Source organism: Rhea americana, unplaced genomic scaffold (genome assembly GCF_003343005.1).
Source record: "Rhea americana isolate MKP2758 unplaced genomic scaffold, rheAme1 scaffold_33, whole genome shotgun sequence".
NCBI lineage: Eukaryota > Metazoa > Chordata > Aves > Rheiformes > Rheidae > Rhea > Rhea americana.
Genome location: NW_028186457.1, coordinates 2,054,767 through 2,170,815, shown reverse-complemented (window position 1 = coordinate 2,170,815; position 116,049 = coordinate 2,054,767). Strand labels below are relative to the sequence as shown.

General features: G+C 43.5%; 1 protein-coding gene across 1 annotated transcript; it reads right to left on the bottom strand.

Annotated features, from left to right (window-relative positions):
- Positions 1-13,200: 13,200 nt before the first annotated feature.
- Positions 13,201-80,622, bottom strand: BIN1 (bridging integrator 1). The gene is made up of 19 exons (XM_085311051.1): positions 80,566-80,622; positions 71,981-72,061; positions 66,265-66,319; positions 65,734-65,828; positions 64,159-64,254; positions 58,845-58,952; positions 56,137-56,229; positions 50,916-51,001; positions 49,687-49,762; positions 47,668-47,750; positions 44,950-44,994; positions 39,649-39,799; positions 35,432-35,560; positions 32,419-32,526; positions 25,739-25,837; positions 24,807-24,917; positions 23,216-23,317; positions 21,964-22,014; positions 13,201-19,823 (listed from the first exon to the last, which is right to left on the bottom strand). Exons 1-19 carry the CDS (start codon positions 80,620-80,622, stop codon positions 19,716-19,718), a joined length of 1,734 nt encoding a protein of 577 aa, XP_085167177.1. The 3' UTR covers positions 13,201-19,715.
- Positions 80,623-116,049: the final 35,427 nt, after the last annotated feature.

Here is a 116,049-nt window from a genome sequence, read left to right as displayed (position 1 = left end):
GGGAAGGTGTGTCACTTCCCTGTGTTCTTTTTGCCTTGATTTTTTCCCCCAAACCTGGGCTGAAACACATTGAAGAGATGAGAGCTGCACAGGAGATCTGTGTTGAAGGACAGCAACCATGACATGGCAGCAGCAGGACCATAGCAAAAGCCTTGCATGCAGTAGTGGTAAGTCCTACATGATCTATAAAGGAGTTGCTTCTAAGCAAGGGCTTACCTTTGTCCAAGTCCAGCTCCAAAATCAGCTGCATCACAGGCTATACCAAGTGGTGAGCAAGATCTGAAGGTTGTAAGAAAGCATCAAGTTTGACAGTGCCCAAAGAAGACACCCTTGGCTCTGTGTGTCCAGCAGTTAAAGATGGCCTACTGCCCTATCCTTCCTGGTACCTGAAGGGGTAAAGTCTTATAATACTGCCTCTGGTATTGGTGAAAGACATTTTACCCTCTCTGGAATGGCATTTATGGGAGAGATATTTTTTCCAGCCTGTCCTCAGGGGAAGACAAACCAATAGGAGACACACATCAGCCTAGCATGATAGTGAGCCTTTGGCAACAGATTTCCTGCTGAAACAATGTGGAYTCTCATGAAGATGAGGAGGAGCTTAGCTAATCCCACAGAAAGCCCTAGTTACCACCCAATGCCTGTTGGCAAGGAAAGAGTAACCRTGACCCCAGCCCACAACAGGTACTTGTGGCACAAGGGTGCCAGAACAGATAACACCCCCATCCACTTTGATGCAAACCTGTGCAGGTGAGAAATGCCACAAGGGTTGACTTCCCATAAGGGGCCATTGTGCAGGTATAAGGCCTTGGAGGTAAAGTTTTGTATGTGCAAAATGCCTCCAAAGAATACTGCCTGCCCRTTCAAGCTGAGCCCAGGCAGGGGTTGGGCTTCCTACAAACTAGGGGAGCAGGAGGAATGTAACATCTGTACGTAGAAAAATGTGTTTTATCCAAACATCTAAAGARGAGCAATGTGTTACTAGCTCTTGATGAAAATTACATATAGTGGCAATCAAAACCTATTTAGGGATTAAATAGGACTTGGGGCAAGAGACCCCTAAACCAGCTGCAACTTTTACCTTCTCAAGGTCCTGGGCTTCCATGACCTCCTGAGATCTCACAGCAAGTCTGGGTGAGAGTAAAGACTGAAGTCAGCTCTCCTGAAGCCCCATCTAGCTGAACTGTCTTTCCTGATCCAGTCCTTCCTCACAGATGATCTCTAAGATTTCAAATCATTTTTCAATAGTAAAGTAGCAGACTCATCAGATTATAGATTTATYATGTTTGCTGTACCTTAGGGATAGCAAACTGGGATTTTTGTAGTTGCCAGCTCGCCATGACACAAGGTGAATTACCAGCATCTTGCAAATGGGAGCTCCAAAAGCATCGAGGCAGCTCAGGCACCAAAACGCCACTGAYTGCAATAAGCATTAGACACTGTCAATCCCCCCCAGGCACTTATCTGAATTTTCCAGCACCTAAACACCTTTGAAAATCCAGCTCAAACATTATGCTGTAGCCTCCTACCAGGTTGTCTGAATCATTTCTTAATCGGCACAAAAACCTAGCAGCCTCTGTGCAATTATCCAGCTGACAGCTGCTTCCTATATAGCAGAGCTAACATTTGTATGRGTAAGTATCAAAGCGGGACAGCTTTTGTACATCAGCACAGGAATATTTGGCCAGAAAACAACTAAGCAGTCTATCAAAGCTGATGCATGTAACTACACAGGCAGCAAAAGATGGTTTCCAGATATGACACAATGTATCTGTTCACCCTTTTTTTCCTTCTTCTTTTTTTTCCTTCTCCCTTCCTCTCCTCCCCAAGCAGCTAATTAGAGCTTATCTTACACCTGAAGGCTGGCTCTTCTACCTGAAGCAGAAGCACTCTAGAACTGTCATTGCTATGAAACACAGCATGGCCCCAAGCAGCAGTGTCACATTGCAAAGGCTTCCCTCAGCTGCTGTCCTGCAGATCAGGGTAGTACCTAGGGCTGGTGAACAGCTGGTAGCTTTGCTGCTGCCCCTGTGCCAGTGTAATCGTTCACCTTTAGTCACAGAGAGAGTAATTTTGTCTTGTTCAGCTCAAGATCTTTTTGTTGAGCAAGTGTGATGGTGGACACCAGCTCTGGCCAGAAAACAACCCCTCAGCTTTAAAACCTAAGCTAARTCCACATCCTTCCTCTAAGGCCATAGGCTAGCAATGTTCCTCTATCTTGTTTAAATATCCATCCCTAGTCATATGGACCAAGGCATCAAAGTTGCTTAGATATAAAATTAACAGTTCTATACACAGAGCTGGGAGAGACACAGGCAGGAATTTCTTTAGTRTCGGATGCGTGTGGTCTGTTGAACACACACACATGCAGGATACTTTTGAATTGCTACAGCCTCCATAGCGAATGATGCTCCCATGACAGCTGACACCTCAGAGGGCTGTGTCCTCCTCAAGCTACAGTCAATCCCTTTACTGATAGTGTCATTTATACATGCACTAGTAGATGAGGGATAAGGAGAAAAATTRTTCCTCTTCTTTTTCATGTGCTTTGATGGAACCTAAATTAGGCCTTGCAGGACCTGAAGAGTGCCAAAACAGTAGAAAGTTCAAGCAGGAAAGAAAAAAGACATTACAAATTTAAGCAACTGTAACCTCCTCCCCCCACCACCTCCCCCAAGCTTAGAATTAAAAGCTTTTAAAAAGCCTTGGCTAGACACATTGAGTCATCAAAATTTAAAGGCAGAATTATTTCAAAGGAGATGCTAACCAGACCTATAACTCAATAATGGAGGAAGAAGGGAAGAAGTAGGACAGGAGATGATTTTTTTAAAAAAAAAAAAGCCACTGATAGATTTGGGCTTGTTGAGTTACTGTAGTTATTGACAGTAATACTTCTGAGTCACTGCAAATCCTGCACTTAATCTGCAGTGTAGATTACTAGAAAAATACGCAACTGGAAATTGCATGGGATATTTTTGAATAAGCTGGGTCACTCACACACTGTCCTCTTCTGAGCAGCTTGCTTCTTGGGCTTGCAGCCACAGTGCCAGAGGCTCCGGTCCCGTAAAGTCTGTCAAGGCTTGGATATGCGTTTAAGTGGGAAATGACATTACACACTTTCCTGAGACTGTACATGCTCTATTAAAGGTTTGCAAGGAGCTGAGTGAATAAGTTTAACCAGTCTTCTACAGATGAAGGCTGAGGCATCTGCAAAAAGTAACCAGTAAAACCAAGCCTATTACTAGCAGGCTGCAGTTTGACCTGCAGGGCTCTGTCCTGGCACTGGAACATTTTTAGGGTGCAATAAATTGAAACTAGAAAAGGTTAAAAGCCACTGAGTGACCCCATAAAGGAGGGAGCTGGCTGCAAGGATCTCTCCTTGTAGGAGGCAGATCCCGATGATCTGGCCTCTTTCCACTCCAGTCACTGTCTCCCTTCCTACATTCTTCCTTCACTTCTGGGAAAATGCAGTTTTCCACAATTCTTCCCACACTAAATTGTTTTACAGCATTGCACAATGGCTGGTGTGCTCCATTTCGGAGGGGCTAAGAGCAACGCATGATACGGTGCCCTGATTCCCAAAGGGTGATGGCCTACCTAGGGATGGGTGCCTTGGCAGGGGTGTACACAGAAGCCACAGGAGCATCTCCAGCTACATTTTGATAGGTGAAATTGTCACATCTGTAAAGACCTGTTAATTAAAGAAGAACATACGTTTTCTTCCCACTAAACGTGTCTTCCTTTCTTCTCCAGCATCCCTTACAAAGTTCTTTCAATGCTTACCTACTCAGTCCCCATGTGTCTTWTTAGTGTTTGTCTGTAAATTCACCTTTGGTTCTAGCCCTATCTTTCATTTAAAAAATGGGCTTTTTCAGAGAGAAAGCATGTCTCTGAGCAAAACCCTGCTAACTGGAAGTTTCCATGTTCCCACTATGTATCTGCAGATCGGRATTGTTAAAAACAGTACACTTTTTGTGACTGGCTCTTAACAAGAGAATCATGTTCAGATTACTCCAGCATTTAAACCCACAAACAGGCTTAAYCCCAAACCAGCTAGAATCAAATAAATCTTATTTGATTTGGATCTCTTCTTTAATCCAAGGCACAAAGGCATCAGTGGACATTCAAGGGTGAAAAGGTCTAACTGGGATTCATGCCTCCTATGTTTTATCCACCACTGGATCCAGGATCCTAGGGATCAACAGGACCAGTGCTCTTTGTGACTCTGAAAATTGGCTGTCATCAGTTTTTCCCCTGCCCTTTCATCTATTTAGCCTAGTAAAYAAAAAGTATTTGAGGTTTGGGTACATTATTCTTGAGATTCAAGCCCCAATTTTAACACCTGAAAAACTTCTGTAGGAAATTGATCTTTGTCTTTCAGGCATCCTAACTGATGTCAAGAAATTCTGTGTTTGGTTATTTTTTTTCCTTTTTCTTTTTTTTTCCTGACTATTTTAATATGACCGCATCTAATTGAGCAGACAGTTGCACTCTCTCCCTGCCTTGGGTTTCTTAAGTCTCTCTAAGTCCTACCGAATTCCCTCATGCTGATGGAAGCAAAAATAGTGCAAGGCTGGGGCCTTTCTCCCAGGGAATGCTCCCTTTCTAAGCCAAGCAAAGCTGGTCAGCATTTTCTCCAGCTGGGTAAACTTATGTCAAAAAATGTTGATTTAACAGAATCATTAAGTTTTGTGGAACATCACTAACTTCACTCAGAATTTTTATAGTAAAAATGTTATGGCTAGTTTTGGAGGTTTTGACAATACAGTTTTTACTTGCACAATAACATCATGTAGTTAATTTCAGAAAACAGGTGTTTATAATAAAATGGAAATGTTAAAACAGGAAAATAAAGAAAACAGRAGTTTGGCAGAATGATATTCTGCCAAAGAATATCCAAAGTGAATATCCATTCTGCCAAAGTGAAACTGAACTTTGGTTTTTCATCCCAATTTGCTTTTAAGCCAAATTGGGAAGTCTCAAACTAGCTGTCAAGTAGAAAATGAAGCTTTTCTGTCAGCTCCAGTCCACATTCATCCTTGCATCGGCTTCTTCATTCACAAGGCATTTTTGGTCAGAACAATAATGGCAGTTTCAGACTTGCAGCCTTAACAGGCAATTCCTATGAATTGAGAAAGGTGTAATTCTTGCAAAGGGTCTGGGAAAATGCACTCAAAGCTGTGCTCCTAGGGCTTCTTCACGTAGCTCAGGCTCCTTCGCTTGCAGCTGACCTCCCTTGCAGATGCCATGAAATACCTACGTAGGGTAACACTTACAAAGAGCTTGAGCATCAACGTGAATCACAATCAAGTGATCAGACCATTTTCATAACTGTATGTGTAGGGAGGAATCCAACAACTCAGTCTAGCTGTGGGCAAGGAAGACCTTCCCAGCTGCCCCCCCCCCAACACATCAGGAAGCTATTTATTTATACATTAGTATTATTTATGATAAATGAAGTGTGCTGTAAACCTAAGGCCGGAAGAGGCTGTGCAGATGGAATAAGATGCTCCTCAGATGGCTGCTCTAGGGAGAATGAAATGTTTGCACAGAGCTAATTGCCTCATAAATTGGTTTTATTCTCCTGGCTGAGGCTAATGTCTTCTTCTAAAGTTAATAAAAAGAACTCAATTTGCTGTTTGTTCTGGATTCTGTACTAGCTAAAAGAGCTGCTCAGGGGCTCTGAAGGGGCCCAGATGATTCCTCAAAGTCATTGCAACTTGGATGCTAAGTGGTGACAACCAAGGTGTTCCCTGCCTATTTAATCTCCTTTCCAAAGATATTGGGTATCTTAGGTATCCCCAGTAAACGTTTGAGGAAAAGCAATGAAAATTGGCAGCCTCCCACAGTAAACCCCATGGTTTGGGGTTTGAGAGAACAGGGCACAYATTTATGCCACAAGAGCATAGCAGGCTTCAGTACCACAGCAGTGCTCAGGCTAATCTCATTCTGTTTTGTAAATAGCATCAGAGATATTAAGAGCTGAAGAATCTTTCACACGGTCTCTTCTGTACCCAGCCATTTCACAGGTCAGTCTCATCAGCTAACTAGCCAACAACCTGAGTTAAAAGCGTGTCCATCAGAAGATCCAAGTCTGAGCAACTCTACAAAGTTTCATCAAGTTGAGCCTGCAGAGTTGCACACAAAACTGATGTTCGTTGACAAAACCCAGCTAGCAGGCTGGAGTTACTACATCTGCAGATAGATAGCTCAAGGTCTCAGCCACAGCTAGAAGCAAATGAAAGARCACCCATATCCACTCTTTTGCCATGTTTAGGTAAGAAACAACCAACTATTCACAGCTTCTATCCGTAATCCAAGATGAAGAGCAAAGAGTGAGCCCCTTACAACCCWAACTCCTTGCCTTTTTAGCCAGGAGGAAAATAAACCCCTTACCTCAGATGTGCCCAAATGAAATTCCTGGAGAGATGAGATGATCTGGATCTAAAAACCCATGGACCTCCTTTTAACTTATTTTGAATATCTCTCCTTTTTCAGTGAATAAACTTTTCTTCTTGAAGAAAAAAAAATCATTATCAAAACCTCCTCCCACAGTGTTGCTCTAAGCAAAAACATGAGCCTGTTCAGGGTGGGCTCTTCTTCCAAGGCGATCCTGGGGATAGCCTGTGCTGTCTTGGCTTCTTTCTCTCTTGCTTTAAATACAAAGATTTCACCCAAACATCAACATGAATAGTAAGAAATGGCAAGAAGTGGGTTCAGCTGGGTCGGTATCAAGATAGGAAAGCTCTTACCAGGCATTTGTGAGATTCCCAGCACCGTCAACTCCAGGCGTCTTTCCCAGGGATGCTGTGCAGAGGCATGTGTATGACACCAGGTTTGTTGGTGACATTTGCAGCATGTCTCTGGGGCCAGAAAGGCTTTAGGGGGAAGRTCTAGAGCAGCAATCCCAACCCCTCTTGATAATAATCATGGTGGCAGCCACCACACTATGAACATGATGCCGCTGCCTCGTGGAGACCCCACAGCAAGCCAGCCCCCTCTCTCATTGCTCGTAACAGCTAATTTGGGCAACTGAGCAACTAAGACCAGGGCAGTACTCAAACCAGATTTAACATGAACTCAAATTAGATCTTTTATTTTTCTTGGGACATGAGGATATGTTGCTAAATAATAATATGCTTGTATGTGTATACACACACACACACACACACATAAAGACACACCTTATTTATTTTTGTATATATGGGCTGTTCCAGGTGCTCTGGGCCCACCACAGCCTTACGCTGCTGGAGCTGTGGTTAGATGCTCTACACAGCCACATCAGTGTCGTTACACCAGCTGCAGCCACCACACATAGAGGAGCACTTGGATAATCTGAGATAATCAGGAGGGTATTAAAGCTACAGATTCTTAATCAGACACAAATTTATCTGGAGTTCAAAAAAGAGAGAGAGAGAGAGAGAGAGAGAGAGAGAGAGAGAGAGAGAGAGAGAGAGAGAGACACACACACACACACACACACACACACACACACACACACTCAGTGGAGGAAATCTTAGCAGATGTCCAAGACAGTTGCTTGAAACTTGACCCCCTCCTGTGTATTGAAAGGGTCAAGTCCTCTCCAGGAAATTCTGCTGTGATTAATTAAATAGGAATATGAAGTAAGAAAGAAAGGCTAATTAGATAGAAATGTGAAGTTACAGGATATGARTGCTGATCATCCTAATAATAGACAATAATGCTCTTAACGGGAGTTAAATTGTTTGTTTAATGGATGGAATGATCTATAGTTGTATAATATATATGTACTTAATAGTAAACATTTAATTACCAACTTTAGTTGCATTTTTCTTGTGTGTGTGGAGGAAAGCATTTCATAAAGAGTGGCTAGATAGGAATAATTTACACTCCTGCAAAAAAACAATGTGTGCCTCATATGTGCAAGAGCAACCGTGTCGAGTCTCAGCTGAATGCAGAAAGCCTAAGAGAACCCAGCAAARCCCAAGAGGTGCAGTCAGCAATGCTGGGAGCTGCCAAACAGGGGAAACACACAGAATGAAATACATGTCCCCCTGATATGGTACATTCATTTCCTCTCCTGGGCAGAGCATACAGCCTCTCCTGATGTGCCTGCCTATGGCAAAGAGGGCTGGGAAGCAGAGGATGGGTACCCGACTCCCCAAGACAGCTCCAGGAGTGACTTGGTAAGGCACCAGGAAGACAGCTACATGTTGCAGAGAGGCAAAGCCAATCTCCAGTGTGGATTATGAGGAAAAGCTGTCAGGGCTGAAGGCATGCCTGGAGAATTTGAATCCTCATGTGATCAGTGAGAGCAAAGCCACTGCCTGGCCCCTAAAACACCCTGGCTGCTCCCCTCACAGACATGGTACTTGGCCTTTCCTCAGATTTCGCAAGAGGAGTCTGAAACCTTGCAGTTTGTATGATAGGAATTATATGTCCACGAARAAAAAGATCTCTTCCTTCTAGCATTTGTTTGCTGCTCTGATCTACCTGTTCTCCCAAGGAAAGATGTTAGTTGTTGAGATTTACATAAGGCRTTCATCAAATTCGGGTTGTGTTGTACTGATGTAAGGCACTCACCGCTTTCAGGAGTGCCTCCGTGTGGCTGGATTGACGCATATCTAACCACACCACTGCCCTCAACAGCAAATACAATGTCTTCTGCAGAATCAATAGTCAGGTCTTTCCTGAGAGCCTCTAACACAAATGTACAGTGGTAATCCTGGATACGAGAGGGCAGGTCACTCCAGGCAGCCTGCAAGTAAACAGCCCTATTTGATCTCAGAGGGGCACACAGCTCTGGTTAGAGACAGTGGAAACACGGCACAGGGATTTCTGAACACCTGAACGTAAAAGCAGGCTCCACTCCACTGTAACAGCTGGCATCGTGGCAGTCACAGAAGGTGCCCTAAAGGGAAACACGATTTGCCGGCCCAGGACACAGGATCAAAGTCTTCCAAGTCCAACAGGGTTGCACTGCTCCTTTTATTGGCGTGGAAGTAGCGTGGCTCACATCGCATTCATTTCACACACCTTGGACGGGGTCATGCTAATCAAAGGACACGAGTGGGTACAGTTTAATTTTAATACCTTGCGTTCCTGCTGGAGCTCTTCTCCTGTCTTACTGCAAAGTAGCTGGGACAGAGGCAATAACCTGCACTTGCTCCCAGCAACGGGATGAAACGGGAGAAAAAYGGCAACAGCCAAATTCTACTGGCAGGATACAAGCAAGAAACAACTTCCCTTCCGATCTGAGAAGCTCTGAGAGACAGCCCAGATCCCCTGCCCGGCAGGGTCATCTGTAGAGTAGATTGATTTATCCTGCTCAGATTTCAGAAACTAGTTTCACTTGAATGTCCTTGTTATCACAAAGCTCTGCCACTCCCATGTGTCTGATGTAGCCTAGCTGGTACCTGAATATCTGTAAATTAATTCATGAGAAAATACCCAGGCAAGCAGAGTACATACGAGGAAGTTGTTCAATCTCAGCAACAGCCTGTGTTTCCAAATGCAGGTAGACATGGGATGTAGCCACTTCCAGGAAGAGAAAATCAGAGAGCCAAAGAGAGTTAGATCCTATAGCTAGTAAGTCCCCTTACAGATCTAGCCCCCTGGCATTTGAGAAGAATCTCACCAAATACCTATCGACAACGTATCAAAAKAGCTTTTAAATTCTGTCCACCACTTCTGGCAGACAGCTGTGCCTTGCACACAGCTCATTGCCTCCTAACCCGGTGATAAGTGATGCTACTCCACTACTTGCACTGCCAGGCCAAGGAGAGAAGGCTGGCCATTAACTGCCAGTGATGAGCTAATTAATCACAGGCACTTGCTGAATTCCTGCTCCTGCACCATTATTAATAGCTCAGCGGATTGCGCCGTGCAGCGGGCAGCAGACAGCAGCTGCCTCACCTGTGGAAGTGCCAGTGCTGCTCTGCAAAGGGCACCTGTGTCACCCAGCCAGAAAAAAAAAAAAAAAAAAAAAAAAAAAAAAAAAAAAAAAGAAAGGAGAAACAACTTTACTCCAGCAATAAGGGCCTCCCTAGAGAGTCCAGCATCTCACCGCCTGGGTCCCAGTGGCTTTTGGTGCTGAGCTGCAGGGCCTTATCTGCACTTGGGTGGCCTAGGCATGTGCCAAGGGACTGAAGGGAAACTCCAAGTCAAAGAGCAGGTATTAGGGATCTGGCTGTAGTGCCTAAATCCTGCTCCAGATGTACAAATCTCATCCAATGTCTGTGTGACCCCATCCCCAAAGACAAGCACAGCCTCATCTCACAGTGGGGTGACAAGGCTAAAGGCACCCACTACCGGCCCGCAAGTCTGCACTCATCCAGAAACACATGAGCAGACAGGAAAAGCAAGGGTTAATACATTCCCCTCCATCCTGAGCAAAACCCTAGCTTGGCACGAACCTCTGACATGCATTCAAGCAGCCTGGGCCAGGATTTGTTGCTTATTAACAAGACAGTTAAGGGACAGCTCTCTCCCAGCTCCAGCAGGCCATGTATTTATCACTCCAGCTGACCTTGCCTCCACTCTCTCACTCCTCAGGAGATGCTATTAAAATTCCAGCAGGGTGAAATCGCATCTGTGGTCTTGCCTACGTACCACTGGGTCGCCAACCTCCAGGCTTCAAAACTCAAGGGACAGCAGACAAAAAAAACAAACAAGCAAATAGATTTTAGCAAAAGTAATTTGGACATTTTAGATCTTATATTCTTTTTCTGTTTTGACTTTTAGGGTTGATATTGTAGACTACTACAGCCACTTGGGCARCAAACCCTTTAAAACCTCAAATTCCATTCAGCTAGAATAAATTCAATTCTCATTGTACCAGTAGCATCAAACTGAAGTGTAACATTTTGACTGCATCCTGTGGTATCTTCTCTCCTCAGAGCCAGGTAGGTTGTTCAGATAAACTAACATCCAATGAAAAGGGGAAAAAACCCTTTTGAAGGCCACCACTTTGGGCCCTGACAAATAGAGCTACGCATGCTGCAGGAGACTCGGCATCTCTCACCAGGCATTCAAGGCGAACCTATTCATCCATTTWCCCTCTGCCACATCCTGGCATATATTGTCTTTCTATCTCTATACGCATCTCTTACACACAAACAAACCCCAACTGCACAAAGCAGCAAAAATTGCCCTAGCTSCTTTGATGTTAAAGTGCAGCCTCCAGGTGCTTCTGTAACTCATCATGGACCTTTACAGGAGACTGATTTCCTCACTTCAGCTAAATCCCCTGAGCACTCACAGGCAGTAACGCCAGGCCCAGACAAACAGCACYGAGGCTTATATTTGCATCCTGCTGCTCGTACCTGCTGGGCTCACAGCTATGGTGGCACAGCTGGCCTGTGGGCTATCTCTGGCCAGGACATTGCAGCCCCCAACATCCAAGTTTTCCTCGGGCAGCACAGGGTATCATCATGCTGAAGGGTCACCCTGGTGGGATGTTCTCCTTTCATGCAGGGATGCCAGAGCAGCTGGGTAGAGCGAGTTTGGAAGAGCAGTGCCAGAACGTGGCACAATCATGCCAATGTACAGGTATTTACCCACTTGTGCCCAGGTGGTCCCTGGTGTATAGGCACTAGCCATTACCAAGCAAACAACCCCGGCATTTAACRTCATAGGCATACAACACTGTGGCCGCAGCCTTGCCAGCCTCCAGGCACCCAGCCTAGCCCTGGGCTTCTTCCATCAGTAGAGACTTCCTCCAGTGTATTCCCACGGTGAGGCCCTGATCTATCACCATGATCAGGGCTCCTCAATGCTGGTTGTGGGAGACCCACGAGCCTCTTCCTGCTCTGAACATGCACTGCAAGGGCTCACCTTGTCACAGCATGCACCTTGCCAGCGAGCTCAAGTGCCGCTTGTTTGGAGCGAGTGGGCATTGCTGGGAATGAATCATACAGCTGAGCAGAGGTGGCTGACAGTGAATTATGCACAGAGCTTCCCCTCAGCCACCTTCTCCCCTCCCGTTTTCTTTACGCTTGTGGGTGATGGAAGCAAATCTTCATGAGGCAGGGCAAACTCAAGGCRTGCATGGAGCCCCCCTGCCTCAGGGCTTATTTCCTGCCCTACAAGCTTAGCTCCCAGTCCTTGCAGAGCAGGCCTGGCTCAGCCTGGTATGAGCCATCAGGCCAAGCTAAGACAGAGCTTAAGTCACCAACTGCAGCAACTGTTTTGGAGCACAGCCTGCCTCTTCCACTCCAGCCGCTGCAGGACTTGATTCAGATCCATTTGAGTACCACAGAGGTGAAAGGCTAAAAGGCACTAAACCCTCTACGCCACCTGGAAATGAAGGAACTATGCAAATACGGTGTGGCCAGCTCTCCGCTTTGGTGCTGGGGCTTGCACACATACACACATTAAAACAGTCTGGCAGGCCATTCATCAAAGTGCTAATTGGCACCAGTTTGCATCAGATCGTATTCCAGCCCTTGGATGGTGTTTTCTGTTTATGCAATATGGTCTGCGTGCTCCTGCACAAGCCTGTTTGGAATCAGGCTTCTGAGGGAATGCCCCAAGGATGGTCTGCTATGAATTGTGGATCCCTCTAATCCCTTCCATCTCAGGATCCCAAACACTCTGGTTGAAGGGCAGAAACACCCTTTCTACAAGTGGAGAAAATGCCCAATCAAAAGGCAGACCTCAAAGCCAACCCAAAAACTAGAGCCATCACCTACAAAGACAGCATAGCAGCAAAACCTGGAGCTTTCCACCTAAGACTTCCAGACAAGAGCTCACTTCAGTATGGCAAGGCAGAAGGGAGCTGGGAGATGTCCTGGCCATTGGAGTTAGGCAACCAATTTGGTGTCATACTCCCATCAACAAACTTACCTTAAATAATGAAGATCCCATCACCCTAGAGTCAGCAGCTATTCAAAAAGCAAAGGTCTTGATTCCATCAACACCTTGCACTCTCTTGTTGACAGGTCCTTACGATAAGCAGGCCCAGAGACAGCTGTAAAAAAGTTTATTTTGCCATTGTACTCATTAAGGGAAAGACCGAGAGCGCCAACACTGCCCTTTCCATTCTCTCTGTTGTATTTACTCCCAATTTTAATGGCACCTGGGCAAACCAAACCTCTCTACTCAACTCTTTGAGGAGATAAAAGTCCTGAACTGTTTCAGCTTCCTAAAATAAAGGAAGAAAATGCAGGGAACGGGGGAGRGAGGGAAGAGAGATAGAAAGAAAAACTGACACAGGACTTAGGATGACACAAATTATATTTCTGAACATTGCCAAGAAACAAAATGGGACAAATCCATCTAGTACTTGTCACTGGAACTGGGCATCACAGCTCTGAATACATTGGGAATTGTTCAGCTTTGTTTAAACAAAACAAAAAATAAAATAATTAAGAAACACCCAAAAAGCAAATATTTCTCAGGTCATTGTCATTAAACTCAGAGACTGAACTAACAGAAGGAAAAGAGATTGCCAATACATTGCCAAAATCATCTCAATTTGAYTCAGTTAAAGAGAAGCAATAAGCCCAGGACTGCATCTGGCAAGTTTCACATAATGACCGTCTATGTGCAATGCAGACTAGGAACACGGTTAGCAGAACACACTGTAAAAACAGGTGAAGGAATTACAGCCGTAAGATGCATCAAAATATCAGCTCATACAGACCAGTCTTAACAGATGTAGTTTCGCCATTTAGTTTCATAAATAAAATTTCTGAAATGACCCTTAAATATGGAGAAAACCTCCATTTTTCAGCCTCCRTGTGCCAGCCTTCATGCCAGCCAGAGACCCCAACTTTCACAAGGGCTGATGGGCACAACCCACCCCTGGGCACCATTGGAGGACAGCCCTCTTTAGCAGGAGTTTGCTGCTCAGAAAGGCCTAAACCAAATGACGCAAGCAGTGAGGTGTCTTTGCAGTAGCCCCAGGTGCAAATGCACTGAGGTATGTGTAGCAAGAAACAACCTCCCTTTGGTAACCCAAAGAGGAAAAGCTTTTGCTTATTTTCCTGACATCAGCATTATCAAGCTACAATGCACACTATTCATTGTTCAACACAGGTTTGTGTATCTTGTAGTTTAACACTTCAGGCTGGTGAGAAGTGCACTGCAACRCTATCATCCTCCGAGAGCGTGGAGCAGCTGGGAAGCAGGAAGAGCTGGAGAGCGGGGCCAGATTCAGAAAGACCTGGAGGCTAGTGAAGTCAAGAGGCCTTTACGCACTCTAATATCTATACTGATTTTGCTCTCATCGATTTTATAGCATCCATTTTATGGCAAATTTAGGGCATCCTCTGCCAACTGCACCTCCTCAAGGTCAGACTCTGAGTGGGGTCAACAGCCACAAAGGGAGCAGAAGATGCTCCTGTGAGCCTAACTGGAAGATCTTAGCTTCTCTCAGCTTAGGATAGAGAGCACAGAGCAAGAGATGCAGGAGCCTGCTCCTGCATCGCCAAAGCAGGCCAAAAATACCACAGCAGCCAAACAGTAGAACAGCAAAGGAAGTTAAAGGAATGCAGCACTGGGGCCACTACTGACCCACACCATCCGGGGAATGAATGAAAATCTAGGCACTACACCAAAATATAATCTCTAGTCCCTTGTGGGCACAAGGCTTCAGTGTCATACTGTTCTTTCTTGCCTCAACTAAGCAGTATTTATTTACTTTCCTGCACAGATGGGGCTTAAGGGACGTAACAGCCTGACCATTCACTCCTTTGCGCTAGCAGGGATCCTCCCAGTTTTGGAGCTTTTGACTCAGCTCAGTTCCTGCCCTATGATCTAAAGGCCTTGAAGCAACTTTCTATCTTTTATCCACTCCTGTTTTCCAGTGTCTAATCACTTCTGAAGATGGGCCACTTGCAGCACACAAAAGGAGTGACCTTCCAGAGTTAAAATTCCTCTAGATTCAACAAAAGTAGTGATAAAGGAGGGGCCAATGCTTGATATGGCCAACAGGCACCATTCAAGGAAGTACACATGCAAAAGCCTCATTGACTTGTATGGCACTTAGAACACCTGCTTCTTTATATTGCACAACTGCAGTTAAAATGACAGGAACCAACGTGATGCTGAAGACTTGCCTTTGCTCCGAGGACAGCTATGGACACACATGCTGGATCCAGTCCTCACTAAACCGTACAGGATAGTGCAGAATGGGCCAACCATCTACTCAGAGGAGATCAGGGAAGCTGCAACCTGACAGGAGAGGGCTGTGACAAACTAGGTCCTAGAGAAAGGGCACTGTGATAGAAGCACACAGGCCTTTCCTCTGGGGGAGTGTTAGCTTTTCCTTGAAAGGGCTGAGATTCCTCTGCTTCCACTAGCAGACGTTTATCATTTGGGGGAATGGACTCCACAGTGCCCAAAACATCCATGATAGAGGCTAAGAGCACTCAACTCCCTTGGCACAGAGCAGAAAAGACGTTTTGCACAGGACACATGTCTACATTATTGATCTCCTTTGAACCAAGAGATTGGGCAATCAAGGCAATCACCCTAAAATGAAAAGGTAATTTACCATCCTTCTATAGGATCTACTTAAACTTGTGTCTTTCCCTTTCAAAAGACTACTGAGAAACGAAACAACGATATCCTGATTTTGGGTGAAGGAAGGAGCCCTTACAACCTGCTCCAGGTCATAAAAGAGAGGCCTCCCCTGACTTAGAGATCTTTGCCTTGGCTATTCTCCTTGGGGAGGAGGACATGGTAAGGGTACTACATTTGTGACCTAGAAAACTGCAGCCAGTGGCTTCAAGGAGCTAGTCTAACTTTATGATCCATTTGCCACAACCCAAGTACCTGGAATGAAGCCTGCACACTCCTTTTTGTTACGTGGCCTTCACAGCCAAGAGCAAAGGTTGTAAAAGCAGATGGTTGAGAAATGCCCACACAAAGCAACACAGACAAGGCAGAAGTCCCACCTGGAACAATGCATTCATCTAATCTGGGACCTCTTTCCCTAATTCTACATAATAAAGATGTATTACTGACATTAAAATAGAGAGAAATAGGGAGAAAGAACAACTGGGTAAGTGATAATTCCCACTGAATGACAGGATTAGGCTCAAGCTGGAGAAGTGTCATAAATTTATGGTCATAAATCTATGACTAAATAGACTGATAGAGCAAGAAAGTCTTTCTAAGCCAGGTTACAAAACCAGTCAAGGGCAAAGGCTGACAAATGCTTTTATAGTTCACCTGGTAAAACACTCAAAGAGGAGGTTAGATTGAAAAATGACAGCTTTGCTGGGGCCAGATACCCTGCAATCCTAAAGACATGCAGTGTAACAGTCAGTGGAGCACAACTGGGCAACAGGCTTCTTTAGATTCTCTTGAGTATATAATGTATTCACAAAAAAAATAGTTTTGGGTTTTTGGGTTAAACAAAACTATCTGTCAGATTAAGGGAAGGGGAACAAAGCGCAAAAAGACCAGTATTAAAACATTTTAAGCATTCTCAAGACAAAAGGTTTCACATTTTTGCTTCAAAACAACTCTTCATAGCCCAAGTATGTTTAAAGTCATAATGTTTTTAAAAAAATGAAAAAGTAACTCTAAAAACAAAATGCTGAAATGTTTCATTTTTGATTTTTATTTTGATTTTCCCCTGTTTCGCCTCCCTTAAAAAAAAGGAAAAAAAATTGTTTCAGGTCACCCTTAGAATTTCAGGTCATCCTTACAACTTTTTTCCTCCAGATTTTTCAGTTTAGCCTGCARACTGAAAAACCACTGTGGGCACAGCCTACCTGATAGTTTACTGTCCCTCTGTCTATATCAATAAATCCTAAGCCAAAGTAAATGGGAAGTTTGTTTCACCAAGTAATATCAACCACAGTCAAGGTATTTAGCTGATGTAAAAATACTGAAAATCAGAGGAGTTGTACCTGTTTACAATGGGCTGAACATGACCTAGGAGATGATAGATTTCCTGGCTCTAAACAAACATCATCACCTACAAGCTTCCGGCTAAGCCATCTTACTCACATATAAGGCAATTTATAAACTCTGAGTCCAATCCTGCACTTTCAGACTCTGAGATGCACTTGCAATCATTTATATGCAAGCAATGCAAGATCTAGGCAACCCCTCCTACCTGCTCCAAGCAAGGGTTTTGGGGGGTTGGGCATGAGGAAGTGAGCGAAGATGCAATATCCCTCATACTAGTAATATTTGAGCATCATTCACATGACCTGAAAAAACCATCCCTTTTGTGCAGAGTGTTACCACATCTGCAGGGACAATACAGTACTGGATAGTTGCTCTGCAAGCTCAATAATACAAAAAGGCCTTATAAGGATTTCTTTTGGGATAGTCACCTGGTTCAAGCACAGCAGAAGACAACAACAGCAGCAAAAAACCCACAATAAATTAGAAATCAGCACAGCTTTCTAAATGCTCTAGAACAATTACTTGCAAGACACAAATCATAGCTCTGGTACTTAGAATCTTGTCTTTTTTTAAAAAACGATAATCCACAAGTTTTGCATAAAAATAAACATTTTAAGCTGAGCATATTATGTTAATTGGATCAACCCGCTTTTTAATATATATATATTTCTATGTATATTTAAATGTATATTTTTTTTAAGATTAGTCTTTAAACAAGTAATGGGAGTCACAAATGCATAAAAATAGATATTTTGGAAAGAAAGAGCAGTAATAAAGACAATCTTGGCCAAAAAACCCCATCACACAACTAAACAGGGCAGAATTTGAAAGCAATGGCTCACTATAGTATAACTTGAGGAGTCTAGTCCTTCTGTAYTGTGAGCAATTACTCCTAAATACCACCTGTTTTTGGAACAGCGGTGTAAAATACAAATTCCTTCAAATCTATTTAAAAAAAATAAGGAGGGGAGGTGGATGGAATTTGGGCACACCAGACAGATTTTGATATCTATTATATTGCTGTAAATACCTAGTACAGATCATTTCCCAAGTTGAAAGCAAGTGGAACTCCAGCAATCCTTGCATTTACAAGAATATAGCTTCAGATCAAAATCTGACACTTCCCTTTAGACCAAAATTGTTTTTTAAAAAATCCACTACTGCCCTACAATGTTTTTTTTTCTATTGTCCAACAAGTAATGAAAACAGATCAAAAAAGGTGGGATTTTCAGTAGTGTGTGTCAGCATTCTCTGCATCTTTGACAAAAGCCAGCTTCTAACAGTTAGAAAGATTATTTCATAGAGTGATCCTGTTCCTTTGCAGCAGGAGGTAACCTCACTGTTAAAAATCCCTTCAAGGCAAAAAGATCATGGGGATAAAAAAAAAAAAAAAAAAAAAAAAAAAAAACATAAAAAATGATAATAGCCTGACCTGCTTGCCAGCTGCATCAGTATTCAAGTAAAGTTTAAAGTACCTTTGTGGGATGTCAGAGTCTTGGAGGGTCAGAACTGGCTTATTTTAACAAGTGTAATACATAGTTTGCTTTTTTAAACTAAAAAATAAAAATAAAGAAAACCCTTCAAAAACAAACAGGAAAGGTCTAGGAAAATTCTCAGCATCAGTTTTAGACCACAGAGCATCATCTTGATGCTGACAATTTGATATTCTTGCCTTCCTCTTCTAATGCATTAAAATACCATGAAGTCATGCAGCCATTTCAAATGAGTATTTTAAGAACACGGTTTTCTTGGAGGTTAACTTGCTCACCAGCACAACACTGGATAAATCTGATCTAATGATACTTCATTTAAAGAATGCTTCAAAGGAAAATAAGAAATACAATTCCACAAATAGCAATTCAAATTAAAAACACAGAAAGCAAATTGGTTTTTTCCTCAGTGTTTTTTCTTATATAGCCTTTCAAGGGAAAAAAAATTTTCTTACATTATCCCTTTTCCTTAAGAGTACAATATTTAACCAGCCAGATTTGATAGCTATCCTCCATCTAAGCTTTTCTGAATCTGTTTATAGGGGTTAAGGGGCAGGGGATTCCCTCTCCTAAATTTCAGAACCATCTGAAGTTTCAGCATCTGCTTGTTTTGTCTTGTTTCTCCTCTTCAATTTGTCACTCCTCTTAGCATTTCACAGGTCAATACTACTTTGAAAATTTCAGTTTCTGCATTTAGAAAAACTCTAGACTTAGCACAGCTTCATGCATTTCATCTCCTCCATGCCCTTCCCACATAGCTTCTTTTTTCTTTAAACGTATAAAATCACAGTCTGCGTAACACTGTTTTAAAGAAAGAAAATAAAACACACGCGCACCCACACACACATACATTGTATTGGTGAAAACTATACACTAAATATTTCTTTTGAACAGCGTAACAGATATTTTGGCCTACTGTAAATTGAACACATGGGGAAGGCTGAATTTTTACGGTTGCCATGCAAGCCACCTTCAAGACAAAACAGATGAACCCACCCAAGAGCAAATGGAGCTTCTACTCTCAAGTCATTAGACAAATATTGCCTTTCTAGGGATCAGACTGACATCTCACCAATTTAGGCAATGCAGTGTTTACAGAACCACACTGAGTTGCTTCTGTATCAATTCTCTGAATTCAAACGCTGTTAAATCAAAGTGGAAGAGAGTATTTGACTTATTATTAATATGTATATATTTTAATAATACTTTGAATTTCAATTTACTTCTAAAACCTTGCCCTTTGAGAAGAACACACCCTTTGAGTTGACATTTTTTTAGGCTTCTGTTCCTTTAAAATTCTCGTCCTTTCATTTTGCTGTTCTTTTTCAAAAATCTACTGGAACACTTGCTCTCGCAGCTGGTGGGCTCAGGCTTTCACTGCACCCGCTCTGTGAAATTTTCTGGGAAAACCCCTCGGCATTGGTCAAGTTCCTTATGCTGGATCCAGTCAGACTCCTTCACGCCCATCAGCCATCCTTCATCCTGGGAGGAGAAGACAAGAAATCAGATACTGAGGGACAGGTGAGAGCAGGGAATTTTCTTAGGGAATGCAGGCCAAGGAGACATCAAGGCATATCAAAGCCATGCTCATAGTTGGCTTGGAGATGATCCAGGAAGGATTGAGGTGGGGAGGCCCTCTGGGAAAGATTTCCTTTTGCTTTTAAACAGAGAGAAGACCAAATCCCACAGGAGTCAGTACCAGAATTTCTATCTAATGCAGAGTGCCTAGTGACAGTAAAATATCGCAAATAATTAGTAAGATGCATGTCATAATTTATACGCACTGAAGCAGGACAGATTCTGCTAAAGAAAGTTCCTGGAGTTATGGAATGGGAATCACCTTCCCTACTACCACTAATTAATCTGTTGGGGTCTAGCATTCTCCACAGTCAGAAAACAGATGGGCACCTCCGCAGTGCAATTCATCCCTTCTGTCTTGGGCATACGTCTCTGAAAAGGGTGAATCATCTCCTGGAAGAGCGCATGCTCCAATCAGGGCATCTGGGTGACTAGCATTTTAGACAGCTGAAAGAGGCAAAGTAAGTTTTGCTTCCAATGCTAAAAGCCTGGGGAGATGAGGAGCTCAACTGATCTCCCCAAAACCCTGTACACTGTTCAGCTTGATGTAGAATGTAGTTGGCAAACTGCCCATCTGTGTTACACACGTCAGTCTTGAGATCTTTCACAAGATCCTCCCTAGCCACCAAATGTATGGATCTACAAATCAGGATGAATTTTCACTGAAGTGAATAAAGTCCTGCCTGGTAGAACCTGTCTAAGAGGAAAACCAACTTCCCACCCTCTCCCTGATCTCTGCCATTTGCTGAGTACTGACATTTCTGCTCCATCTGAAGCATATAAGGGACAAAAGGTACTCAGGGTGGGAAGGCTGCATTGTTTGTAGCTCAGGTGTGCATCTACTCTGTTCTCTGTATACCTTGGAGCTGCCAGCAAGGAAGCATCCSATTAGCATGCAAAAGTGCCCATTCATGTGAGTCATTTGCAGTGGGAAACATATCGGTTAACATTGCAGCACAAGGTGGCAGAGCTACATGGAGGATCACTGCCTCCAAACATTGCAGCTTGCTCTGCATCCACCCCTCTAGACAAAGCATGCATTAGGCTCATTTAGAGGTACATCATCACATTCAGCTACATAACTTGCCAGGACAGAAATGATCAGACAACCAGATGCTCTAAGCTGTAGGAAATGGAACATGCATGCTGGCAGAAGTTACCTGTGAGTTTACCCAAGGCCAAGCAATACCTCGTTTCAAACAGTCTTTAAAAACATGCCTGCACTGCATCAGGAGCAGCCTTCCTTAGGGGATAATCCACAAGGCATGTATGGCTTCTCATTGCCATTTTACAGCTTCTGCCCTCTTGTCCTGTTTTCTGAACATTTGATGTAGCAGCAGCACAGACCAGTCACTGCAGTCTGAGTTCCCTGTACCTTGCAGGTGGTGCCTGGTGCCTGCAGGCTGAGTTAGCCCTTACTGCTGCCTGAGATTTGAGCATTCAGGAGATATCATGGGAATGGTGCAAGACAGAAGCCCATCTGCAGCAGGCAGCTGCAGGGGCTATGGTAGGACTGACACACCATCAATCAGGAAGACAAACAACTGGGTGGAGGACACTGGGCCCAGATGTTTGGAAGACAGCTTCCTGCTCACAGCACAGCAAGTACAAAAGATCATCTATCTGCATGTAACATCTGCGCAATACAGCATGAATCCATCCCACCACATCCAGCTACAGAAGTCCTCCTCAGCTCTAGGGATTAAAGGTAAGAACTCAAGAGTTACTCTTGCCGATCTTGAAACAGCTTCACTTAAAGCATCAAGTTAGAAGCACTGCTGCCCTMAACTCCTCCCAACAAGAGAGATGAACCTAGGCCTGGCTAACGCACCTACAAGCTGGCACCTAATCTGCGAGATGGAGACATGGTCACCCTAAGCTTCCTCCACTCACGTGCACAGTTCATGCACCTGTTAACAGCCAGCATTTTCTGGCTGAATATGGTCAGGGTTAGGGAAATGAGCTGGAGCACAGGATACACTGTAGGAGGGTTAGAGGGCTTCAGTGCAGCTACAGCATCGTGTTAGCAACACTCAGAGCTCACCCTCTGCAGCTTGGAGAGTCTTGAGTTCATGGCTGTTGCACCCACATCCAGCTAGAGCGCAAACATAGGGCATTGAAAAAAAAAACTCTGCTCAATAAATGCCATCTCCTACCACTGAAACTAGGAGAGCTCCCACTCATTTCCCATTCAGGAAGACTTCTGTGAAGGAAGTGCTCACAAATCCTTGGCCAGGGCCAGTCCCACTCAATGAAGAGTCCTGTATCTAAAAGGAATCACTGCTCCTACCCCATACAACCCTTCCCCCTAGAGCATCTAGCTCCATGGGAAAAGCCAGAACATTACAGTTTCCATTTAACAAGCAGCAGCAACATAATTCACAAAGTCAATAGCTAAGCCACAAAGATGACCCACATCTTCTGTGGCSAGTGAACTACATCTTCCCTTTAAACCAGATCTCTTCTGGGCCCAGCCAAGCACATATATCTAGCATCTTCTGAATCAATTTGGAGAATTTCTTTCCTTTTCCAAACAAAAGCCTGGAGACTTGAGCCTGAGTTTTTACAAAACTATCACCTCCCTCAGCCAAAACAATGAAATTGCTGCAATATCTATCAGCTGGAAGCCCTTAAGCACAGCAACCATAGCAAGCAGGGAGAATTTACTAAAGGCTTTTACAAATAGCTCAGATTAAAGAAAACCATTGCCAGCTAAATTCAGGTTAGAGCTGGAAAGGGATATGTTTTTTTGGAGTTGAACATCCTCCTCCAGCCTTTGGTTCTGCTGCCATCTCCTGGTCAAACACTCTTTTAGAAATAGGCACTGCTATACAGAGTATAAGACAACACCAACAGCGAGCTCCTTTCTTAGAGCTCCAGCATTTCTCAAAGGGGGAGAAAACATCACCATATGCAGTGGGTCACTCCTACTAATGCCACAGTCAACAGCTGCAGTGGTCGCAGAGAATGTCCATCAAGTTTAGGAGCACCAGAGAGGCAGAGTAGGGACTCTGTTGTGCTCCCTGATCAATGAAGCTGTCTTAAACACCCTGATAAGGACAGGAAACCCTGGCTACTTCAGTGCTTTACACAAGATAATGACTCCACTTTCCAATCACAAGCAGAGTGCTCTGCCGTTGCAGGAAGCCACCTCCAAGCTTAAGTACAACCTGCCTCTCCAGCCAGCTCCCAGCCACAAACTGATGGCTCTGCACCCAGCCAGCAGACTGTTAGTGGAGGAAGAAGCAGTTCTGGAAATCCCTTGGCTCACCCCAGCCCAGGCATCCCCCACTCACCTGGTCCTCAGGGTTCTCAAATGGAATCACAAGCACAACATCCCCAGCCTTCAGCTGCAGCTCATCACTGTCAGTGGCTGTGTAATCATGCATGGCCTGGACCTAGGAGAAAAGGAGAGGAACACTCTGGTGAGGCCAGCCCTCTCCTGTCCGAGTCTGCAACACAGCTCTGCACTTGCTTGATTCACAGGATGACGCAGGTTGGAGGGCACCTTGGAGGTCCTCTGATCCAATCTGCTGCTCAAGGGAGCACAAGTTTAGATCACAAATATCATGTTATAGCGTAATAATCACTTTCCTCGAATTAGTAGCTACATGGTTATTAATACAGCTCAGTATGTGGTTGCCCTTTGTGTGCCCTTTTGCTACAAGGGCATCCTAGTGACTCTCTCATTCAACTTCTTACCCATCTTCCAGGTCCTTCCTTAGAAGGGTTGAGTTCTCATGCTATGGGCCTAAAATCTCACGGGGTAGAGAGCCTGCATTTACCAAAAGCTGCCCTGTGTTGTTTTGCAGCTGGACTGCAGGAATATTAGGAATTATAGCCTCCCAGCTTAGTCACAGAAAACAAGGAGAAAAAACATAGGAGTATCAGTTTGGAAAGGACTACTTTCTGCAGTCTTGATTCAAAGGTCTCACATTAAAGGAATCTCCTAGGGGAAGATTCCTCATGTGATCATATCCTGSCATGTTTTCTCTTTGGTATTCAGCCTAATGTGTATCAACATCTGTGTTACAGCTTTCCTACTTCAAACCACAGCTCTCCAATTTAAGATCTACAGTCAAATGCTGCCTGTAACCAAACTGAGTGTGCTGAGCCTCCCATGTTCCCCCCAGTTTTTCTACTCTTTTACTTTTGGTAGCATCTCCCTGAAGAGGCAATGTATGGACATGACTGAACAGAATAAAAGCATTTTAAACAAACAGAAAATGAGACTGTCATCTCCCACTTCCAGGACACAATGACTCTTTATTGCCTTGCTGCCATATTTTGTAACTCGTGTTAAATTTACGGCTTACCCTCACTCAGAATCACTTCTTCCTCCACACCTTCAAAATAAGTTGCAAGTACACTACTGCATATTCAGAATCCCCACCACATTTCCCTGTCTAATCTTATGTTTTTCCCTTTTCATCCTGACTTTTTGATCCCCCCAACATGAAACCCTGTCCTTACTGGTGTTTCCAACTCCTCACGTATTCCTGTTGGCAAAGTTCCATCTGATACTTGCATCAAAGAGCTAAATCTTTCCAAATCTGGTTTGGAATCCCACTTCCCATCTACCACCCAGAGTCTGTGACTGATACCACCACTCCAGAGATCAGAAATAGCTGCAGAAGAGAGAAGGAGTGGCTGTGTTTTATAACATAGCAGGCATTTATATTACAATACTTTTATACTGTCCTTTGAAAAGGAAACCGAATAGAGTCAAGMACATGTTGCTGGAGAGGATGGGACATCTCCTCTTCAACTTCTATTCATCCTTTCAACATGACCCCCTATTACCATGCTGACCAAAACCAGTTAATTCGTTACCGAGATGGTTCACCGCCACGGCCACCGCCCCCACCCCTCCCAGCACACACTCACCTTGAAAAGAAACCCTGGGGGCATGTCAGCTCTTTCAGAGGAAGCTGCTCCTTCCACRGTGCCATTGACTGTAGCAGGGAAAGTTTCCACAACAACAGCAGGCAGAGAGCTCTGGTATTGGGCAGCAGCCACAGAAGGAAAAAGCACAGCTGAGAAAAGGGACTCCAAAATGGCAGTTCCTACTCCCACATTGAAATACTCACACTAAAGACTATTCTGGACCTCAAACATATTTGAGGTGTCAGTGGGTTTTCCCAGCACACTAGTCAGTGACAAAAACACCCCAAATGACAGCAGAGGTGGCAGCGAGAAAAGGCAGGACTGGTGACTGGTGTCTTCCTTTGCTTTGGGCTGCAGTGGAGCAGAGAGGTTTTGAGGGTTTTTACTGGGACCATACTGCCTAGTATTTCCTATTTACAGCCATCACCACACAGTTCTATAGAGCCTCTGTAGAACAGAGAAGTTGTATGTGACGGCCTGGAGAAACCAAGCAGCAACAAGATGGGACTTATTCCAGCCCCTGTAAAAGGGTGGAAGTGTCAGAAAGAAGAAACCTGGAGATTCAGAGGCTACCAGCAGAACCCAGAGGACTGGGAAGATAAAGTAAACAGCAGGCAAAGGGGCACAGATGGCATAAGCCTAACACAGCACCCATGGGCAGGCTTTAGGATACGGGTGAAGGAATAGTTTCTCTATCAGATCTTCCTGCAAAGCATCTCCCTAAACATCAAACAGATCCTGGCTTCAATGAGCACAATAAAACACAAGGGCTGAGTCTGGCCTCTGAATAAGAGGACTGTAACTGCTGGAACAGCAGGGATGTGCTTTTCCAAGCAGTCGCACGTCTCTTTCCAGCCCAGTCTCCTGCACGTCTGCTCTACCACGAAGGGATCTGACAGAGAGAAGGGACTGCATTCTTTCACAGTGCTTACCGAGGCAGATCCTGAATCGGCTTCAGTTTTAGATGCTTCAGCTCCAGCTGCTGCTTCTGATCCAGCTGCTTCAGCACCTGCATGAGCTGCTTCTGCAGGCTGCAATACAAAAGCCACCCAGGTAGAGTTATGCTCATTACAKCTGTGTGTGCAGAAACTGCAGCTTATTCTGAGCATTGTACGCTGTTGACTGCTGCCACTTGCTGACAAATAGGTGAGGAACTTCAGACTCTTGCCAGGCCCCTCCACCCCATTTCTCTGTAACCTAGTGAAACGGTAAAGCCTGTATTCCTTAATTCTAGTCACACAGCAGACAATACTCAAGAGAAAAATCACTGCCACCTCAAAAATCCTGCATGCCTCTTTCTTTGTAGAAACTTACAGACCTACCTTATAGATGCACAGTGTTACCACATCTAGATCTCCCACTTGTATGTGAAATATGTGAATACACAGGCCTACTTACATGCCAAGGAACAAACGTCTGTAATAGGCTAGTTCTAAGGATCAATAATCAAGGATTATTTAAGCCTTCACATACTCTTGGAAACAGAAGAGCCTGGTAATGACATGCCCAAGTATGAAAAATTCTCTGGATTCAGCAGCCTCGTGACATTAGCACTGAATAGACTAAATTGAAAAGTGTGTTAATTTTCCCCCAACTTGATTTGGGATGAGCCTACACAGTCATGAACGTGGATTTTGCTCTTAATATTCTGTTCTTAAAAAATTGCTAGGAATATTCTGCAGAGTGTGCACACACGCATGTATTTGTGTAGGTGAGGAGATTCCAGCACGCATAACCACAGAGAAAAATATTCAGCATCACCTACAAAGCACTGCCTGGCAGAGGTTATTCTAGGAACCCTGAAAATTATAGTTTCTATACACAACAAAGGACAAACCAGATAAACACCTGTGATAAACTTCTGGCTGTTCAAGTTTTTATTCTCTCAACTGAGGCTGTGTTAACTCTGTTCCAACACAAAATTAAACAGATTCACTTGCCCATCCCTTACGCTCCCAGAAGACACTAAACAACAGAAGTGTCACAAAGTAAACCTGTTCACAGATGTTGCATCCAACTGGGCTCAGCCAAGGAGCAGTAATTTCTTAAATAGTGTTAAACCAACTTATGTTGAATCATATGATGGAATCACCTCCCACTACATGTCCACTTCTACACTATTTCTCTTTGGTGAATAGCTGAAATAAGGATCCTATTGGTTGTCCCCTACAACAGTAAAGGCGGCAGTCATTGGTAAGAGATGATTCAATAGGCATAGCAAAGGTTCCTCCTCTGAACAGTTTTAATTTCTTCAGTTCTCTTTAATCTCTTCCCATCTACTAACAGAAATTGTAGATGCAGGAACTTAGTTATCTCTGGTAGCACTAATGCTGCTTATCGGCCCCTTTGGAGATTCACCAGGCAGCATCTAAGAAGACTCCCAACAAAAACCTTGGGGGTCCAGTTCACAGAATCACGAAAAGGTGAGGTGGGAAGGGACCTCTGGAGATCACCTAGTCCAACTCCCCTGCTCAAGGAGGACCACCTAGAGCACATTGCCCAGGACCCTGTCCAGATGACTTCTGAGTATCTCCAAGAACGGAGACTCTACACCTCTCTGGGAAACCTGTTCCAGTGCTCAGTCGCTCTTACAATAAAAGTTTTTCCTTACGCTCAGACAGAACTTCTTGTGTTTCAGTTTGTGCTTACTGCCTCCCATCCTAGTACTGGGTACCACTGAGGTGTCCAGCCCCATCCTCTTTACACCTTCTTTTCAGATATGCATTGGTAAGATACCCTCCTCAGTCTACTCTTCTCCAGGCTTAACAGGCCCAGGTCTCCCACCTTTCCTCATGAGAGATGCTCTAGTCTTTTAACCATCTTACCAGTCTTTCTCTGGACTTGCTCCAGGAGCTCCATCTTTCTCTTACCCTGGGGACCATCTTCTAACTTGTGATCCAAGCATCTTCATTGCGAGTCCATAGTCATTTGTTCTCTATACTACATAGTGTGCAAGCCCCTTTGTAGAATCTAATCAGAAATCTACTTTATATCTGCAAAATACCTGCTGCTGTATCTGGATTTCCCATTTTTAATACATGTGAATACACAGGTCTTGGCACACCTATCCAACTTATATATCTGGTCCACAAACGCCCCTGAATACAGTCACATCCAAAGTAAGGCACTGTCCAGAATTCTTAATGATGTAATTTTTATAGCCCTAAATCCTACAAAGCACTTTTGCCCAGGTTCAACTAAACAGCGAAGCCCTTGCCTTCCACCAATTTTACTGTAAACCTAGATGCTTTTTTGAACCTGGGTTCTGCAGATACTCCTAGCCCGCTCCATGGTGACGGAAGCCCAGGCATACAGTCTCTGGACTGATCTCAAACCTCCCCCCAGCCACTAACCTTCACTTGTATGAGAATGCTCTCTGGCACGATGACACACGGATCAACCATGGTTTAAATCAGATTCTGTATTAGCATTTCCTTCCTTCACAACCCTCTTCTTTCCATCTCATTTTTTTCATCATATCTGGGCTGACCCCAAGCCAAGATACGAGTTTGTACCTAGTGCTTGAGCAGACTCAAGGCACCAGTCAGGCTACTGAACTTAAATACAACATTAATTGTGAGCCTGGCCATAGGAGACCYGGCACTGTGTAAGGCAACAACCATGACATCCCATAAATCAATACTCATCTGACTGCTATCAGCATGTTGGTACAATGTTCTAAGTAGGTTTCTAATAAAAGTAGCAATAAGCAAAAAATGAACACTTTGGTTTAACAAAAACCCTTTATTTAACCTTCAGTTGCCCTAGTGGTGCCATTTAACACTTTTTTTTTTTTTTTCCTCTCTTACCTCCTTCCTCATGTCTCCCCMTCACCATATCCACAGGCCTGTACTGCTGGGGGATATTATAAACAGTATAGCTGTGACTGCCCATCCTGCAGATGATACCTATAGAAGCTTTGGTAGTGGTAGCATAAATGCATGCACATGAAATGCTACAAAGACTTCTCCTGTTTAATTAGATTCACTTCCAGGTTGCTTTGTACAAGTGACAGCCAAGTATCTCAATYCTGTTAATGTCAGGAAGTTAGGCATCCCTGAATACATCTTCTAGGTGTACTTATATTTAGTTATGTATACCACCTAGGACCATCACACTCAGACCTCCACTTGAAGTTCTCTGGTGGTTTCATGCACACAACACTCCATCAGGAATTCCTGTTCACAGTTTGGTGAGAAACGATGCTTTTAAGTATTTCAAGCCTTCTTGTTTCCAATATTAAGCAGTAGAGCAAAGGTAGCAATTACTAGATTTTTTTTTCTTAACTAAAATACCCTCTGCCTCCCAAGTGACAGACGCAAGGCTGTGGGTTTGAGTAGATCCTTATTTTGTTCAAGCAGCTTCTCTCCAGTCACGTTCTGTTTAATAACCAGAACTGAGTTGGACTATTTGATTTTCTCCTAATCTTCACTTGCCTTTGAGGAGAGAAAGAGATAAGTTGTCATTTTGTGATCCCTAAGGACACATCAGTGCTTCCTCCTGTCACCACAGGGATACTTAGAGCTAGTAAAGAGAGTAAGACTACAACTTGCTTTCTAGCTTGTGATCTGAGTGCTTAACTAATGCTGGAGAAACCCTCTAAAGGTCCATAATCCAACACTTCTTAGGGGCCATTCTGCTGCACTGCTCTGCTAGCAGGGTATTGCTGTATCTCAGCCCTGTCCATCCACTTGTAAGGCATTAATGATATACATACATAAAAAAAAGTATTTCCTTGTGAAAAAAGACTTTCCTTTCTTTTTAAGGCAGACTGATGGTAGACAAAAATAGAAGTGACAGATGTTAAACACTGATGGCTGATAAAATGCACACGAGAAACATCTTTCTCAGCAACCCCCAGGCCCATGTGAAGCAGMGCTGGCCATAGTGAGTCTTTGGGCTAGACTCTCAGCAAGGGTAAAGTTGTGGCCTCCCAAATATTGACTCTAGATGATGACCTGGTTCTTGATAATGGAAACATTGGCAGGGATTCAGTTCCCCAGCACAAGCCCAGGTCATGTGCTTACACCTACACCATGGGATACAGGTAGCGTAAAATCAGGCTTGGAAACCCAGATCAAGCACTTTCCAGCCACACTGCTGGCTTTATCCAGGTGGGCTCAAAGTAGCTGTGCTTGAAATACCTCCCAATGGGGTAGTCTGCAGCACTCTAAGACCTTCCCAGGCCTGATCCATTCAGAGYATGTAAATGAGTTTCTGGCTTGGGTACGCATACACATGCAGAGTATCCGCAGAATCTCTCTTCTCAGCAAGCTCCAAAGCAGGGGTTGAGGCAGATGCCTGGTAAGCCTTGAGCCTGCACTTAGCTTACAATGCGAATACAGGCTGAACTATTTCACACAGTCTTTCTGGTAATGACGGTCAATAAGCAGCAAGCCCTGTAGATAACCTCAAATGCATATGGTACAGGCAGTAAGGACCAGAGGCAGGTGAATATAGTGGCAATTGAGAGACATATGCCAAACGCAATCAAGACCAACAGGATGTACAGCATTTAGGAGCCAGTRGGGTAGGAGCAAGAGAACATGATGCCACAACGGGATTAGGTGTGAGGAGAAGCTCACAGCGTCATGCCAAGGGAAAGACAAGCAAGCCAGGAGGGAAAGGCAATGAGGTTACTTTCTGATGGAGGGAGTGTGCCAGACCTGACTTACAAACAAGTCAGCCCCRGGGCTCCACAAAAGATGCAAAAGTGAGTTCAGCAGCACATGGAGCAACTCTGGGTTGGGCTGCAGACAGGAAGAGCAGAAAAGGAAAGGAAAATAGATGGTGCACAAACAGATGGTACTGGCACAATCACAGTATATGGTGAAAGAAAGCCATATGAAGTTCTTACCTCCCATAAATCCCAAGGTAAAGACTAAGTGTGTCAAAGAGCAACAAAAATAAAAACATTTACACATGATTATTTCAGTGAGTACAAACATCACACATGCTGATTAGACTGAGGTATGTACTTCTGCATTTTTTTTTTTTTTWAATACTTGAATTTATACATCCCTTCCCATGGCATAGACAAGTTTAAGCACCCAGATATTTGAGTAAGGATAATTCATATCTTGGGTATGGAAAGGAAACACCCAGGACACATTCAGTTATGAGCGGTAGACCATGCAGATAGGAAGGAAAAAAAACAAACACACACAAACACACAAGTTTGTGGTCTATCAAGGTTAAATATGCTCCCATGCCTTCATAGCCCACAGATCTGGCATAATTTCAGAACAAGACTTCAACTTGTAACGCTGGCTTAGTAGTGAGATGTCTTAACCTCTCTTCCACAGTGCTCCATACAATGCAAATTTGACTTGCTTTGAAAACTGGGTTGTTTGTGATAGGTGTGTAGCTGTGCTTGTTATTAGATAGCATTCATTTCACACTTCTCAGTGATTTAAGTCAATGGTGAATACATCAATACCAAAAATCTGTTACTGCTGAGCTGTTTGAAAACCCTTCWCAATATTTGTTGCTTGCTGGAAAGGTAACAAATTGTTTCATTTTAAGGCAAATTTATACTCATTCAATGCCAGTATAACCATTATCCAAGTTATATCGGCTGATCTAGATGAAAGAAGATCCCAGTACAGGGTAGAGTGGGGGAGAAGCATCTTCTGGCAAGTAGCTCGTTCTATCAGGCAAACAGACAAAAAACACCAATCTGCTCATCTAAAGTTCCAAAAAGAGGTACTTTGCCAAACTGGTTTGTTCCTAATTTGGTTGTACCTAATAAAGATAGCTTTCCACTGCTACAAAATTCTGTCTGCTACTGATGTCTGCAAGCCTACTTGACATGACACTGAAGAAATACCATTAACACCCCAGTTATGCTTATTACAAACTCTAATGGTAACCACAGGTTCAAATTAGCGAAAAAAAATACTCCTTTCTTTGAGTGTGAAATGGAAAGTCTGAGTGAAGGACAACAGCTAAAATCAGAATGCATTTCAAATCTTCCACCCATTTAGACATGAAAATGAAGCACAGACTTTGTAGGTCCATCTGCCTTTGATAGTGGGCAGGACGAGGCACAGGCCAGATGTGATAGATCATGCAGCAACACACTCAGGGAAGAAGCCACGTAACCACAAACTGAGGCTACATTATACCCAGAAGAAGGGYTTCATATAACCTGAATATCTCTCTATAGATTTATCCAGCTTAAGTAACTGCAGATTATCCAAGACTTTGTTTCTTAAAAATCCCTTTCAGGGTAACTTATGGCAGGAGCACAAAGCAGAGGCTGAATCCCCACCCACAGAAAAAGGGTTTGAATACATATACAAAGGATGCTAGTCCAGTAACGGCACATATTAAGTTAAATTATCAATCGACAGACCATCAGGTGAAAGCACAAGTATCCTACACATACTCACTGCTAGACTGTGACCTGGCTCACAGCCACCTGATCCTCATTGGACTTGCACATCCAACAGAGATGGCCAAAAGGTGCCAATCTGCAGAGCACAGGCCTGAGCGTCCAGCCCAGCCACCCAGAAGCTCAGATGCACATTAACATTCACATGGGTGCAGGTCCTGCAACACTTGGCAATAAGTTAGTTATGAATGAGAAGGAACAGCAATATGAACCAACCTGGGAGGCAGGCGTGGGGGTCTTCCCCACAGTGGCATCTGGTTTAATGGGATCAAAATCCAGATCCAACAGGCTGGCTCCCTCCTGGAAGGGCCCAGGGGCATCAAACTTGGCAGCAGTGAGGAAGAAAAGCAGTACGAGCATTAGACACACACGTGCACACACACACACACGAGAGGATGTGTGACATTCAGGAGCTAAGGCTGCAAGCGCAGATGATGTGGCAGGAACCCAAAACCTGATGCAACTGACTGCCTAGGACTTGTAGTCATAGGCAGCACAGCACGGGAACCACTGCAAACCAAACTTGTCTCTTCCTCAGGACTCAAACCTCATTCAATTTCTCACCTGCCGAAATGAGCTCACACAGTGTAAGCACCTGACCTGCCATGGTCAAAAGAATCACTGCCTCTACCAGATCAGAAAGGTGTCTCTTCATTTATAGCTACGCTCTACAGCTCATACAGCTTCCTAAGTATTTGCAGCTCAGAATGGACTCCCCCCAGTCACTTCCTGAAGAATCATCACCCATGCCACTTATCTCAGGAACACAGATCCAGGCAAAAAAAAAAAAAAAAGGTTTCTGGAATGCAAATCTGAGGAACCTCAGAGCTAACCCTGAAAGCTCCTACCTCCTTCTAACACACAGAGACACAGAATATGACAACTCACTGCTACTCTAGTTGAGGAATTCAAATCACTCACCAACACAAAAACGCTTTTTACAATGCCTTTCCATTTCAGGACATTCAAGAATGGCTCACACACTAGTCTAACACAGCATAAATTTGAGAGGCTTTGCTACTCTCTTCAAATTCAGCAAAATAAGCTCCTTTGACTCTGAATAACACACTTAACAGACACCGATGGCACATTTGCTGACTACCATTAGTAGAACAGTCACAACAGGTGAATGAATCATCAGTATTCAAAAYTGAACTATCACTTCTCATTTTTAGATTTAACCTAATCACTGTGAGACACTCCTTTCTACTCATCTTCAGAGGAAGCTGTTCAGTCCAGGAAGTTCAAGCAGATTTGCCCCCTTTCCACCAACCTTCCAAGCTTGCTGGCCCGACTGCTTCAACTATCTTTCCAACAACACATCAAATCTGTCAGGTCAGTTCCTGCAGTTATTTCAGTCCCATCATGGAAAAATTCCTAGAAGGTACCAAAAGATTCAATCTAAGATAAAGTCCTCTGCATACAACCCACACTGCTATCATCTTCACCACCTCTAACTTCCTCATATTCTGATTCTCTTGATAGACTTTTCTCTCCTTTACGGTTATCTTCAGCTCTTTCTGCTATCCATAGGCATGAAGACAAGGAACAACCTTCTCAGAGCAATAAACTCTGACTAGCCATCTAAAACCCAGTGGTATTCTAGTACACTCCTCCATCCAGGCATCCAGAGAAGTTCAATCCCAATTCTTACTTTTCTTGGTGGTACAATATCAAAACTTCTAGTCAGGGAAGACTCTTATCTGCCATTTAATACACATGCAAGGGCTAGCATCCCTTATTTTTACCCAGCTCTCCCACAAGACAGCTCACTGGAGCAAAGACTTCTAACAGAAGTGGCCCTGACCAAAGCACTGAATGCTAATTATTCTTGGGTGCTCCAGTGAAGGTTGTTCTGGCAAGCATGGTTCTCCCTCAGAGAAACCTCATCTGTTTGAATGTCATCTGTTCATCTCATCTGTTTGAATGTCACAGTAGGTCCCATCAGGGGTCAGGGCACTGATCAGATGCAGAAGAGGATATCTGGCTAAGGGCAGGCGTTCACATGGAAATACATGATACAAACCATGGGGCAGACAGGGCCATCCATTATGACACAGGAGAAAGAAGTATAGAAGAAAAGTAGAGTTGCTCTGCTGCCTGTGGTTTCCCCCTCTTCCAACACTGCTGTCAAATCATCCATCCATTCTGTCAGCTTCATTTATTGCCATGCAAACTTTGACAAAGATTTCCTTTCCTCCCCACTCTGTCTCTGCTCCTCAACAGCTGGGTGGAAGGTGGCAAACCAGAGGCAAAGGAACAGCATGACACTTGGAAAGCTATGGAATGTGTCACAGATGAGCATTGCTAGAGGCATTACTTGTGCTTTAAGCATTTCAGAAATATATATTATGTATGTATATATGTATGAATGAAAAAAATAGAGAGATGTAGATATCTCATGATGCAGCCAGAAAACTGGTCAGGCTCCTGTATACATAAGCACTGTCATTCTCATAGATCACAGAATTCCCCACCTGGATACCTTCTCCTGCAGTGATACAAATCAAAAGGAAAAAAAAAAGGAAAACCTATCACTTGAAATGTTACTCCATTTTCAGGGCTTCAAAATGCGCCACATCACTGGAAAGAAACATTCTGTTGGCTGACAAAGTGCTACAGGTTGAAATGTCAGGAGTTTTGAATTTATAACAGGTGCAGTCCTGCCTACCTAAACTGGGGCCACTTATTCTCTGCAAAGAGAAATTCATGCAATTTCTGTTGGCCTTTCCTGCACAGGTTTGGGCTTTACAAGTTGCCACAAAGCCCACATGTAAATGTGCTAAGAATGCAGAACTGCCTTCTCCTGGAACTGGGAGAGATGCTGTATCAGCATTTGTGGATGTACAAAACCAGAAAATGTATCCTTCATCTACACCCAGGATCCACACCTGGAGATAAGGGATACAAGGGGAGCCATAACCTTTGTACTCTTTAACCTCCTTGCTGAACAAAGGCACTGATAATTCGGTGGCTTCTTCACCAGTTGCATTCCTCCTGTTTCTTCTACACATGGAAGCTCTCAAGGGCCAGCAAGCTGGTTAAAGCTGCTTCCTAGGCACCCTCCCCTCTAAGATGGCTTCCTATCCCTCTGTCATCTGAGGCCCAATATTGACTTTCCCTTCTCCCTCTACCTGACCAGGTTTCATGGCATGACACCTCCAAAGAGAAAAAAGGTCAAAGGAAGAAGTTCAGAGGCAGATAAATAAGTCAGGGCATAGCAGCTAACCTGCGAAGGGGTTGTCACACTTATCTCAGGGACAAAATTGTCATCAAACAGACTGATGATGTTCTCCTGCTTGATCTCCTTGGAGGGGGTGACTTTTGGAGGCGGAGGCACCGGAGGCCCTTTCCTCAGCTGCATGCAAGTGAGCACACGGCCACAGCACAGATGGTGACACCCAAAAAAACCAAAGACAGGAAGGAACCAGGTTAGCCACAAAAACTGAAGGTGGGGGTAGGGGGTAGGGAAATCACACACACAGATATAGAGAAGGGTCCACTCAAATCCATCTGGAGAAAGGAAAGAGGGAGGAGAACAAAACAATACAAGACCACCACCACACTTCCAGAGAAGGTTTGGCATCATTAGTTACACTTCAGCTGTGGATAAGTCTCTCTCTGCAGAGGAGAAGCGTAACAAAATTAATATGCATTGACAGGACATGCATACATAATTAGAACATGTGCAACCTTCCAGAGAAGCACCAGGAAGAGAGCACATCAATTACTGGGAATGCAATTCAATAGACCAGACCAGTACTGCCTTCCTTTGCCATACTTACCAGATCCAAAGGAACGAAAGACAAGGCTTAATTTGTCCTATTATGGACACATGCACACATGGCCAGATTCTGATCTGCCCAGCACTGGTTTCCAGGTATCAACGTACTGTAAGAAAGGTCAGGAGGAGCTCCTCATGGAGCATTATCTCATCTTAGCTTTGGGTAAGAACAATCCAAACTCCTGAGAAACCATGGCAGCTGTGGGTTCAACACTGCTCTCAGTTTCACCAGCAAGGGACAGCACTGACACTAACAAAGTCACAAATGGAGAACCCAGAGAAGGAATACCAAAGTCTGACCCTGTGACTCTAACCCATCCTAATACCTCCTATCATGCTGAAAGGACTCAGCCTGACACTGCATCCACTCACCATGGGAAGTTGTAGCAGACTCCCCTTAAGGCCAGGCCAACACATTCACATCATCTTCACATTTTTCTGTGTGCAAGGCTCATCACTCATTTCTAGATCAAGCCAACCTTTACAAAGCTGCTATTGTGTTGGAACAAAACAGCTATACAAGTTCCAGTACCACAGCAGCATTCAGCAATGACAAAGCTTTCAATTTACAATTTTCTTTTTTCTTTTTTTTTTTTTATTTTTACAATTACTCGATCTTCCCATTGTACCTGGGATCCCAAATCAGAAAGACAGAGTGACCTGACAACAGATATCTAGTACATCAGCACGAGGCCAAATTCCAACACAGCAGTCCCTGAGTCCTAGTCCTACAGTTACATTCCTCCAGTATGTAACTGACCTCTACAAGGCATTTGTTTTAGATTTTTTTTTTTTAAGCAAAGTAATGGATTAACCTACTTCAGAGTATTAAAGAGAATGYAAACAATGCAAACATACATTTTCTACTGAATAGTTGGCTAGGGAAAATAATGACAGTAGTGTTTTCACTTCCAGCTTTTTATTGTTTCCAAAGGTAGTGTGTCCATATTCCCTAAGAATAATCCCTTCCCAAAATATCCCCTCCCTGGCAGTTGCAGGAGGGACCAGAAATTTCAGGGAAAAGCTGTTCTCAGAACAGAGCCACCATCTGCAGAAATGGGAGGCCCCATTTACAAGCTCTACACCAAAAAAGATCCTGACTCTTCTGATGTTCTCTAAAATTCTCATTCTGTGCCCTTCTGTGCATTAGAGGCCTTAGAGGCCAGTACTTCCATAGTGCCCAGCACATCTCTAACAGCAGTCTAATATCACCTCTCAAAGACAACAGGACTGCATACTAGCCACTGGGTTACATCCAGAAACTGACTGAGCATCAAGAATAAATTTGGTACCTAGAATAAAATGAATTCTCTAAATTATTTCTGCTGTTCTTGGATCCTACAGAGCTTCATCAGTCAAAACTCAGTTAAACTGATTTCAGAAGTGCCACCACTGTTTCAGTGGTGTAATTGAGAGCAAAAGTCTGACCTTTGAAATTTCATAGACCCAGGAAGTCCTGTACTATCATCAGATTACTCAGTGTGTGAAGAGCTGCTAGCAGTTGTTTCTTCCAAAAGACAGAAATAAGCCATTTTCAAGAATTAAAGGACAGAAGGCATGTAAGAGCTACAGTGGCACATGGGAACTGTTAAAAATCCAGTTAACACTTATTTGGCCTCTCTTGTTTTGCAGCCTTTCTCTCCATGGCCTCTRCTTAGTATTTGCATTGCTATATGAGACAAGGAAAACAGCCAGAGAAATGCACTCACTCATTGCTTTCTGCTCCATCCCACCCTAGGAGTTGTGGGTTACTTCCTCATAGCTCAAAACTAATGCTATCCACAATGTTTTCAGTTTTCAAGTTGATCACTGTTGACAGAGTAGACCCTTGAGCTTTCCAGCTGGCTGGCAAGCTGACACACACTGAGTTTCAAGACTTGGTCCATACAGGTACCAGGTTTAGCCTTCAAGTACAGAAACCCTCTTACCAACTCTCCCTCTGGAGCCAGCTCTATCTCTCAGCACTCAGTGAGATATGCAGTGGATCTCTTGTTCTTCACTGTAGCAAGGCCTAGGAAAGCTCAATAATATAGGTTGGGAAAGAGCTGCCAGACGGTGGCAGCATTAACTGCAAATACCATTTAAGTCTTGCCTTTGGCCCATCTAATGTTAAAGATGAGGCTTTCCTTGAATATTCTGCTTGCTTAACAAGGGGGTGCCTCCAGTTCCCATTCCTGTTGCCAGCAAGGCAGCAAGTCAACCTGCAGCCTCACAAAAAGCAAGGTTAACGTGTACTATTTAAAGGAAAAAGCAGCAGCCACTCTGCAAGACAAGTCCACAGTCAAGGTGAAGTCTTCAGTGAAAGGCTCAATAAATCTACAACTTCTTGCTCGAAATTTCTATTATGATGTGGAGATGTCTGAAAAAAATAGGACGGTAGTCCTAGGAAGATACAAATGTGCACACTATCCTCTCCCATACTCTACTTTAAAGGTCCCAGCCAGGGCTGTGGGGAAGCAACTCCACACTGTGCAATGCTGAGCACTGCAGAGACCCTAAAAAAGTCCTGGAAAGACACTGCCAGACATCAACACATCTCACAGGGCTGTGAAAGATGCATTTGTTAATGAGTAAGCATCCCTTTTTGTCCTCAGATCCTGCTAAAAAGTCAAGAATACAGCTGAAAGAAAATATCTTGAGAAGCTACCCAGAAAAAGGGAAGTACCTACACCACAGGCCACACTGCTACTTGTGACAACAAGAAGGAAGTTGAGTTGCATCTATGACTTCATGGAAGTGCTAGGTGTTTCCTTAGCAGTTTGGCCAGAACCCCTCACAGCTTTAATTCTTCCTAGAGACTCTTCCCTGACATCCCACTTATTGAAATGACAGTCCCTGGATTAGCACCAGACAGGAATTTGACCTAGTTGCTATTCATCACTGCTTATGTTTTCCTCTACTTAGGGACACGTAGGGATAGGAAAATGAAGCAAAAGTTTTATTTTCCTTAAATCCCAACGTAAAACATACAATGTGACGTGCTGAGTAGCAGTAGCTGTATTTTCTACATGAAACATGCCACTAGGCATCTCCAGTGTAAGGAAAGGATTAACAAAGTCACACAGAAGGTATCAGAACCCAGTAATGGACAACCTAGTTCCAGGTATTCACTTAATTTCTTCATAGCATAAAAAATGAATGACCATCTTTTACATGATATTTTATCTTGGAATTAAAGTACAATAAAATACAGTTATTCTCCTTATCCATATCAATATTAAACCTTCTTTTCTTCATATCCTCCTGAATCAGGGAAGTTCTCAAAAGAACCTGGACCATTGAACTACACAAGTTAATTCAAATGTAAGGAAAAAAYTTCCTAACCTAGTATAACTTCATCCTCCCTAACTCCTGCTAGTCATCCTAATAGATGGCAAAATACATTACTGTTGGGTCTCTCACATGATATTCCAGCTCCTACAGAGGGATTCAGAAACAGCTTAGTTCTTCCCTACATGATATAGGGAAAACCAAGGAGCAGCTTGTATTCTCAGAAACATCATGCCTGCCCCCACTGATAGGGAACAACTGTCATCTCATATTATCTGTGCTCAGCAGCAAGAGAGGTCAAAACAAGCAAAAGAGGGAAGTGTTTGACTCATGGAGCCTGTGCATCAGTGGTCACACTACAGAGTGTGTGGTCAGTGTCAAGGGGACACTACCTGAGATGGTGACTTTGGGATGCTTGCCCCAGGTGCTTCCAAAGAGGACGGCTCCAGCTCATGGTTGACAGTCTTGGTCTCAGGGCTGGTGATGGGAGATCCATCTGGCGGAGGCGAGGGGCTTTTATTTGCTTTCCCTGGGGTGCTATCACTGAAGAGAAGAGAGAAAAAAAGTTTGAGCCAGGCCTCGACTGTAGAGTTGTCCTAACCAGTATAAACCAGTAGCCTCTATTGTCTCTTTGCTTCGCTAGCCAGATACATGATCAAGAAATCTGAAGTCTCTACAAACTTCCGAGAAGCATCTTTGCTGAGTCACTTCCAGCCCAACACTCTGCAGCAGGACTACTGTGCAGCAGGCTATGCAACCAAATTCTAGCTGCATGGATACACTTTTCCTCTTACACAGAAAATAATCCAGGCCATTTTTAATTCTACTAGATCCTAACTTCAGTGCCTGATATTACATGATGGACTTTTAATATTGAGAGCGCAGAGGAAGAAAGGAATTTTCAAAACTCATTTGTTTTTTAAAAATGTACAGCCAAAGATGTCTTCGTGAGGTGTTGCGCTGACACCTGCGTGGGTTGTAATCAACAGATCCACCACGTAGAGCTAAGGCAGTAATAGCAGATCATCATATTCCTCTAGATGGTAAAAACTGTCAAAGCTGGAAGAGGGGCAAAGTAATCAGAAGTTTCATAGATAATCTAGACAGCAAAAAAAAAAAAAGTGAGATTTTTGGCTACTAACAGAGAGTTGTTTAGTATGGAAAAGCTCTTCAATCTGTTTTTCCCAGTGATGAACCCCTTTTGCTCTTGCCTTCCCAGCTGGTCATTTTCCCAGGACTGTTTCTGACACATAGTCAGGAGAGATTTTTCAGGGAATTAAGATGCAAGAAGCCCATGCCAATAGCATTTGTTGGTTCATAACTCGGCCAGATTAGGACAGATTTTTCACATAAACGGCAAGAGGTACATGCCTTACCCTAAGAGCATGCCCCAGCCAAATTTCAAACCTGYGTTTCAAAGTATGGCAACATTAGAGATTTAGTAAAAAGCTGGTTACGAGAGAATTTCAAAAGGGATAAAAGTAAAGCCATTTTCTGTTCTTATTCTCAGGAATAGCTGATTCATTTGGGGTGAAATTCAGCTCCACAAAACAGCAACTAACAAACTTATCTCAAGTGCACAGACACTGACAAGGGATACTTTAGCACAAGTGGCTATAGTTTGGCAAAACTATACACACCTGAATATGGAATAATTATTGCATATTGCAAAAGGGCTGAGTAACCTCAACCGCTGGGAGTGATGTTTGCCTCCACTCATTAAAGGTGGAGCTGCAGCTCTTGCAAGGATAAAGCCCTTGGGATAAGGCTGGAAGGAACAGAACCTTTCTGCAACTTAAGACAATAAATTCTGGCACGGAGCCAGACTGGAGCAGTGTAGACCTGACTGCGAAGAGACACCGAGATTACTTCTTCATTCTGTTCCAAGAGAGCTTACAGCTCTTGAAATATACATCCACTCACACTAGGATGCCTGAGGTCTGGTAGTCATTGGCTAACATGCATGAAGGCCACATTCCTAAACACTCATGAGTAGGGGCAGCAAGGCAATTCAACAAACCTCTCCTTTCAAGCAAGTGTCCTCCTCTGCTTGACGCTGCAGCCTTCAAGCTCCCCCATGCCCTCTTCATTCACTTCTTCCTTATCCTTTTCCCCCCACCATATATATACACACACACCACACATTCCCTCACAAAGCACTTGCTCTCATGTCCACATGCAGGTCAGATGCTTCTGATGATGCTGATGTCAGCAGCACACTAACACRATGCAGCAAACTCAACGACATTCTATGCCAGCAGCTCTCATCCAGGGGACATCTGGGCAGAGGAGAGAAGGGGCAACGAAGCGGGGGAAAAGGGAAGAGGAGTGACAAACTTGTATGCCAACTCCCACAGCTCTTCAGTGTGACTGGATATGCCTTCCTCGATGATCCCAGAAATCACTTCAACCGGGAGGGTTCTGGGACAATGCCAGGGTTGTGCTACTGATTAAAAGAAGCTACGGTCAGAGGGTGAAGATAGGGAAATCCTGCTCTAAATGAGAGTCATCACGAAACAGGAGGCGTCATATAACTCATTTGCAGCACACAAGCCCAGAAATGATTTCAGGAGAAGCATGTCTTGCTACCATTCCCATGGCAACATCATTACAGCATTGTCTGAGGCTGATGTAATGAACCTGCTGAGCCCAGGCTCATAGAAGACACATGTCTGAATCCTACTGCACCACCTTTGGGATTCTCAGAACAGGCCCCATAACAGTACCCTGCCCTGCTGAGGGTTGCTGCAAAAGAATACGAAGGATGGAGATGTATCATCTGGGACTACCTGTGATAGAAAAACAATCAGGTCAGGGAAGTTTCTCAAGATAGCGATAAGCGTAAGTGCAAAGATTCAAGCGTGGGAAAAGCCAAGACATTAACCTAGGAAAAATCCAGGGTGAGATGAGGAAAATGTTTGTCAATCAACTATTTTGCTTGTACAGATGTGAAAAGACGACCCTTGCTGCTGGAACTGGGCGGGGGGGGGGCAGAGTTGTCACTATCTCTAGAATAGGAAGCACTTTGGGGGAGACGGGGAACACAGTGATCCATAGCTGGCTTGTAAGGACTTCTCAAATGCCCAAACAACACTGGGAGGATTAGCTATCAGCTGATCAGGTTAACCAATACAAAGGCAGAGTTCTCCACCTATGATTTCTTCAGGTGAGAGAGGAGTTCATGCTTGTTTGCATAAGAACAGCTTCTAGGTGGGTGACCTCTGGTGCTCAGCAGCAACTTTACTTGGAGGTATAATGCTGAAAGGCTCCTACACAAGAGGCAGCCCAGTTTCTTTCACTCATCCTACAAGGGCTGAGAGGGCCCCACACTAAAACCCTCATTAAGTCACTGCTATTTACAGCTTGTTTGATGTGTTGGCTGATCCCCCTAGGAAAATGCCAGTGCTAATTTTGACTGAGCCTTTTACAGCCCCCAGAGTGGCACCTTCATTCCTGGACTTGTTGCTTTGCACGTATTTAGCTGGTCAGACCAGCACCGACAGCCTGTCGCTAGGATCCTGTGGGCTTCGCAATTCCCCAGGGAGCACATACTGCCCCATGCAGTGCAAACTGTCTCCAAACTGATTGTCTCCTTCAGGACACACAGGAAAAGCAAGAAGGTGGGATGGTTCCCTCACAGACTCAACACGAGTAAAAGAAAAGCCAAAACAAGATGACTGCTCTGTTTTTTCCATCTTCCCATAAGTGACAGGCATTGCCAAATCCAGAAATACCAGGCAGAGAAGGGAGGAAGGTGTCACCCTTCTTCTACAAATCACGAGCTAGGAACAGGGTTTAATGCAGTTAGTTACTACAGTTGAAGAAAAAGCCAAAATCCCTCAGTTTCTCTTAGTGTTGAGTTTCCAGGCCCCTCTCTGGCCTGCTTCATCTGTTCTGGTAGATCAGACTAACATCTGCATGAAGGTTTCCCATGTAGCTTGTAACGATACTATTTTAGAGGATGGAACCTGCTTTCCAACATGGTAAAAACAGACTTGTCACCTCCTGCCAAGTTAAAAACAAAAAGGAAAAAAAAAAGGGGGGGGGGGAGAAGTTGACATCTCAGCTACAGGCTCAAACACAGCCTTTTAGCCAGAAGTAACTTATTTTTTAGCATCAAAGCAGACTAAGCACTTAATAATTATAAATAAATAATGAAATAGCACCTACATACCCAGATGTACAGTGGTACATACATACATACATTCAYGCTGCAGATCAAACAGTGACCAAGTCCCAGAGCATTCTCCTCCCCTGTGCCAGGAGGTGCACATTTCCCTGTCACCCTAGCAGCTGCTCTGCCAGCAGGGATCTCAGCACAGCCCAGGTACCAGGTCAGGCACCTTAACTGCTAGGCCAGTCAGACCTCCTCTGGGCAAAGCAGGAGGAAGTTGTGGTTAGAGTTTATCCAGATGGGATCTACTAGCTCTGTCTGCTATAGCCTCTGCCTGGGCAAGCAACAATGACTGGAAATGTTACACCTCCATGCCTGGTCTGGTCCGACCAAATGTAGAGACAGACATCCAGAGAGGTATTTGTGTTAATAGTCCTTTTCCTATAGTAGGAAACTTCATAATGTTAACAACGCATGCTATTCATTCACCACTTTCTATTTTAGAAAATAATCAAGTTTTGCCTGTCAGCTTCCTTGTAAAATTATCATTCTCCTGCCTCCAACCCCTCATTCTACAAAAGATGCTCAAGAGAAAAAAAGAAGGGTTGTGTGACTTGCCCCAGTCAACAGGAAGCTGGGATCAGAAAGCAAGGATTCCAGTTCACCAGCGCTTGTTTTCATTGCTAGGTAGGACATCAGTTTGAAAGTTATAATGATTCTTTTTCTTCTCGTGAAGACCCCAGAGAAGGAATAGCAACATCAATATGAAGTAAACCAAGAGATAAGGGAAGTTTCTATACCATTATGCAGCAATTCCCACTTTGCTCCAGAGCATGTACTTGTCAGAGTCCTTGGCCTTGACTACTGTAACTCTAGGCATTGGAGCTCTCCAGTATTTCAATGCCATCACTGTCTTGAAAGGCAAGTTACTGATATTACACTTTACACAAGACAAAAGGCTTTCCCCTTTTCTTTAGCTCTGCATAATTTTTAAATGGATGCAGCAAGACTGTGAGGATCCCCAGGAACGGAGAAAGCAAGAAGCAAAGCTGCAAGTGTCCCTCTCCCAGCTCATAATTACTCCAGTGCAACAGGTAGTTAGGATAGGACCTTTTCAGTACGAAAGACTTGCCCCACTGGTCCTCCCTGGCCCAGCAGGGAATGAGAAGGCAGCATTTTAGACTTGTTCAAATGGGCAGGCCCAACCAGGTAAAACAAGATCATGTTAATAACCAAAGCTGCCCCTAATCCTCATGTTAAAAAAAAAAAAAAAAAAACACTACCACACTTTTAGTTACACAGAAACAGCTCAACAGACACAATGCCCGTGCTTTCAGACTGTTTTCTTGGACAGGTAAGGGAGCAAGGATTCAAACCAGGCACACAAGCAGTTAATGGATTATCCAGATACAGAAAAATCTCAGCAGGTCCCAGCAGGCCACAAACACATTGTATCATGCAGCAGACCCCTCTCCCATCACAGAGTTAACACGTGCCAGACCGTTAGAATAGAGCAACAATCCCTCCAGTTTTAGGAGCTGAATCAAACATATCAAAACGCTGCTCTCCGTACCGGTACCTGCTCATCTTTTTCCTCAGCCTGGCGAACAGTTTAGTTTTCTTTCTGTTGAAGATGGCACGCAAATCATTTCATTTCCGTTACAGGATGGTACAGTCAAACCAGAGAGGAAAAGTTAAGCTTCCAAGCATCCATTCACTTGGTGCCACAAAACTCCCCATTATCAAGATGACAAACTCTCTCACATACACGAGTACACACATATGCACACACACACGCGCGTGCACACACACACCCCTCCTTACAGTTCACAGACACTTTTGTCCTGGTGGGAACAGGCTTGGAGAGAGGGTGGGAAAAAGTTCTTTGTTCCTGTCAAAGATTTGCATACATATGAGCAAATTAAAGAGCTTTCCCTGCTCTTTGGAATATGGGGCCACGATGCACATGGACAAGCAGAGAGAGATGGCTGTGTAGGACATTTACAGTTCCCTGCTGGTCTTTTTCACAGATAATCAGTTCCCCACCCTCCCCTGTATATTACTAATACACAGGGAACAAGCCCCCTTCATTTATGCTGTCTGGACACAGTCCTAAACATGGAACCAGATCAAGAGTTCTCCTAATATGTCTTTCCAATTTTGTCAATCACATTATGATAATGTTACAGATCTCCTAGGTTTTCCAGACATCTGACAGCCCTAAACATTCAAGGACTTTCAAAAATATCTCAAATATATATCCAAGTTCCCTAGAAACCCATCAGCTAGTTTGTGCTACTGTGCTATGTAACCAGGCTGATTTTATCAACCAGGTTTCTGTAGGTGCTCCCAAGGATGCTGTGGTCATGAAAAAGATAAATGCCTCTCTTCTAGCACCTCCCAATTCATTTCCTGTTATTGTATCCATCATCCATCCCCAATCCCCTTCCCAACAGAAGTGTTAGGGAAGCATCTGCTCTTAATGCATGCCACAATGGGCAACCAGAACAGTAACAGGTATTTCCTCCCGCACAGTGCTGCTCCAGCCCTACAAACATCACCACAATGGTTGGCCAGATGTGATGGATGACACAAGTGCCTCACTGCGTTTCCTGGTCAGTCTAAAACACCTACTGTCCTAGCAAATATTTGATATATCCTCCCACAACCCTCTGCTCCACTGTCTTCAGGGGAACARAGCCACTTTAGGCAAGTCTGGCATCTCAGCTGAATTCCTACCTGCACAGGCTCCTCTGTGTGCTCATTTCTGTTTTTACGGCCACGTGGCCTCCCATGCAGCCAAAGAGAGCAGAGTTGCAGCTGAGACAACCATCATATCCCCCAGTGGAGCTAGCAGTTTGCATCGGCAGGAATCATGACAACAGGTAATTTATTTTCTTGGAAGCTCTTTCAGGTCAGGAATTTCATGCCACAGCAACAATAAACATGTCTTGGCCAAGCTGTCACTGCAGCTTGCAATAACTTCCTTGAGAAAGGAAGGAGGAGGAAGTAGCTGGACAAAGCAATGGCCACAACTTTTACCATTACATCATTCTTTTCTGGTGGGTGCTGCTATCAGAGACAAGGCACATGGCAGTAAACAGCTTTGCACCATGGTCCTAATAGGCACCTTGTGCTAATTTTGGAAGCGGGTATTATTTTCACAAAATTTTCTTCTACCATCTTGGAAACCTGATGTTAGTAATCCAAAATTCAGGGGCCAAAATTGAGTGTCCTCTTGAGTGTCCTCTTTTAAAGTTAAAGAGCATCACATTGGAACAATACATGCAAGTAATCTACGCACGACTGTAACAGAACATTAAAAAGGGAGGTGAGACAAAGGAGCACAGAGGTCTCAACAGCTGATCTAGTCTTTCCAAATCAATGTGCTGAAACTGCAGCTTGCCCTTACTTCATGCTGACTTCACCTCCCCCCTCAATCAATATACCAGTTGAGGACGCGAGCTGTGTTCCTGCTCAGCCGGCATGTGGGATTAGCTGCAGCTGGAAGCCAGAGCCCTGTGTTGTTTCATCACTCACGCACTTGGACAGAAGCCAGACGCTGCCTCATCCAGTGCCTGACCTCTCCCTCCCCTCTCAGGGCAAGGGAATGTGCAGATTTACAGTTAACCRAAAAGGACAGGACCTAACCAAGGAAAGGAAACTAAAGGCCTGAAGGCCACACTTATTTCTCGTACGCAGGCAGATCGGAGGCATTCTGACAATAGGTGGCCTCATATTAGTGAGGCTGCACAACCCATGTGGAGGCAACACATCCTATTTCAATACATAGCAGGGCATAAGACTTTGGCAAACAGGAAGCTCCAAGTTGGGAGAGCCAAAGAGGAGGCTGGGGAAACAGACAGGATCTTGACTCTTTAGAGATCACAAGTTGCAGGTACATGAGGGAAGCTTCAGAGAAAAGATCGGGGTGAGGGCAGGGCAACCAAACCAAGAAAGAAGAGCTGCTCAGTATCACAGTGTCAGTGCACAGAATTCAACTTTAAAAACAGCAGAGGCAAGAGTCAGTTGCCTAAACATCCATATGTAGTGAAAGTGTAAGCCTCCAGCTGCTATTACAGAAAGTGTTGTGATGTCTCTGCCAGCCCCAGGTACAACCCCAGACATGCCTTAGGAAGTTTCAGAAGGGTACCGGCTGACTACGCATACAATCAAATTGCTTCCCAAATGACAACGTGGTAGTTTCAATGTACCTAGAAGAGACTTCTCCATACCACAGCCTCAGCCTGCCCCTCCTCCCTTGTCAAGGAAAGTTACTGTTCCCACAGTTACTGACCTGGGTTGCGCTTTAACAGGGAAGGCATTGCCTGAGTACTGCTTGTCTAGACCCAGCAGGACATCATGGAGGTTTTGGTTCAACTGCAAAATGTAAAAATAAGAGAAAGATTTTGAAAAAAGAGMTCCAAGTGTCAAAAGAAAGCCTGCGCTGGCCAAACACAGACTTGCACCCAAACACATGCACACATTCAGCTATCCCAAGAGAGGACAGCCCCCACCTCTTTCATAGAATCAGTAAGGTTGGAAGGGACCTCTGGAGATCAGTTTCCACTCTTCCTTTGGGACGGTGGAGGGAGGAGAAAGGCAGGCACAAGCTACTGCACTCATATAGTTGAAAAGTTGCTGGTATCTCCTAGGAACACTCTGTCTTGCTTACAAACCATTCTCTAACTYTGTACCACTTGCCCCCCCACAAGGCACCACTGCAAAGCAGGCAGAGCATTTTCCCAATAGAATGCTGGAATTGAAGCTTGACTCTAGATTTGTAGCCAAAGCTGCTCCTCAGACTTGCTCATAAAGCCGGGATATGGCCATTTGGACTGTGCAACTAAAGGCAACTAATTTCAGTCATCAGCAAGCCTTGACTTCATGGGCTGCSTGGGCTATCTAGGTATGGGCAGAACTTAGATCTCTTTGCAGAAATGCAAGATTAGGCATTAAACTCTCCCCAGCACCAAAGGCTGGAACATTCAATGCCAGATACTCCTTCTCTGAAACAGCTGTGTCATCAACAAGATGAGATGCCAGATTTATCTTTGGTAGGAAGAAGGATCCAATGCAGTCACGGTCAGAGGCACCCTGCCGGCAACACTAGCAGTTAACTGGATGCTGCAGCAGTAATAAGAACCATCTGTTTCTTATGGAACAAAGCAAAAGCTCTGCTCTTATACAAAAACCCTAGAAAAATAAAAATCCAAGACACACAAGCAGAGAATTCCTGTCTAACATACACATTTTGTATTAGTTAACAGTAATAAATTGATAATTATAATAATCCTCCCTGTCCTTAAYAATCAGTTTGTCCCTCAGTGGAGAAGAGCAAGCTATTAATTGGAAAGGTCCCCATGAAATGTCAGCAAGGTTCAGAATTGATGTGTTATACCAAGGCAGCAGGCCCCTGACTGTTGGGAATTAAATGACTATAATGTTGCTCATTGTGTAACAGCTGTCTTGTTGCCCAGGGGTGGGGAATGCTGGAGTTTTCTAGCTTGGGCAACTGGGAACCATCAAGATTAGTGCACCATACACTGAGGGCATGTAATTCTTAGGGATAGTGTACTGACCTATGGGACTTGCACTTCTCTGACCTTTAAGCAAAATGACAACAAAAATGCACTTGTAAAATAAAGCTATAACAGGAGGAATTTCCCGTAGACTAGTGCTGAGATCTCTGTTGGGTGCTGGCATTCAGCACCAGAATCCAGTCTGCTACCAGATTAAAACACTGCTTACTGCTGTGATTCTCAACCCATGGCCAACTGGTAGCCCATATAAAGGCCACACTAAGCACTTAAAACTTTCTTTTGGGTCATAGGGTAGGAAAGAAGCCAAAGCAGCAAGTTACTACTGGCAAATGTCTTCACATGGGCCAAAGCAAGGCCTATCTCAATCTATCAGTTSTAGACTGGCATATTTTTTCCATGCTGTTTTTGTCCCCCCAAACTATATAAGGCCTTACAGCAACCTACTGACAAGCAAAGCTAACAAATAGATGTCAGGCATCAAGACAAGCCCAAACTGACTTCTCCCCCTGTGGATCTACACGGTCCTATATCCAAATAAGCCTGCCAGCAACATAAAATCTCCACTGCAGCATTACCCTCTGGTCTGTTCCCTGTGCTCCATTCCTTTACAGTACCATCTCAGACAACTTTGCTCCCATGCAGTTCATAAAGAATGAAGGTTAACATTTTGCTTTGCTGTGGGGAAAATGCTCCATTTTCTCTAGCTGTATTAGCTCGTTTGTTGATCGGTTTTTATTAACAGTGAGGGCTAGCAGGATGGGCAGTTGCTGTACCTTGCTCATTTCTTTATGGAAGTTCTCTTCTAGGCCTGCTATACTCTGGAATGTGTTGACGTAGAAACCAACACGACTGCCAAATGAAAAACAAGAAAAAAAAGTATGTAATGAGCATAGTGCTTTCCGAAGAGCTTTCAATTCTACCTCTTCTGTTACCTACCACCCACCATTCCCTTTTGAATTCAACACTCAGGTCTGGTACATGCTGGAACGCAAGGGTTGCAGAGAAAGGTGGAGGGGGTAATGCAGCAAAGGCCAGTTACGGGGCAAACGTTTCCTAGGTGAGGGCAGGTATGGTAGAATCTGAATTTCTGCTGGCAAAAGGAAAAGGCAGATGCAAAGAAAAAAGAATACAGACAATGGTGAGGTGATAGAAAGGAAAAGGAAGGAGGCTATGACGCAGATGGGATGTGGGGAGAGCCAAGAGAAATTTGGGCAGCAGGGAAGGATAGAAGGACAGAAATTAATTCACTCCTCAGCACCAGGGAAAAGCACCTAAGTGTGAACTGTTTGCATCAAGGGCAGAATAGCGAGAGAGCATAGGATGGGCACAGAGAGTAAGAGGAAAGCAAAATGGTTACGGTTGGCCAGATAACTAGAACTTATGAACCACCCATGGCATCCTTAAAAACCCAGCAGCTGCCTACCTGCCTCCCTCTAGCCAGTCTGCCAGCTGCCAACAGAGACAGTGCAGTACCCAGCTAGAGGAGCCATGGCAAGAGGGAGGTTCTCTCCAAGGCCAGCAGCATCACCATTCTGCGTGTATAACCACCCAGATGCCTGCAGCACTCCCAGCTCCTGGGGTAGCATTCTCAGTCAGGCCTACAAATTGGCCTTTTGTGTGCAAATAGTCATAACCCAGGTTGAGGGAAAAAAAAGGGGGGGGGGAGTAAGGGCAGAAATCAGCACTTGGCTCTCTAAATCTGCTGTCTACTGTAGAAGCTGAGCCAATGCCTAGCAGAGTTAGCAGAATTTCTGAGAAAAGCAGGATACAAAAGGTATAACCAAACCAAGCACAGAAACATAGTTTCTGCTTGTAGTAAAACTATGAGTTCCAAAATCAGAAAGCCCAGGGTCAGCCTGACTCAGGGGAACCTTARGACAGGCTCTGAGATGATCTAGAAATTAGGAGCAGAAATCCAATCCAAGGAAAGGAGTACAGTTTTTCAAGAACTTAGGTCTTCACCTTATTCAAACTAGCCTCTGTACAAACCTCCAGCACTTACCTATTCCATAGCGAAGGCAGCTCCTCCTGCAGGTCAACGTTCATCTCTTCAAACACCTTCTGAGCCTTTACTAACTCTTCTTCAGCCTTAACAGACATGGAAGTATGTCAGTTCCAGCACAGACAAGTACTCTGCATGGCTGAGGCAACTGTGACTCATTTTACTTCCTTCAGAGATCAGGCAAAATTCTGGCATGGGGAAATCCCAATCCCAAACAAGTCTACCAAGAACCAGGGTTACATCACAAATGACCTAACACCCCTCCAAGCTTGCACGTGTTACCCTCAAGGTTTCTCTAAATGGATTTCTCCCCCTCCCCCCCCATTTGACTACTCAGAAGGGAATTCTGACATCTATTCTCCAGTGCACTGTAAGCTCCCCTAGCTCCAAAGACTGAATGGGGCTAATCACCCACTTCAGCCTCCAGCTTGAGTACAGATGAAAATATAGTGGCTCCTGCCTCTTGCTAAGGTCTCAAAAGAAGTGAAACCCATCCCAAACAGCACTGAACCCAATAGTTCTCCCTTGTGGGTACTTGCTCTGCTCAGGTAAGGTCATGCCAAAGCATCTTCTTTTTCAAAGAAGGGAGTAGGTCTGTACCCTCAGCTCATCCAGCTCTCCCACAAAGCAGTGCAGAAGCAAGGAAGGAGTTTGGAAAGCATGAATTGTCCCAACAGGAGGCCAGGCTGGAGTGCTTGAGCAGCAAGACTTGGTTTCAGCAGCCTCAAATGCTCTCCATGGACATAGGTAAGGGCCTAAGACAATGGCAAATCCTGGTGGCTGCAGGCTACCAGCACAGAGAGGAAATGCGCCTCATAYAGACCTATTTTGCCCCAAACAAGAGTTTAAATTTGATTCACCAACTCCCACACCGATGCATGAATTCTGACACACTTCAGGGACAAAGTATGATCCTGATTTCTACTGTTTACAGCAAACACGAGCAACAAGCATGTTCCCCTTCCCAAATTTGTCCTGGATAGCCTCTTCCTCTTTTGAAGATCCTGGCTTAAAATCCAGAGCTTTCTAAACAAAATGCTTCCATTTACTAACTTGCAACAGCAAATTAGCATTCTCCCACAGCCCAGCACAGTGGGATGCAGAACAGTGAATCCCATGTGAGCAACTCAGCAACACAACTGAACAGGAAGGTCAGCATGAGTGCCTACTTGTATGTACAACAACAGCAGGAATGTCACAAGGCCACAGGATTCTTCAAAGAGCCAGCAAGCCACTGTGTTGTTGGGGGAAGCAGACYTCTCTGCATGCCTGCACTCACAAGAAACTTAGCTTCTTGTCCCTTCTATGAGACAAAATTTTATCTTCTTTATGCCAGCCACATTAAACAGTACTAAGCTGCATTTCTTTAATGAAAGGCACAAACAGAGACAGAATTGATGGAAGAAAGGTCTTAAAATATACTGCACAACTTAGAGTCCTGTTCCTCACACCATTGTGTAGGACTCCTACGCTCTCCATCTCTTTCCCAGCTATTACAAACAAGGAAAGTCTGCTTCTGCTCTTACTTTCTAACTAGCTCCACCTTTCAGAGGGTCACCCATCACTGCCAAAGGCAGAACTAAGACTCTTTGAGCTCAGACCAGAGGAGATTGTGATGCCCTCAGAAAAAGACATCACAACTTGCAGTTATCCAAGAATTAAGCTGACTCAGTGACAAACAGCAGGGGAAGAACAGATTGGGATGTTTCCACCAAGGAACCCCTGTATTTGGCTGCTATACTTGCTGAAGAACCCAACATTTAAAGGTTTGCACAAAACAAACAAAAATACCATTTAACAGGATAACTAGTCCATGCTGAATCAGAGAGGATGACCACAAAGACTCATTCTGCCTTTAACTGTCTCCATGAATGTTCCTAATGTAACTATTTCAAAGGGAGGGAAAAAAAATCCCAATCCAACCTTCACTTCATCTTATTCTAATTTCCACACAGGGCTGATTCTCAGCCCAGGAGACAGAATAGCTGGGAGATGAGACATCATTAAACATTGTTAGTTTTTTCAGGTACAGTGGGTATTAAAAACAGTTCTCTCATTTACCTGTTTAGAAGGTCAAAGAACCTAGAAATCAATGTGTGAATAGCACGACATCCCCAGGCAAAAGCAAAACCAGCCACAGGCAACGTTCACTCTAGAAAAGAGGTAGGGATCAGCAATCTAGCAAGTGCCCATTGCTCAGCTAGTGCTACTGTTCTCAGTTGCAACACTGAATTAATTCTTTACTCCTTTGTTGGCCCATGAATCTTATGATTGAAATTATTTTGCTTAGATGCAGTGGTCCCGGCACCTGGGATAGCACAGACYGCTTTCAGCCAGAGCTGGAGACAGACATCAACTTAGTCATGAGCCCTGCTAGAGGAAAAGCCAGCTAATTCAGCAACAACGCTGGCTTGCGGGGAAAGGAGAAAMGATACAAGTTTCAAAGACGGTTCATTACTATAGTATCTGAACACCTTCATGCTTTCATCTTTGTTATCCTGATGGAGTTGAAGGCAGAAGAGGTAAGGCCCAGATCCATGAAACACAACCTCAGAAAACCTTTACTCTTCTCTTTCTCTGCCTGAGAAAGGGAAGGTTTGAGCAAGAGCTGAACACCACAAACATTCTCCCAACCAGCACCCTCMCCAAGGCACTGAGCATCAAGCATAGCCTGTTCAGCTGTGATAGTGAGATTGTTTTCTACCACACGACATCTCAAGTACTCATGAATATCCTGCAATGTCAACCCTGGTGCTTTCAGGTAAATTGGCGACCATGTCCCTTAAGGCACTATGCTGTAAGCTGTACATTGCTCAGTAAATAGTTTAAGACATCCATGAAGCAGGGGTAAGGAGGACAGCTGAGCAGCAATCCCATCCTAGGCTCAGGCCCCAATTAGTCCCAGTCAGAACKGCCTCTCTCTGGAAGGGCAGCAGGGTCCAGGGCTCTGCTTGCAGGCTTTCCACTGCAGATAGACCAGAGAGACATTGATCTGCTTTTGCTATAGAACCAAGGACAATGCTTTTAAATCCARAATCAGTGTTTTGGTGGAGAATAGGAAAAAGGCAAGAATTTGCTGGTCCGAGCCCTTTCCTTCTTTGTTCTTAAAAGCAAAGTGAACAAAATTCATAAACAGAAGCCTATGAAAGCAAACCTCCCAAGAGCTTCAAAGAAAACATTTGTTTTTTGTTGTTTTTATCTGCTAAAGGCCTAGAAAGCTAGTGGTTTGAATCCTGGAGGGAGAACTTGGCTTTACAGTAGAAATAATAAATCTTGCTGATGTTTTTTTTCGCTCAAAGGTTGTACAGTAGGGATTTATCAGACAAGAGACAGCAACATGGCTGTTGGCAAGGAGAAGGATTTTTTGTTAGCTTTAACTTTYTAAGGCTCTTAGAAAAATGTCATCAATTCTCCTACTTTTATCTTGAGTTTAATGAGACTTAGGGTTGTCGTTAGCATCTCGGCTCCTGGTATCATGTGAATACAGAAGCCTCTGCCTGCTTGTTTTGTGGAGAAAGGCTGGAAAACTTACAGGTTCAGAACATAAACTATTCTTCTTCCTTCTTGGGATTTTTAGTCCCAATCAAAACGTCAACAACAACAACAAAGAGTCGAAAGCACACACAATTAGAAACACAAAGCAGAGGTTGGCACTACTGTTATTTAATTAAGAATTAAAGAAAAACTTAAGAGGACTCAAATTCATTTGAAAAAAACCTGAGGTGACTGAAAATATTRACATCATTTACCAGGAAGTTGATACCCCTGAAACATGGCAGTGGAAGGATTACAGAAATCCTTGTCACCCACTTGAGGGCAAAGTCACCCAGTAGAGTCAAATTATTAACTCACAGTAGCCTAAGATGGCTGTGTAAAGGAAGAGATGTACAATTTCCCTGGGTAAGCTGTGGGCAGAAGTATTTCTCCCAGTCACTCCAGCCAGCTTGAGAAAAGGAAGGACACCCACAAACTGATTCATTTACCTGCGGCTTGAGAAGTTTCCCAAGTCTGCTCTCTCCAAAGATACTACCAGCCAAACAGATTATTCCCAGTATTTYTGAGGTACAGAAAAAGCCTCCAGAAGCCTGCCAAATTTCTTTCTTCCTTCAGTCAAGGATGAAGGCATATTTCCTCACTTTGCAATGCATCCTAAGCAGGACTGCTAACAGCTGTTCTGTTCCCACACTTTATGTGGCAATCTAGTACTTTCATGAAAAAAAAAAAATCAGGTGCTTCATAAGGTGAGAGCAATTATGTGTTTCTAAACTGTGATTCATTTCACTAATGAGGAATCTGAAAAAGTATGAGGATTTGAATGAGAACAGATGAGCTCACCAGGAATTTGTGAATAGGTAATTAGCTCTCTCCTAGTCTGGATTATCATTTACTATCCTTCATCCATGAAAAGTGTTTTATTCTTTTTCTTCCCTTCACCAACCATGCTCCTCCTATGCAAGTAGAATTAAAATTCTTAGTRCAGTTTCTCTGAGCTCTTATGTCTTTCAAGATGCTATAACCTAAATATTTGGTCAAGTCCTGCCATATTAGGCAATCAATTTCAACTTGGAAGTGCTCAAATCTCTTATGTGAGGTGCAAATTCTCTGGTCTGGGCCCATCTCTTCTCCTGTGCAAACCRAACCTCTGCATCTCTGGAAATGACTCTTTCAGAGCGCAAGAGCCAGGCAACRTCTGTTTCGGAAACCTGGATTTTATCCTGGGTGAGTTTGGCAACCAAACTCAGCAGCCACAGAAATTACTTTTGAAGTAATGTTTTGCTTCCAGCTTTACTGAACAACAGAAAAAGAAATCAATTTTTGAATGTTTCCATCTTTTCTTTTTAAGCAGCAACAATAAAAACTAAATGCTTCTCATTTAGAAGAAAAAAAAAGGAAAAAGGAGTAACTGAAGGAACTACAGCACACTCCTCTCTCCCTTAGCATTCCTCTACAGCCTCTTTTCATCCTCATCTCATGTTAAGGGGGGAAAATAATAGTCTAGTCTGAACACACGTGGTTAGAAATCAATAGCTCTGGCTATTCATTTCAAAACAKATTCATTCACTGATCAGTAACTTCCATGTATCCACTATGGCTCATGAGTATCAAGGACCAACTTAACAGAGGGGACTAGAGTGAACGTTGCCTAGAGATTAGTTGCACAGTACAGTCCAGAGCCCAAAATAGCGCATGCAGGGTTAGAGCCAGGTAGATCAGCAGTCACCTGATTTCGGAGCAGATTAGTTTGTGCAACGAGGTGAGCTTGTAGCTTCCCTTGACACCACTGAGGCGCAGCTTTCTCAAGCAGCGAGACAGGCTGGGAGGGGAGGGAGCATGTTTGAGTGAAAAGAGAAGAAAGTAAAGAGAACAAGAAAGACAGAAAAATATTTTTTTAGGATTAAAAAAGAAAAAAAAAATCACAGAGACAGTATATAYAGGCTGGGCCAAATCAACATCACCAAGGCGAGAGAAAACACAAATATCCTGGTGTCGATCAGTTAAAAATCCTTTGAAGCATGCCAAGTTTAGCAGTAATTAATGCTCCAGTGTGGGCTGGGATACCGTCGACCAGCCGGCCAGCTGCAAAGAGCAACAGACAAGTTGTTAGTGACCTAACACATAGACAACCCCACTCCAAGTCACAGCTGTGAAGCTCCTTAAAGAGAGGTCAGGATTAAACACATTATCTGCATGCAACAGCTGAAAGTTCACAGTATTTATTTTAATGGCAGGTTGCAAGTTTAGTGATATATGGCAGGAGTCCTGGATGGGAGAAGGACTTCCATGTATTAGAAGAGGGGAGAAAAAGATCATATAGATCCCAAAAGTATTCGCATTGCTGTTACTGTTACTATAATGTCATGAGACATCATTCAGTTGGTTCCCATTTTTATGCTCTGTTATAAACAAGATTTGTCTTTCCTAGGGGCCTGTCACCACATTTCAAAACACCTTACATTGAAACATCCCTACTTCACAGGAAAATAAAAATCCTTTATTAAAATAAAAAAATATATATACCAYGAGAGCATTTTGGTCAATACCAGCAAGTGCAGCACAGAAAAGAAATGTGCAGATCACCAGGTATCAATTTGAGTAGATGAATTCCTACAGAGTGTTGCAACCATAGCAAAGATCCCACAGAAACACAYACCAAGAATACCACCATACTCCAGGGAAATTCTACTTTTATCCCTGAAGAGACTGAAATATTGTTTTCAACACAAGACAGCTGGCTGGTCCTCAGGCATTGAATACAGAACCAGCAATTTCTTCGCCCTGTAAATGATGCAGTGACACCTGAGCCAATCTTTTTTCTATTCGTTTGTCAGAGTTAATCATAGTGCACGCACTGACAAGCAGATGATTGATGACCAACAGCTTAAAGTACTGCTAATTGAGCATTAAACATAGTCCGTTTGCCTGCAGGAGAGAATTGGCTTTGTGTCTTCCATAAAGGAGAAATACCAATATCACTGGTATCTCCCTACACTAGAAGTAACTGTAAAGGAAAGAATAAGAACCCTCTCTCAGCTTAGTTACAAGATAACGACTCAAAGCTATTATTTTCCCACTCGCCTCTGGCCTGAATAATCCTGATGTCCGCACTTGAGAGAAATGAAAGGTGTCTCCCCACCTCCAGACTGTTGTGTCATGACCTGTCATGTGCAGCAGGGTATGCGGATTTGAATTCCCTCAGGTTGGGGGAGTACACCGTAGCCCATTTTCTGGGCAAGCGTTCTAATCATGAGACTCCTGTAGAACGAGACTGTCACCCTCACTTTTCTTTAGCTCTATTCAAAATAAAAATAAATGTTAATAAAATTTTATTTTCTATTGAATGCTTTGGGGTTAAATCTGAATCAAGCTGTTCATAGAATGTTGGTGGTATTTCACTATCTTCCAGAAGGGGCTGAAAGACACGGGGTATCTGCTCAGACAGTGCTGTCCTGGCAGGTATACAAGAAAGAACTAAATATTCAAGGGAATTTACAGATTAAACAGTGCTACCACCTGTGAGGTTAGATAATCTGAAGCCAAAGAGTCATGGAGGTGAGTTTTAGGACTGCTGTTTTGGACTTAAGGCATCTAAATGACCCTAAGTTTTGGTTTAGATATCTATAACCTCTTAAAGCTCCAGATATCAGCCACCCTCTTGACAAGCTTCATCATATGTAAGAGGCAACCTCAACATGAACATGCACGCCTTTAGGCGCATCACACATGTTAACCTTTACACCTAAAGTCTTAGTCTAGCAGAGACTAAGTCACTGCAGGAAGAAGGCACGAAAGAAACAAGCAGAGTTTTCTCCCATCAGGGCATCTATCTTCCTGCTTTTGGGTATACTCAGTTTCCAGTAATTCTGATCAACAAAAGACAGAACAAACTTCTTGTGTGCACAGGATGTATATGTTAACGATGAACTTGCAACTTGCACACTAAGAGTCTCCATCCCAGGACATCAGAGGACTTTGCAGACACCATTAATCTCATGCTTGCAATGCTCAAACACTTACTCTCACCACAGCTCTAACATGGGGTAACAGAAAGCCCAGAGCAGCACATAAACCAGCAAATTTTGCTGTGGCACTGCAAGGCTTTGTTTCCCAGAGGCACACGTGCTTTTCCACCAGTGCTTACTGGTCCTGCAACCACTGAGGAAACACATCTAGGCCTTAGACACCAATCAGACCAATCAGTGCTCACTGATGATGATGATGGGTCTGAACTAAGACAGAGTGCATTCTGCCTCCTCCTAGAAGGATTAAAAAGATAAGAAAATACCTAGCCAAACCTCAGCAGTGTGCAATCTCTCTCTCAAACAAAATATACCCAGTGAAGAGGTACAGGTATACTTTAAACCCAGTCAGTAGGCAAAAGTAGTCCTCCTGAAATAAAAGRAGGACTGCACACTCTTCTGCTTCCTTTACCTTTGCAATTTTGGTTTCATCCTTCTTCTTTGCAGTTTGCAGGGCCTCAAAATGGTGTCTGGCGCTGTCGTAATCCACAAGCTTTCTTCCTCGCTTCGCTATACGAGACTAAGAGAGATGGAGAAAAGGATTGTGACAATCTTCCCCCCCAGTCAAGGCCACAAAGTAGCTCATGAAAATATTTCTTCACTTAACCCAGCCAGCTTCTGAAGCATCCCATGCTCTGTCCACACCAGAAGACATTAGGTAGCACCGCCAGATACTCCACACAGGCTTCCCAGAGAGGCAAGCCTGGGAATTGCCTGTGGCCAACAACTACTCTGGAGTAGGAGGARGAGAACAGACCCAGCAAGGGAGACCAAAGGGATACAACAAAAAGCCCCACTTCTGGATGAYATGAACATCTTCCAAACTATGGCTTACTCAGGTGCCCAGGTTCTACAGACACCTGCTTCCTCATTTTCAGAGCCTCCTGAGGGCTGCAGACAGCCTCTAGCTAACAAGCTCTCAGCCCAAGTTCATCTGGTAGCTCAAAAAATTCACAGCTCAACATGAGAAGGCATTTCTTATGTTGCCAGATAGCCCAAGCCCCTTGCGCATGCTCGGGGTACGCACAGGAGCCAGCATTTCAGTCCCTGCCACAGGAGGTTCAGGCACAAGTGCACACCAGGCGTTGTGACCACGGCCACAACCAGTAGCCCATTATAACTAGCTATTACGCAAGAGAAGTGCGAGGGAGAAGCTGTAGTGCTGTACCACAAACARACAAGATACAGCAAAGCTGTGACACACACAAGGAGGGAGTCAACTGCCTATCAGACTTGCATGCAGGGTAAGAGCCCTAACAAGTCCACGACTGGGAATTCAGAGTGTAGGAAGACTCAGATCTTTGGCCTGTTACTCCAAGATACSTCTGTTAATCAGAGGTGCCTCAGACTCTCTTCCCCTTTCAAGTTTCACCTCTGTGAGGCTCAGGACCATTTGGCCACCCAGTTTTAAGAGCCAAACACCTCACACCTCTTGCCTCTTCGCTCTCTACGAGCACCCCGCACTTTCTAGGTCAGAGCTCAGGTCTTCCCAGCTTAACCCTAGCATCACTGCAGCTCAGAGAGCCTGGTCCAGTGATCAGCAGGCTACAGACAGACAAAAGCAGCTATGTAGGAAGCCACAGCAAAAAAAAGCCAGAAGCGTTTTTATTCAGTGATAAATAAAAATAGTGATTTATTTAGGAGAAATAAAAACTGGAGGAAGAAGAATCAGCACAGAGATCTACTTGCAAAACCCAAATCCCCCCACTGCACTCAGCAGAGAGTTGTGGTCTCACCTCTAGGCAATTTCAGGTAAGTTGCAAACCACAATCAGGGCTGATCTTTCTRCCAGACCAGCTGGGACCAGTTCCCACATCCCCCCACACACTGTTCTGTACYGTCAGCAAATGTCAGTGCAGCTCTGTGCACGTCACAGCAGATCTGCAGAAGCACAGCCACATGCACACTCAAACTGATTTCAAAGTCCTTTGCTCCAAGAGAGAAATCGCAAAGAAGYTGAGCCATTCCTCAGTTGAGGTCATTAGAGAACACCTCCTTGACATCAGATTTTCCTCCAGGCTCCTGACRCTGAGGGGACCATTGTGGCAGTTTGCCATCCTGGGAAACACTGCCAGTTGGACAGAGACAGGATGAAGGAGGGGGCTTCCAACAGCATCAAAATCTGAGGTGCTCGTTAATGCATCTTCTACACGCTCCACATGAAACAGCCCAATTTGGGATCTGAGGGAAGGAATTTTTCCCTCAGGTCAGACTGGCAGAGAGAGCCTGGGTTGAGAGGGTTTTGCCCACCTTTGAGATGTGGCAAATGGCCACTTCCAGGTTCCCCTGCCACCCCACAAAACATTCGGTATCATGCCACCAGCCTCTCAACGATATCTTCRGTCACTGCTGCCCCATTCTTGCACTCTTTGATCCTCCAGCTATAGGGCTACATTTGTTCTGGAGTATACAGAAGTGTACACAAGGCATGGATATGCTGTGAGTCCTTCTGGAGTAATTGCTGATCATAAAATTGCCTGAGATGGCAGAAACAGGATTTAGTCTAGCTGTGCAAGCCTGTAAGGTAGCTTCMCTGTCCTACCCTAGGACAGCTGGGGCTACCCCATCACCTGATGGTAAAACATGAATTCCAACAGATGTGTTTAGTTCTTTGTAATAAGGAGTAAATACCTTTCCCATCTTAATCTGAGTCTACGTTTAAGCTCCCCTCTCCCTCATTGATGTTTGGTTTTGAATTTAGCAGAAACAGACCACCAGTGTCAGTCACAGACAGATATTCCCAAATTCCACACCTATTCAGAGCTGGGGTTACAGTTCATCCTTTCTGGGCTCACTGCAGCCTTTGGACAACTGCGCTCCTTGCATATTCTGCAACCTCAATCAAAAACTCACTCAGAAATATTAGAATATGTAAGAATGATACTCCAGGAAGCTATAGATACTAACTTGTAAAAAGGCATATTTTTTTCTTTTATTTCCTTCGGAAGAAAAGAAGTTAGAGATTTTATTATTTTCCCCCTACAAACTTTAAAAATGATTCCTTTTAACTTATAAAAACGCCTTGCTAAAAGAATATCATGTCTTCACAACCCTGCTGAAAGTCCTGTTGGGAGTCCAGGAAATTCAAGGGAGTTTTTCCATTCCCTCAAGTGAGGAAAGATTTGGAATACTTTTGCTTTAGTATTTATCAAATAAGTAATGCATGCATGATCTAACTGATCACACATTTGAATTATTGGGCTGTTAACAAAAGCTAGGCCTTTGCATAACTAAATTAAAAGCATCTTCTCTCCATAAATCAGCTTTCATTAATCACAGTAATGCCAGAATTCCAAGAAAAGCAGAAAATTTGCTTTTGTAGAGAACAATAGCCAGAAAATTATTACCATGACAACAGAAAACAAACCAAAATATTCTGTAAATCATATATGACTTCTTTTCATTGTGACCCTCAAGAACGGTAACTCCCTTACGTGAAACCAGATTATACCTTTGAAAAATTGCAGGAACTTGCCACAACCGTTCTTCTAATAGTTTTTAAGGAGTTAAACACAAACTTGATCCAAGCCACTTTTCAGCGCTCTGCAGTGACTATAATGATGCATCCAGCCGAATAGGGCTTTTCCAGAAAAAAAGATATCGATCTTTTTAAATTCATACCATTGAAAGTCCATTTTAAGAAGATCAGTGAAATGTTACCTTTCTTTTGGTCCCTACAATAAGACATGGACACATCTCATTTGTCTGAAGAAGGGAGTCAAAGCTGTCTAGTATTCTCTTTAAAGAAAACTTTAATTCTGCACAAAACTACTTTCATTTCCATTTTCTAGAGCAAAATCTGAAAACTAGAAAAAAGTTACATTAGTAATAAACATCTTAGCATCCCATCTGGAAGCCAGGAAGGAACTTTGCTAGTTTGGTGCCTGACCCCTTGATTTTTTTGGCAGAATTTTGGTGGTCTCACTCTTGTCTTCCTTTGAAGATCCCAATCTAAGATCTCAGCAGTATCCCAGCAGAATTAAGAAATCCCAAAGATGCTAAACATTGAAGAAATGTGGCATGCTGAGCTGACCTAGGGCACAGCCAAGAAGGCTGGTAAAATACTATTTGGACAGAGTCTGCAGGAAGCCTGAAACAAAACCTTCTGCTATGGAAGTAGTGCAAGAGTCACTGCACTGCTGATTGAGGCACATAGAATTGCACTATAGGGACTGATCAGCAATAAAGCCTCATGTAGGTGAAAAGTGGCAGCAAATTTCTTCCTTCTTACTCATTTCGTATTTCCTGGGACAGAAGAGGCTGAAAATTGAGGCAAAAACAAGGAGACTCAGGAGGTAAGCACACTGCTCTTCAGCAGCAGTTTTATAAACCTGTGACCTGCCCCACATGGGTGCAGCATGCCCCTCCTGAAGCAACAAATGTTGACAAACGTTTTGAGAGACATGTGGTGGGGAAAGGATTGTTTTCACTGGGAAGAAGCCAAGCTGATACTTCCCATATAGAGATATCATTACTCATGCTTCCATATGGTGAAGACATTTCCTGCATAACTTTCTCAGACCAGAAGGAGAACAGATGATAGCGGGGGAAGGGAAGTTCACAGGACATCATTCAGACCTATGCTGGTGAACACAGGACTTCCCCTCAAAATCCTGTACAGCATCGTCCCCTTCCCCCACAAACAAGTGGCAATATGCACCCTCTTGTTTTGCAGTAATATTTTATCTTTAGCATCTCTCCCCTGGCTTCTTCACTCTGTCATTTTTAAGCCCAAAAGGAGAACACAGTGTTTTCATAGGACCCAGAACTACAAAGATCCTGGCTGCTGGAAAAGAAGAGCTTGCAGCAGCACAGCCACCACTTGTAAAGGAGGTATCAAGGGCTATGTATGATCACAAGACAGTGCAAGTAATATGMCAGGCAGTTGCTGCAGGTTCTCGTACAACATGCATACATACTGCCACCATGACACTTGTGGTCCTGCTCACGGTGACTCCGTAGAACCTGGGCAAGGTAAACTCATCATCTTTGGCCCAGAAAGTCTCCTGCCCTGCTTTTACTGTATCTTAATCAGCCCACACATTCAGGCTCTGCATCTCAGCTAGGAGACCATGTGCGTAAGTCCACAGGAAACAGATCCTACTACCTCTCAGCTGTCTATTACCAGCAGAGACGCTGTGTGGGCACTCTTGCTCTGCTCCAGGGCAGAGTCAAACAGGTTGCTCATGGTAACCTCTTTGGCTTTGGAAAGGCATAGACAAAGACTGCTCACACACTTCAGTGCATCTCAGAAGCTCTGTTCCTTTCCATTTGTTCCTTTTGCGATGTCAAAGTTTCTGCGTATGCCACTGCCATTCCAAACACACTGCATCCGTGAAGACTACGGAGGGAGCTCCAACTAGCAGAGAAGGGCTGACTCTCCAGGGACCCCCCACACATGCACAAGAAAAGGCAATCCTGAGCTGCAGTCATCTGCAGCAGCAGGGCAGTTCCAGACGATCAGCTTTCAAGAGTACAAGATGAGGTTCCTGCTCTACCACACTTCACAGCTCCTTATCTTCTGACTGCTGAAGAGGAAAGGAGTTCACAGAAACACTTCTACAACCTCCCCAACCCAGACCAGTGTTAATCCACAGGCACATCTCTTGCATCACTGTGTATTTCCCCCATACGTATACCCTGTTAAAGAAGATGCCAGAAATGGATTCTTATGAAGTGTCATCTGCTGTAATACCCTAGATCATAAGGTATAAAAAGAATCTTACTTTAATGTCTGGGAACTGGCCAAGGTATGTATCCATGGTCAGAAGCGCCTGATCCACCAGCTTCTGATGGAAATCCGTCCAGAGGAGGTCATTGTTCTGAAAAACAAAAGCAGTGAGCTAACTAATGGTGAGAAGAACACAGAATTCTGCATTTCTGTTTGTGTCAATGAGTGCTACAATCAACAACTTCCATTCCCCAGGGCTCTTAAAAAATAGTTATTTGTTTAGAAAAACTACGGAACAGAGAAGTGACTTGAAAAAATAGCTTCCCGAAATGCAGAAACAGGGAGTGCTTGATGTACCTAGTTCAGGCAACTTCTACAAGGACACAGTGTCCGTCATGAACCTTTGAGAACCTTTCTTTTCCTTTGCTAGCCCAAATCCACGCAACAGAAGGGAAGATGAAGGTTAGGTGTGCTTTACCTCCCCCTCTCAATCCCCTCCCTCCAGTAGCCACCAGAATAGGACACTTGACAGCACTAAGAACCATTTTCCACTTTTCACTGCAACATACCCTTCTGAAGGATAACAATGAGAGAAAGCTATGCTAGCAGTCTTCAGCCCTCACATGACCTGCCTCAAGAGCCCCACAGAGGTCACATTCAAGGTTTGTTCCTGAGCACAATTTACCCTTGATCTCATCTTAGCCATGTTAAGTTTCCATCAACAGCTTGCATTAGGTGGAAATCGTCTCCCCCTTCTGTTTTTTTCCTGCTTGAACAAATGGTTTTGGTGAAAATATTAAGTAAAAATGCCCACTTTACAGGAGGTTTTTTTTTTTTTTTTTTTTTTTTGGGGGGGGGGGGGGGGGGGGCAGGAATAGCACTTTTCTCCTGTCTGCCTTTTGCCAAAAGGGGGAAACAAACAAAGGCATTAAAAGGTGAAGGGAAGGCTGAAAAAATTCCTGCAGACCCTCAGAGCAGCTTCAGTCAGTTCTCAGGCCTCATGCTCCCTTTGACTTCTGACTGAGATTTGTTGAAGGCACAGTCTCCCAGGATACACCTCAGCAGCTTAGGAAGAAGCAAGACCAACRGAAAATATGAAGCCAAACCAGCTGAATTACAAACTCTATCATTCACTGTAACAACACTTCCTAATGGAAAGCTTCCATATTAATATAAGAATTGACCTGGAAACGTTCGAGTTTCATTTACTTCTTGGGTAAAAATGCATACATTACTTCAGCAAAGGTTTTTGCTTCTTGCAGTTTCCCCTGCCAAACAAATCTTTCTCCTGCCTCCCTCCCTAATTCTTCCCCACTGCTCCAATACTACAACTGCTGTAGCCCCACTTTGCAACCTCAAGGCAGATGGAGCCATGGAGCTGAATTACCCCAGCTGCTACTCAGCAGACCATCTCAGTCATGGACCTGGGGGAACCTGCCTCCAAGCTGGACCACTGCACACATGCAAAGRAAGAACCAAGCTGCCAAATGACAGGCTGTGCCCTAAGCTCCACAGAAAGTGGCTGGGCAATTTGGACAGGCATCAGCTTATTAAGAGATGAGGAGAACAGCAGGTTGGGTTCCTCTGGCAGGCCAAGCCTAGGAACCCTAAGTACTAGACAGAGTCTTACCTCTGCTATTTTATTCGTGTCATCTCTCCCAGGCCAATCTGGCTCATAAACTTCCTGCAAACACTCCGTCAGCTTCTTGGAGGCCTCGTGCATGGCTAGGAAAGAACAGATTACCACCTTAGAAACTCGCTTTATCCTTCATCCTGAGGGATGGGGACTCAGAGGTGTTGAATTGATTACAACAAATGCTAAGCTGTTCCCTACTGAATGCCTGATGAAGACAAAGATGAATGGTAACCAGTAGGAGAAAGGAACTCAAGAATGTAGTCGTATCAAACCGTCCATGCTCATCCTCCACTAGGAGATGAAATAAGAGGATTTTCTGCTAAGATAGCACCACCACTTTTGGCACAAAAGCAAACCCCATTCCACCTGGTCTGGAAGAATTCTAACATTCCCGTCAAGATGAGGCTCATCGTTCGTAAAACCCATCGCTGAGATAKGAAACACCAGGACGAGCATGGGTTACAGCAAATCTCACTGCATACGTAAGCACTAGAAGGGAAAATGCTCTGTTTACGCAGACCTTACCTTTTACGGAAGCCAAGTAAGTTCGGAGGTCCTTCTGCAGCCTTGTGCCTTCTGACTGTGAAGATAAGGAGAAAACTATCAGTTATTCTCCCATACAGAAAGGGCATAAGAGGGAGGAGTCAAGCATTTCTAGATAAAGGAAAACTTCTTCATCCCCCTCTAAACTGCCCAAAACAATGCAGTGACCAAGTAGTCACTGCAGGGACACAAGAACAGTTTGTTCTGATTAAACTGGAACAAGTTGAACAAAAATTATGCTCGAGAAAGGTGTACAGTCCAATGGGCCTTGCTTCCAAGAGAGGAGCACATTATTTACAGCATACAAGCTAGAAGTGCAGCTCCCACCTACCCACCCTTGTACACTACTTACCTCGTATAGGGTTACCTAAGCCTTTTAAAGGTACCTAATCTGCCTAGGGGACTGAACAGAGTTTGCAGCCTGTGAGGTCTGCAGTCAGAAAGATTTCCAAAGAGAGGTCCACTTCTCAGTTTGGCCATGAACCCTGTTCCCCCAGTTCTCCTATGCAGCTGGGTGGTTTGTACCTGAGGTTCCTATCCAGGCCCCTCTTTGGCAGTGGAGCAGCTCTTTCACTAGTTGCAAGAGTTTCTTATTATTTTCAGCATTAATGCTTTCCCCCAAAGCACCTTTGGGATCTGCTTTCTTTCTGCGCATGTAGTACTTGCTCTCTACACTCTATAGGGAGCTGTCAGGTATATGCTTGATTTTACACAACCCTCTCAAGATGCAGACAGACACTGTCAAGTGCTACACAGAATAAATTCTCACAACTTCAGCGCACATTTAGAGGATGCTTCCTAAACTCAGAAGTAAAAAGAAAGGGAAGATAGTAAAACTGARATCTGGGAAATGAATCCTCTTCCCAATTATCAGAGAGTAGGAGGTTTGAAGGAGTACAGAGAAGAATCAAAGAGGTATGGTTGATCCTAAAGATGTTCAGAAAGAAAATATCATAGCACAGCAATTAAATTGTAAGCAAGTAAATGAAGAGAAAAGAAATAGTAGGTGTATATACCAGAATAATGAAACTCCACAAAAGGAAAGTAAAACTGGGACAGAAATAGAAGACCYAGGGCTGATTCTGAATCCCTTATTCATTTCTCACCTCTGGACCATCTAAGGAACTAACTTAAAACCTAAGCATAGGAAAAATATTATCTCTTGATGTACGAGAAAACCACAATAAGTTGTTCTACTCAAAGCACATTGCCTCTTGATATAGGAACAACTGCATACTCAGAGGAATCATCACCAAAGTTTATAGTGCAGCAAGACAAGCGCAACATGCTTCAACACGAGTGCCATCTTGTTTAAGCAGRTATTGCCCTGTTTGCAGGCACAGTGTAATCCAACTCCGTGAACAGGTATAATGTGAAGGACAGTATGTGCAGGAAGAGGCATATTTAAAAATAGAAGTGCTATGCTTGGGAGGCTAGAAAAGCTCTCTCTCCAAAGTCCTAATGAATCATCTACTACGTAAAGTGCTAGGAAAAAAAAAAAGATGCGAGAGTTGTTTGTTTTCTATTATCAGAATTATTATTTATACCTTATTATTTACAATACCTTGTAAATAGGCTTTACAATAGCTTGTAAAAGGCTGCTTCTGAGGACTCTTTAAAAAAGAAAAACTGTTCTGGGTATGAGTAAAGCCCCAAAATCCAGGCCTTCCCAACCATAGTCCCCTTAGTGGGAGGCAGACACATGCAAGTCAGATCCACAGATTTAGAGCCATGTATTTTTAGAACAGCAGCCAGCACTTTTCACCAGTCTCTTGAACTAAGAGGTGTGCAGAGAGGGTCCCACTGATTGACAAGGCCTGCTATCACAAGGCAAAACGCGCAAGTGTCAGTTTTCCATACTCAAGAGAATCTGGTCTTGACCCCTCTTTTCACATAATTAGCAGTTGCAGGCATTGCCCAGGAAGCTGCGACCATGAAGGTCCTCCAGCTCTGTCATACACTATTGCTATTCTCTGTAACACACAAACTTCACATTCAATAAATCTGAGCTGCAAAACTGAGAAATGTCAGGCTTGCTCTGCCCGAACTTTTCTTGAGCTGCAGCTTTATTTTACTTGCCTCAGCTGTGATAGCAATTTCTCTAATTGACTAGGCATCTAAAGCTAATTTGCTTTGCTTTTGTACATCTTTGTGTGGTACAGCCACAGTTTTATATAGATAGCAGCAACAAACAGTTATTCTATATGGAATTTATTTATAGCTAACACAATCATRTAGCATAAAGAAATACAGGTCTAGTACGACAGAAGCAGCCTTGAGAAGTGGAAGGACAGGATGCAGCATACAGGGGGGATGATTAAGAGATACAGCACAGACTTAGTGTTGGAAACCCCATGGCTACAAACAACTCACTGGTGGTCAGTTTAAAAAAGGCAGACCTGTAGCTGGACAAAACTGGTTTTAAGGGTAGTAAAGAATACAAAGAAATAGTATCTAACAAAGGTAAAGGGCACCATACATAGCAAATTTGGATGTTTTGTGGCACTGTAGACCAATGAATAATGGTGTAAAAGTGTGTGAAGCCATCTAAAGATGACTCCCAGTGGATTCAAGAGAGAGAAAGAAGCCACCAACATGAACATCACATTCCTCCCAGCAGAGGACTCCAGATGCTGACAACTCACTGCACCAGTATTACTGCATCAGTAAYAGTGAAACCCCAATGTTAGGGCTCAGAGGAGCAGTGGAAGGGTGAGTAATACCATAATATTAGGTAAAAGGGTAGAAACTAAGTAATGCAAGTGTGCAAGAATTTGAACTGCATTCTTGTTCCTTCTTTTTCTGTAAAAATGAGATCTGGACAAACAGGGGTTTGGCTCTTAAGATTTTTATTATACTAACAAATTTCTGGCTTTGTTTACATATAACCTATGTTTCCTCTTTTCCTATAAACAAGATTTTAACAATCCAAATCTACACTCCAAGAGCAAAGATTAAACCCACAACCCAGGAGGGACATTCAGAGCTATGCTGCCTACCCCRCAGGCCAAGGCTACACCTAACACTGTGGGAGATGGGCAGAGGATACAGCCCACGCCAGTAGCAGCTTGTCTCTCACATGCTTGGTGTGAAACAGTGTAAACCAACCCAGCACTTCCATAAGAGTGACAGCTCCTGAGCATATCAAAACTCAGCAGCTCTACCAGGCAGAAAAATGAAGCAGTGCCAGGTGTAAGGACTGCCACGAGCCTCCTACTCTCTCCCCAGTGAAATATATTTCAAATGCCAGGGAAGAGAAGCTGAAGCCTGGTGAATCTTGGGCAGAAGCTGCCCTGCACCTTTGCAGCAGGCCTCTTGCCCCCAGTCCTGTGAGGATGGTTTTCTGAAGAGCTTGTTTGGCAGTTAGCAGCCAAAGATAGCTTGTCATGATGGAGGGGCACATGCGCCAGTTGTGCTGCTTGTCAAGCCTTCAAGAGACGTGGGGGAGCCCTGCAGAAGTATGGCTATATTAAGCTCGTGTCATGTAGCAAGTCCATCTGTCTGAGCTAAAACACCCCTACCATTCAGAAACCTCAGATTGGTGCTCTCATACCCACCTGAATGAATGAAGATCTGGAAAGTGCAATGCCTTCCCTCATATYTGTTCAACCACCATTTAGGAAAACCACAAGATACCTTGGTTGAAGAAGAATGAACCATTTTTAGGCCTGCCCTCCATTCGTCAATGTTACACACAAGCATTTATTCAAAAGTGGCCCAACACAGTCATTAGAGTCAGGAGACCCTAATCAACTCAGTAAACAAGACCAGTGCCTCTGGGATACTTTTCAAAGCTCTCCTCCTGTTATAACCACCCTCTGGTCACATCCCAGCCAATTCCAGAGAACAACTATTCTGCAAGAAGCCTGCAACAAAAGATCAGCTTTCCTCCAGACTTGTTTCCAGCTAGGGCACACTTCATAGGAAAGGCCACAGAAACCTCTCACACAGCTATACCATACACACTCATATATACATAGCTCAAGTTCCTCTCCAAGCCTTTTAGCATCATAACACCTCAGCCCTGGACACTAACAATCCAGCCAGCTCACACTTACGACCCTCCCTGTGTAACAGATACTGTTTAAATTTATGCTAGTAATGGGGGAACCAAGGGCCAAAGCAAAACCAATAGACCATACGTAGCAATTGCATAGCAGCTCTGGTTAATCTGATAAAGCATTTGCAGATTTAATTTCACAGACTACCCTGCAAAATAAGAACAAACTCAGCTGCAGGGGGGTATACAAGTGCTTCTTCACTAGACTTCTCAATGCCCCATGGAACTCCTGGCTTTTGAAATTTGGAGGAAAAAAAAATCCCTGACAGCCAGAACAAGAAGTTTGGATTTGAGGGTTTTTTCAGTTTACGTTCTTAAAACGGCTGTCCTTTTCTTGATTGCTGACATTTAGTCTGCACAATGATATGAAAAATATACCCCTGGCAAAATCATGCCTCTAGAAAGAAGCCAAACTGAACTCCTCCATTACAAGGGGACACCATTGGTAGACATGGTATAGAGACATTACATGCCCTTCTGAAAAACAGCTACTACTACTGCCAAGAGAATGAGCATCAAGTCTCCAGAAATCTCTAGTCAGCTGGTTAGCTATATCTCAAAGTCAGGTATTCATTGCATTCAGCTGTGGCAAATCCCTTCTCAGCTGGTTTTGGGACACAGCAGATCCACATCTGCCGAGTCGTAACAGATGAGAAGCAGCTGCCATTAAGAGCTCCAGAAGAAGGCACAAAATATATCAGGGTACAAAAGGGTCTAAAGGATTTCTTTTTCCTCCTGCCTTTCCCACTCCTAGCACCACCTGAGTTTTGGTGTCGCCTGCACTGCCTTCCAGGAAACAACAGACAAGCAAAGCTCCCCTAACATCAAGCACCACTGTAGCCACATCCAGCCCTGAAAATCCTCTGGAGTAAGTAATGTTTTCCCCTCATATCAGTGGTTGAAAGTTCCAGGTACAGAACATACCCAGTTCAAGATATAATCCTATCTCTGTCTAAGCAAAGGGYGGGGCGGGGGGGATTAAATAAATGCAGGCTACACTAAAAAATACTTGTGTGCACCACAATACAGCGATGAAACACACATGCAAAAGAATCAGCTTAAACTTAACACTGTAGTCATGCAAAGATAGAAGAAGTTAGTTCTAGAGCTTGATCAGCCCTGGAAATATGTTTCCTGTTCATCATTTGCTTTGTTCATTTCTCTTTTGCCTTTCATTGTGTTTAGAAAAGTGAATCTGCCCTGCTCCATTTTATTTTCCATTTCTAATCAGTTCTCTCCCCCTCCTCTCTGCCCAGCCCCATCCACCTTTCGGAGACACAGTGTTGCTCTTATGTGTCCACTTCCAGCTCAGCAGGAAAAAAAATCACATTACAAAGCAGCTGTTAACTGAAGAAAGTTTTCTGGTTGAAATTTTTCTTTTCCTAAACTTGTGTTTATAACAAATCTAGACACAAGTATTATTTTCTAACATACACTCTCTCTCACTCCAGGAGAGGGACACTGAAAGAGACATCAGTGTGATCTCTCATAAGTGAGCATAAGTGGGTTAAGAGTAGTGGGTCACTTCTATATGACTACAGCCTCATTTAATTTAATGGGTTCTTTTTGCATATTACAGTAAAAAACTGGGAACAAATACTGAAACAGTGTGTAATTATATATCTCCAATTATCTTACCAGCTGTTTGTTGAAGTTTTGCACACACTGTTCAAACTGCTCATCTTTCGTTTCATCTGCTTTCCCAAGCTTCTGAAGGACCTGMAGAAAGAGAGGAAAAAGAGAGGAGGCTTCAAAAACCAGATATTGCAAAGCAGAAATGAACTTGTAAAGAGTTACAACTTTTTGCTCACAAAGCAGAAAGAATGAAAAAAATTCCCTTATTCTTGTTCTCTTGTACTCAGAATTTCTGGAATATTTCTCCACCAAGTCACARTTTGAAAAAAGGGCTCAGATGAGTCAGGATGAACTCAGATCTATTATATTTTGCTCTACAGAAGAGCACAAGCCATATTTGCCTGTCACCAGTCTAACACTTTCTGCAAGCAGGGCGATACCAACCCAGCTGTTTATCTCCTGGACAAACAAGAAAAACCACATCCTTACTGCTTTTTGTTGTGTGGTTACATTCATCCTGGTTTAAACACCAGACTCTGGTCCAAGATTTTTTTTTTTTTTTTTTTTTTTTTGTCGTCTTGGAACAGCTCAACTGCAGCCTCAAACATGGAAAGCCATTCACTCAGTGATTTCTTAAGAAAGAGAAGGTGGCTGAAGCAGGGAAAGTTCTACCTTCTTTCTTCCTTTTCCTACTCTGCTCAGGCTTTGCACAAGTTGGCTGTTGAAAACAATTTGGGATCTTATGCCATGAGTCTATCCCACTCCAACTGTCACATCTGAGAGTGTCACAGCAGCCAGCCCTGTTCCTCTCTCAGCCTCTCTGCACAGCACAGCTATCTGCAGCCTGCATAAAATCCTTATCAGGCTACTTCCCTAATCACAGCTCTCTTTTAATGATTTCTCTGTATAGCTAAGTGGGCAGCTTGAGGGCTTTGAACAAAGCCCTTCATTTTCCAGGCAGGAAGGCAGGTCCACCATAAGAGAGCGAGGCAAAGTACAGCTGCAGAGGAGGGCAGCAGCAATTTGCTGCGCCCCAAGCAACTCCAGCAGCAGGGACACGAGGATGCAAACTCTAGCTAGTTAGGCTTGATGAACAATATCTTTGTTAAGCAAAAATAAAAGCTGACCATGCTCAAAATAAAGCCTTGTCTCCCAGGGCCAGTAAAAATATAGAAGAACCCACTCAGTCCTCACTTGCAAGGRATTCTAGAGAGCTGGAGGGGGCTAAAAGGGTGTTGAGTGAAAACCTTGAAGCAATTGGCTGCCAGAGGGGCAGAAAGCACTGCAAAACAGAAGCTGTTTTCAGCAGCAGGCCTTTATCATTCAGTCCCTCTTAATGCAGAATACTACCAAGGTGTAGAAGCTGGTGTAGCCCTTCAAGTCTAGAAGGTGTCCACTAGTAACTGTCCCCAGACCAGCCACTCCTGGGGACTACCAGGCAGCCACAACAGCCACCCAAAGCAGCTGCTGCTAACTCCCACTGCCACAAGTGGATCTCTTCAGAATGTAAGGAGGACTTTCCCCCTGCAGGGTGAGAATCAGTCTTTGGTGTTCTGGCTCACAGAAGGGCATTGAGAAGGTCCATGCAACAGGATGTCATCATCTATTGCCCTAATCATTTTATTACATAGACATAGTACAAATATCTTTAGCCCTGGCTACRTGGCCAATCTGCATTCTGCTCTCCCCCATTAAAGTAAACACATTCCCCAGCTCATTCCTGGCTGCAGTAACTCACCCTAGAGCTAGGCATACTAAATCAGTGCAAACTTTTAGCACCTGGCTCATGGGTCTCATTATTTAGGATTAGGCTGGGATTGGGCATCTAGGATGGAATCACTTATTTTCATTCTCCCTCTGTTCAACATCCTCCCTTCACTTCCAAGGATCTTTGAGGTTTTCAAGAACAGCAAAAGAGAGGAAAAAACTGACACATACAGATGAACGCCGCCTTGCTTGTAATCAAGGACTGATCTGAAAAATCTCCAAAGCCAGAAGCACAATTCTCTACAATTTAAGTGGTAACTATAAACACTGCAGCTACAAGTCTCTTATGTGCTTGGTTGGCAGGGTACCCAGCAGAACGCATGCAGCACAGATATTTGCTTCTCTCTCTTCAGCTCCTGGCACACAGGAGCTTGTTGGAGAGCAGAACAGCAACATTGGTTGGACRGGCAAAGCCCTGTACAAGAGTCAGTGGTGCCTCTGCTCCAGTGAAGGAAAGTGCCTGTCACAAGTCCGTTGCTGTAGATCAGGCTACATATTTCTCTACCATTCCAAGAGATGACAAGGATTCAGCTTAACTTTATCTTTCTCAGGTGGTATGGTGAGCCACTTCCAGAAAGAATGTTGCTCAAAGCTCAGATGTTCAACTGTACTCCCGGAGGCTACCAGATCTACGGAGCAAGGACTTCCCACTTATTGGATGGCTTTTCTACACGTCGTCAGGCACAAGAAAACAAYCAACAGAAGTGCCCATCAGCAATACTTAGCAAGTATACAAGTTACAAATTCCAAGGAGAAATAAAGTTTCCAATATGAAGATCAATAGAATTGTTGCAGATAAAAAAGTAGCTTTTTATGGGGTAATAGACCTGTGCAGTTAATCAGGAGACAACATGATGCTTTCAGGCCTGGAGGGAAGGAAAGGAGACAATTTAGTTCAAAAGATTACGTTGCTAGGGGTCAAAGATTTAGAACAGACTCAGGGCTTCTGGATATAAAACACTACAATCAGTGCTCACAAACTGTTCGTTGGGATAGGCCGCACTCCTGCTTCCCACGTGGCCAAGAAGCTGATCTGTAATTCCACAGTTTCTAATGGGGACAGACATAYGGAGTCTGGGATCACCCAGCCAGCTAGAAAGCTCTTGTTCCACTATGCTGAGAGGTCTGCACAAGCCCTGCAAAACACCTGGTACTCCCAAAATCTCAGGAATTCACTGTCCAGCTCTAGGAAAAAAAGCTTTTGTGGGAACAGTTACACTCAGCTGAGGAGCTCTACGAGGTGGGAAGGAACTGATGAAGAAAAACTTGCACACTTCCCAGAGTGATGGGGCAGGCAAAATAGAAGAGTCAGGGAACACTAGCAGAGAACCAAGGCAAGAAAAACAAAGCCTACAACAAGAAAAAAGAGTGAGACTGTGAGAAGTGCTCTGAGAAGTGCTCTGACTTCCTTCTTTTTTTCTTTTATCTCCTACAAGAGAGCTTGTGCCCTCAACCCTCCCCCCCCCCAGGTCATATATGCAAGTCCCAGCCATACAGCCCATGTTGATCCCCCTCATTTTTTCCCATGACACAGTGGAGAGATCACAGGTCTGCACTGCAGCTTGACAGGGGTTTTCTTCGCACACAGTTCTCTCCAAAACACCAATCTGCCCCATGGTACGAGCCTGTAGGTCTAATCCAAAAAGTCATTTGAGTAGTTTAAAGTCACAGCTCCACAAGGTTGGTCCTCAAACCTGCTCCCATACAGGCAAGTTGTACTAGCAGGTCCCTCCAGACCCCCCAAACTATATGGAGGTGGAGCTGATGGCCCTGGATGTGCTGTTGACTGCAGGCACATCCGTTCACTCTGCTAATAACCTGCGAGTTCACAGGATAACTCCTCTCCCCAGGCYGGGCAAGTGCCGTCATAGGTCAGGCTATTCCGGGTGAGCCAGGGCTGCTCCCTCCCTTCCCCCTGCGATAGTCTTTAATCCTCCAGCTCATTGCAAAGCCAGATAAAGTTCGGATGGAAACTTTAGGCTCTATTAATGGAGTAGATTTATCAGGGTAGGAGTCAGGGCCCCAACACAACTCCCAGATCTCAGGACATGATTGGATTAGTGTGGGTGTGATCTGTCAGCTGCTGTCTGGAGGCAAACCACACCAGGCAGAAGGCATGAATCTGGCATTTAAAGGATTAAGCAGCAGCCATGGCTAAGTTCTTTGGTCTGCCCTTGACCTGAGAAGTCCCAGCCTTGCAAAAGGAAAGTGACCATTTCAAGAAAGTCGAAGGTATAAGCTAGGAGGAAGGAAGGAATACTTCGTACCAATGAGGCAGTTTAACCCAAGATATTACAGGATGAATTTCAGCTTAAGGCTCCAGCATTGCTGTGGGTTCTAGTCTTGTCTCACCCAAAGACATGATGGGGATRTCACCCCAATATTTTTGGCTTCAGGGACCTAACATATATTTAGGCACTTAAACATTGGTTTCCAGTGCTGCTCAGAACCCAGGTCTGTCCTGTCAACTAGATTTACAGGTGCTCTGTGTTTCTGACAAACTAGGCACACAACTAAGCACTCCAAAAGCTCCAAACACAGCCAAAACTCCTTTCAGTTTTCCCTTTGTTTAAATAGAGGCAACAAGGAACAAGGAGATTTAGAGTTTAACAGAAATATTAAAAGTGCTTGAAAATCCTAGCAGGTAAGAGGTTATTAAAACAAACCAAAAAAAGCCTAAAAAACCCCACACTTTTCACATCAGGAATGCATTTGTAAACCTATTGTTGCAGGCAGGACTATCTGCAATAAGCTTTAAATGGGTATGTTTAGGGAAGTAAGATACCACAGATAAGATGACAGAGGAATCTAGAAATTCTTCTTTAACAGAAATCTGGCATTCTGCTAGAAGTAAAGGCAATAGCTTTTGAAAACTACAGGTTTTCTCAGCAACATGGAAATTTGCCCAAGGAAATCCAAGCTACAGGTAATCCCCAGAATCAACAGGGTACAATTCACAGGATGACTACRTGTTATCTGAAAAACATGATTTTGTAGGAGGATTCAAAAGGAGTGATCTCATCTGTCTGCAGTTTAACCTCTTTTTTCCTGGTAGCAGGAAGCATTCCCAAGAGGCAAATCCCTGCACTTCTCAGTACAGTGCAGTTTCCCGTGCTCTGTTTTGCATACCTGATGCTCATGGACAGGATATTAGTTCTGTGATCACCAACCTCTCTGACAATGTAGTAACACTCAGTGCCAAGTAGCAGTATCAGACAAATTAAAATTCAGTTCTGCTCTGTTCTAAAAAAGCAACTTTAAGGGATTCATATTTACTGCTTTCTAATAGGATAACATACTCCAACTGCTTAATGCAGCCCCACAGTAAGAGCCCTGAAAACCCAAATATTCTGAGCATGCCCCACAGAGGCATGCTACATGAACCAATAACTAATGAAACTTTAGTTTTCACAGCATAAGGTTCATCCAGGCCATAGGTCAGTTTAGAAAATGCTGACGATGAGCAAGAAGTCAATCTGACGTTCAGATCTCAAATAGAGCTAAGTTTGGATCCAAAACCACCTGAATTTAGGGTAGACCAGTCTTGAGGAAGTGGGAGTTGTTGAGCCTACAGCCAAGAAAGGACGTGCCCACAGTCCACAGCTTACTCTACGCTGCATTAGAAGAGCTGTGGTCACACCCCATGGATATAGGCCCTATGCTCCTAAATCCCTCCATCCTCTCCCCTCTCCTCCCTTCACAAATGCCTCCGACTCCTGCAGTATCTGCCATCCCCAGTGTAGTATCTCCAGCTCTCTCAAGCCTCCAATTACCAACTGGGCAAACAGGCAGTAAATACTGTGACTAATCTTGAATTGCCAGAGTGGCATATGCCAGTGGGTCAACTAGCAAGCTGAACAGAACAAACAAATCTTTGATCTCATACTGCAACTTACACTTCCATGGCGAACATTACACTAGGAAGAGGGAGAGAACAGTACCAAGTCAGCTGGAAAGCACAAAGCAATACTACTTAAAAGAAAGAAAAACAAAGGAAATTTCATAAGCTATTTAAGCCTGGTTTCTTTTCTACCCAGATGAAATGCGACTTGCTCAATGAAGTAGATTTGTGCTCATGGAACAATTTGTGCTCATGGAGCAGACTAAGGAAGAGAAACAAGAATGAAAGTGGCAGACTTGCTTCCCCTTTGACTCTCCCCAGGAATAGGGCATGTTCTGCTGACCTTTTTCCTGCCTCTAGGCAGCCTGGAAGACAGCCTGGTTTTCCTCATCTAAGTATGGCACAATTAAGTCTTTCTTTGAAAGACGTGGACAAAGGCAGATGGGAGCAGAGAGGAAGAAACTCCAAATGTCTTGACACTGCATTTTAAATTGAGAAATTATTCCTGGGGCTGAGCAGTCAGCAAGACCTATGATGACTGAGAGATGGGGAAAGGGCAGCTACACACTTAGGGCAGACAGAGGACTTCTTGTTCACTTATCTATAAAAACACAACACACACAATGAAGCCTGCAAAGACAGGACATTGCCTCAGGCATCAGGCCAAGAGTTGGGAAACTGGGGTTTTGTCAGAGACTTCCTGTGTGACCTGGAGAATCTATACCCAAGTGTCATATCAATCTAGCTATGAAGAGAAGTGTTTCTTCTGCACATCAGAGTAAATAGATTTATACCTGGCATCCAAGCTGGCAAATGGGAAACAGAGGTACTAAGAAATGAGATGACCACTTTGTTATCTTTTCAGTGCTCAGCCCGAGGTACCTTGTTTCTGATTTTCAAAGGTATTTCTCTGAGAAAAGTCTGTGAGAGTTCACTTACTTGGCCATACTCTAAAATCAAATCTAAGAAAAGAAACCCAACATCTAAAAAAATGTCTGTGGCCATATTGGATGTTCCAAGATTTCAACACCACAAAACTACAGACATGGTAACAGTGAAGAATTTAAAGCATTAGAATAGATTGCATTGAGATCCTTCACTACTGAATGACTTAAGACAGAATTTATACAAGCATTTCAGGAGTGATATAAGCAGGATTGTACTCTTCACAGGGGATGGATTTTGTAATGCCTTTCCAAAGCTGGTACTCCCAAATCCTGAAAGCAACAGCAACAGAAGCTCAATCTCCTGGCCCCTGAACAGAAAACCTCCCTCAAAAATCCCTATTCCTTCCTCCACATCACCATCAAAGTGGTTCAACATATATCTAAGCATGTCTAAGTAATAACGGCAATTACAGCTTATCTAAGAAACACATGTCACTGCTACCTTTCTTATATGACACTATACTGCAAATTATAGATAAGAGTAACAGTGCATTGCCCTGAAAACTCATCCTAAATGACCATCTCTGACAGCTATGAAAGAGCAGTTTCACCATGAACTGCATCTTCAGGACATGCTTCTCAAGTTTAATAAGACTAAGGATGGTCATATTGCGTGACTTGACAAGGCTTAACCTCCTCACTCGCTTTATAGTCAGTAGGAAAAAGCAGGAGACCCACTTTGCTGTTCTGAATCATTCTCTGGAGAAACCTTCTTCTCTGTAACAGCCTCAGAAGGACTTCAAGGCAAAAAGCTTCACCAGGATAAAACTAATCTCTTAAGAATATACCTGTTTCTGATCTCTGCACGCCAGCTGGAGTACAAGAAAGATGTGGAAATAAGCACAGCAGGTACAGGATTTTTTCAAAGTCTGGTAACTTGGAGTGATGGTCAGCCAGTCCTCAAGGCTAAGTCAAAACTGAGTAATAACCCCAGAAGGGGGTTTCCAAAGGACCTGTCCTACTTTTGCAACATGTTGCACCATGCTAGTCTAACTCTAGTCCTGCTTCGAGTATCTTCCTTTGTACACACTRCTAAAGATTGCCCTTTTACTTTCAAGAAAAACAAGCAGATTATTTGGCTACAGCAGATTCTTTCTGTATAGCATTTGCCACCTTTGTTTAAACTCAGAGACTTATTTCAGCAACTGCAACGCACAAGCATATAGTCATAATCCTCTGAGGACCAGCTACTCCTAACCACACCATGTGCATCACCCAAGACCTCAAGCAAATCRAAGTTACTGTGCTCAGTTTCTTCCTATGGGAGAAGGCAGCTGGATGAGAAGACTGAGTTAGCTGCTACACTAAAATATCTCAAAATACTCAAAACCAAGGTCAGAAACACGCAAATCAGTAATAYTACAGGGAGAATATCATTTCGCTTTCTTGCGATAACAGCATCATAAAAAGTCTTTCATACTTTCAAAGATTTGTGAAGGTACTTAAAATTACTTTATGATCTTCATTACAAAGATAACTAATTCAAGCAAATTCTTTAAATCTCTCACTCTTAAGGTGCTTCCTCCAGTGCTTAGATCGCTCTGAGGACTTTCTCAAGCTACAGGCTGTTGACCAAGGGATTCACATCACTCATAGCAAGGGCTGTTCATATCACTACTCAGTATCCTAAGATCAGAGAATCAGGCCTACCCTCAGACATGTTCAGCCCAAGTACGGAACAGCAAATAAGAGGAGGGAGGAAGATCTGGGCACTTTAGCTCCTCACACCATTTCATCTCCCATGCCCACCCCACAGCCTAATGATAAAGGATGATGCTGTGGCACAACATAGGAGTAGCAAAATTACCAAATGTGCACAAGGTCCAGAGACTCTCTTCCCCTCAACAGTCACTCTGTGAGCCTAGCAGACCTCAGACTGTATCTGCGCTTGGAGGTCAGTTTACATGCTATGCCAGAAGAATTACTGGACAGTAATTCTTCTTTGCTTTGTGAGCCAAAATTCCCACACCAGCAGGCAGAGCTTTATCTCCAGCCTAAAGAGCCCCCTTGGAACTGAGTACACAGGATCAGAACCCCTAGTCAATTTTCTGTGCTAGGACAAGGGCCAGAATGATTTTCATCAACAAGATTACCTCTTCCTCCATCTCTATTACTCCCTCAGCAACTGCAGTAACATCTGCTGAGTCCATTCCTCATCTCAGCATGACATCTCTGCAGACCAGCACAAACAGGACCCCTTTGTTTTGGATTTTCCTGCTGCAGGTTCCTCCCGTTCCTACTTACAGTACTCAACTGTTTGAGGGAAGTGCTCAATGCTTTGCTTTCAATTTCTACTCTGTGACCAAATCACTTTTCTAAATTGGGCTTTGACGTTTCCCTGCCTTAGTATCACTCTRGGAAGCCTGGGTTACCAACATCTGCTAGCACTGTCTCTAACTATAGTGTATTGTCAACAAATAAACTAAAGAGAGTAGAAAGGCCAAGAGCTTCATACCTGGCTGGCACAAGCTTCTACCTGTTTAGACAGCTTCTATCTGTTTAGGGATCAAGCATGAAAGAAAACACATGTCCTGTTTAACTCATTGCTGCTCCACTATCTCATGAGCAAAGTGTTACCCTCTAAAAGGTAAAGCCTCCATATTCAAAGAGGTTAAGTATGGGGACTTTAGAGGGTGGGGAAAATGTTTTTGCTAGCCTCACTCTGATTGCTGCTATGCTCCCTGCAAAGCCAGAACAGTAGTTCCAGAAACCTTGGGGTTTTGGATACTTACCAGGTTGGAAGTTTCTCCTCCACTACCAAAAAGAAAGCCTTTCACATACAWGTCACCTACAGGAGAGGCAGCACCTTTTTGCAGGCTCAAGTCACATTGTTCAGGTGGTAAAGCATTAACTGCTCCAAATATCAAGGGTGGGAGCTAAGGTCCTGGATGAAGATACTCTCCACCCCTACATTAAAGTAAAAATTTTATGCTACAAGAGTCAGTCATTGTGAAAATGCCTATGTTGCTCATGTTTTAAAAATATGCATATATATGCACACATGATATTTTTGCATATTTTATCAAAACATTAGGGCCCTACCTAATCTGAACCACTGCAGGTGGCTGCTCACAAAAAGATTCCGGAGGAGAAACTAATCAGAGACCCACTGTAACTCACTCACACACATACTATCACATGAAGTTAATAATCTCCCAGAGTATACCTGCTACATTGAAAAAGGCTTGTCAGCATTTATTAATGCTCTGATTAACCCATGAAAGGTTACACAAACTGCTATGAAAGTTACAGCTATAATATTCTGAAATGTTATACAGAATAATGTTGACTTAACAGTCAAAGTGGTTTTACTTATTTTATTCAGTCTACAGGTTTCAGAAGGCAATCCTCCAAAAGAAATTCATAAACCCATATAATCTAAAAATAAGCAATCACTTTTTTCAAGATATAAGTCAAAAACCCACTGAGAAGGCTAAAATCTCCAGTCTAGGAGAGTAGTAAGGTGCTTTCCTCTCTTTGCATCTATTTTTTTTTTTTTTTATAGGAAGCTTGGAAGTACAATTGCCTAGAGGTCTAAGCACTGAGATTCCACTGTCAGCTGGCGCATCTAATAAATATAAAACAATATACGGATGCAAATTGCATTTTATCTAGTACCCACTAGGGAACTGGGTTTTTGGTCAAGAAGTAGGGTAGTTCCAAAGTGGTTGTCTGCTCACTGATTTCCATGGTCCGTCCTCTTCTCTCCTAGGCATTAAGCACTTCACTTCTTTAATCTATCGTCTGTAGCACTCCAAGAATAACATTTTCCATCTCTCCTTTCTCTGAACTTTACGCTTACAGTTACAGGAGCAATCTCTCTCAAACTACTGAAAGAGTCTCCTTTTATTCCCCCATCTTTGACTATGTAGGTAACCTCACACACTCAACACTGTTTGGCAAACACCACTTAAATAGGAAGGGAGCCAAGGTTAAAACTATCAGCTACCTGTTCCGCCTCCACCAAACACTCCCTGTAACACTTCTGCAGCTTCCAACAGCTACTTTGTGGACAGTTCTGTATTCTACATGAGAAGCATCTCATCAGTGAAAATATGAATGAATGCACAGAAGATTCCAAAATTTGCCTTTATTACAGAGAATATGATCAAAATGACAAGAGAGTAGTCTGTAGGGAATCTAGGTTTTTTGTTTTGGTTTTTTTTTTGTTTTTGTTTTTTTTGCTTTGAGGAGGAAAGGCCATTTACTGATTTAGACCTCTTTTTTGGTACCTTCTCCAAGCTCTAAGGATATCATCAGGGACCAGAAACAATAAATGATTTATTCCAGCTCTTACACAGGACTCACAGCATGCTGACATCCAGACAGTTTCATGAGCATTGTACAGATACGCAGCCAGTACAGAGATGCTTTAAAAACAGTTCATAGTCATCCACTTCATTCCTAAGGCTCTGTGCTCTAGTTCTCATGAAACTAGGCCACGAAATCTAAATCTCAGCAAGGCTGATGGATTCACATTGCCATTTTGTGGTAAGCCGAGAACCATCCTTTCTCCAAGGCATAGAATCAGAGTTCTGAAACCAAAAAGCACAGGAAGCACAGTGCAGCTAATCTGCACTAATTCCAGCCTCATACAGTCTCATTAAAGAAGGAGATAAAGATGACATTCAAGTGGAAGTAAAACCCAGAGGCTCAGCCAATTTTGCGCGGCATCTGCTTTGGCAAAAAGCCCATACATAACAAACTCTTTGGGGAAACAGGCAAGTTCTATATGCACTCCCTCACTTCTATGTCTGAGAGTGCTTTAAGGAAAAAAAGTTGTTCACAGTACTTTTAAATAGATCCATTTCAGTTTTAAAGCAAAAAATAAATCTCAGACCTCCACAATATCCCTCAGATACATTTAAGAACTACATTACAAGCACGTTACTCTTTTTAATGTTACATATAATAATTTTAAGTGGAACAAAGTTACAGATAGAATTGCTCCCCAAACAGTAGGATGGCCAGTATTTTTAATTATCTGTCCTGGGAAAAGAAAGATCTAAAATATCCTTGCAGAAAGTGTTAAAACTGATAACTTGGAAGGCTTATTTTATAAGAGACTCTACAATAATGCTCCCTTGGTAGTCAACCACTGAAAGACATTTGAAAAATTCATAGGTCATAGGGTCAGCCGCCAGATTTTCTCCAGTTTAACAGGTTGCTAAGCACAAGTCTTCTCTTCTGTAAAAGATCTACTGTGAGCACATCCACATCAGATAGTGTTTGCTCTGCTCTCACTAGCTATCAGCAAGATGGATGCTAAACTTTGAAATCTTCAGTGAAAAGGCACCATGGAAAGATTAAGCCAGGGCTACTTGGCTGCAAACATCTCCTTTGCTCCGAAGATCAGATCCAGAACTCTTCACATCCTTCTCCCCAAACCACAATCTAAAGACAAGGGACATATAATTATCAGGTACATAAAAATTATATAGCACCTGACGCTACATTTGCGGAGAACAGTGCTCTTTCACACTTCACTGTCCTCTTTACATCAGGCACGAATTTACTGGCAGTATGAAAGGCGATGCTATCCCCATGCCACCAGTCACTTCTGTGCTCCTGTAGTAGGTGACAGGCATGACAAGTTCAGCTGCCCCTCTTCCATCTGATCATGAATCCACAGTACTGTACAGAGTCCTCATCATTTTCTTGTGTGGCAGAAGATACATCTGACACTCCGGGTCACGGTGAGAAAGAGCGTACCTCATCTACCACAGCTCTGATTTTGGAGGGTCCCTCATCTGACATCATCACCATCTACACAGGCAGAAAGAGTGCTGTGCTGAAGCACTCTCACTTACGCCAGACAGCAGTTTGCTGAGCATTTGTAGCTGTAAATCCAGSAGAGTTCTTCACATGCTAGAGCAGCAGCATTAGGTTTGCTGTATCTTCAAACTTGGAACACCCTTTCAAAATGCTTCTCATTAATGATGGGATCTCTCAGTATCCCCAGGGAAGCAAGGTACAAGCCACAGAAATTCAAGGACAGTAGTTTTTCATGTTTTACCTCCCCTCCCAAATCTTCACATCAAGATCTCCCAACCAAGGCAAAGCACTGCTACTTAACAACTCAAGTCACTTTTGCCCTTCACATAGCTCCCAGTTCTCAGATAACTAGATCTGATTTGAGCTCAGCAGCTTTTATTTTTGACAGCAGTCTCAGAGCTCAGTTACCAGGCTTGGACAGGTAGGCTCTCTGCCCAGCTCCTGGCTGGAAGGGTGGCAACAGATGTTGAATATATTACAGACAAGTGGAGATGAGCTGTCACTCCTAAAGGAGAGGAAGAGGCACACTGAGGAAACTTCGACACTGTAACTCAGTAAGGGGTCTGTTAAAAGATCTTCAGTCCTGCTTTTACTTCTGCTATGCACCATAGATCAGTATTAAAAACTGGGCTAGGAAACAGAGRTAATAATTTAAAATAGTGCCACAGAATATTGCAGAGAACAATAAAGAGGTGGATTATGATGTGGCTCAGAAAAAAAAATCTCTTTAATCAGAAGGAACACCTGTATACTACCATCCCAGAAAATCCCAAATCCAGGGAGCCAGGACTCATGATTACAGCAGCAGTGCAGCTGCCTGCCCAGTCTGCTGGGCATCACAGCTCACTGCATGCAACCTCAAGGCAAGAGGTCTTTCTTGTTCCAGAGTCACTTGATGCAGTGGAATCTRCACTCTGGGGTTTTGCCTTTAGGAACTGCTGCAGTACATAACCATACTAACARGAATGAATCTGGACCATGTGTCTGGCTTAGCAAAGGGCAGAAGGGTTGCAAAGCACATAGAACTGAAAATCCCCAGGTCTTCTGGACAAAAAGATGCAGCTCACTTGACAGATATCAAGTGACAGTTTAAAACATTCCTAGCACTGCTTATGTAAGTGCAGCTCTGCAAGCTTGAAGGGAAGGAGACAAATAGAAGCAGAGGAAAAAAAAGAAAGGAAACCCTCTCCAGTCAATCTTTTCCCACGTATTCAATAGTTCACAACAAGAAATTCAGAAGCAAGCTCAGGTAGATACGCTGACACATAGACTGCTGACGCAACAGAGGTGATCAAGCTCCTCTGCCCTGGGGATACACTTGCCCCTTCATTTTAAGATGGGAATGGAGCCCAAACCAGGAGATTTCTTTCCTACAATTTATGGCTGAAACCACTTTCAGTTATTCTGAAATAGGTTTCTCTGGCTTGTGCAGATGGCCTCTCCAGATAGTATTTGCCATCAAATCTCTGCCTAAGTAACTGAGTGCTGTCCAAAGTCACAGGTGAGCTCTCCCGAAACATGTGGCCAATATGCTCGTGAAGTTCATGGGGGACTAAGCTCTGCCAACTTTCAGAGTCCATTTTTCATCATGTTGCCCAGAGAACACAGGTGCGAATCCTTCATGCATAGAGCAGAGGATATAGAGTGTCTAACCCCAAAGGATAAGGCTAAAAAGCAGCTATTTCTATCTGTGTTATATGACCAGCTGCCAAATCAGTTATTGGCAAAGACAGCGTCAGAAGAAAGTCATGCTTCTACAGACCCAACAACATAGCAGAAGACAAGACAAACCATTCCTTTTTAGGTTTTTCATCTGAAAAAAGGTTTCAAAGTGATAGTGTCTGAAGGCCATTCTCACCCAACCACCATTCAAAAGCCCGAAGGTTCAGGACACCTCTTGCTCAGCCATCACTGGCTGCTTTCTCAGGACCTGCTTTCTCACTCAGAGTGCTCTGGCTTGCTTGGGACCAAACAGGACAGACTTGGCTGACAGTGCTGACTAAGGCAGGGCTGAGAATTATACTGCCAGCTCTGKTCTGCTGGGCTTGGCTGCTGTGGGAGGGGAAGGAGGGAGGAGATTCTCTCTCTGGGGGGTTTCACCAACAGGATAAGCCYTTTAAAAAAATAACATAGATGCACAGAAACTGAAATCTCAGCAGTCAGCTAAGATCACRTGCTATTTCCAGATGGTTTACGGATATACACCCATAAATGTGTCATTAGCTGTGCAAAGGTGTGGCTAAGGCTACCAGCCAGCTCCAAGTACAGCTTGCCCCCTCTCTCAAAAACCCGAACAGACAGCTCCAAAGCTATGGATGTTTACTCTGGGTTTCCAGAGAGGAAATCAGAGTGGCAAATAGGGTAATAATTCTTCACAATCAAGGTACCTTAAATAAGGATCCACAGCAATCAGATCACGTACACCCTTGACTGTCTCCAGATTCTGATCATGGTTTGGAATTTCTGTTCTGTTTTTACTTGCAGATGTCTTCTCCTGCTTTTTATCTTATGAGACACACAAAAATCATCATCTAAACTTAGAGTGGAGAAGTTAGCTCTGCTGTAAATGTCACTGGGTTTAATCCGTGGCTGGGAGGAGACAGAGTTTGTGTCACCGTCAATCAAAAGACGGGCACAGATACACTACTATAACCAACACCATTGTCAGCTGTCTCCTCTAAAGCAAATGCAGAGTCTATTCTCAGAACCGGTGAGTCTCTGCTATGGCCATTAATAACCAAAGGAACTGTCAGCAACCTGCAGCTCCTCCAGGTCCTATTCCACACACCACCACTTCACRTTACAGTCTCACTTAGAAAAAAAATTGTAATTGATAAGTAGACCTGCATCACTTGTGCAAAATGAAAACATTTTATATGTACCTGCCTTTGGTCTGCAGAATATTATACAGGAGTGGACTGAACTAAGCCTGAATTCAGTTCACTTACATCACCCACTCAGATGTTGGCCACAAAAAAAAAAAAAAAAAAAAAAAAAAAAAATTGTTTTTAAGCCCCGACCCCAACCACATCCTATTACAAAGTGGGTGAGAGGTAGCCTTGCACCTGCAGTTTTTAAACTTGAAAAGTTCTCTCCCCCTAATCTAAACGATTCTAAACAATCTAAATCATTCTTCAGGAAACAGACAGATTCTCAGTGATTTAGAAATAAACTCCATTGCCCTTGGCTGAATGATTCCAGGTTTATGACAGTGCCTGGGGACAAATCCCAGCCTACTTGTTTTGTCTGCATTTCAGGGACAGAAAAGTACAGGGAAGGGGACATCTCGTTTTACATTGTGGAGTTCACACTTCCAATACAGCCCTTTTGTTATAAAGCAGAAATGGTGCCTAGGGGAAAAGAAAAAAAAAGATAGAGTAACCCAAAATCAGGCTCCTGATTTTGGCTTTCTCCATGGAGTTGTAAAGCAGTTGAGAAGAGMTATATGCCACACTCCCCGGCCTCTGAGTATGTGCATCACTGGAACTGCAGCAGCTTATCAGTACCTAAACATTCTTTGCCCACTCAATTTATAATTATCTTCTTTTTCCAATATTTGAAGATCATCGACTAAAAAGCACCCTCATGTCTACATACAACACAGTCATTCCTCTAATCCTTATCTGTCATCTTGCMAGACAAATATCAGCCAGACTCAAAGGCTGAGACAGTCACTTGCTCCAAGTGATGTTACCCAGCCGCAGCAACCCCTCTCAGCATCTCTCTGCCTCTGCGATCTCTCTATTCAGCATCCATGTGAGTTCGTAGGTACACACATACACACACACCCCTCTGGTGCATGGAGGCAGGGAAAGAAAGGCTATACTGACAAGTTGTAAGTGGCCCTAGCTCCTGCAAAAGTAGTCAAGCTCACAGTTCTCACTGCATGGTTTTCCCGCACAGCACACTGTTCCTAGCAGCTCTTAGCATGTTTTGAGAAGTGTTTCAAACAGCCTTTTGGAAGTTCAAGGAATCCAAGTTTGGGCTTCTTTGTTCTCTCCTGCAGCAGTTACCTGTTCAAGTCAAAGTCCTTTTTAAGCCACTTGAGCTGTTACAAAGCAGAACCATAAATTTATTGAGGCCAGATAATAAACAGGGGAGAAATAAAAGTTACCAGGAAGCTATTACCTTGCCAGGAATTATTACCTCTCATTCATTCTCACTAAAAAGCCAGAATCTTCACTGTTAAAATACAACCCCTTTTCCTATTTCATCACAATACTTGATAAGCCAGAGCAACTCAAGGTATTTACATGGACAATTGTTTCCTATTAAATTTAAAAATGGGATTAGCTTCATATCAACACAGGGAAAACTCTAGCTTTCAAGCTGACATAAGTACTGATATTTCCAAGGTGGCTGACTGTATTTCTTTGAATGGCTCAGTTGCATTATTTATAGGAAACTTGAAAAAGACAAAATGATGATATTCTAGTACTCCGTACTTGTGGCATAAAGTCCAGCCTATTATCACAGGCAATTAAGGTAAGAGGGAATGTCTGTGTTCCAACATATATTCTTTTACCATAGATCTCATTTATTATAGGAATTCATCCACTTTATTAATACCGTGAACATTAAATCCTCATGCTGAAGCAAGCCTGAGCAGCTTGCAACCTTCAAGCATTCACAAGTGAAAGCAACAAAGGAGTCAAAAAGAAACTCTAATTCCAGAAGAAAATGGGGTAGAACTTGGACCATCAACAGTAATATCCACTGCCCTCTCATATCAGAGGCTCAGGCACAACACTTCACTAAACCACCTCTGCATTCATTGCAGAGCTGGGCAGAAAACCCCACTTTCTCTCTAACCAAAACCTTTACAACAAACTCCTTTTCATGGGTTCTCTATGGGAATTTTTGTCTCTTTAAAAAAAAAAAAAAGTTGAAGTTGAGTTGAAGTTGAGAGTTCTACAGAAAGCACTCTTGTGTCACTGAAGACCTGATTTTGTCAGTTTTCAGCCACATTCTGTCACAATAATGAAAATGCTTTCACATAAACCTAGTTAACACAAGATTAAAGAACATCAGTCTTGTTCTGCAAGTCATTTGATGTGAAGTTATACAGGCTAGCAAAGTCAAACGTTCATCCAGAGCCTAGAGGCCTGCTGACCTGTGATTAAAACATGCTTGCGTCTATAGCCAGTAGCACTTACAAAAAGCAAAGGCTGGAATTGCATCTAGCTGCTTTTATGTCCCCTTGCCTAAAGGCTTGTTTGCAGAAGGTTACCAGGAGTCAGCCTCAAGAGCAAGTCCAGGTAAAACTCAAGMTCATCTCTCCAGACTACAGCAAGGTATTTTAGCCACTCCACTTGCTCTTAACAAGAAGTCACATCAGTTCACTATTTCCCCCACTCAGTCATATCACATCATAGAGCTGTGTGGTGTAAGCACCAAGTCCACACCCAGGCTGAGAGCGCACCACCAAAAGAATCTGCAGTGGCCAAATTAGTCTTCCATGCCAAGCTCAGTATTTCAAAAAAATTTTTTTTTTTTTTTTAAGATTCCCTTGTAGTACCAAGAACCAGTGTCTTAGAACTCCACCTTACATAGCTTAAGCCACATGTTCCAATTGTACATGTGTATACCAGACCAAAAAARAGAGATTCAAGGTGGATTTGAGTGCCACTACTCAACTATCTCAGGTTACATAGGCTGTAAAATCCCTTTGCTCTGCACTATGGGAGGACAGGATGTTTTTATGATTACAGACCTTTGGGATTTGCCATGCTAAACAGCTCACTGTACAATATCATCTGTCCCACTGACTGCTCCAAAGCTGACCCAATGCATATGAACCAGCTTCCCAGGTTAGCCAAGAGCTAGGGTTTGAGAAGACATCCTGCCTAGAACACAGATTCCAGGAGCTGAGTCCATAAAATATCACCAAAGAACTCTTAAGTACAAAAATGGCAYTCAAACCAGAGAAGATCACTCCATAGAATTCATGGGCTCTTACATTTCCTTCAAACCAAACATGTTAAAATGTGACACAAGACAGATTCCCTGCACTATACTGGATGACAAAGAAAAATTAGAGTACGAAATCTACTTAAGAAGTCAGATCTAGGAACCTGCTAATGCATCCCTCTGGTCTCTGACTCACTCTGCAGCGATATGGACACTGATGCTTCAGCCAGCTACAACGCCTTGCAGCAAGCTAGCTCTCCTAGAAAGTTAGCCAGACTCCTTTTTTGCTCAGCACAAGGAGAACACAAGGACACGACTATGCACACTGGAACAAGAGCACAAAGTATGCTTTTTATTTTGTATTTGATATGATATTACAACAGGATCAGCTAACCAGTGAGGTTGTGCCCTCAGATCAGCTCATCTTCTCTACTGCAAAAGAAAAGCTACTTCACTACTGCAGTGACAGAAGTACCAGAAAAAGAGTTGTAGCCTTGAGGTAGACTTAGTGGTGGAGTGCTTAGAATGCCAGTACCCCATTCAAACAGCTCTATTGTATCTTTGGGAGGCATGCACCATGATCAGCACAAAGCTTCCTGTGAAGTCCAAATAGCAAGAAAGGAACAGACAAGCTTTTGTGTTATCCACTTTYCTAAAACAGATAACTTGCCCAGTTAATTCTAACAACCAACCTCATTTAAACATTAACTGTCTCCAGACAGTCATGGACAACTTTGGGTAATAATCAGCCTCCTATACAGCTTTTTAAAAAGTTTCTCTCTGCAATGAGGAGAATCATTTGAATCTTCACCATAGAATATCACCATTTTACGCATTTATTATTCCACATTATTACATGTAAGTCTTTCCATCCTTTAAGTTAGAAAAGAGGCAGAATCAGCAAAAGTTAGCTTCTCCAGTAATTTAGTTTTCTGAGAAAAAGTTACACAGAACAGAACCCAGACCTATACTAAATGGGCAACAAGCAGTGCAGTGATGAACAGATCAAGTAAGGCATAAACAACAATAGATGATCAAGCATGGGAAGAAGCAGAAAGTTGTCATAGTTGACACACAGGAGTTGCTGCAAAAATTACCTACTGCTTCTCCAATTATCCCTGAAAGTAGTTACCAATCAGGAGGTGAGATGAGCTAAGACAGGCAGGAAAACACAGGCATCAGCTAAGCAACCTCTAATTCACAACCCYGGCACCCGGATTTGAGCAGGGAGTTCAGCTTCACCCAGGTCTGAATCTGACAAACCCCAACACACTGTGCTTCCAGTGGTTCAACACTGCCTGCAYGAGGGAGGAGGATAATTTGAAAGAGTGGGATGAGGGTAATAAACAAAGTATCTCTGAGCACACAGAGGACATGCGAGGCGCACTGTTAGTGCTCATTTAAAACCTCTGGAGCGGAACGAAAGCCTCGCTAAAGTTTTAGAACATTGACTCAAACAAATATGCTGCATCAGGCACTGAGCACAACACTGGGACGAGAGGGCAACAGATGCAGGAGATGGAGGGTGTTAGAGAGGAACCAAATAAGGGTCCAAGCTCACTCTACAACAGTCATGCTAAGTTTGGGGTGGAGGTTCAGCTAGTTCAGTCTGCAACTCCCTAAAAACATTTTCCCACAGAAGCAGGGAAAGCATGGAAGACCCTCCAGTTGTTTCCAATAAAGAGATATTTGTCTGGCAAAGAAAAACAAGTCCAAGTGACATTTCACAAACCCCTTTAAAGAAGTAAAGRCAATCTATCATACCCCAAGGACCACTGCAAATTGCAGTCTTTCCATTCCTTGGTGTCTCTGCTATGATGCCAGTAAGTTAGCAAGTAAGGGCTGAAGTAAGTTTATATATAAAGGATAAACCTCTCAAGCACAACTGCCTTAGTTTGCATTCTTCACATTCCTGGGAAACCAGGATTCCCTTTACATGGTAGTAAGAGGAAGRAGGGAGGAAAACACACAGACACTGAGTTAGCATTAAGGTACCAAGACGTGATAGAAGGAAAACAGAAATCCAGGAGATCACACCAACCTCTCCAGTACAGTAAGGAGAGACTTTTCAAAACATTGCATTCACCTCAACATTAATACTGGGCAAAGAATTACTAAACTGCCTGAGGAATAACGGGCCAATCCTTTTCCCTCGGAAGCCAGTGAAGCAGAGCAAAGAGTAGGGAACAGATTCTCCTGAAGTCACACTTCTGTTTTGAACAGGGATCTCCCAAAAACCTCCAGAGAGGGATTCTCTAATCACTTCACAACTGATCCAGCCTCATCCCACACATCAGACTGCTTCTCACCCTGCACATCTGATCGCACAAAATTCAAGCTACAGATAGCATCAGTCACATCCTATACTTCAGAGCTGGTGGGGTCTCAGGACAAACTCTGGAGCTACCTTCATCAGCAGCCCTTCTGGACCACAAGATTACAGAAAAAAGACAAATAATAAAGATAGGTAGTAAAATACCTTATCCCTAACTGCTCTTCACACAGCTCCACATGGCATTTTGAGTTCAGGTGTCAGTAGGGCACGCACAAGCTTTATCCCTGGATTGAACAGGCCACTGCAAATGGCAGTGTGAGAAGCAGAGCAAAAGCAGAGCACCATCTTCAGGACAGGCACATGCTGTCTCCACATTCTGCTCCATGCCTGCCTTCACCCTAATTGCTGGCCAGCTCAACACCCACATCTCCATCAGGACAACAGATCTACAAGCCAAACCAGTCCTGTCAGCTTCTTTCTCCAAATCAGAGAGAGCTTTGTGCAGAGAGCAGGCTATTCTGTAGAGATATTTTTGCTGACAGTCCAATCCATGCCCAGCTCTATGCTCCAAGACTTCCTGCCAACAAGAAAACAGCAGAGCAGACACTTTCTCCACTTTCATTGCTCTCTTYTTCCTTTTAGATTCCTTTCTTCTGGTTCAGCTAAGGGGAGGGAGTGGAGAAGCACGTGCAGGGAGGTAGAGAGGGGGAGAATGGAAGCAGCAGTTGAAGGAAAGGATACCTGTCCTTCAGATCACCTTGCATAATACAGAGTAACCACTACTGCATGTGCTGCAGAAGCTACCAAAAGGCACATCTCCCTGTCTGGTAGTGTTGAAAGATTCATCTCTAACAGCAAAGTGAGGTAGGTTACTACCCCTAATCACAAGCTAACAGGCTATCTTAAAYAGACTATCTTAAAAAGCAGGGTGAAGGGAAGGATAAGCTTGTTTTTACCAGCCATTCTGTGTTTATCTGAAGAGCAGTCTTCTGCACTAAGGGCTGACTATGAGTTCCAGGATTGGAGTAGGGGGAAGGGAACCTAAATGAAGATGTACAGAATCGGAGCCCAGTGCACAGACTTGGGCTTTTAAATTAAATTCCTCTTTAAAAAAAGGAAAGCTAAAAAAAAACAAAACAAAAACAAAACCAAAAAAAAAAAATCCCCTCACTGAAACAGACAGAGCAACTGAAATGCATATGGAAGGTCTGTGGGTGCCTGCCCACATGTAATTTGCTCAATATCACAAAGTGTAAAAAAACATAGGCAGTTACCCAGAAACCAAGGCCAGAAAGAAGACAGCRGGTCAAAATTTCTGGTCTATAATAAACATAAGGGAACATTGCATCATTTTTAGCATGCGGTCTGCACACTTCAAGGTCCCTGAAAAAGAATTATAGGAAGTAATCTGTATGACTGACACTTGTAGAGAGGCTAAACCTCTGGAATAGAAAAAATAATTAAAAAAAAAAAGGCCCACGGATCACAAAAGTTTGAAACCCTACTCTAGCCCATCTCTTAAGAACAGAGATAAGACCTTTTCATGAGGCATATTCCTCATGGGAGTTTTAAGAGAGCCTCCTACAATTTCACCAACACATTCACAGAACACCTAAAACAGGATGAGGGGGAAAAAAAAAGAAAAAAAAATTCACCCTAGATCCAACTCAGTCCCTCAGGCCTAACTCCTTCAACTGCAGTCAGCAGCTGATGCTTCCAACAAAAGAACAAGCACCACATTAGTCTAACAAAAGAGAATCTAGTTGAATTAGGAATAACAATTGCAACTTAAATCTGGAGAGGACAGGCTAGAGAAAGCAAGAGGAAACAAAAGTGATAAAATTTTTTCTTTCCAAAGCTTTGTAAAGTTCTATTTTCTTATAGTTCCTGGGCAGAAGGGGGGGGGGGGGGGAAATTGAGCAACATCACCTTCTTGATCCCCAGAGCCTTTCTGGGCTGACAGTAAGGCTGTCCAGACAGAGCACATCCCAGGTTACACACAGCCAGTAATACTCTTAACCCAGCCAGTAACCTTCACATTCAGCAACACGCATGTGGCTGCAGTAAACCACTGTGAGCAAAGACAGYTCCCTCCTCGGTGCAGAGGGCGTCAGCACGATGCGTGCTAACCCACGCAGCTGTCTTCTCCAGTATCGTCACATCAGCCTCCCGGGCAGCTTCCACATACTAATTTTGGCTTGGCATGATTTTAATAAAAATGAATCATGACAGCAACCAGCAAGTGTTCCATGGCTGCCGCTATCCACACTAATAGCTCAGGAAAACGAACAAGGCACCTGCGCACCGCTCCATGCCTTCCTCCCCATGACGTAAATGCCATCAGCTAAATACTTCTACTATCACCTGTGAGAAAGAGGTGTAGGCATTAAGGCTACTGTCAGTAGCTGACACAGCAGCTGCCCTGTTCCCCAGTCACACTGAACAACTCTGCAGAGACCTGCTTGGCATTAGCTGTTTGCAGATTAAGCATAAGCTTTTGATATCTTACTGGTAAGAGGCATGCTCTGCCACCTCTCCTTCTCCATCTGTCACAGTCACATAAGACAACCTTCCTCCTGGCCCCTATGCTACCACAGCTTCACTTCCTCCTCCTTAAACAGCCATATAACCACAGCCAAACAAGGGCAGGAACTAGAGCGCTCCCACAGAGGACAGAAAACTGAGAAGGGAGCAGAGCYTGCACCAGGCGGATGTTCCCAGCTTGTGCCTCTGCTCCCAACTCCCTTCTCAAGCCCTCTACTCCAGGAACAGCTGCACTTCAGTATTAGTGTTGCATAGCCTGCAGAACTTAGAAAGTTTTAAAAAGATYTAATAAATGTTACTATTGCTTGAATAAACACAGGATTAGACAAAATACTGAGATTCAGCTGTAAGAAAAATTAGTATTTTTTAACAGTGAAGAAAGACAAGATCTGTTAGTCTCTGTTGACTCACAGAGTGTTATCGGCATCTGGTTACAGAGGTAGTATTGGTTCACCCAATACTTACCTTCCTCTCTTGCAACTATCCAATGCCACTTCATTCGAGCTTCTGCCCTGCTCCCTCTCTCAAAATATGACAATCAAATGCTCCCTGACTAGTGCAGCAATGTCAAGCTGAGGCGCACACATCCCAAAATACAGTACCACCACAACATATCCTGGGAAGAGGAAAGTGCCAAGAAGAAAGTGCCAACAAGCACGTCCATGTGCCTGACTTCAGCTCCCAACAACAGCAGCCTTTGTCTTTAAGTGGCTTTCAGTGAAACTATGTCAGAATCAACAGGGATCAGTTCCAGCAGCGCTAGGAAACACAATGGCAAAGAGGAAAGAATAATCAGTGTTGCTTCTAACTTCTATRCACCTCTGGCTTGCACTGACAGAGGCTGCATGTCAAAGGGACTCAGGCTCCTGAAGAATAGCATCCTAGAAATCTTCAGACACTGGGAAGGAGATATGGAAACCATCCTCTGTAGACCATCCATTCATAAAAGCATTCAAAGCTACTGCCACCTAATCATTCTTAGGGGAAAGATCCAACTGACCTTAGTTTCCAGGTTGGAAGCTCTGCTCTGAATTCACTTCCTATAAGGACCAACTGGGCCTTCGCTTGAAGTACATTCTCCAGCACAGCTGGATACAGCTTCCTCTTCATGCCCATTTCCAGAATAGGGCTAGTCTGTTGAGCGGATCAAAGGAAAATTTTGCCCTGGATTGGAGAGGTGTCCAARGCACAGGTGAGCTTCTGCAATGCCACAGTTTTCATGAATACTCAAAGCTTCCACATCCCACATGGCTACTAAAAGAAAGTCTTATTGCTCCCACACTCCTTCCTGCCTCTACATTTTCTCCCCCTTGTGCTAACCCAAGCATTTGAGCACCCATGTGTTGAACAGGATTTAAAAACACTCAATTGTAAAAGTAGCAATATAGATCTGGGTTAAAAGTAACCAACAGTTCCTGATTTCCCAACCTGTTTCAGAAGGGATGGGACAAGTTCTCAGCAGCATCTACTTACGCCTTCTTACAAAGTGTTGGATCATTGTTTACACTTAGTCACACTGCCTATGAGAGTGGATCTTTGGCTAAAGGACTAGATTCAGTGGCCGGACAATTTGAACTGAACACATCCTGACTCTCCCTGGAAAATATCAAGATTTAATTCTGATGAAATGTGCATTTGGCAACTCTAAAAAAAATCACTCCCATTTCTAAAAGGAGAAGAATAAGAGGAAAATCTTTCTCAATTTAAAGATAAGCTGGTAAATTCCAGTCCTGGTCTTCCAAATTTTTTAAAGAGTTCTTAGTTATTCAAGTGAGACACAGAAATCAGTCAGCAACAATTTCATGTAAACTCATGCAAATTCAAAGCTTAATTACTCAAAACTTTGGCTTCACTCACCAAGAATCTTTTCTAAACCTCACTTTCTTCACCCTTTCTATAATGCTTCAAGGCTTCAGTAAGATCTAAGCAGAAAAAGAGGTGAAAATCTGTGCTACGCCACATACAGTATGACCCAAAATTATGGATAAACCCGTAACAGCAAACCTCCAGAGCACTTTTTCTTGGACCTGTGTGACTAGTTTCCACACACCCACTCCACAGCAACACTGTGCAACTCAGGGCAAACAGAACTGAGTTGTCTACCAGAAGGCATCAAATGATGCCATGGAAAAAGATACTTGTGGGTAGCTAAAACTCAGACTCGGACTTTACATGTATTATGAATTCAGTGCCTCAGTGCCATAGCTAGTGTATGCTTTTCATTTACCTAAAGTAAGTACCAGCAATAACAAATACTACTGGAAAGGAAGTGTACTCCTTAACCAAGCTTGGTAGCAAGAAAAGACAGCATGGCACAAGCCTACCCATCCTCAGTTCACCACAGAGACTAGACTCCGTGGCAATTTAGAGATGTTTGTCACCTAAAGTGGAGGGCAATGTTTACTGTTGGAGATGAGGACTCTTCACTTTTAAGCAAATCAACAGAGGTAACATGACAAATACTGTAAGCCACAACAGATACTAAATAGCTATCTGCACAAAGTTCTTCTTGTTAGGGTCAAAGACTAACATGAAGAACAGGTAAATGGGCCCTAGAAAGTATGTACATGGGTTACCATCCTCCACTTCAGCTCACTTTACAAAACAATGCTATCTGCACCTTTCTGCAACAGAATCATAGAATCAGTAAGGTTGGAAGGGACCTCTGGAGATCATCTAGTCCAACCTCCTTGCTCAAGCAGGGTCACCTGCTGAGCATGTTAGACAGGGTTGCATCCAGGCAGGCCTTGAAGATCTCCAGAGAAGGAGACTCCACAACCTCTCTGGGCAACCTGGTCCAGGGCTTCATCACTCTCACAGTGAAGAAATTCCCCCTCACATTCAGGCAGAACTTCCTGTGCTTCAATTTCTGCCCATTGCCTCTTGTCCTGTCACACGGGACAACTGACAAGAGTTTGGCCCTGTCCCCTTGACACCCTCCCTTCAGGTACTTGTACACGTTGACAAGATCCCCCCTCAGTCTTCTCTTCCCCAGGCTGAAGAGGCCCAGCTCTCGCAGCCGTTTGTCGTAGCGCAGGTGCTCCAGCCCTCTGATCATCCTCATAGCCCTACGCAAAGATTCAGTGTATTCATACTATGCCTTGACTTCTGGCTCACTGTCATTATAAGATAATCAGTATTTTCTAATGCTGTAAATGCAGGAAAAATACCTCCAATAAGTCAATTACCAAATTAATACGTGTGTTGCTGCCTATGCATGGACACAAGTCCAGACTTGAACTCAGCATATTTTATTTTTCAAAATTAAAACCCTCCACTGACCCTGCCCTAACAAGAATAGACTTTGTCTGAAGACTCTTGACAGCCAGGGCAACACGACAACTGGACATTGCCCAGGAAAGATTGTCCAGAAACCTGCAACAAAGTCAATGGTTAATGGACAGACTAAGAGGGGCAAAAGATCCATCCCATTGCATGGAATTGCACCATCTGTCTTAAACATGCACAATATTCATTCGTGTTGCCACTGCTGCATTTTCTTCCTAGATTTCATTTAGGTCACTGTGGTCCTGATATTCACTGGGGTGTTATGAAGATACCAACCCCTTCTGTACAGACCCTGGACTAGGGAACATTGACATCTGCTTTCTGTTGGATTTACCAATGAACAGCCACATGGAAACAGGCAAACAAGCAGGAACAGGCCAAGGGGAAAACAACCCAAATCAATTCACAGGACAGTCTTGTCTTATCACGTTAAAGACTAACAGCTGAGACATCTGAGGATCCAAGATCCCTAACTCCATACATTACAACCATTTCAGCGCAAAGATTACTGCATATTGCTCAGATCTTTGATTAAACTTTTAGATGAGAAAAGAGCCACTGCATTTTGATGTGTTATTTCCTCAGTAATAATTAGAGCTCTATTATTAAACATAGATCAGGATCAAAGAGACAGCTTCATTTGTCTTCTGATCTGGTTGCATAGCCATAGGCAAAGGTTAAAGACAAGGGAAAGAGAAAGAAAAATTACTGCAAGAAGAATCTAGAACAAGGATTATATAAACATTACCGTGGAACAACAGGGATACCGAGAAACAAGAATTAACTGGAAGAGGAAGGATTGTCTTTGTTTTGTCAGGATTGGAATCAGAGGAAAGAAAACCCAAAGAGCGAGATGTTGGATGTGACAGCTGAAGTTCTCCTAAGAGCAGGAGAAAATGGTCAAAACAAGGGCACTTTCTCCTTCAGTAAAAAGGAGGTAGGTGCACAGCACACAACAGGCTCCTAGGGCTTCCCCTGCATATCTGGCGTGGGGGGAAGCTCTCCTTTGTAGCAGCCTGATAAAGGCATCCAGGCCTTTAAGCACTTGGCTTCCTGCCAAGTGTTGTGATGACTAGTGATTACAGTGTGGGGATGGAAGGGAAAGGGAAATTGAAAGGAGGAACTTTAACAACACACTGCCTAAAAGCAGCTGATGTTATCACGAAAAGCTTCAGTGTTAGCTCAACAGATGACAGGAGAGCAATGTAAGCAGAATCAGAGTTGATCATCAAGATCTTGTGGAGCACAAGTATCCAGCTGCACACATGCACCCACCAGTGCGCGTGAAGTACAGGGACATCTTTCTTTGAAAAGAGACAACTTCCTTCCATGCATCATGAGAAACAAATACATCAATAACAGCACTGGTATTACCCCTTCTCTATATGCTGTCAGAACAGAATACTTTCTTTTTCATCCCCTACCCCAGAGATGGGGCACAAATAAACCATAAATGCCAGCRGAGGGAAGACTGGCAGAAAGACTGTCTGCATCATCACAACACAGGCCTAATATGTTTCCACTATGGAGAGCGAGGCAGGCCTACCTGCATTAAAACAGTGATGTCAGGAGTAGAGAGCAACAGTGCGATGGCTTGTTGCACTAAACAGTATGCACATATTCAAAGATTCTTCCACCTCAACACAAAATCACTTCCTTTATTTTTTTGCAGGTGACAGAATGAGATATCTTGAGAATAAGCAACTTATCTGTGGTGATACAGGTAGTCTGTAACAGTGATAAGAAGCAACTCCAAATTATATGTGGGTCAATGTTTAACATTAACCATAACCCTTTCCTCCTTACAGAGGGGATACAGAAACTGTCACAATTCCCTTCAGAACTGGGAAAAGCTGCACTAGAAAACTGTCTTTGTCATACACACTGTTTGAGCTTGAACAAATCATGATGCCTTTCCATAACATTCATTTTCCTTTCTACCACAGTAGAGCTATTATTTTCACACAGCCCCTGAAAAAGTGCAAAAAAAACCCAAACGCATGGTCTCACAGCTCCTGAACAATGTTCCCTACCTTTCAAAGATCATCATGTTATCAATATACACTTGCAAGATAAGGCTTCTGACACAGAGGCAAGCCCAATTATTGCTGTAGGAAATTAAAATGTTGATTGTGTTCCTGGCTCTTTCAGGTTTGCAGTTTCCAAGAGTTGGATGATGGGAAAAGCTGGATGAAAAACAGTTTACTTCTCCAACCTTGAGTCACTCTTGTATAGGCTGAATCCCATCTGCATAGGGTCTTTTCCTTCCAAAAAGGCAGGACACTAACTGCACAGTGAAAGCCAGTACAAGGAGTTCAAAAGAGCATCCCCACACAATAACTCTCAGACAAGAGATACAGGACTGGAGCATGCAGAACATATAGGTTTTASTCCCAAATGATACTAGCCCAGGTAAATAGACAATAGTTTCCCCAAGCTTCTCATTTTTTGAATTTTTGTTTCACCACAGAAAATATCGAGGGGTGAAATAGGGGGAACAGATGTACAGCAAGGGCTCAGAGTAGTATATAGTCCAGCTCTGATAAGCAACCCTACGATACTGTAACAACAAACCAGGGCAATTAAACAATACACTCTTCCTGAGCAGGGGTCCCCCATCACAGTTTTTTTGCTTTTTAAAGAGCAAGATACATTTGGAGTTAAGCCTTCAACATTTACAGTGTGCCAAGGAGTTGTCTGAAGTTTACATTAAAAAGACCTTCTCAATGCTACAGATCCAGAGCCAGCCCATGGGGAAACARAGAAGGAATCTGAGATGGCAACAGATAATGAGGATTACAAATCTATCTTCAAAAAGTACTTGATTCACCTGATGAGGAAGAAAAAGCATTTTACTTTCTGCTTTTCAGTCTATTGAACAAGGAATTAACCATTCCTTGAAGATGACCTCTCAATCCCCAATCAAGAGATTAAAAATGCAAGAAGTCCTAGTTTTTTCAGGCCTCTATATCCCTTGTTCCTATTCACTCTGTCTAAAAATACCTGTGAAGGCTTTTGATATCCTTCCACACCAGCAGTATGATTGGCCCTGGATCTATGCCACCCTCTAGGCTTTAAGAATGCACTGCAAGGTCTCTCTCCCAACATAGCCATCAGCTGTCCTTTTGCCTTGTGCTGTCCATCAGTAAAGGTTGGCAGGCAGGTACTGAAGGCTGTAAAGCACTTTACTTCCATGGTCTGCCACTGACCAACCCCCCCCCCAGCCCCATGCTGGTTTTCATTCACAGTCCATTCATGATGGTGAACTTCAATTCACCCAGGAAATAAACTTGTATTACTGTTATTTTGCTGGACCAAGAGGCACATGTATTTGTGTTTACAAAGGGCACTGAGGACATACACAGTTAGCATTGCATTTACAGCTCCTACCAACATCAGCAGTGGCATRAGAGCCTCTTCAAGAGCAGGACTCAGTCCCTACAAATTCAGGTTACAGAAGACAAGACTGACCATCACTTTGGCAATGTCCTTCTTTCCTGTCCTTCTAAAAGGGCTCTTTCAGGTAAGCACTAGTACTAGTGTCATTTCCACTGCAGACAATGTCACTTTTTCCCCTCCGGATTCTAACTCTCCCCCTTTCTTCATTGCCTTTAATATAGTTGGGATTCCACTCAGCTCTGTAAAACATATCTGATCCTTTAATATGATCAGATATTCTCCTGTGGAAGAATGCAAAAACATTTACGTTTGTTCCTGAGCAAACAGTCTGTACAACTCCCAGCACGTTGCTATTCTTTCTCACTAGGATTATCAAAACGTTTCTTAGGGCTAGGTCATTCCCCCATTACTTTTCACCCACACAATCTCATGAGCCCATCACAGAGACTGGCAATTCTCTCATCAATCCTACCCACACACAGTTTGTAGAGAGATCAGACTTGTGTATAATTTCTTGGCCTCCTATTTGTGATTCCACAGTGTCCCATTTTGCAGGCTCCTCTACTCATAAAAGATAGGAGAGGGCTGGAGCTAGAAAACATAGGTCTTTTTTAGCAGCTTATATTTAGCTGCCAAGATCTAGAGGGATAGAAGAATCTTATATTTTATTCCAAAAGTTTTCCACAGTATCTCAAAGAGCACCATCACTCACAATTTTAATGACCTGATTTGCCATGCTCCTTGCTATCTGCCTCCTCAAGCTCTTTAAGACAGGATACTTGTCCTATCTCTTTGGTTTACTTGTTAACAAGCACACTGCACTGTTCTGCATAACAAGTGCACCAACTCAAATTCACCTCACGAGCACCTCTGCCTTCCTCCAGCTATCCATCAGTTGCCATTAATCCACCCTTCTGGGTAATCAAAGTTCTTTAAGCATATAGCTATGAAAGAGCAAAGCCACTTTCTGGCTGCAAGCTGTGTTAGAGGGCATGATGACCCTGCAGGTACTGTAATTGTGAGAAGCTACACTCCAGAGGCACCAAACGGTGCATTTATGGAATCAGCTTCCCACAACAGGACAGAAGCACAGTAGAAAGAACATTTTTGCTTTGAAAGAAGTTCCTGGCACACTCAGTGATATCAGGCTGCATAACAACTTAACTGCAGTCCTGCATTGGGTTTCCTCCCCTTACGATCCTCTCTGTACATCTTTCTCACCTAGTTTGAGAGTGACTTTGGCCAGATCATCTTTCCCTGTGTGGAAAAATCTTGAGAAGTGCTAGTAGCATCATTCCTTCTCCCTCACCCCCAGTGGTAAGCTGTTTATATTATCATCTGAACTGTACTGTAGTTATCAAAAATCAATACTTTGGAGAGTGAAGAAGCCACTCAGATGACATTAAGACCCTTTACCATCACTACATTAATGTACARCAGCTGCATTTCCAAACATTAACTACTCCTTGATTAACACTTTAAACAAGAATTGAAAAAAGAGACCTTGGAGACAGTCTTTGGCATCAATTGCAGAAGAAAAGGCACTGGTGCAGCATGAACCAGCAGAAAAGGAAACATGCTGTTAGTACGCACAGAATATCACGAAATTAAGGTGGTAAGGAATTACAAGATAGTTTCTTTCTCTTATCCCAGAACAAAAATCAGTTAAGACTTCATGAATCTATGTAGACATAACCTTTTATGTGCAGTAAATCACAGTCAGCTTACAGGGATGAATGAACATGGTGGGCGGAAGGAAGCTTTTTCATCCATTTCTGCCCGCCTGAGCTTCATTATGAATTCAGACAGGAATACGACTGTCAAGGATAAAAATAAAATTGTCACCTGACAATAACAACTGATTTTTGCTGACACTTGCTTTAAAAATGGGAGTGATGGGAGAACCTTACCTACAAAGACATTGTACTAATATTAAGGATGTGTTTAACCGCAGTTGATAAAATCCCACAAGGGACTTTCACAAACGAGCATGTGGCAAGAATGTTTTTGAAGATGCTCTCACAACAACATACAAGCGCAAGTGGGAAACCTCAGTCAAAAACCAGAACAACAGAAAGGTCATCTATGGAAATGAAAGCATTAATCATCCAACTCCTACAGTATGAGCTGAACCAAAGTTAGTCTGWATTTGCTGTCACAAGAGAAAACTAATGCACGCTGTCTTCTAATATCAGCCTTTACATGGACTGTTTTCCAGAAAGAAACAGCCATGCTGGCAGTTTAGGAAAATACACAGCACACCCCAGGATGCAAGAGCTATTTTCCTCAAGGCACTTCTACACCAAGCACATTTACAAAGAAAAACCACACAAATAAATCATCAGTTCTCAGGATGTTTTACAAGCATTAGTTCTCACCATCTTTGCACAAGACAAACTGGTTAAGCAGAGATGTTCTTACATGTGTAAGAACAGATTCACATCAGCCATCTCCTCCTCTCAGAGGGAATTTAGAACAGGGATAAGTCCTGAGCTGATGGACTGACTGGGGTCCCTCAYGCACGTATGGCACCGTTCCACGTACCTGCTTCTCGAGCACACTGTGCTCCAGATCCAAATCCTGCAGTCCCAGTTAGTGTTTACGTGATGCTTCCAGCGACTTTTTTTCCAGCATTCTGTTTATCCACCCCTACCACAGGTAGTTTTGAGGATTTGCTTCTAGCATCATCCAACTCTAAATTAAGTCATAATACAGCAGGAGTGRTGCTGTGACAGATAGTACAGAAAAGCCATTTCTCTGCTACCTTGGTCCTTGCAGTCCTCTTGTGCTGCACTCCCACACCTGCATGAAATTCAGTGCCTGTCTATTCGTAAGCCATTCAATTACCTTTGACTCCAGATTCCTGTAAGGGCTTGTGTTGCAAGCCCTTGTCTTAACCCTGCTTTGGTCTCATTATTTTACCTCTGTGCATATCTCTCTAATCTCCTTAGGGTCTTTTACATTATGCCTACCTTGAGCAATAGCTACCACACTTATCCTAAGCTTCTACCTTAGCATAAACTCAAGAATGAAGGACTGTCCTTAGCTAGGAACAACAGTACAAAAAACTGAAACAAAAATTACTTCTTGCCTCTTTCTCCCTCAGGTATACCTATAGCTCCGTGCCTTTGCATACACACATATACCCTCCCAAACAGATGACTGRTAAGTCATTCTCCCTACATTTTCATTCTGTTATTGGCAGATTTTTCCYCTCTATAAATGCACAAGCTTGCCTTGTTTTAGGAAAACTTATTGGGAAAACATACTGCCTTTTTTTCCCCCCCGCTTTACAGATTTCATCTGTCAGGAAGAAAAGCAAAGACATCTCTCTCCTACCTTTCACCACCATGTGCATCCTGTGCTCTGTGGCCCTGCTTCCACAACTGCTCATTCAGCCATACTTGTACCAGGCTAAGCTAGGGCTTACTTCCACTTTACCTTAACCTCAGCAGCAAATCTCTTCAACACTCTAGATCGTTTGTCTTTCCTCTGCCCCTTGGGCTTGTTGTTGSCTCTCTCCACAACTTACTATCCAATGCACCTATTTGTGAGGCTAGTTTGAAAGAAAAACAGGTAAAGCAGCAAAACTGAATGGACAATATTTGGGCAGCAGCACAGAGAAGCAGAAAAGCAGCAGCTATGGATGACTTATCTTAAGGTAGATGTGGTTTAAAAAGTACTGAGGAACTGAAACCCCAGCTAAATTAGCTGGGTTGATTCAAATTGTTGGTCAGCACAAGAGCTGATGAAGGCTTGCACAATGTGCTCCAGAAGCAAGTACATGGAGCAGCAAATGTACACAGTGATAACTATTTGAAGGTGGTGACTCCTTCCACCAAAACAAATCTACACACCCAATTTGAGAACTGCTGGAGATAAAGAACGTAAAGAGCTTCCAGCATTTCCAAACTCTGCATCAACCTTGATGCCTAAKCAGGCAACTGATTCCAGAAGTGTAAAAAATCTAGAACTTCACCAGAAGACACATAAGCTCTATTACATCAGCTTAAGCATTCAGCTTTGGGCTATCAGATGTGGGATGCACAAGTTGCACATGGGACATACCAGAAAACTGAACAAGAAACTGATCACTGAACACACAGCTGTTAGATGTGCTTGCACAAGAAAGCCACCTTTGCCATATCTAACTGTATGCCTAACTCTTAACTCCATGGGCTTTTTTTCTTTCTTCCCTCCTTCCTTCTCTGTTTAGCTTGTTATTACTTAAATCAGGCAGGTAAAACACTGAATTCCTCAAAATTCCAGCTTTTCAGCAAACCACAGATTGGAGAAAATATTTATCTATCATTACTTTGAATTAAAAAAAAAAAAAAAAAGGGGGTGCAGATCTCCAGGAAAGCAGGTAAGTTTCCAACCTACCTTCTGTCTGCCTCAGTCTTAAGACGACATCAAATCAGAGACCAACAAAAACTGGGACACTCTGCTAGGGAGCTGGGTATTAGCTACATAGTAACTGTAGTAAGGCCAAATGGCATCATTTAATTCAGCTGGCATCAATGTGACATTCCAGGCAACAGGACTTCACAACATCAGTGTCTTATTTGGGTAGGCATTTAACACGGCTTAATTAAACCCTATCTATAGCTAAAGGTAACACTAGTAAGAGGAACAGATAGCATAAATAGCACTGTTTGCACAAATGCCCCTTCTCATCTCCTCCTCCCCTGCAACACTCATTTTAAATGCTGATTCATTTGGAAGAAGTATTTTTATTTCTATGCAGACACTAATGCAAAATGAAGCTACCAAATCAGGACAAAATGTAAAAGGCATTTGAGGCTATGCCTGAGCCAGAGAAAGAGATAAAGAAGCAGGTGTGTTTGGGAAGGAGGGGGACAGAGAAGCTCTTGTGAGGCAGAAATATGAGAGAAAGGGACTCCAGGAGTGACAGACTGGATGCAAAGCCCTTAAGAGGCTAAAAGACCTCCAGCAAGTATTTGCGACCGCTGTGCTGAAAAAGGAGGGGAGTTTCTCAAATACAGGACAGATCTGGAACATGTAACATGCAGGACAGGTGAAGGGGAGAGACACACTGAACTTTGGATAAGTTGCTGAGACTCCAGGAGCCAGAGGCGGATAAAAGCAACGGATCAGACATGGAGGAAGGTTCAGGAATGCCACCCTCCACTGCCAAGTTGGGTTACAGAGTGTGGCTTACCCCAGTGAAGTGGGAACAYACAGAGCAACACAGATAATCAGCTCTCATCAGGTCTTCCTAAACAAGTCAAAGATTCTTTTCTAATATGTTTTTCTAGGGAAAGTTTAAAATAATTAACAAAGTCAGATCAAGTGATTTGAAAGTCAGAAGGAAGCAGCTTTCGAACAGTCCTTTCTTTCCACCTAAGAAGACCACCTCTGACTCCAGAGGAGTTAACAGATGAGTAAGAGCAAATTTGAGAACTGCCTGATGGGCCAAGTTCTCCTGCTATGAATTCAGATAAGCCTACTGGCCTCTTTACCAATTTACTTGCTGAAAATCTGGGCCATGTTGTCTTTGGATATGGAAAAATGCTCTCTCCAAACAGCCTTCTCAAAGATTCAGATCTGAGCTGCAGATCTGGATCTGATWGCTGAGAAGACACCCAGTTAAACTCACCCCAGACCTAAGATCACCAGCACAGCAACATAGCTCTTTTCACCCACTATGCACATCATAGTGGCATCCAGCCTTTATATTCACATTTCTCTTCCTCCCTGAACTATTTACATTCATGAAGGGCCACAGGAGGGGAARGGGAAAAGTAAAATAGTAGTATCTTAATTGAGACTCTCCACAATTTACATTGAAATTGCTTCAGGATAGGGAAAGGCCCTTTTCAGTATGTGTTATGAACACACTGCTGTCACTAACAAATAATCATACTGGCAACATATCACGATGAAGGAAGCATTATCAGAGTTCAATCATTCTTTGAACGGCTCAAATTTATTTGAGCACAGCAAGGCTTGGCCTTTTCCATTCAAGTTACAGGAAAGGAATTCCGTATTTAGTATTCCATAGTTTTTGCCCCACTATTTTCSATAACAGCTGAGGGAGGAGGGTGGGAGATAAGGTTGGTTCTTCTGCTCACAGACTCCTGGAGCTGCTACTATCCCAAAGCTTACTGTAACTTAYAGGAATGCACATTACCTAGGAGATACTAGAGAGCTACAGGACCAGCTTTTCTGATATGGAGAAAGATGCAGAGATCTGCATTTCTTCAAATCTCAGTCGTTATCTCTAATTCTGTATTTAAATCACAACTGTCCCTAGTGTCTTTCCAAATAAGTCCAATGGGATATAACAACTTTTTCATTTTGGAAATATTTTCAAACTCATGTCTAGATTGGTTAAATCACACATCGTCTTTGGCCTGATAAAACATGCAGTTGAGTCAAGCAGTATGAAGTTTAAAAAGAAAAGAGAACCACCTACAACTTTTAGGTGTTTTCAAACACTAATTTCTGTAAAATTGAAGTTCCCTTTGCATCCCRCTAGCAAGCGAGCATTGCAGTTCTGTTTAATTCAGTTTTAAACGAGAGTGAAAATATTTGTAGTTTAACTAGTCCAATCTGTAATTACCCTCCTAGAAAGATAACTTTCAAGTGAATGGAGAAACTAGCACGGTTCTTATCCAATTTTAACAAGAAGTCATAAACCTACTTAAAACCTACTTAAAATACACAAAACAAACWTTATGATCAATGAAGAATCAAGAARTAAATCACTTCAGAACAGRCTASCAGCTTTCCAAACCTTTATGTCAAACCTTCACAAAGGGCAGTATTTCAGACTTTGATACYTGTGTATCATCAAGAGATTACCAATGGCCAATGGTTTTCACAGAGGGATTAGTTACTCTTAAGTACTGCTTTTTTCTGAAACAATAAAATCTGCACTCTCYATTCTGCCTGGCAGCCTATATTAAGAACAAATTGCCACCCAGACTTCTCTTTTCTTCTAAGGAAGGAGACAAAAAGTAAGTCAGCGCTGTCTGGCTTTTATACCGTCTCTAACTGTTTCACAATTCCTCAGTCTCTCTGGAAATGCTTACTGAGCTTAATTACTCAAAGACTTTAATCTACCAGCCACAGGTCTAAACAAGTTTACCCCAGCACARTTTAAGTAGTGGAAATACCTGTGTGACACCTGTGTACTTGCAGAGGTATGTGAAACCACATTATCTTTTCCTCAGTTCATCAAGATTTTCCATAGCTGCTTTAAACCAATTCTGCAAGGCATCTCTGTCTGGGTCTGCGTAACACACTGAACTCTGGCTTCCAAGTCGTTCCTCAAACGTGTACATAGCAACCAAACCTTTCTTGAATGCAAGCTCCCAACACAATAAATTCAGCAGACACTTTAGAAAAAAGAAAAGTCAGACACTATATAAAAAATTTATTTACTAAACTGAACGTAGGTGATAACACTCATGCTTATACCAACCAACAAGTCAACAACCAGATCTTCACAGAGTTTTGTCTGTATAACCTACACATAAATCTATCAGGGTGGGCTATTCCTAGTCTCATTTCCCAGGGCTGTTCCTTCAGACCACAGAACAATCAGTCGAGAGAGATGTGTTTCAGAGTACTAGCTAAGAAATAAAAACTAAACAAGCAAGTCAGCAAAATAAAATTGTAATCTAAATGTTAAAAAAAGAAAAAAAACACACACACAAATCCTATTTTCTGCTAGTAATGATACTTCCATTTTTTTCTTTAGGAAGGAGGGGCTGAACCTATCCTGCAATACCTACCAGTTAAGTAAAGATCAAGCAATTTCAGAGGACAGAAAGGTTAGGAGATATTCCAAGGGATATCTGAACCTTTTGAGATCCAGTCACTCACATACATTTACTGAAAAAAAAAACCCATCTGCCAAGATTTATTTATCCCTTGTACTGATGCCAGAAGTTCATGCATTTCTGAAGAGGTCCCCACTCATGTCCTGACAGTATTAAATAGTGAATTAATATCAGAGAAAATAGATTTAAACTTGCAGGTCAAAGTATATGACTTCCTTCTCCCTCCAATCCCTTCCCTTGAGAGAGGCTCCATTTTGGTTCAGCAGTACAAACACCAGAACAATACAGGTTTGCTGGCACTCATGGCTTCAGTATAATAGATGTTAGAGAAAAGTAAATATCTACTCCCTCATGGAAAGGCTAACAGAGGGTGACAACGTCAAAATGCACCTCAGTGCTATTCCACAGATGTCAGCAGCTCTCCTAGGAAGTCTTATTCTTATTTTACTACTTGATCCCATTCCATTGCTCTGCAGTGGAGAAGACAAAGTTCTTGTTAAAGCCAGCAATCAGTAATCCAGACTTACCCCAAAGCAGAAGCAGCTGGTCTGCACATCCTGATTTTGCCAGCCCACTTAGGGAGCCCTGCATGCTAGGCCCTCAGCTGTGGCCACCAAAAGACAGGGCCTCAAGTCTGTTCTACTTGGGAAAGTCAAGTGTGTCTTCATGATAATGTCAGGTTGCCAGTACAGCACTTTGGGGGAAGAAGGTTTGATCTCTGCATCTGTAGGTGCACAGTCAAGACTGTCAGACAACATCTCACAATTTGCAGCTCACTGCAAATTTGACTGTCACCATGACCGTCAAATAGGTACCCTAACACCTGTCAATCTAAGCTATCTTCTCATCACTCAGGAAGCTTCTAGAACCAAAGCTTTAAGACAAGCAACAGAATCTTGCTTCTCTGCCCAAAGAGTCAGGAAGGAGAGAAAAACTTGCATTGTTATTACTATGTTCTTCCCAAAGAGGCCAATCCTGTAAGATGCTGAACGCCTCAGGCTGCAACACTGCTCTCCTGAACAGTTTGGCTAGTCACGTCATTTACTAGTCACGTGCCAGAAGTGTATGTGATGGTGGAATAAATAACATCTGCAGCAGGAAAAACAAAGCTTTGCTTAACAATCAGCATGCAGAACGGGGGGACGGGACAGGCTGTTTTGATGTCACCTCCTGACTTGATGAGTTTTGTAACACTAATCCCACCCTGCGTGGACTCTTCATCCAATACAGTTCTTACAGCTGCTTTAATGAACTGCTACAAGTCCATGATCTCGCATGAAGAGTGGTGAAGAGTCTGCTGTAGGACTAGAACTCACAGGTAAAAGACAGTGCTCAAGAGTAGCTCTGGGCCTCTTCCACTGAGATTTTGCTTCTGAGAAGTCCATTGCCAACCCCACAGGTAGAGAAGCGTCTTCACCAGGACACTGTAAATGCCCTGCAAATCAAACTGTTCCATGGGTAGAGGAACACGTAGAGCCTGGTTTCCTATTTCATTCTCCCACCCCACCTGCCTCCCCTTCCCGTGCAGATTATCTGATACCCAGTAATAGAGTCTGAGCTCATACTGAAATTATCTGTGCATTAATTCAGATCACTCTCCTCTACCCAGTGCCTGCTTTCAAGCACTCTTTAGATCCACAGTATCTTTGAGATTCTATCCCTGTCACCTAAGCCTTACATTCTTGAGAAACCAAGCTAACAGAAATAAAGAAAAAAAAARMAGCCCTTTCCTTATCTTCTGGGAAGTCCAGGGCAGGGAGGGGGAGGGAATCATTTTCTTGCTAGATTGGCAAGAGAAYAACTCTTCTGGCTCTATTGATATTTTCTACCTCCCTGACAGAGCAAGGCACAYTATTCTGCACCACCCTACCCTATGCAAAGCCAAATGAAAAACCATATAGGCTTTGAAGAGAGAGAAGGATCACAAAGCAAAATCACTATGGAATTTTCTTCCTCTCACAGACATATGGGATGCTTCCTTCTCAATAAAAGAGCTTTTTGGATCTGTTATGTTTCATTTAAAGCTTCCTTCCCTGTCTGCTGAGGTTCTACATGTTGGGCAGCTTCTGACAGCTGAATCCTGAAGATAGCTCCATTTAAATTTGGTTTAAGGTTTCTGGGTACTGTTCCTTAGTATAAACTCCCGCCTGCTTCAACAGGGCTGAGATTGCATTCCCCAACTTTCTCAGCTGCCATGTTCCACCTACACGTGGTTTAAGAGACATGCACACCACACACACACACAGTCTTATCAGAACAACCTCAAAACACAGGTCGTGCCTTTTGCAAACTCTGTTCCACCCAAATCATAACATTCTCATGTTCAGCAAGGAATAGGAAAGGGAAAGAAACAAAGCCTAAGATTCTTTCTTGACAGAGTTCATGCTACTACAATTGATACATGAGATAAAGTAATTGGAAAAAGAATTGGGACATCAGACCACAGTGGTCTGCTAAAAGCAGTCCTCTACCCTCCCTTCAGGGAGAATGTGCTTGGTTATTTTGCCTGGCTAGGTTGCAAACTCTTCAGAAAAGCCTTTTGAACTGTACTGTATAGGGAATAAGTATCATCAAGCCTAGCTACAAATARCTATGGTCATACTAGCACTATGAAATGAGGAATACAGCCCAGCCCCCTTGGAGGGCACAGCCATAGGCRACCAGAACTTCTCTGACAGAAGGTTTAATAAGAGAAATCTTGCAAAGACGGAGATGGGCGAATATTGGTGGGATAAATGAAGATGAGCACAGAAAGCAGATGTGACATTTCACGGCAACACAAGTAGTGGTAGAGTCTAGACCTAAGCCACACTCCCTCTCTAACACAAAGGYTGTCCAAACTGAACTTCGCTAGGTTCTGGAATGAATCCTTCCCCTGTGGCTAGGGATGGAGAAAGAGAGAAGGGCCCGATTTGTTGGTAAAGGTTTGACGTGTCAGAATTAAAGAATGAAAGAAAATGATAGTCTATTAATGTCACATAAGAACATACCCCACCAGGTTTCAGACTTCTAATTTGATCCAGTTTTGTCATACTGAAAACAGAGCAAGACACCCCTGGTTCCTATCAGGACAGGAACTTTCCACACAGACTACACCTAAAAAGAAGTCCGTTCATTTCTACTTTCTACTCCTCTCTCTCTCAAAAAAAAAAAAAAAACAAAAAAAGAAAAATAGCGCTCCTGAGGAAAAAGCCCTCCTTCCTACATGAACCTCACTATTTGTCTCCTCAGCTCTAACAATCTCTAGACAATGTTAATCCTCAATCACACCCAATTCTCCCCACATTCTCAATTCTCTTCCTAACCCTAAGGAGAGGCTGGAGGAAAACAAACAGGTTGATCCTATGACATGGCCTCACTACTATCTGAGCAACAAAAAATACCCTTGCACTTTATCTAATCCGTGAATTCAGCCCCTCCTGAAACCTCAGAGTAGTTACCATGACACYCAGCTTCTGTCACACCACTGAGACTCTAATTTGTTCAGAATAGAAAGGTTTGCAGAAACAGGAAGAGGATGCTCTTCAAACAGAATGAGGACCAGGTAAGTCTGGGATATTTTTAAAAGTTTCCAAAATTTAAGATAAAAATAGCCCATGCAGTTATATATTTTTGTTCAGAGGTTGGCTTGTGTAAAGCCTTATGCAAAGAAAAAGCCTCTCAACCCTGTCAGGTGTTTATTGAGGAAGTTTAAACARCATGCCAACTCCAGGTTCTCTCCGAGAGACACCTGAGTCATCAAACCTTCCTCCTCTTTGAAGTAATTTAGAACCCATGAAAGGTTCAGAGCTTAAAGTGTCAGTCTGAAAATCCTGCAGCTATCTACAGGATGAGCAATCACAGTGAACAACTCTTGCTGGTTCAGTTCAGCACCAAGGAGAAATAACTAATTCACGTAACTTTCAGCCTGAATCTCCTGATCGTTAGTTGCAAAGGATGATGAGTTAGCCCGGGTTGCATGGGTCTCTTTTGCTAGAGAAGTTCCTCTTGACAGAGATAAGAACTTACTTAATACAGATCTCTGGACATTGCGCAAGTTATTGCGGTGTATTGTACCGAGGCTACATTTCAATTGAGAGAGAGGTTAAAAAGGGTGCACAGCCCATTTGCGAACAGCATAGTCAACTATTCTGCCCTGTATTTCCTGATGCATTGGGAAAGTATCTTCCAAAAATAGCCAACAGTTTTGCTGAAAAGCTCAAAACAAACAGCACTTCTGAAGGAATATCGTACATACTTTACATAATTGTCATCTCAGAAGGGAAAAAAGGATGTGTACAGTGTTTCAGTGCAAATTCTGCACTAAACAACAAGACTTCATTCTTTGCTTAACACAAGGCTTAAATTCACCATGAGGGAAACTGCTGAGGTCAAAGTCCCAGGGCTCAAGCGAGGGGGGTGGAGAAAGAAAATGACACTGAAGAGAATTTTTATCTTAAATTCAAATGGAAAGAGGATACACACAAGGAACACTGTCAGCTTGTTTAAGGCTCAAAATACATTTGCCTCAAAAAGGAAAGTTAAACCCTATTTATTATCCCTTCAGAATATTCTTCTAACACATTTAAGTGCTTGGTCTGTTGTACACCCAGATTTACCTCTGCACATTTTTGTTTAACGTAAAAAGAAGTTCTCATCTCCAAACATAAAGACTGGCAGCTTATCCTCACTAAACACACATTAACACATATCTATAGCTTGAAAGAATATACACTATGATTAACACCAGCACAGCACCATAATCACTGATACCATTTCTTCACATCATATTGAGCTGTATTATTCCTTGCTAGCTGAAAATTCTCATACACAAGCCTGCCTCAGTGAATAGTCCATCCCTTAGAGATAAGGGTTAAGTCCCTAACACTCCACAATAGAGGTACCAGTAAAAAGGAAGTTAAAATAGTATGTAGAAGCCAGTTAGATGATAGAGTACACAAAGCCTTTATTTTTTTTTCTTTTTTAAAGCCTAGAAAAGAAAGTTGTTCTGTTATATCAGGATTACAATAGCTGAAGGGCCTAGGATTTATTTTTACTTATAAGCAAGTGCTTTGGGCTTTATCTTCCTTTTTTCCTTACAGGGAAACTAGCTGTGCTTATTTGTGCCTCTGCATAGAAAAAGTGATCTCAGATCACAAATTCCTTGAAATACACAGCAAAGCACTCCATTATTATTATTGTTCCTCCTATATTCCCTATCCCCAGACACCACCCTATCCTCCATCACCATTGGGGAAGAAGGAAGCAAGTGAACAGGATATCTAGTTGCAATGATTTTATGGGAAAATCTCTTCCTAGGAAAAGGATGTGAAGGTGTTCAGAGAAGAAGCAGAGAAGGGCCTGGCAGGCTATATTAGGCTGCAAGTTGCACCACTAAACGCAGCAATTTCATAGCAGGCCAGCAAYTTGGCCCTTATCATCCAGCTTACTATTAGTTAAAAATATGGTTGCCATCTGGTGGCTAATACAGAATGATTTTAGCATCTATTATGATTTCAGGGTGCATCGGATATCAGGAGGCAGATTTCCTGTCCTGTCACCTCCTAGGATTCCAACAAGGAAAAAAGCAACAGATTCAGCCATGTTCAACCACAAAAAAAGGTCCTCTAAAGTAACAGGTGAAGTGCTACTGGGCRGTGTAAGAAAGGAATCCAGAAGCCAGGATTTTGTTGCTGCAGCCAGTTCTACACTGGAGCTGCTATTCACGTTTGCTTCCAGAGCAGTAAAGCAAATCCAAAGCCCGCTTCTGGTTTCAGTAACTGACCTTAAGCTGGTGGAAGCAGTACAGACAGAATCAGGCCCAGTAGGTTTGCATTACTATTCTGACCCAGCAGCATTTTGAAACAGTGTCAGCGACTCGCGCAGGGCTCAGGCCAGTACCGCACCCAACCCCAAACCTGGGGGATTAGATCTGCTAAAGATAACTCCCCGGGAGCAGCAGCAGCAGCGGGGCCGATCCCTCCCTCCCTCCCTCCACTCCAGTCCTTATTGAGTCAATGTCATCCCGCAGCGAACCTCCGAAGGCCAAGATGACCGTGCCTGGGATAAAAGCAGCTGATCGATGTCCTGCGTAAAACGCCCGATAATCCCCACGCAGAGCGGGCATCTGGCGCCAGGAGCCGCATGCCAGGGAGATGACCGCGAAAGCTGCCCCTCGCCTGCTCCTGGCGCCTTCCCGGAGCGGGGTGCGGGGCAGGGAGAGGAGCCCCGGCATCAAAACCCTCCCCGCGGCCAGGCGAGACGCCGCGGTTTCTGCTCTACCTCTGCTCRAAGTCTGGAGCTCAAGGGCAGTAACGCAAGCGGCAAACACCACCCCGTTTTTAGGGGAAGACGGGCAAGGAAGGGGGCGCCCATCTCTTTCTCCTCGCCGTCCTTGGGGTTACGCACGCAGCCCAGCTACATGCGCGGCGCAGCCCCGCAAAGCGCTGCGCGAAACGCAACGCGAGCGCTGCCGAGGGGCCCCCTCTGCTAGGGCAGCCCGCCCCAGGGACCCGAGAGCGAGGAGGGCGGCGCTCGGCGCTCCCCTCCGCTCTCCCGCGGGACCCGGCGCCGCGCCCGCTCCCCGCCACCCCCCG